This window comes from Stylophora pistillata, chromosome 5, assembly GCF_964205215.1.
Source record: "Stylophora pistillata chromosome 5, jaStyPist1.2, whole genome shotgun sequence".
NCBI lineage: Eukaryota > Metazoa > Cnidaria > Anthozoa > Scleractinia > Pocilloporidae > Stylophora > Stylophora pistillata.
In genome coordinates, this window is record NC_142523.1 from 2,528,608 (window position 1) to 2,671,639 (window position 143,032).

General features: G+C 39.5%; 11 protein-coding genes across 15 annotated transcripts; 10 read left to right on the forward strand and 1 right to left on the reverse strand.

Annotated features, from left to right (window-relative positions):
* Nucleotides 1-5,930: 5,930 nt before the first annotated feature.
* On the reverse strand, nt 5,931-13,505 carry LOC111341162 (histone-lysine N-methyltransferase SUV39H2). Of its 2 annotated transcripts, none has more exons than XM_022948115.2 (3): nt 12,431-13,505; nt 7,471-7,716; nt 5,931-6,720 (listed from the first exon to the last, which is right to left on the reverse strand). In XM_022948115.2, exons 1-3 carry the CDS (start codon nt 13,388-13,390, stop codon nt 6,499-6,501), a joined length of 1,428 nt encoding a protein of 475 aa, XP_022803850.2. In that variant the 5' UTR covers nt 13,391-13,505; the 3' UTR covers nt 5,931-6,498. The 2 variants fall into 2 exon arrangements, with proteins under 2 accessions (XP_022803850.2, XP_088617456.1); XM_088761330.1 differs by lacking the exon at nt 5,931-6,720 and adding an exon at nt 6,741-6,996.
* Nucleotides 13,506-13,548: 43 nt separating this feature from the next.
* On the forward strand, nt 13,549-19,050 carry LOC111341156 (N-alpha-acetyltransferase daf-31). The gene is made up of 9 exons (XM_088761294.1): nt 13,549-13,678; nt 13,817-13,915; nt 14,034-14,092; nt 14,577-14,622; nt 15,279-15,332; nt 15,421-15,482; nt 16,852-16,896; nt 17,440-17,524; nt 18,701-19,050. The coding sequence occupies exons 1-9, from the start codon at nt 13,658-13,660 to the stop codon at nt 18,899-18,901; spliced, it is 672 nt and encodes a 223-aa protein (XP_088617420.1). The 5' UTR covers nt 13,549-13,657; the 3' UTR covers nt 18,902-19,050.
* Nucleotides 19,051-28,148: 9,098 nt separating this feature from the next.
* LOC111343928 (uncharacterized) lies at nt 28,149-32,180 on the forward strand. The gene is made up of 3 exons (XM_088762119.1): nt 28,149-28,338; nt 28,933-29,439; nt 30,694-32,180. The coding sequence occupies exons 1-3, from the start codon at nt 28,234-28,236 to the stop codon at nt 31,042-31,044; spliced, it is 963 nt and encodes a 320-aa protein (XP_088618245.1). The 5' UTR covers nt 28,149-28,233; the 3' UTR covers nt 31,045-32,180.
* Nucleotides 32,181-40,304: 8,124 nt separating this feature from the next.
* Nucleotides 40,305-43,780, forward strand: LOC148729807 (collagen triple helix repeat-containing protein 1-like). The gene is made up of 2 exons (XM_088762120.1): nt 40,305-40,825; nt 43,430-43,780. The coding sequence occupies exons 1-2, from the start codon at nt 40,547-40,549 to the stop codon at nt 43,778-43,780; spliced, it is 630 nt and encodes a 209-aa protein (XP_088618246.1). The 5' UTR covers nt 40,305-40,546.
* Nucleotides 43,781-49,851: 6,071 nt separating this feature from the next.
* Nucleotides 49,852-53,590, forward strand: LOC148729808 (uncharacterized). Its single transcript, XM_088760838.1, has 3 exons — nt 49,852-50,298; nt 50,897-50,966; nt 53,156-53,590. Exons 1-3 carry the CDS (start codon nt 49,852-49,854, stop codon nt 53,434-53,436), a joined length of 798 nt encoding a protein of 265 aa, XP_088616964.1. The 3' UTR covers nt 53,437-53,590.
* Nucleotides 53,591-59,522: 5,932 nt separating this feature from the next.
* Nucleotides 59,523-62,753, forward strand: LOC111343932 (uncharacterized). Its single transcript, XM_088760839.1, has 3 exons — nt 59,523-59,683; nt 60,284-60,790; nt 62,174-62,753. The coding sequence occupies exons 1-3, from the start codon at nt 59,579-59,581 to the stop codon at nt 62,522-62,524; spliced, it is 963 nt and encodes a 320-aa protein (XP_088616965.1). The 5' UTR covers nt 59,523-59,578; the 3' UTR covers nt 62,525-62,753.
* A 5,240-nt stretch (nt 62,754-67,993) lies between these two features.
* On the forward strand, nt 67,994-73,626 carry LOC111343931 (uncharacterized). The gene is made up of 3 exons (XM_088761498.1): nt 67,994-68,236; nt 70,583-71,092; nt 73,109-73,626. The coding sequence occupies exons 1-3, from the start codon at nt 68,132-68,134 to the stop codon at nt 73,460-73,462; spliced, it is 969 nt and encodes a 322-aa protein (XP_088617624.1). The 5' UTR covers nt 67,994-68,131; the 3' UTR covers nt 73,463-73,626.
* A 9,123-nt stretch (nt 73,627-82,749) lies between these two features.
* LOC111343930 (collagen triple helix repeat-containing protein 1) lies at nt 82,750-87,577 on the forward strand. The gene is given in 5 exon segments (XM_088761503.1): nt 82,750-83,023; nt 83,025-83,069; nt 83,964-84,102; nt 84,105-84,293; nt 86,668-87,577. Coding segments are annotated over 5 exon segments (780 nt in total). The 5' UTR covers nt 82,750-82,969; the 3' UTR covers nt 87,021-87,577.
* Nucleotides 87,578-89,220: 1,643 nt separating this feature from the next.
* Nucleotides 89,221-108,669, forward strand: LOC111341843 (uncharacterized). 4 transcript variants are annotated; one of them, XM_088761501.1, is made up of 3 exons: nt 89,221-89,415; nt 90,010-90,516; nt 93,727-94,279. In XM_088761501.1, the coding sequence occupies exons 1-3, from the start codon at nt 89,311-89,313 to the stop codon at nt 94,078-94,080; spliced, it is 966 nt and encodes a 321-aa protein (XP_088617627.1). In that variant the 5' UTR covers nt 89,221-89,310; the 3' UTR covers nt 94,081-94,279. The 4 variants fall into 4 exon arrangements, with proteins under 4 accessions (XP_088617627.1, XP_088617626.1, XP_088617628.1 ...); XM_088761500.1 differs by lacking the exons at nt 90,010-90,516; nt 93,727-94,279 and adding exons at nt 102,775-103,281; nt 105,459-105,961 and having other exon boundaries at nt 89,228-89,415; XM_088761502.1 differs by lacking the exons at nt 89,221-89,415; nt 90,010-90,516; nt 93,727-94,279 and adding exons at nt 101,692-102,195; nt 102,775-103,281; nt 108,183-108,669.
* Nucleotides 108,670-110,746: 2,077 nt separating this feature from the next.
* On the forward strand, nt 110,747-113,896 carry LOC111341854 (uncharacterized). Its single transcript, XM_088761594.1, has 3 exons — nt 110,747-110,992; nt 111,587-112,093; nt 113,349-113,896. The coding sequence occupies exons 1-3, from the start codon at nt 110,888-110,890 to the stop codon at nt 113,706-113,708; spliced, it is 972 nt and encodes a 323-aa protein (XP_088617720.1). The 5' UTR covers nt 110,747-110,887; the 3' UTR covers nt 113,709-113,896.
* Nucleotides 113,897-121,117: 7,221 nt separating this feature from the next.
* LOC148729809 (uncharacterized) lies at nt 121,118-126,300 on the forward strand. Its single transcript, XM_088761595.1, has 3 exons — nt 121,118-121,411; nt 121,948-122,454; nt 125,748-126,300. The coding sequence occupies exons 1-3, from the start codon at nt 121,307-121,309 to the stop codon at nt 126,099-126,101; spliced, it is 966 nt and encodes a 321-aa protein (XP_088617721.1). The 5' UTR covers nt 121,118-121,306; the 3' UTR covers nt 126,102-126,300.
* Nucleotides 126,301-143,032: the final 16,732 nt, after the last annotated feature.

Genomic DNA, 143,032 nt, shown 5'->3' on the forward strand with positions numbered 1-143,032 from the left:
CTTCCTTACCGAATCCAAGGCCCGCACTGTAAGATACGGACCGAGCGCGAAAAAAAACGAGGCTCCCTAACTTACAGTACGGACCGAGAGAACGAGGTCAGTGAGATATATGTTATAGTGGGGCTCCCACGAGAGCCCCATACCCATGGAATATGGTCAACCTCGTTTGGTTGTCACGTGACTGACCGAGCGTACGTACATACGTACGTACGTGCCTTCAGATTTCACGGGTAGGGTAGAGGAGACTATCAAAACGAAGGGAGGGGTGTCTCAGGCGAGTCTTGACAAATGCACATCTTTTATGTTATCATTAATATTACGAACTTGGGAGCTCCGCTTTTAGGCTTGGCTAAATATATATATATATCTGGATTTAAAATTCGAGGGGGTGGGGGAGAGATTTCAATTCGAAAAAAGCTTTTGAATTTAGCGGGCTGCACAGTGAAATACGGCCCGCTGACCAATCATAGCGCACCCTCTTAAACTGCTTTAAAGATAAAGCAATTCCTTCCAAGTCTGGTTAAGTGTTAAGTTGCCTGGTAAGTTCTCCGTAAGATGGCTCGCCAAGTTATACGCGAATTTCTATAGTTATAGCATTTTACTAACCATATTTTTCCCAAGTTATAGCGTTTGACTCGTCACCTTGAATCTAAAAATCTAACTAGTTTGGAAAATTTCCACAGTTTATTTCAGTTTTGAAATCAAACGTTTGTACAAATGCGTCAAGAGCAAGCCGTTTGAGGAATAGCCCATTTCCGAATTACCCTTGGCCTCTTCTTCAAAACGAGGCCTGGTGCTCAACCATTCTTGTGGAAATGAGTTTAATTTGCATGTGAATGAAAACTTATAATCATATGACTCGGATAATCAGGACTCGTTTTGAAAATGAGGCCACGGGTAATTCGGAAATGGGCTATTACTTTTAATAAAAAAATTCAAATTCTTTTATTTTAATTTATGGGAAAAAAGCTTTCAAATTTTTATGTTGAGCTAACAAAATATACATATACCTTGCCTTACCAAATCACGTATTGCATAATGGCGATGAGCCACCTCTAGAATCTCATTTAAACATGAAATCTCTTCTCCAAACTTTTTTTTCCATTTAATTTGTTCGCCAAACGTTAGCAGCCTCGTCTAAATAAGGGCACAAGTGTCTAAATCTGCACACGTGTCAAAATCTGTTTAAAATCGGACACCAGTACTGAACAAAATCGGACACTTGTGTATAATATTGGACACTTGTGTCTGAAATCGTACATTTGTGCCCTAAATCGGACAACTGTCTATAGACAGACAATAGTTTCTGATTTTGAAAAATTGTGTCTAAAACGGAAAACTGGTGTCTGAAATCAGACGTATCTAAAAGCGAACGCTAATATCTACAGTGTTCAAAATCAGACACCATTATCTCAAATCAGACACTAGAGTTTATAATCAGATAATACTGTTGGAAAGCAGACATTAGCGCCTAAAATCGGACACTGGTGCTAAATATCGGGCACTACAGTCTAAAATCTGACCCTACTGTCCAAACTTAGACTCTAATGTCTGGATCAGGCACTAGTGTCTAAGATCAGAAACTAATAACCAAAATCGGACACTGGTGTCTAAAATCGAAAACTGTTGGCCAAAATTGGACATTTGAAGGTGTAGTCTGATCGTCCGGGTGAGTGTAGTCCCGAGAAGGACTGTTGTCGGTGGTAGTGACTGACGTTTCGACAACCTGTGCGGAAGTCATCATCAGAGTCAAGTGAATGATTGTTGTCAGTAGAATGTTCCTATTCCAGTTCGTGTGAAATGATCGGTTGGTTTTGCCGTGATGTTATTGGCTGTAAGACTCAAGTGACGTAAGTCGGTCGTGATTGGTCTGTTGCGATCCGTCGGTAAAGTTAGGTCGTTCTTTTTCGGTCGTTTGTGATGTTTATGTCGTGAATGAGTCGTTTGTATGGAGCGGGTAGTTGTTGACATCTGTTTAGGGGAGTCTGTTCTAAGTTAGTAAACCAGCTTTCCAGAGTCAGTTGTTGAAAATAGTCAGTGCTGTAGGTTAGGCATTGCGCAGAGTCCCAGACAATGTTGTGGTGTTCGCACAACTAGTATGCGACTCGACAGACAGCTTATCCGACGAGAACAAATACCTTCACCGTGTTTTTACGAAGAACAACTACAACAACGACTTCATCCGACGAAACACTCACCGACCCACTACCACTACCGAAACAAACGACACCGCAACCCCTACGACTACAGCAACCATACCGTACATAAAAGGCATGTCTGAAAACATCTCGCGCATCTTACTACCCTTCAATATCCGCGTCGCCCACAAACCCATCACCACACTACGTCAGTTACTAACCAACGTTAAAGACAAAGACGAACCGAGGAACAGACAGGGATCGATTTATAAGATCAATTGTTCCGACTGCCAAGTCTCCTACATCGGTGAGACTGGCAGAAACCTCACAACAAGACTGACTGAACACAGACGGGCGATGAGGAAAGGTGATGTCAGCAATCACATTGCTGAACACCATCGACTTACCAACCACAACATTGACTGGGACTCTGCGCAATGCCTAACCTACAGCACTGACTATTTTCAACGACTGACTCTGGAAAGCTGGTTTACTAACTTAGAACAGACTCCCCTAAACAGATGTCAACAACTACCCGCTCCATACAAACGACTCATTCACGACATAAACATCACAAACGACCGAAAAAGAACGACCTAACTTTACCGACAGATCGAAACAGACCAATCACGACCGACTTACGTCACTTGAGTCTTACAGCCAATAACATCACGGCAAAACCAACCGATCATTTCACACGAACTGGAATAAGAACATTCTACTGACAACAATCATTCACTTGACTCTGATGATGACTTCCGCGCAGGTTGTCGAAACGTCAGTCACTACCACCGACAACAGTCCTTCTCAGGACTACACTCACCCGGACGATCAGACTACACCTTCACTTGCTACCCCCGGGTTCAAACCATTTACTGCAAAATTGGACATTAATGTCTAAACTCAGACACTGGTGTCCAAGATGGGATAGGAGTGTCTAAAATCAGACACCAGTGTCCAAGATCATACGCTAGTGTCCAAGAACAGACACCAGTGTCTTAGAGCAGGCACAATTGTCCTAGATCGGACAAAATCGGACATCAGTATCCAAAGTCAGAAACAAGTGTCCAAAATCCGACTCTACTGTTTAATATTGGACACTAGTGTCTAAAATTAAACACAAGTGTTTAAAATTGGACTTTGGGATCTTAAATCGGACACTCATGTCTAAAATTGGACACTAGTGCCTAAAATCGGACACTGGCGTCAAATATCGGACAATAGTCTCTTCAATTGGACACCAGTGTCTAAATCGGACACTGGTGTCAAAAATCGGACACTGGTGTCTACAATCGGACACTTATATCTAAAATCAGACACTAGGGTCTAAAATCGGACATTTGTCTTAACTCAGACACTAGTGCACAACATCTGACATCAATGTCCAAAATTGGACATTAACGTCTAAAATCAGACACCATTTTCCAAATCAGGCACTATTGTCTACAATCGGACACTAGTGTTCCCACTAGTATCTATAATCGGACACTAATATCTAAACTCAGACACTAGTGCACAAAATCTGGCATCGATGTCCAAAATTGGACACTAGTGTCTATGTAATAGGTCACTAGTGTCTTAAATAGGACATTGTTTCAAATCAGACACTGTTGTACAAAGCTGGACATCAGTGTCAAAAATTGGACATAAGTTTCCAAAATCAGACACCATTTTCCAAATCAGATACTATCATCTAAAACCTGACTCTGGTGTCCAAAATCGGACACTGTCTAAAATTGGACACTAGTGTCTAAAATTGGACGTTAGGGTCTAAAGTCGGACACTCACGTCTAAAATTGGACATAAGTCTCAAAAACTGGACACTAGAGTCCAAAATCGGACACTAATGTCAAAAATCGGACACTAATGTAAAAAATCGGACACAAGTGTCAAAAATTGAACACTAGTGTTTAAAAACGGACACTACTATCTAAAATCGGATGCTGGTGTCTAAAATCGGACACTAGTGTCTAAAATCGGACATTTATGTCTAAACTCTGACACTATTGCACAAAATCAATGTTCAAAATCGGACACTAGTGTCTATATAATCGGACACTAGCGTCTAAAATAGGACACTAATGTCCAAAATCGGACACTAGTGTACAAAATTTGACATGAGTGACAAAAACTGGACATGTTTCCAAAATCAGACACCATTTTCCAAATCAGACACTATCGTCTAAAATCTGACTCTAGTGTCCAAAATCGGACACTGTCCAAAATTAGACTCTGGAGTCTAAAATTTGACACTAATGTCTAATATCAGAGACTAGCGCCCAAATCGGACACTAGTGTCTGTGAAACGACACCGGTGTGTAATATCAGAAACTAAGTGCCCAAATCGGATACTATTGTCTAAAAAAGGGCACCGGTGTCTAATATCAGACACTAGTGCCCAAATTGGACACTGGTGTCTGAGAAAGGACACCAGTGTCTAATATCAGACACTAGTGCCCAAATCGGATACTATTGTCTAAAAAAGGACACCAGTATCTAAAATCGAATACTAGTGTCCCCTTTGCTTCATAGAATCTTCTTAGTTTCCATTTGCGTTTACTTGATCCTTAGCGCGACTTTTCTGCATCCTAGGTAATTTTGGCTTTATCAACTGAGCTGATGATGTAAACTGGCCACCGTAGAGTCTCAAGGCTGACGTTTCGAGCGTTAGCCCTTCGTCATAGCGTTAGCCATTTGCTCTCACCAAGGACTAACACAAGATATGTTAGCTTTGAAACTCTTTACGGTGGCCGACGAACATTATCAACTCAGTTTATAAAACCAAAATTACCTGGTTATACTCGCCCGCCAACGCAGCACCACAGTTTCTTTACAAACTTACCCCAATTCATTTATCTGCTTGCACTTGGGTGTTTCCTTAGCATTCCCCGATGCGTTCGTTGTTGTTCCCTTAGCTATCTTTCCGTTCCTTAGAGCTCTTTGTTGTGTTCCCCGAAGGGTCTCCTCGTGCGTTTTTTCGTGTCACCTTTGCACACTCCTCGTTTGTGCTTCTTTCCTGCCTTTGTGTTCCCTTGTGCGCACTTCTGACACCTCAGGTGTAGCACGCCCTGGTTAGCTAGTTGTGCCTTGATTGATACAAATTGTTTGGTAGCGATTGGGCGCGAACCAAACGGTTGCTTCGCAATCTGAGCTGGCGCTTTTTCCCAGACAGCAGAGAGAGACCGGCCTTAAATCCCGATATTTCAACGATAGCTGCACCACCTCAGGGACAGCCCTGTTAGAAAGTGGGTTGCTAATAGCTGTGTCTCCAAAGCTCCACCATAAGTGGAAGGGGAGGGGGGGGGGTAGGTGAGATTGGATAACTGTTTGATCAAAAGGGGCCTCTTGGGAGAGGTCCTCCCAGCTCATTTCTGTCGCAGGCTGTTTGTCATGAATGTCAGTCAGGCCAAAATCATTTCCCAAGCCAGCCAGTGGGCTTAGTCTCTGTCGATGTAAACTGGTTGACTTTTCATAGCAGTGGGCTTGGCACCGATTTTGTGTAGGTTGAGCTAACAGGTCACATAAACATGTTTAACAGTGTTTAAGCAGTCCCCTTTTAAACATGAAGTCAACATATGCAAGCTGATGAAAAATTTGAAACACCAGACATCCTCATCTATAGCACCTTAAAAGTTAGCATCAGTTCTAAAATCAGTTTGAATTGGGTGATTTCTGTGGGATACTTTACATCATCAACCAGCATGGGTGGGTACATTTCTGCTGCCATCTTGGCAGTTACACTGAAAAAAAATCTCTATAACAGATGATAAGTCACTCCACAAAATTAAAAAGTTGCCATAAATGAGTGATTTATTGACATAGTAGTAAGGGTTACTTAGTGTGTACATGCCATTGCACCTTGAATCTGAATAAAAGTTCTATAGGGCCAGTTATTTAAACAAGGTCTTGTCATTCTTTAACAAAACTGCATTCGAAGCCATCTTCAATCAGCCAAATCTTTTATCTGAACATTTAATGCTGTCAACAGTCTCAACAGGGCTGAAAGCTAATAGTGAAAGGACATTAATTTTGTTTAATTAAATCAACCCTCTTATGGAGAATCCTTGGGCCCAAAGCTTGCACGGTTTGGGTTAGACCTCTTGTAAATAACTAGCCCATAGTGTGTGATATGGTGACATCAAAGAAGTGCTGTAAATGTTTAAGCTAAAATATCAAACCTCTACTTTGCTCTTGACATTTTCTTATCATAGCCATCTACAATAATTTTGAACACAATCTTCTGTTTTTTTTTTTAAATGCTGATTACAATGGCTTCTTTCAGTGACTGTAATAAATGTTTTCTATACGGTGGTTTAAACTGCAAAATTATACAGCAAAGTGTATGAATCTACAAAATTCTTTAAAATAAAAATGTTCTACATTTTTCTGCACCACAGTGACATTTTATGTGTTCCTTTTTTCTTGGGGAGGAACAACTACTTCCTGTATCCAACGACATCTGGTAGTCAAACGTCAGCTCCACTCCAACTTCAATATTTTGATTTGCAAAGAGGGCAATGCGTGGAAAGTTTGGTTCGAGGGTGTCGACCCAGACATTATAGACATCTAGGTTGGGATCACACTGAGGACAGAGACATAATGAGCTTCTTTAGCCTTTTATCCCTATGAGAGTTTAGTACCTAATTTCCCCTTCCAATATCACTCCTTGAATTATGCATCAAGGTCACGAGGAGGCAGTGTGGCTCAGTGGTCAGCGTGTCGGACTCACAATTCGCTGCTCCTGAGTTTGAGTCCCGCCCTGACCACTACCTGAATTTGTTTCACAGTAGCTCCGAGGTCAAATCCTCGGCCATGCTTGTCAATAGCCAACTGGTTTGCCTTCAGCCAGTTTGGATTCCTAATAATTTCATGTTCAATTTGAATTATTTGTTTCAGTTATTTGCATGGACCACAATGAGAACTACTGGTTCTACCAGTAATTGTGAAATCCAGTTAAGTCATTATTATTATTATTATTATTATTAATAATGGGAATGATCACCAACTAAAGGAGCTCTTGATTTACGAACAAATTCTCCTTGTCAGCTCCTTTGGAAATGTATAGAGAACAGTATGGAGAATATACATAATGATGTCAGGGTGTGAGGGGTTAGAGCTAGAGCTAAAGAGGAAAACAATCAATGCTTTGTTGCTAGCCACAAACACTGAGGTGAATAGTTGTTAAAATCTTTTCCAGTGCAATTCCTGTGCAAGTTGCTCTGGGGTGAAAGGACATTTGGAGTTTGAACAGCCAATCAGAGCATGCCTTTGAAAGTATGCACTGTTTTAGCGAATACTAAAGAATTTTATCTTCACCTAGAGACAATCTTACCGAATGATTTATAAAGTGTGATATGTTGCCATATTTTTTGGCGTCAAGGGTGTACAGGCATTCTCCTTCATTGAAATCCAAGTCAAACAAGTATGTCTGCCCGCGACTATCATAAACCTTTCCCCGTTCTTCAGCTTCCTCTTGCGTTATGGCCTCACCAACATATTCAGTGACCAGCTGGTTCTTTTCTATGCGCTCCATGGTCTTGACACCCCACCCACGATCTGGAGTTCGGAATATTGCCACCTGTTTGTAATGTACAGTTGAAACAAAAATTAAAACCTCTTAACCTCAAGAATTGCTTGTTATGTTACTATTCTCTCAGTATTTCCCAGTACAATAACTTCACTTAGATGGTTTAACACATAATTAATTAAGATGGGGGGGGGGGGTAATGGAGAGGGATATTTCTAAAAACTTTAAGGTCTAGATGGGATATTTAAGAATGACGGCTAAAAGGAGGAGGATGATCAATACAGAGAGAAAACTTGGGGCTTTAGACAAAGGAATTTTCAAATAGGGTGCTAAAAAGAGGGGGACGAATAATGAAGTGGAGATTGCATAACCCTGGAGCTCTACACAGAGGAATTTTCAGCAAGGGAGCTAAATAGAGAGGTAGTCCTAACTTAGGGGCTTGTCTAAACTTGGAGCTCTAGACAGGAATTTTCAGCAAAGAAGCTAAATAGAGAACTAGGCTTAACATAGGGGGCTTGTTTAAACTTGGAGCAAGACAGGAATTCTCAGCGAGGGAGCTAAAAAGAGAGGTAGGCCTATCTTAAACAGCTTGTTTAAACTTCGAGCTCTAGATAAAGGAATTTTCAGTGAGGAAGCTAAATAGAAAAGTAGGCCAAATGTGGGGGGCTTGTTTAAACTTGAAGCTCTACACAGAGGAATTTTCAGCAAGGGAGCTAAGTAAAGAGGGAGGCCTTAAACAGGGGGGTAAGTTAACATTGGAACTCTAAACAGAGGAATTTTCAGTGAAAGTGCTACATGGAGAGGGAAACCTAATACAGAGGGGGTTAATCAAACCTGGAGCTCTAGACAGCAGAATTTTCCAAGAGGGGGCTAAATAGAGAGGGAGGCCTAATACAGAGGGCTTAATACAACTTGGAGCTCTAGACAGCAGAATTTCCCAAGAGGGGGCTAAATAGAGAGGAAGGCCTAATACAGAGGGCTTAATATAACTTGGAGCTCTGGACAGAGGAATTCTCAGATAGGGTGCTCAATAGAGAGGGAGGCCTTGTGAAGAGGGGGCTTGCTTAAACTTGGAGTTTTAGACTTAGGAATGTCCAGATAGGGTGCGGAATAGAGAGGGGGGCCTCATAAAGAGGGGCTTGCTTTAACTTGGAGTTCTAGACTTAGGAATGTCCAGATAGGGTGCAGAATAGAGAGGGGGGCCTCATAAAGAGGGGCTTGCTTTAACTTGGAGCTCTGTACAGAGGAATCTCAGATAGGGTGCTACATAGAGAGGGAGGCTTTGTAAATTCTCAGATAGGATGCTAAATAGAGAGGGACGCCTCGTAAGGAGGGGCTTGCTTAAACTTGGAGTTCTACACTTAGGAATGTTCAGATAGGATGCTTCATAAAGAGGGGTTTGCTTAGAGCTCTTGACAAAGGAATTTTCAGACAGGGTGCTAAATAGAGAGTCAAGCCTTATATAGAGGGGCTTGCTTAAACTTGGAGCTTTAGATAGAGAAATTTACAGGTAGGGTGCTAAATAGAGGGAAGCCTCATCAAGAGTGGCTCGCTTAATCTTGGAGCTCTAGACAGGGGGGGCTTAAAAGAGAGGGAGGTTGGGCAAAGAGATTTCTCACTTAAACCTTGAGGTCTAGATGGGAATTATTAATGAAAGTTGAGCTTAATAAATGAGGCCTAACAGAGGAGGAGCTTACTTCAGAAAGGAAATTTTTAAGACTTGGGAGGTCTACACTAGGGACAGGGCAAATGAAAGATGGAGCTCAGTGAAACCTTGGAGCTCTTAACTGATTTTTTTAAACCTGGAGGTTTTGAATTAAGAATTTTTCTAGTATTCTAGCAGTTGTATATGTCTTCTAGAGGCAGAGGATAAATGAAAAACCAGAACTTAAGTCAATTCCATTCTCATTTACTGAGGTGGAATGAGGTGACTCTGTACGCATCACAGTCAAGAAGCTTAAGATCTTCACAATGAGTCAAATAAAGAAACTTTACTCTTGTGGCTGTTGACTGAACCATGCTGAAAGGTACTGAAATCCAAGGCTTGGACCCTCCTGTGACACCTGAATTACATGAAAATGACCAACACTTTGGCACTGCTAGATTAATCAGAGTAGTGGAGAGGCAAGGTGGTGTCACCTTTACACTTGAACTCCTATGAGTGGCTGGCACCTAATTTCTCTGCACAAGATTGTCCCTAAATCAAGCAGTGTGGTCACAAGAATAAAGGAAATTATCCCCAACTAAAGAAGCTCTTGATTGTTAAAGAAATTCTCTTTGTCAGCACCTTGAGAAATGTATGAAGAACAGTATGGAGAATCTGCATGCTGATGTTAGGTTGTAAAGAATTTAAAAGTTTGGGTCAAATAAATGCTGCACAAATGAAGTGTTATAGCATTTTGGTTCAAGATTACATCTTGATACAGGACTAGCTGGTGGCAAAAAAGAAACCAAGATGAAGGCCAGCAACACCAAAAAGAAAAGAGTAACTATAGGAGAAGATGATGGCTTCACCTGTCAGCAAACTGTTGAAGTTGAGGCAAAATGAAAAAAACTGGGATAATCATTAAAAGTGAAAAAATGAGATAATGAACACTAAGAAAGGTAATGATAGCTTTTCTGCCACTGCACAGAATCTCATTGAAGAGCAAACTTCACAAATTCAACAAGATCACATCTGTACTCCTAGACATGGATTAATATGTAGAACTCCAAGAGATAGAAGGTAAATTGGAAGCCCCACAAAATTTGTGAAAGCAGTATTCAACTGAATGGGGTTTGTTGGACCATATGGCCACTAATGACACAGTAACATCTTCAAGCAGTGCTTAGAAAAAGAACAGTAAGCAGGCGGCAAAACAGTGACAGTCAGAGAGGGTAATGAAATTGATAGTTTGTCCCAATATGGAACCACACATGACTGACAGAGCTGAATAACGTATACGCATGCGCTAGGTTTTGCCATGGAAAAACAGATTTTGGGTCGTTCGCAATCGTTGTTCACATGGTTGTTGCTTCAAGGAGTCGTTTTCCTTGCCGCTTTTCTTTTACATAATAACTTCTAAAAACTTGGTACACCCCCTAAAAATTTTCAAAAATTAATTTTCTCTTTAAAAACTCTGAAACTAGGAAAATGCCTTCGACGAAAACAGAGTTCCTCGGTTTTAAAAGTCAGCCCTTGTCACTTTCCGCTAAATTTTAGACCTGGGACACTTGAGCACGCGTTGTTGACCGCATACCCTCTGACATAGCATTTCATTATTCAGCTCTGTTCACATGATCTGAATGCATGTAACCATGAAGGTGACATAGCTGATGTCAGTTGAATCACCTGAATGATCAAACATTCTAAACTCAACTTCTGTGACTTAAGCAGACAATTTTTGCCCCAAATCTATTTTGTGATGACTCTTACCTTTATTTCAGAGAATAAATACAGCTGTTCAACTTAACATAGGTCAAAGAAAACAAGACAAAGCTGTCCTCAGGAAGCTCTACATTATTTTCAGAGTAATCTCATAACCTTACATGTATACCATAGTAACATCAAAGGAGACCAATTTTTTATTATTTCTTTCTTTATTTCTTATTCTTTAATATTAGTAATACTTTCGGACAACTGAGATGCTGTGTGTTCTGTGCTCAAGTTGGAATGTTGGAGGGAAGGTTTTATTTCATAAAAAATCATAGTGTGCTCCATCATCATGTGTAGTTTACTAGATCAGTGAACCTATACAGATGGGTCATCTGCTAAAATAGCAAGTACATATGGTCTTCCTTGAGGGAGCATGGACGAGAATTGGTGGAGGAAAATGAGGGTAATGTTATTACAATTGAATAACACTACCTTCAAATCATGTAATTTTGTGAGTCCAACATGAAATATCTATGTCATGGCTTTACTAAATTTTGACTTAACCACACTGTTAGTAAGTTCAACTTCTAAAGGCCAGCTATGTGGAATTGCAGTAAATGATTTGTAACCCCTATTGAGCTGGAGCACCCAGGCAAGACAATTCCCATTTCTTTAAAGGTGACCCACAGTAGTGTTGGGGGGTTTCAGGTTGAAAGATGGGCCCTTATGCTCCCATAGTAGTTCTCATCAGAGAGTCATATCTGGGTACAGAAACTGACCAAGAGGCTGTACCACCCCCTGATACTCTTTACGCTACTTCTCAGCATTTAATAAGCATTTAAGTTTGAATGGAACTGGCCAGCCTTATAAGTCTGTTCATAAATGGTCTTACATCAAAAAAAACGTGAACAACAGTAAAAAAAAACAAAGGTCCTAATGTGTTTCAGTAGTTCTCTAGAACCATTTATGGTCTCTTCATGAGAGTCCTGATCCAGTGCGGAAGATCTTACCTCCCCCTTCTTAACCTTGGACAAATATCAGCATATTCATAAGAAATTAAGCTAGCTGTGTTGTGGATATCTGGATTTCGGTAACTCAGATCTGGATTACCAGGCCCAAAAAGTTTTCATATGAATACTCAAGAGTGGTAACAGAAGAAAACGTGAAAGGTCATCTTCTATTTACTTAAATAACAAAGCTGAAATTTCCCACATAGGCAGTACCTAATGTGAAACATTTTGGTAACCAAGATCATATTCCACAGGCCAACAGGACACAAAATTCTTCCAATGAATGCTGTGCATACTGTAAGTTTGGTTGCCTGGCTTATAAAAAGAAAACGACAAACCACTGACAGTTACATTTCTAACATCATAACTTGTCCGCATACGAAATTTGAAAAGCACTCACCTTGACAGTCCGGCCTCGCTGTAACACGCGATTTCTACATGACAGACTACAAGGACAGAGTGAGTTACACTCATAAATTGGCGTGCCTGGTTTCACACGCACCCTGCCATTTCTGTCATAGGCTAACTCTCCCCCACTGTTTCGTGGGCAGTCACAAGTTTCCATCAAGCAGATCCGCTCACAGCTGCACCCAACAAGATAATCAACGTCAAACAAATGACTGGGTATATCTCTGTGTAACACATTGTTAGTTATGTATATGAAATCTTTGGGTGGGCCTTCATTATCAACTACATTCTCCACAGCAATGTAAGCCTCCTGGGCACTTTGCTCATTTAAGTAGTTTTCCCACTCATCAAGCTGCTTGTGTAAATCCTTCTTGTACCTGTAAAACTTCTGTCGGTACTGTGACGCATTACAGATACCAGCACCCTTTCGTAGTTTCATGTGAAGCTTAAACTTAGATTCAAAGCGAGCTTTCAGTGAAGCTCTCGTCTCTAAGCAAGGGACGGTAAAATCTCGTTCTCCTTTCCGTAACTGATTTCCTCTTCTCGTAGAAGTCGAAGGTTCTTCTTCGTTCGCAATCCTCTCATAATAATCTTGAATATCCATGTTTACTAAAGTCGAACATGAAGATGAAACTTCGTCCTCTTGATCGTCAAGAAAGACTACTGGTGGTTCAGACTCGCGCGAGGTTCCCGGCTTAACGGAAACAAAAATTTCTTCTATGCTCACAGCATCTTCTTCTTCATGGACAGAAGAACAAGGAGTTATATTCGATGTTTTTCCATTGACAGCGCTTGAAGTAGAAATTGGGGAATCCTCGATACAAATCACTTCTTTGTCAAGATGTGAGTCCCTTCTCTCAACCTCATCTAGACTGTCAAGAACAGAACAGTATCTCCTGTTTGTGCCCGAGGGGTTTAACATGAGGGGAGAGGTCATCGCACTGTCATCCATTCAACTGAAATCTGTTGAAAAAATCGTGAGATGTTGAAACGAAAACACAAATCTGTACCGGAATTACGAAATGATCGGAAATTCAATTTCGTCCATGATGGTTACTTCGCGCCACGAGACCTAAAAGAACTATGGGTAAGTTGAAAGACCGCTGATCACTAAATTTAATTTTTCATTCACCTGGGTTTAGACCGTCAATTTCACTACTCACAGGTCTGTGTCAAAATTAGTTAAAAGTTTCCAATATTCCTTCCAAAAGCAACTAAAATGAACATTAGGTGTGCTACGGTAAGTTTAAGTTATTTTTTCTTTAAATCTTCGTGCATTCAAGGCTTGATCTCGTGGTTTGGTCAAGATATGCCTATCCAAAACATTCTTGATTCGCACATGTTCTCCAGCTTTCCCTTTTATTTTTTGACATTTCAGCCTGAAGATCTCATGAATATGCAGCATTGTAACCTGCTGTGCTTACCTGAAAATTATCAAATGAAGTATTATTTCTACCACGGTCTATCTTGGCCTCAGGTTAGCAAACAAATAATTTACAAATCAGCTGGCTCAGATCATCATCCATGCATTCTGCGATTTATCACGTGTATGGTTTTCTTAATTATTTATTTTATTGTATCTTCTTTTGTTTCAGTTGTCATATGTTGCAGAGGATGAGAAGGGGAAGATTGTGGGATATGTACTGGCAAAAATGTAAGGAAAATCTCGAATGTTTTTAGTGATCGAGCCACATCAGACGTCTTGATTTGACAGGGAGCTATAATAATATAATGTGCAAACACTTAAGATAGCACTTGTCTTCTGGATTAATCCAACTCAACTTTACCATCACGAAGGTGAATTATAGGAGATATTTATCCCTTAAATAAAGTAACTAGTTTTTATTGATCGGTTTGAGAAAATATGGATATTATATCTGACGTGTTTAAAACAGTCAGTGAACATGTGTTGTTGATGTCTGTTTGTGGTGAAAACATTAATTACCCACTTACATGAAGTTCTGCTACCACTTTATTGTTCTTCCCTCATTTTATGTCATCTGTTAGCAGATCTACAAATGAACAGTGGAGTATAGTTTTCAAAATATGTCTTGTAGAAAAATCATACTTCTAGTTATTAAGTTGTCCTTTTTTCACTCATTCTTTCTCTCCTTTTTTGACATTTTTTTGGCTCTAAGGGAAGAAGAGCCTGATGAAGCTGTTCATGGGCATATCACTTCCTTGGTAATCATTTTGTACTCCTTATTAATTGTGGATTGTTAATAGTCAACGATGATGCTATCGTGTTACATACCATTTCCCCAGATGCTTGGTTCCTGAGATTTGATGTCGGAAAATGTTTTGTGGTACACCAGCCTCTGCCACTGCATTATCTAATTTTGTCCGCCCTACCTGAAAGCACCTTCAATGCTATTTCTACCCCCCTTCCTGAAATTACATACTAGTTTCCTCATTCTTTTCTTGAAATACAAATGACATCGTACTTGACCCTTTTACAGCCTAACATCACTATTCATCTTCTCCATACTGTTCTCTATACATTTCCTAAGGTGCTAATGAGGAGAATTTGGTTAACAATCAAGAGCTCCTTTAGTTGGTGATCATTTCCTCTATTCTCCTGACCTTAATGTTTGTTTCAGGGGTGATATTGTAAGGAGAATTTAGATGCAAGTCACTCTTAGAGGTGAAAGGGTTTATTAAAGAATTTATAATGAGCAAGAAAATAAAGTCAAGGACTGAAAGATATATTTGGGTAGCCTAGTACAACGCTGATAAAATCTAATCAGAGGATTGTATACTAGTAATCTCTGAGCTTATTGACAGAATTTGGTGGTGCTTGTACAATTTTAGAAAGCACTAATATTATATATACTCTACAGGCAGTTAAACGCTCTCACAGAAGACTGGGTTTGGCCCAAAAACTCATGGAACAGGTAATGTGTATCCATGGCATTCTCTAGGAATTAATTGCTGAAATTGCTTTAACATGTAAGTGATATAAAGAATCTGTTCTAAACATAGGCCTCCCGTGCTATGGTTGAATGTTTCAATGCCCAGTACGTCTCACTTCATGTAAGAAAAAGGTAAGACAAACCATGAGTTGTTTATTGGTTATATCAACTAAGTTAAAATTGTAAACTGGCCACCATAACGAGTTAAAAGCTGACGTTTCAAGCATTAGCCCTTCGTCAGAGCAAAGGGCTAATGCTCGAAAGGTCAGCTTTTTAACTCGTTATGGTGGCCAATGTACAATTTTAACTTATTTGATATAACCAATTACCTCGTTACCCCTACCAACACAGCACCACGGTTTCTCCAGAAACTTTCACCCTTTATTCATCAGTTGTTCAGTTTTGCTTTTGCTTAAGAGTGTTTTCTCAGAACGAGAATAGTTCTGTTCCTGTTTTCCTATTATGCATAGCTGATTATACCAAAGCCCTTATTACAAACAATATCCTTTGTTAGTATATACTAAAACAGTGGATAGCATTGAAGGCGCACTCTGATTGGCTAGTCAAACTCCGAATATCCTTTGCTATTTACCTCCAAGCAACTCGGGAAAAAATGGCATCCCGGTTTACATCCGTGACAAGCGAAGAAATCACTCAAATCAATTTTTGGTGCTGTATATTATCTCACTGTTTTCGTATATACTAAAACAACTATTCACCTCAGTGCCAGTGGTTAGCGGTGGATATTTACCTCGCCGCTTTGCAGCTCGGTAAATATCCACCACTAACCATCTCCACTTTGGTGAAAAGTTGTTAATTATGAGTGAGAAACTTAAAAACTTTACTCTCCCCAGACTCCACATCGTGATAACCTCTGAGAATTTTATGGTTTGTTTTCAAAAATTAACAGTACACGATTGGTGTAATCTTGAGTGAAGAGAGTTATTGCAAAAGGAAAATGTGTTTTCTAAGAAAAGGGTTCAGTGCAGTAGATATGATAGATAGAGGATGGCATGGCCTTGCGGGGATACAAAATCTCTCTTTGAGTGTTGAAGTGAACAAGTGAAATATTTTTGAGCTTGAGAAAAGAAATGTCATATCTCCAACCACCCATGTAATATACTATTTATTATATAAAGACCAATGAAAAACCAAACCATTTTGCTCACATTCCAAAAGGCACAACTTATTACATAACTATAGTTATAATGCTGTTATTTTCGTGAGTGAAGATAACATATTATTTTTGCATGTGAACATATCATGTTTTTGCATGAATGCTCACCTGGTACTTTATTGGTGTTTATATGAGAAATTAGAATTATATATCATACAAAATGAATACTGTATAAACTGCACATAACCATTGACAGCTCTTCAAATTATGCAGATGTAAAATATCTGTAACGATAAGTAACTTAAGAATTCTACAGTGTGTGCTTTCCTCAGAAATAATCTTTCACTCTACTGATGTAGCACACCATGATTTTTTTTTAAACAGCAATAGGGCAGCTCTTCATCTTTATAACAAGACACTGGGATTCAGGTTAGCTTCCTCAATAGAGTAAAATCTGGAACAAAGACTTGCACAAATTGTGTGGCTCCATAAAGTTGTATACTCACATCAAGAAGGGTGACCAGAAATACAATCTAAAGGGGTCGGGAGTTCTAAAAGTAAAGTTTTGGAGCATTTGTATGAAGAGAAATTTAGTAACTTGATTACTTTTGGAAGGGTAGGGTTAGGGTTAGGGAGGGGGGGGCTAGGTAGAATGGGTGAGGATGTTTTATGGTGTGGAACAGTTTGGTTATGAGATAGAATAAATATATGAAGTTCATATATTTTGAACTGCGGTATTAGATACGTATGATGTACGATCCTCGCAGTAGATTACGCTATTTATGCAATAGCGAAAATCAGACCTGAAAAAAATCAGGCCTGTACGGGACTCGAACCACTGACCTCTGCGATACTAGTGCAGTGCTCTAGTATTGCAGTTTGGTTATATCTTAAAATTTCCATATTCTTGTTTCAATGCACACATCTCACCATGAGATTGTTAAAGAACTGCTTTCTTTGTTTTCTAAACAGCATCTCGGAGATTGAGCCAAAATATTATGCTGATGGTGAAGATGCTTATGCCATGAAGAGAGATCTGACGGGTCTGAGGCTAGAGGTTTGTTTTCTGTCATTTGTGCATACAAGTTGTTGGATACAGATTTTATAACACCTTCATGACTTCCTTCCTCCAAGCGTCCTCATGGACTTTTAGTGCTCTGTTTTAGCTTTCACACACACACACACCATATCCACGATGAATTCTACAGTGTCGTGTGAAAATGAAGTCCCTAGTATGGTTTAGTGGACCCAAAAAAGTTGTCAGGGAAATCACAAAAATGTGTGTGTGTGTTTTTGTGCCCTCTGGGTGGCTAATGGTCTAAGTCTCAGACCAGACCAACACTCAGGGTCTTAAAATAACTGAGGAGAATGTGCTGCCTCTGCTGTGAAGTCTGCAAATGGTTGGACATTCCAGTCTTCTCAGGTGAGGACGGAAAACCATTGGCCCTTCTTCCTTCACCTTCTCTGTACTGGTTAGTAGGGGACGTTAAAGAACCCATGCACTTCTCTAAAGAGTAGGGAATATACAATGTAGCTCCCAATGTTGCAGTCTGGCCTTGATTCTGAAATTGGGGTCATCTGTAAAATATTCCTTTAAAAACTGGAAACCACTCAATGCAGTCTGGCCAGAGTCCCTCATAAAGTGATGTAAATCACCATGAGCATTATAGCATTTTAGTATAATTTCAGAGCTGAGCAAAGAGTTTCCAGCAATCTGATTGGTCAAGCGGTTCCTTATATGATGGTATATAAACCACTCCACGCGGTTTATAGAAAATGTTAAACTAAAATGTTAATAAATGTTACTAAAATGTTGTGATTTTAGAAATTTCTCTGTTGTTCAGTTCTGAAATTATACCAAAACAATTATTTGCCTCAGGCGAGGTGAATATTGTCGAATAATCCCCTTGACTTCGTCTCGGGGATTATTTGACGATATTCACCTCGCCTTCGGGGAATAATTTTTAAATAGAAATCCTTCATTTTTTATCATGAGGGGGAGGGGGAAGAGAAGTTGGGTAATCCTTTAATGAACTGGTATCCCTACTTCATACATTTAAGAGGTAGATACTTCTACAGCTACAGTCATATAAGGGGGGGAGGGGTGGGGGAGGGGTGGAGGGGTGAACCCAGACCTGACTAGAGATGCTTCTTGTCGTGTAAGGGTTCTTTATGACAGTGGCCTCTGCCTATTGATGTAGTCATTTAAACTTTGATTATTCAATGTATGTAGGAAAAAATTGCTGTTGCAAAAGGTCTTGAGGCATTAAATCTTGGTGATCAAACCAAAGAAGCAGATGAAAAATCTTCAGAGGACAGTAGCCATGATCACAAATGTTGTCCCCACTTCAGACATGTTAAGGAGGAGCTACCCAGCAGATGTCCGAGAACCACCCTTGAAGAGAAGAAGGAGGACACAAAAGAAGGATCTTAACGGCGAACTGAACAGATACAGAACTACAGTTTGCTCTTCCCTTTTTCTTCTGTCACTTTTCGTGATACCATTTTGTTCCCTGTAAATGCTATAGTTTGACTAATAACAAAAAATGCAAAAAAATAAAGGAAAAATTAGACAGCTTGAAATAGTTCCACCCCATATTGAAAGGTCACATGCTGGGATTTTCCTGCCAGTAGATGTGTGCAATTCATGCAGTAAAACAAACTTTGTTACTCCTTAAATCACTATTCACTGGTTATCGCCTAAACAATTACTTTCAATTGGAGCATGCAAGCAAGTTAGTATTTTGGGGATAGCTTTCTTCAAATGGAAGGAAGCTCACACTTCAGATGTGAGATATCTTCACGGTGAACCTGATCATGAAAGAGATGAACACTAAGTTTTCACTGATACCTTCCCAGGTAATAACCGGTATTATTAAAAACTGGATCATTGGATAATGCAATTCAAGACTTTTTATTGGCTTAGCCAATATGGTATATCAGCCAATATACCATAATCTACAAATATGGTAAGCGTACGCGCCAGCTTCAAATCAAAAGGGAGCTAAAAAATCCAGTTTCTTCTTACAAAATAATAATTTCTTGGGGGCGTTTTTAATTAAACAATTATTCCACTCGCGCTTGTTGGATATGAGATGATTATAGTCAACTCGGCGCTACGCGCTTCGTTGGCTATCTATCATCTCATATCCAACGCGCGCTCGTGGAATAATTGTTAAATAACCTCATATTGACCGTGGGACATATCAAAAACAGTCTCCATTTAGCAACAAGATGAGACAACTGGAGCAGTTCTACAGAATCTATTGCCCTGTGGATATCAGAATCTAGAAGCTCAGTTTTCCTAGAGATTAGCTCTAAAAACTAAAAGTTCTCAAGGACAGATAATGTTCAGAGACACATTGACATATGACTCTTCATAATACGTAAGGTTTGAAAACCGAGAAAGAGCTTTTAAAGGGTATATTCCCCAGACCGGATTCACTCACGGAATTGGTGGAATTCCCAACATTCTTCGTCATCATTCCTTTGAGGGATTCTACGAGAATCTCACTCGGGGCTCGGTTCGGAATGAACTCTGGGTAGGCAAGTGCAATGAACACACACTGGGTAACCCTTATACAGGATGGAATTCAGTGTCCCGGATCATGATTAAAGAAGTACCAGCATCCCAGTAGTCCTGTCATCAAAGCTGAATAGTCAATGAGCTCATGCGGGGATGACGTTAGTACCTAAATCTCAGAGTCAATCAAAATTAAACCTAAGTTAAAGACTAAATTATCTGAAAACATAATGCTGAGGGGAAAGCTAAATTACTTATAGTCGCAACGGAAAGATATGTAGGGAATCAACTTTGATTTTTCTCAATCGATGTCTCATATCATAAATAAAATATCAGAAAGAGAAACACGCTTGAATACTCTCTTGAACATGCTCTATTTACGCTGTTTACTTAATATGGCGAAGTGATCTGCATTAGTCATATTCAGTTTTTATATCTGCGCTCAGGTAAGGATGGGGGTGGGGTAGGGTGCGCTTTGATCTGTTTCGATCTGAAATAGGAAAAAAATTAATGACAAACTGTTTATTTTGTTTTACTCCCGTGATTAACCATTAAAAGTTCTGAAAACTGGAAAAGTTCAGAAATCACTGTCTTCGTGCGTATTTTCAACTATTGAGTTTTCTCCCACCTGCATCTGAATCAACCTCGGGCCGTTTTCTGCCCCAAAACGATATCGATAGACTTGAGAACGCATAGTATGTGACTGAAGAGATTTTTACTTCTAGAAATTAAAGACAAGAGGAAGTGAATTCAATTTATGTATAAACTACAAAAATTAGAACCGTGATGAAAATTCGCGTGTTGAAAGTGAAAACTACATTTTCTGAGTTGAGTGGCTCACAGCCACTTTGATTCATTTTACTTTGTCTTTGTCGATAGATGTGCATATGTTGGTCACCAAATATAAAGGTTTTTTGATGAGCTTGCTTTCTTCGATGTTTTTTTTTTTTTTTCATAGATTTTCTTCGTAGCAGGATTCCTCCCTGATAAATTACATGACAATACGGCCCTCAAAGTCATACAAAGGCAACATTCAAGTAGACGATTCTAATGAAAAATGCAACAGATGGTTCAACGGTAATGAATGCAGTAAACCTTTGCCGATTGAAACAATCCTCCACACCAACTATGATACTTGGTGAAAGTTCCGGGTGACTGAAATTTCAAGATGGCACGCAAAAAACCTATCGCAGCGGATTTACAATAAATTTAAGAGGCGAATGGTTTAAACAACCGGTAATAGACATCTTTGTTATTAGAGGTCATTAGATTACTCAATATTTCTTAGAGAGGTGGGGAGGGGGCAGGGGGTAGGAGGGGAGGGCAGGGCAGGGGGATTTAGTCCGTGCACAGAGCTCAGTGAAATTTCAAACAATTTGTACTGCATCGTCAATGGATAATTTTCTTCAATATAGCCAATATTTGTCAAAGCTAAAAAGAAAGTTATGCTCTGTTTGGGAGCTTTATAACTAAACTACAGCACCGTTCTTTTTATCTTGATTTTCCTCCGGCTTTTCTTTCCAATCATTTAAGTCTACTAACTATGCACTGAATTTATTTCGTTATTTACTGACCATCCGGTTTGAAGTTCATATTGGACATCTTAGACCCTCCAGGGGTTTACATCGATATCATCAATATTATCCTTTTACTGTCGATTTACAGCAAATAACACCTACAAAGAACTGTGAACAGAACTTGAAGAGAAAATCAACTGGTTGAGCAGACGACGCCAAAAAAGTCTGACATCTTGATGTCGGCGATATATTACTGACTTCCGTCAGCCATGAAACACTCCTTTACAATAAATCTACCCCCCCCACCCCCCTCCCCTCACACCGCTCAGATAATGGTACTTAGGATAACAACCTCGTTCCCAGGGAAAAGGCCCCGGGAACGAGGGGTTGATAGGATAAATATGCTATCAAAGAGAGAAAAGATACAAAGATAACTCGTTTAAGCAAAATAAAACAAAATTAGAGAAAATATCGGATGTGACTTTTTGCCTTTATGGTATATCAAATTTACCCTTTAAATCCCAGAATTTGATTGACAGTTCTCCGCTGTAACGGCTACACATTTCCATGTGACTTGGATTTGAGAATTCGGTGTAAGATCAAAATAACAACCTCTATCTGATAAGTTTGAGTATTCTCCCTACCTGAAACTGGATAATGTATCGATATTCATAAGGAGAAGTGACAAGTTCATCACTTCTGGGATCAAAAGGGTTACTGATTGAAAGACCTTATCAGTCTTTTTTTTCATTACGTGTAGCGCAACAGAAATCACAGTCATACAAATACCGTCCTCGTGACTTTAAAGATTAAACATTCCAGTTTCTTTCTTTTGAGGGGATCGCCTTATCTTTTGTAAAGCGGACAATTACGGGAGATCAACTAGCAAATATTTCAAGAAAACGAATCAGTCACGCTCTTCGGCTAGGAGAAAAATGTGAAAAAAGAAGACTTCCTTGAAGCGAGTGTGAGCATGTCTGTGGAACATGTACCTGGTGCGCTGAAGCAAGTGATATCAAGGAAGAGTTCAAGTAAATATCCAATCGTTGTCTTAGATGGGAATCGTGTTCCCTTTTAGCAAAGTATATTCAAGTAAGCCGGAAGTGGGCGACTCCGAAGTTCTTCTGTTTCGGTTCTAAAATCATCAGTATAAAAGCATTTCACGTTCAAATTCCATTCCTTTGACGTTCAAACTCGAAAAGTACGGCTTTTTCTTTTTAAAAAGATAAATCGATCACCTGTGAGGAGTACATGCTACTTATTTTTGTAAACCTTGAGAAAATTACATCAGCCAGGGTCAATTGCTTAATTGCTTGTCCAAAAACATCCAAATGTAATTCAAGGAGAAAGTAGAAACGGAACTCAAAGACAAGGAGAACGTAAATCCTGCGTTAGCTCGACTGTTCCGATCGCGCTGATGCTTGTGATACGTGAACCCCGTACACATGAACGATAACCAATCATTATCGTTTGCAAATAAACTGATGTTCCTGTTGTGCAAAGACGAGCCAAGACTGATCTGTGTTATATGCAAAGGAATAAGCTGTCTATGTTCAAAGGCTTTGTTTTCTGGAGCAGTGAAGATCTAACAAGTTATAATCAACAGCAATCAATATAACCCGGCCATGCAGGGTGTTTCCTTGTTGGCTCTTATCGCCGTCAGTTCCTTTATGTACCTATTAACAAATGCCAACGAACTTCAGACGAATGTTTCATCGTCACAATGCAAGGTAAGCACCGCCTCTTAACTTTGGTAACAGAGTCATTTTTCAGTCGTTTTGATAGTTCTACATAGCAATGAACAGCGCCGTATTTCACAGTTAAATTTCACGAGTGAAGTGCATCAGAGTATAGCTCAAATAATGTTTTTCATCTAAAAACGCAATCTAGCACATTGAAAATCGGAAAAGAAGCAAAATGTATCATACGATACATTCTCTCCTTTAGGGCTCTAAAGGAGAGAGAGGAAGTAAAGGCGTAAATGGTATGGGTATCCCTGGGATAACTGGCCCCAGGAGTCCCAAAGGATTCAAAGGTGATAGGGGGATCAGAGGAACAAAAGGAAAGAAAGGAAATGCTGCAAATATTGACCCAAGACAGCTGGCTAATTGGAAACAATGTGCATGGAAATCATTAACGGATAAGGACAGTGGAAAAATAAAGGTGAGTAACCTTTATATTTGCAGATAATTTTTCAATTATTTGAGCTCATTGGATAATAATTAGGGACCAATAAGGTTTACAAAGCTCAAAAAGAAAGGTATCAGTTACCTCCTTGACGACATTGAATTCTTTAGAAACTTCTAAATGAGATTTGAATTTGAGGTCGCTCTATTAGTAGACAAATTTTCAGTGAAGGAGTCTAAATCTTGGAGAAATAATTTGGATATATCAATAAAAGTTGAAATGGTAAATTGGCCACCGTAACGATTACAAAAGCTGACGTTTCGAGCGTTAGCCCTTCGTCGGAGCGAATAGAGGAATTGTGGGTTGTGTGTGCTTTTAAACACGAAGGCACCCTATAAAAGGAGCCTTAGGTCCCACTGGACCATTTGTCAATCAAACATCGTGTGATGTACAGCTCTTAGAGTCAAGTCAGCTTGAGCTTCAGCTACTCCAAAGCAGTGAACGCGGGCGCATTACTCAAAATTGTTTTATGTCTTCGTCACAATACAAGAATTTTTTAGATTTTTATTTCCTTTCTCCAATGGAAACTGTCTTTACTTCTGGCGGTAAATTTGAGATCGAATTAGGTGGTTCGCACGTTACCTCATGCCACCATGCTGGTGGAAGTAAACAATAGATATCTCATTAGCTCCTTTTGTTCGTCTACCAGCATTTAAATTTGACCCGCACACGTCAACGGTGAGTGAAAAATGAGCCTAGGTCTACCCAGGGACGACTTCCTTATATAGCGCGCCTTCGTGTTTAAAGGCAGAAAATGGAGCTACGTTATTGGTGGGAACATGGCAACGAGAAAAACACGAATAAATTAGTGGAATGAAAAAGCATTCGTTGATTCCTGGGGGAGATTTAGACTGCTGGTTTGAAAGATGAGCTTTTGTTCAAGAGTTTTACGGCTTTCCGTGCTACCTAAGTGTAAGGAAATACCGCAGATTGCCATATGTTGCTTAGAATGATTAGGTAAATTAAAGTGTCTAGCGACTGGTTTCGATGTGTCGTTGTCATTCTTTTCCACGTCGCGAAGGTGTTCTCGGAATCGGTCACCTAGTATTCTTCCTGTTTCGCCGATGTATATCTTTTTGCAATAAGTGCAAGTTATGCAATAGATTACATTGGCGGAGGTGCACGTGAAGTGATCGGTGATCTTAATGGATCGTTTGGGTCCCGATATTTTATCAGTGTTGTGAATGAAAGGACACGTTTTGCATCGTGCACGATTGCACGATGCAAATCTTAGAGAAGCTGATTTCATTGAGAAGTGTATCATTTGCCTCCTAAGAGAAGGCATAAGTAGCATCTCTTCATAGTGATCGTTAATCAGCTTGAACCAAACTTTTCCAGCAAACGTAACTCACATGCGAATAAACAACCGCGAAACTCTTTGATTTGTTACACTGATTGTAACGTCAGCCAGAGAGGCTGAGAATTTTCCCGCGTGCCACATTGGTTAATATTAGTCTTAGTTTATATAGCAAGAAGGAGAATGTTCTGTTTAAGTGTGTGTGTGTGTGTGTGGGGTACAACTTTGAATTTAGCTCGAGCTTTTACTTTTCGATTAGAAACTAGTACAAAGTTGTTTCTTCGTTCTTTCATACTTTTGTCCAAATGTCATATACTTTAACCCAGACTACTTTTCAGACCCAGACTACCAGCTCCAACGAAGGGCTAACGCTCGAAACGTCAGCTTTTGTAATCGTTACGGTGGCCAATTTACCATTTCAACTTTGTTGATATATCCAAATCACTTTTCAAGTAATTTGAACCTAACTAAAAATGCTCTTTTTCCTGTTTGTAAATTTTTACCAGGAATGCTCTTTCAACAAACTGTATGACAATACGGCCCTTAAAGTCTCATTCCAAGGAAACATTGATATATTCTCTGATCAAAAGTGCAACAGATGGTATTTTATGTTCAATGGTAATGAATGTAACGGTCCTTTGCCGATTGATTTGGTTCTTTACACCGACTGGAGTGGTGGAATTAACAACCTCCATCGTCACGGTTCCCTTGAAGGATTCTGCGAGAATCTCACTCGGGGCTCGGTTCGGATTGAACTCTGGGTAGGCAAGTGCAATTCGTACACACTGGGTGACGCTTACACAGGATAGAATTCAGTGTCCCGGATCATGATTGAAGAAGTACCGCCATCCCAGTAGTCCTGTTATCAAAGCTGAATAGTCAATGAGCTCATGCAGGGAGGATGTTAGTACATAAATTTCAGAGTCAATCAAAATTAAACCTAAGTTAAAGACTAAATCTTTTTAAAAATAAAGCCGAGGGGAAAGTTAAATTACCTATAATCGCGATGGAAAGATATGTAGGGAATCAAACTTGATTTTTGGCAATCAATGTCTCATACTATTAATAAAATATCAAAAAGAAAAACGCGCTTGAGTACTCTCTTTAATATGCTCTATTTACGCTGTTTACTTAATATGGGGAGGTGATCATGATCTGCATGAATCCTGTACATAGTTTTTCTATCTACGCTCAGGTAAGGAGGGGGAGTGGGGTGAGGTGCACTTAAATCTGTTTAAATATGAAAAAGGGAAAAAAACTGACAAAGCTACTTCAAATCCCGTTAAACGATACAAAATGATAATTTCGTTTTACGTGGCCGACAAAAAAACCGATCGCAGGAGTTTAACCGCTATAACTTTTAGAGATGAACATTTTGAACACATGTTAGTAGATTTCTTCGTTATAGTTCATTAGATTAATTATTTCGTTGAGGTGTGGGAGGGGGGCAGGGGGTGGGAGGGCAGGGGAGGGGAAGGGGCATTAGTCTATGCTCAGCGAAATTTCGAACACTATGTATTATATCGTCAGTGCATAATTTTCTTTAATTTAGCCAATATATGTCAAAACTAAAACAAACGTTAATGCTCTGTTTGGGAGGTCCATAGCTAAACTACAGCACCGTTGGTTTTATCTTGATTTTTCTCCGGCTTTTCAATCCAGTCATTCAAGTGTACTAATCATGCACTGAATTTATTTCGTTATCTATCGATCATTCGGTTTGAAGTTTTAATTGGATATCTTAGCCCCGCTGGGGTTTGCATTGATATCATCAATATTATCCTTCTACTGTCGATCTAGAGCAAATAACACACACAAAGTACTGTGAACATAAGTTGAAGAGGAAATCAACTGGATTCGCAAACGAAGCTTAAAAGTCTGACACCTTGATGTCGGCGAGGTATTATCACTTCCGACAGCCATGCTCCTTTGCGATAAATCTACCCCCACCCTTCTCCCCTGAAATACTCGTTTGCAATTAATCTACCCCCACCCCTCTTCCCTAATACCGCTCAGGCAATGGTGCATAAGATAAATATGCTTTCAAAGAGAGAAAAATATTCAACGATAACTCGCTTAAGCAAAATAATATGAAATTACAGAAAATATCCCATGTGACCCTTTACTTCCATGATATATCAAATTAACCCTTTAAATCCCAAGATTTGATTGTTAATTCTCCCCTGTAACTGCTGCACATTTCCTTGTAACTTAGATTCGAGAATTTTTGTGTTAGATCAAGTAACAACTTCAGGCTGATAACTTTAAGTATTCTCATTACCTGATACTGAATAATGTATCGATATCACAAGGAGAGGTTACATGTTAATCCGCACTCCTGGGGTTTAATGGATTAACCGATCTACAGACCCCGCACTATTTCTTCTCCTTACTTGTGGCACAACAAAAATCACAATTAAAAAAATACTGTCCTCGGAGCTTTAAAGCTTAAACATTCCAGTTTCCTTCTTTTGAGAAGATCGCCTTGTTATCTTTTGTTAAGCGGACAATAACGCCAGATCAGCTGGCAAATATTTTAGGAAAACAAACCAGTCACGCTCTTCGGCCAATAGAGAATGCGGAAAGGAAGATGAGTGTGAGCACGTCTATGGCAGATGTACATGATGCGCTGAAGCAAGTGATATCAAGGAAGAGTTCGAGCGAATATCCAATCGTTATGTCTCAGATAGGAATCGTATTCCTTCTTATCAAAGTACATCGACTTAGCCGGAAGCAGATGACTTCCAAATTATTCTGTTTCGATTTTAAAATCATCAGTATAAACGCATTTCACATTCAAATAGTATTACCTTGACGTTGAAACTCGAAAACTACGGCTTTTTTATTTTTTATCATAAGATGAACTCTTCTTCCAATACCAGTACGTGCTCCTTATTTTTGTAAACTTTTAGAAAATTACATGAGCCAGAGGTCAATTGCTTGTCCAAAACATCCAATTTTCATTTGGGAGAACGCAGAAACAGAAAAAGAGAACTTGAATCCTGCTTTAGCGCGACTTTTCCAATGGCGCTGATGCACGTGATATGTTAACCACGTACACATGAACAGTAACCAATCATTATCATCTTAGGATGGAATGATGTTCCTGTTGTGCAAAGACGAGCTGAGGCTAATCTGTGTTATATGCAAAGGAATAAGCTGTCTACGTTCAAAGGGTTTGTTTGTCAGAGCATTAAAGATCCAGCAAGTTTATAATCAACAGCATCCAATATAACGCAGCCATGCAGGATTTCTCCTTGGCTGCGCTTATCGCCATCAGTTCCTTTATGTACTTATTAACAAATGCCAACGAACTTCAAAGGAATGTTTCATCATCACAATGCAAGGTAAGCACTGGCTGTTAACTTTGCTAACAGAGTCGTTTGTCAGTTATTTTGCTAGTTGTACTTGACAATAATCATCACCGTATTTCACTGTTAAATCGCACGAATGAAGTGCATCAGAGGATAGTACAAAGAATTTGTTCACCAAAAGCGCAATCTAGCCAGTGAAAATCGGAAAAGAAGCAAAATGTATCATAAGATAATAACGTTTGCGGTAAACTTCCGGTTTGGGCAGATCCCACCGATGTCCAAAACAGAGTATTTTTCTGTTTTTACTTCGTCCTTGTGCCAAATGAAAGCCACATTTCGATTTCCTTATTGGATAAAAACCTGCAAAGGTCTATGATTCAACAAGATTGTTTGATTTTATCTGAGTAGATAATTCAAAATGTTTCCAGGATAAAATGTTATAATCCAACGTGACGGCTCTTTGATCGCAATGTTACAAGTAGCATACCAAGTAAGTAAATCTGACATGTCGAAATGCCAGGCCAATCATCATCTGCTCATCGATGTCCAAAAAAAAAGAAAGCGTGACGGAAAAAACGCATTCAATCTGAAGCTTAAAAATTATTTTCCTGTCCTCTTTGCAAACAGTCGTGCTCGTCATGTGGAATGCCAGGACTGCCGGGAATGCAGGGAAGGCCTGGATACAACGGAATACCGGGAACCCCAGGAGTGCCGGGCTCGTCTGGTCCTTCAGGTCCGCCGGGAAGAAGTGGCGACACGGGAATAAAGGGTCGTCAAGGAGATGGAGGAATCCCCGGTAAACCTGGCTTAAGAGGCCCCCGGGGGCACAAAGGGCTGACTGGAGAAAAAGGAGAAATTGGTAGCATGGGGGAAAAGGGCAGAGAAGGAATTCCCGGGAAAATTGGTCCAAGAGGCTACAAGGGCTCTAAAGGAGAAACAGGAAGCAAAGGCGGGAATGGTGCGGGTATCCCTGGGATGACTGGCCCCAGGGGTCCCAAAGGATACAAAGGAGAAAGAGGAATCGGAACAAAGGGACAGAAAGGAGATGGAGCAAATATTGTCCCCAGACAGCTGGCCAACTGGAAACAGTGCGCATGGAGGGCAGAAACGGATACGGACAGCGGTAAAATAAAGGTGAGTAGCCTCTATACCTCAGTTCGCAAACATTGGAGCTCCTTAGATGCGATTTAGCGGTTAGAAAACTTCAGTGCATGAGTGAGTTGGGATTGAACCTATTGAGGAGCGTGTTAGTTAGTTGCCCACCAGAAGACACTTTAACTTTAACTTTAACTTAGTCAATCAACTGACACCTACACCACAAGAAGAAGCGCATCGATCTAACTAAAAATGACTATGAGCCTGTAGCATCATTTTCTTCAGATTATCCTTTTTTCCTCCTCCACCATCCGGAATTTTCAACTGGTTTAAAGTTACATATTATCGTTCAGTTTCATAGTCAGTACTTTAGTAGGATGTAGTGTTCGTCCACACGCTAATGATCACCTACCGACAGTCTTTACATAACTTTACCGGAGGTTAAGCAATTTCCACAAGATTATCAATGAAATTAATCAGTATGAGCCGTAAACATCTGCTTTTCTTAGTCTTCGTATAAAGTAACCCAACATAATTGAAACCAAATCATTTTTAGGTACGCTGACCGATCATGACCTTTACTTAATGAATCAGTCAGTACAGACTGTACATACTGTAGTTGGAAGGAACTCCTTGCCTAGCCGCTGGGCAGGGAAGTCATGTCCAAAGAGGCGTCTTTACAACGTTATAAGACAGTTATTCCAACCACAACTTGAACCCCCTATGGCCACAGAACAAAAGTTGTACCTTTTCTTCACAAAAAGGTTTTTTTTTTTTTTTTAACGAGTCAGCCGTGTGTCCAGTATCTGACTAAGTTCTACTCGTATTACTTTTTAACTGGCCACATCGATGTTGTAGGAGCTGGTTATCGTGAGAATCTCAATTCAAATCTATTTATATAGTACACAATTTTCTATGTAAGAACATGTAGTTTTGGTGTTGAGGCTGGAAGCTCTTCGTCTGAAAACATTCTTAACACGTTCCTAAAGTTGTGTCGTAATTTATCAATTCGGACATGACCAGACTATGTTCGACTTTTAGACCACCGTTTTACATTTCTCCTACCCTCGATTTTACTTCTCACCAAAGTAAGAAAAAAAGAGCCGTTCATGACTGACTTTCAGCCTAAGTATCTTCTTAGTGTGTTCTTACAAAAAAAAGTCTAACGATTAGTCCGCTTTGATAACAACAGGTTTCATATATTATTTATTTCGCCTCCGCATTTTTTTATCAGTGCTCATGATATTTTATAGGGGTTATTTTTTTCAGTGTGTTTCATGATTTTTTTTTCAGGAATGTTCTTTTAACAAACTATACCAAAATACGGCCCTAAAAGTCTCATACCAAGGAAACATTCGTTTACGCAATTCCAATTACAAATGCAGCAGATGGTATTTCAAGTTCAACGGAAATGAATGCAGCGGACCTTTGCCAGTTGATTCAGTCCTCTACACTCTTTATAGTTCAACGCCCAACATCCTCCGACCTCATTTCTTTGAAGGTTTCTGTGAGAATCTCCCGCGAGGAACGATTCGCGTTGAACTCTGGATAGGCAAGTGTTCCGGGTATTCACCGGGTAACGCTTACACAGGATGGAATTCAGTGTCTCGGATCATGATTGAAGAAGTACCACCATCCCAGTAGTCCTGTCATGAAATCTGAATAGTCAGTGAGTCTATGGGGAGGACGTTAGCTAAATTAAATTAAAGCTGAATTACTTAGAGTCGCAGTGGAAAGATATATTGGGAATCGACTTTGATTTTTGGCAATCAATATCTCATACTTTAAGGAAAATACCAGAAAGAAAGACTCGTTTGAATACTCTATTGGATATTTAACAATTATTCCACGAGCGCGCGTTGGATATGAGATGATAGATAGCCAACGAGGCGCGTAGCGCCGAGTTGGTTATAATCATTTCATATCCAACAAGCGCGAGTGGAATAATTGTTTTATTAAAAACGTTAAATTAAATTAAATTTTATTCAATTTTTAGCTCCCTTTTAATTTTAATCTGACACGTACGCTTGCCATATTTGTAGATTATGGTATATTGGCTGATATACCATAATGGCTAAGCCAATAAAAAGTCTTGAATTGCATTATCCAATGATCTAGTGTTTAATAATCTCTATTTATTATGTAGATACTGATGAAATACCAGGATTTCTCCTTTTACTAAAAAATCATATCTTCACCGCGCGCAGTGAAGATACTATTTTATCTTTCACATGTGAGGACATTGGTGTGGCCATGGTTACCAACATAATTACCCAATTGCTGTTTCGAAAATGAATAAAAAAGTTGTCTTTTATGTGGAAATTTCATCAGTATCTATATAATAAACAGAACATTATATGGCTGCTCGGGGATACGAATTTTATCTTCTCGTGCTGAAAGTATCTCTCACGAGTGAGCGCAGCGAACTCGTAAGAGATACTTTCATCACTCGAAGATAAAATTCGTATCCCTGCGCAGCCATGTAATATCCTCTATTTACGCTACTTACTTGCTAAGGGGAAGTGATGTGCATGAATCGTACCGTTTTTATATCTGTGCTCGAGGAAGGAGGGCGGTGGGAAGGGTGAGGTGCACTTAATTCTGAAAAAATAATGAGAAAGTTACTTCAAATCCGCTTAATAGTAACATAATTTTCGTTTTTTGTTCCCGGGTTGGCCGTTAAGAGTTCTGAAAGCTGGTAAAGTTCAGAAATCGCACCTGTTTTTTGTACGAATTTTTTAAAACTATAATGATAAATAAAAGTAAACAAATAAGTAAAACACTTGGACTGTCTTATCAACGAGATTGTACTCAGCAAGGCAGGAACTGAAACCATGGAAGAAGTCTTTGCCTAAATCTTTCGTGCGAATAATTGTCTTAAAGTAGTCCTCCAAAAAGTGTTCGTAGGAAATCGCAAAAATTCCTTTTGGATGCAAATTTTGCGTGTTGGGTGTACACAAATCGAACCCAATTCTCTCGCTCTTAATTGTTCACGGGACTACGTTGTAAAGAAACCTTGGAAGCATTGTTTGTACTATCGCCGCAGTCTTGCAACACTAATTTAGTTCCCCGTTTGGGGAACAAGAAAGCCCAAGCTCGATGCCCTTACTTCCTGATCAGAGCGTTCGACATGAAACATCACACGGCTGAAAAAGCCGTGCCGATGGTTAATTTAAATAATGGAGGAACAGGATCAAAGGCAATCAAACCTGGGCTTGGACTAATTTATGCACGTCGCTGAGAGAACTAGAAAAGCTGTCTGAAATCAAACTTTAAAACAATTTACAAATCAAACAAAGTAAAAAATTCGCACTAGGAATAATTTTCATCGGGTGAAGGTAAATTTCTAAATATTGCAGGAAAAAAGTGAACGCCGTCTTAGAACTACATATGCGCTTTTGAACAAATAAGATAAAAGAAGTATTTCGGATCCCGTGCTTCGATGCTTTCGCTCTATTCTTTATTCAGAAACTGAAAAGCAAATGTCTGACTTATGATTGAGCTGACAGCTACTCTCTACTCCTCTACTGATTCTCTGCCGAAACCACAGCATACACGGAAGTGAATAAGTCCAAGCTGAGTCCAAAAGAAAATTGTTTGCTCTTACACTGGATTTAAGGTAGTTGAGTAAAACCAGGATCTGCGGGATAAGACAATATGCGTAATAAAATTGAATGTCTTTTCCTCGTTAGAAAATCAGGAGTCGCTTATTTGCTCTACACGCAAATATACTTGTATCTACTGGCTGTAACTGATTCAAACTTAAAAAGCCCTATATGGCCATAAAAAAGGATAAAATTATACGCGCGTCAGCTCAGCCCTCAGACAGCGTCAATGTTTGTGAAATATCAATCAAGCACACGTGCTCATCGGCCAATCGTTTAGTTTCAGAGTGATCGATGTTCCCCTTACATTTCTAGATCAGTAGCGGGGATTAACCAAATAAGTGTCACCAACCTTCTCTCACCAACAACACAGTTATCCCAACCAGAGCTTGAGCCTCGCATGGTAACAGAAGAAAAATTGGATTTACCTTTCTTTACAAATTAATTTCAGTATTTACAGTTGAGCGTGTCCAGTATTAGATGATTTTCCTTTTTAACCAGCCAAATCGATGTTATAGGGGCTGGTAATCGTGAGAAATTCGATTCAAATCCAATACACTTTCTTTTATATATATATAAGAGTAGCTGAGATCAACTGGCAAATATTTCAGGTTCTAAAAAAAGGCTAACATTAGTCTTTGATAACAACAGGCTTCATGGATTATTCCGCGTCCGCATTTTTTGTAGTGCCCATGATATTTTTAGTTGGGTTATTTTCTCTCAATGTGTTTCATAATTTTGTTTTCAGGAATGCTCTTATCAAACTGCACCAAAATGAGACAGTGAAGAGAATTGATGTTTTTATCTTGGGAGTGAAATTAAAGAGTTTACTAAATAATAATAAATAATAAACGAATAATAAACTCGAAACTCCTGCTCTCTCCTTTTTCTTAGTGTGCAACATAAATGTTTAAACGTAAACATTCCAGTTTCTGCCTTGGAAGAGGATCGGCTTAGGTTCCGTTATAACAATGACGGAAGGTTGGCGGCTAGCAAATATTTCAGGAAAACAAAGCGGCCACATTCCTCAAACAGGAAACGAAAAGACTTGTTTGAAGTGAGAATATCTGTTGTGCGTGTATCTGGCGCGCTGAAGTAAGTGATATTAAGGAAAAGTTCAAGCGAATATCCAATCATCGTTATGTCTTAGACAGGAACTTGTTTTCTGGAGCCTTGAAGATCTAACAAGTTTATAATCAACAGCATTCAATATGTAGTAAAACTAAAGAAAGCGTGACCCTAGCGCTTTGAAACGTGACATGTAATCCTAAGTTTAAGGATAGATCAATTACTATATTATTGTAAAGCAGAAATATGATCCTTGTGATATGCAAAAATGTGAAGAGAATTGATGTTTTTATCTTGGGAGTGAAATTAAAGAGTTTACTAAATAATAATAAATAATAAACGAATAATAAACTCGAAACTCCTGCTCTCTCTCCTTTTTCTTAGTGTGCAACATAAATGTTTAAACGTAAACATTCCAGTTTCTGCCTTGGAAGAGGATCGGCTTAGGTTCCGTTATAATTATTTTGATGGTTCTACTTGGCAATGACCAGCACCGTATTTCACATTTAAATAGCACGAGTGAAGTGCATCAGAAAATAGCACATGCCCTTGATATTTGTACTTGGGTTATTTTCTCTCAATTTGTTCATAATTTTGTTTTCAGGAATGTTCTTTTAACAAACTGCACCAAAATACGGCCCTTAAAGTCTCGTACCAAGGAACCATTCGTCTAGACAATCCCTAAGCCAAATGCAACAGATGGTATTTCAAGTTCAATGGCAATGAATGCAGCGGACCTTTGCCAGTTGATTCAGTCCTTTACACTTTTTACCCTGGCTCAATGACCAAGATCTATCGTCCTCATTTCTTTGAAGGTTTCTGTGAGAATCTCCCACGAGGCACGGTTCGCGTTGAACTTTTGGGTAGGCAAATGCTCTGGTTCGACACTGGGTAACGCTTACACAGGATGGAATTCAGTGTCCCGGGTCATGATTGAAGAAGTACCACCATCTAAGTAGTTCTGTTATCATCAGAACTGAATAGACAACGGTGTTAGGGAAAACATGTTTGTAATGGAAGTTAAAAGGGAAGTAAAACTAAACTTAAATGTAATAGAAAATTATGTGTAGAGATTCAACATTGTGACTGGTAAAAATTTCCTTTAATTGAAATAAAATATAGAAAGCATCTCAATTTAGTTGCTGTTGATGTTTCCTTTATTCATGCGATTACTGATAAAAATAGTATTATGAATCTAATTTACGATTTTCATTTCCGTAGTGGGGAGGGTTGCTTATCACGTTGTCATCTGTTGGAAGTTTAGGTGGCTGGAATTTTTCAGAAATCGCTTGAAACCTCAGGGACCAGTCTTTCTTTTTAAAACGGGGAGGGGGGAGGAGTGAGTCTGGGGATTGTGGGGGTAGGATCACATGGTTTTTAAGGGGGAAAAGATGGGGAACCATTCGTCGCCAGGGTTTAAGGGAGGAGCTATGGAAAACTGGCTCCTAATGAATTGCCAATGAAACCCCCCCCCCGACTCCCAGGCAATAAGTAATGACCAGTCCCTTAAATGATCGGATTGTACAGGAATGTCTGAATTTTCCTCAGACTACAGCAAACGTTCTTGGAATCAACCAGTATATCATCACTAACCTCAAATTGAAATTACGGCCACAATAGGGTGACGGCTTTGAGGTGACGGTAAACGGTGAATTTCATTTCGTCGCAGTTAAAAGAAAATTTTTTTATAGTTGACTTTTTTGGTACGGGTAACAGTTAAATTTTGTCACTATGTACGCTTTACGCTGTTTTATATGCCGTTTGACGGCTCCTGGTTACTCCCATTGAAACCCTCGTAGATTGTCCCATCGATCAAACGTGGTTTAATCTTTATCCATCCTTCAGCCAACAGCGATTGTTAAGTTCATTTCAGCTGAGTAAGAGGATAGGAGGACGTGTCCGATTAAATTATCATACGAGGTACTTGACTGGCTGATTGTTGCTCGCCAAATTTCAAATCCATAATGATTTGCAGTTAAACAAGGTTAAGCAAGACAACGGTCGTGTCTGTTGGTATGCAAATTCCGTCCAGAAATTACTAGGCAATTATTCCTTTCTCTTTTAATCGTTTTTTCATTAATAGTGATTTCCAGCATAAATATTTGAATCCTTCCGATAAAGGGAAGAGTCTTACTAAGGCAGTTTTGTCCAATTAGCATGAAGTTTCCATCTTGCCATGGGTCGGTTCAGTAACAGGTGACAGATGATAACAAAGTGTGGTAAGAACATAAGGCACAGCCGGGTGTGCAATTAATGTCATTGTCACATTTTGACGTCCTCTGTGATGTATGACTGTACAGACCCAAGGCAACATGGAAGCTCTTAGGTTTGTACATAAAGAAGCATAACATTCTTAATTATGACGCCATTTCCTGTCTTTATTAGTAAGAAGGAATCAAAATGCATGTTTAATTCAGCCTATCATATGAAGTGGAATACACAACATGCTTTGTCGTCATTCTTTTAAATGTGTCCGTGAAAAATCCCTCGGGGCTCAGTTCGGCCGGGTTAAACTCTGAGTAGGCAAGTGCTCTGAGCAAACACTGGGTGACGCTTACACAGGATGCATATGGCAGTCAATATCCCGGATTGTGATTTAAGAAGTACCACCATCCCAATAATCCTGATTAGGAGATTATAAACTGAGGAAGTGTATATTCTCTTGTCCTGGTATCATCAAAACTTTTAGAGTTAGTCAGAGATATTAGGGAAAGCTGTTGGAGTTCGAACTTTGAAATAAGTAAAAAAAAGTCAAACAAAGTAAAAAAATATCTACTGACGATAACTTTGATCAGAAAGGTAAATTTCTAAAAGCCAGCGTGATAAAAACTCTGTATTGACTGACCAAATATTGCGCTTTTGAACCACAATGAATTCGGATGCTGCGCTGCGATCCTTCACCACTGTGTTACAGAGAACTATATGGTGGGCTCAGTAAGCCGTTAATGATAATGATGATAATAATGATAATAATACTTTAAATAATGGTTTATTGGTAACATCTCTACAGAGTACATAGCTCTACATCTATCAATAATACTAGGTTCATATGTGACGCAAGTCCTGTGCACTGCAGCAAAGCATTAGTCCCAGAATATCATTATTCTCTAAGTAGCTTTCCTTACATTCTTTATTTAGAAAGTGAAAAGCAAATGTGGTTGCGCTTAAAGCGCATTAATTCTCTGCTGAAACACAGTATACACGGAAGTGAATTAGTCCAACATGAGTCGGACAAAAACAACTTTTTCTTTGTGGATAGATGTGCAATAATGTTGGTCATCAACTAATAAATATCTTTGATGAACTGGCTTTTTTCGATACTTTTTTTTTCATATATTTTCTTCCTTACAAGAATGCTTTGTGACAAATTACATGACAATACGGCCCTCAAATTCATACAAAGGCAACATTCAAATATACGATTCTAATAAAAAATGCAACAGATAGTATTTCAAGTTCAACGGCAATGAATACAGTGGACCTTTACCGATTGAAACAGTCCTCCACACCAACTATGATATTTTCCGAGAGTTCCGGGTGACTCAAGTTTTAAAATGGCCTGCAAAAAGCCGATCGCAGCGGTTTAACTATGATCTTCAGAGGTGAATAGTCACTGCTGTTAGTTTTTACTTCGTTACGGGGGGGGGGGGGAGGGGGAGGTAGGGGAAACAGGGGCGAGGAAAGGCGGGAAAGCAGGAATTAGCCCGTGCACGGACGTTATTCACTGATCATTCAGTTTGAAGTTCAAATTGGATATCTTAGCTCCCAGGCTTTGATATCGTCAATACTATCCTCTTACTATAAATGGGAAATTTCGATTTTCGCTCTCATTATTTGCGACTGTCTCGTCAGTTTATGATCTCCCGAGTAAGATGGCAAAAGAAAGTTGCAAAGTTATAATGTCACTTGTGGTATTTGATTGATTGATACTTAGCCACCAAATTGTAAACTGGCAACGCCAGTGTTCAAAGATTCGTTCCAATCTATTCTTTAAGTCTTTTTTGTTGTTGTTGTTTATTTTTGTTGTTGTTGTTGTTTTTTTTTTTTTCTGGCTTACGGATCAAAGAAAGACATTCGGTTAAAGATTTTACACTGTGCTCCTCTAATGGCGTGATCTTCGAGGTATTTTGTTAGCATCTGCCATTACCACGTCGCAAAAAAGCCGAAAACAGGGGTAAGTCTGATATCCTTATGTCAGCCGAGTACTTCAAGTTCCGCCAGCCGTTAGATACTCCCCTGATTTTTATCTCCCCTTCCCCCCCCCCCACCCTCCTACCTTTTCCCCTTACACAATCCGGGTAATAGACCATATCTAAATGATAATTTCACGTCAAGGGGAAAGAACAGAGTGATGAGGAGGTAACCTGTAAAACTAGAACGAAATCAATAAAAAAGACAAAATACCGTTCCCGCACGTGACCTTTGACCACCGTATCACATCACTGACTCCTGAGAATGACTAATGAAGAATTGAGCCTTTTACATTCAACTTGTTCTGGAGCAAAAAGGTCACGGCAGGAAAGAAGAATGTCAATTGAAGGATATTATGTGATTTAGCACCAATTTCCCAAAACAAGAATCAAGAGAAGTATATTGAGACAGTGAAGAGAATTGATGATTTTATCATGGGAGTGAAAGGGTTTACTAAATAATGAACTCCAAACTCATGCTCTCTCCTTTTCTTAGTGTGGAACAAAAATGTTTAAGCGTAAACATTCCAGTTTCTGCCTTTGAAGAGGATCGGCTTAGCTTCCGTTACAACAATGACGGTAGGTTGGCGGCTAGCAAATATTTCAGGAAAACAAAGCAGTCACATTCCTCAAACAGGAAACAGAAGACTTGTTTGAAGTGAGAATATCTGTTGTGCGTGTATCTGGCGCGCTGAAGTAAGTGATATTAAGGAAAAGTTCAAGCGAATATCCAATCATCGTTATGTCTTAGACAGGAACTTTCTGTTTTAAAATGGAATGATTTTCCTGTTGTACGGAGACGAACTGACTCTAATCTGTGTTATATGGAAAGGAATAGGCTGTCTACGTTCAAAGGGTTTGTTTTCTGGAGCATTGAAGATCTAACAAGTTTATAATCAACAGCATTCAATATGTAGTAAAACTAAAGAAAGCGTGACCCTAGCGCTTTGAAACGTGACATGTAATCCTAAGTTTAAGGATAGATCAATTACTATATTATTGTAAAGCAGAAATATGATCCTTGTGATATGCAAAAATGTGAAAAGTGTAATCTTAACAGAGCAGGATTTACGTAGCTAAAAGGGGTTGAACAAAACATTATGCTCACCGTCGTTCGAATTAAGGTATTTACTTGAAAGGAAACCACGCCACTTACCTCGCATATTTAATCACGTAAAAACTAGCCACCAATATGCATATAAGCAATTTGATTGAGCAATAAAGATAGCTGTAATCAGGACTAGAGTGTGTGCGAGTCTCTCTTCGTTGAGGACCCAAAAACTGGCCAAGTCTAGAGTAAAACAAGCAGTTGGCACTTATCTGTTGGCCACGAAACCTTCCCTGTTGTAACAAATATAACGCGGCCATGCAGGGTGTCTCTTTATTGGCTCTTATCGTCGTTAGTTCCTTTACGTATTTATTGATAAATGTCAACGAACTTCAAAGGAATGTTTCTTCATCACAATGTAAGGTAAGCACTGGTTGTTAACTTTGTCAACCCAGTCATTGTTCAATTATTTTGACAGTTCTACTTGGCAATGACCAGCACCGTATTTCACAGTTGAATAGCACGAATGAAGTGTATCAGAGGAAAGCACAAAGAAAATTTTCAACCAATAACGCAATTTAACGCATCAAAATACGGGAAAAAAGACAATATACGGCAAAGTTAACGATTGCCATAAACTTCAGGCATGAGCAGATTCCACCGATGCCTAGAGCAGACTTCGAGTATTTTTCAGTTTTTGTTTCGTTCTTACGCTTAATGAAAGCCACATCTCGTTTCCTTTTAGGACAAAAAGCTAGACTAGATTATGATCCAACATGATAATTTAAATGTTTCCTTGATAAAGTTTTTCTATCATCTCACGTGATAGCTCTTTGATCGAAATGTTACTCACGCGCTAGGTAAATAAATATCAAAAGTCAAAATGCCAGGCCGATCATCATCTGTTCGTCAAAGAAAAAAAAAGGAAGTTTAAGGGAGAAACGAACTCAATCTGTGGCTCACAAAAATATTTTTCTATCCTCTCTGATGACAGTCGTGCTCATCATGTGGGATGCCAGGACTGCCGGGAATGCAGGGAATGCCTGGATCCAACGGAATACCAGGGACCCCAGGGGTACCAGGCTCATCAGGTCCTTCGGGTCCGCCGGGAAGAAGCGGCGACACGGGGGAAAAAGGTCGGAAAGGAGATGCAGGATCCCCAGGACAACCTGGCTCAAGAGGCCTCTGGGGGCACAAAGGGCTGACTGGAGAAAATTAAAGGGGAAATTGGTAGCATGGGGGAAAAGGGCAGCGAAGGAATCCCAGGGGAAATTGGTCCGAGAGGCTACAAAGGCTCTAAAGGAGAAATAGGAAGCAAAGGCGTGAATGGTGCGGGTATCCCTGGGATGACTGGCCCCAGGGGTCCCAGTGGATACAAAGGAGAGAGAGGGATGAGTGGACTAAAGGGACAGAAAGGAAATACAGCGAATATTGACCCGAGACAGCTGGCCAATTGGAAACAGTGTGCATGGAGTTCAGGCACGGGTACGGGCGTGGACAGCGGTAAAATAAAGGTGAGTAACCCTTATAATTGCAGATAACTTGAACTCATTGCATGAAAGTAGGTAGGTAGGTATACTTCATTTAAATCAAAGAAACACGCTAGCCCCAACAACACTTAGCTAGTTTCCATGGAGGGCGTGTTTGTACAAACATAAAAAGAAACTAGAACTAATAATACAAGATTAATGATGTCATAGGTCTAAAATCATAAAGATTCAACTATTATGAACAAAGTGCACATTATAAACTAAGTAGATGATGAATAATATGGTAAGTCTAAAACTACAGAAATTCAACCATAACAAACTAAGTGCATATAGTAAACTAAGTAAAAGATCAACACATGTGGTATGACATGACCCAATAACGTTTTGATACAGTTATTGAATGAATATATCGATTCCGTTAGTTTTGCTTTATTTGGGAATTGGATCCAAAGCATTGTGCCGCTATTTTAAAACTTCTTTTTAGAAACACTCTCTTGGGTTTAGGAAGTTTCAGATCTGTAGCACTATTTCTGAGGTGGTAATCAGTATGATCTACATTCCTTCTAACACAAGTGTTCCCATGGCTGGGCGCGGTGTCGTCACTTAGTTTTTTTATACATCAATGTTGACTTGGCATGAAGCCGCCTCGTATCAAGTGCGTCCCAAGAGAGGGTCTGGATTTTATCAGCGGAACGAATATCATAATTGGCACCTGTAAGAACCCTAAGAGCTCGAGATTGAAATCTTTGTAACTTTTCTTTTAATTTTCCGCAGTTGTCCCAGAGAGGGGATCAATATTCAAAGTAAGGCTGTACCAGGCTTTTATAAACCTTTTCAAGCGTATCTACAGGAACAAAGGGCTTTAAAATTCGTCTCATCGCTCCAATATACCCACACTGTCCTTCTTTCAAATCATGTCAATATGACTATCCCAACTAAGTTTTTTTTATCTATCTCAACTCCCAAGCATATATGTGTGTCAGTTCCTGATACGAGCATGTTGTTTACCACAACGGGTTGTTCGATATTTTTATTGTTTAAACTATACGAGGAGCCAATAAACATCAATTTAGACTTAGAGGGGTGGATTTGAAGTTTGTTTTCTATAAGCCATAGCGCAATCAGAATTTAATTTGATGACAACTTCGTTAGCATCGTAAGAGGGTGAGAAGATCTGAGTATCATCCGTATACCTGCATGGAGTGGCTGATCTTAAACACTCAGGCAGGTCATTAATATATAATAAGAACAACAATCGACCCAAGATTGAGCCCTGAGGGACGCCATAGGTAATTGTTTTCTTGGATGATAGTTGTTCATTAATACTGCATCGCATGGAATTCACCAACGAATACAGACAGCGGTAAAATAAAAGTGAATAGCCTCTATACCTAAGTTCGCAAACATTGGAGCTACTTAGATGCGATTTAGCGGTTACAAAACTTCAGTGCATGAGTGAGTTGGGATTGAACCTATTGAGAAGCGTTTTAGTTAGTTGCCCACCAGAAGACACTTGAACTTTAACTTAATCAACAAACTGACACCTGGACTGACACCTACACCACAAAAAGAAGCGCATCGATCTAACTAAAAATGACTTTGAGCTTGTAGCATCATTTTCTTTAGATTATTCCTTTTTCCTCCTCCACCATCCGGAATTTTTACCTGGTTTAAAGTCACAAATTTTCGTCGTTATAGTTAGCATGTTAGTAAGATGTAGTAGTTCGTCCTCGTGCTATTGATCACCCACCGACATTTTTTACATAACTTTACTGGAGATTAAGCAATTTCCACAAGTTTTATCAATGAAATTAATCAGTATCAGCCGTAAACATCTGCTATTCTTAGGCTTCGTATAAAGTAACCCAACATAATCGAAACCAAATCATTTTTAGGTACGCTGACCTATCATGATCTTTACTTAATGAATCAGTCAGTACAGACTGTACATACTGTAGTTGAAAGGAACTCCTTGTCTAGCCGCTGGGCAGAGAAGTCATGTCCAAAGGGGCGTCTCTACAACGTTATAAGACAGCTATTCCAACCACGACTTGAACCCCCAATGGCCACAGAACAAAATTGTACGTTTTCTTCACAAAAACGTTTTGTTTTTTTTAACGAGTCAGTGTGTCCAGTACCTGACTAAGTTCTACTCGTACTACTTTTTAACTGGCCACATCGATGTTGTAGGAGCTGGTAATCGTGAGAAATTCAATTCAAAGCTATTTATATATTACACACTTTTCTACAAAAGAACATGTAGTTTTGGTGTTGAGGCTGGAAGCTCTTAGTCTGAAGACAATCTTACACGTTCCTAAAGTTGAGTCGTAACTTATCAATTCGGACATGACTAGACTATGTTGGACTTTTAGATCACAGTTTTACATTTCTCTTACCTTCAATTTTACTTCTTACCAAAATAAGAAAAAAAGAGCCGTTCTTGACTGACTTTCATCCTGGATATCGTCTTAGCGTGTTCTTATAAAAAAGGTTATTAAAAAAGTCTAACAATTAGTCTTTCATAATAACAGGCTTCATAAATTATTTCGCCTCCGCTTTCTTTTATCAGTGCTCATAACATTTTTGACGGGTTACTTTTTTCAGTGGGTTTCGTGATTTTGTTTTCAGGAATGCTCTTTTAACAAACTACACCAAAATACGGCCCTTAAAGTCTCATACCAAGGAAACCTTCGTCTGCACAATTCCAATCGCAAATGCAACAGATGGTATTTCAAGTTCAACGGCAATGAATGCAGCGGACCTTTGCCAGTTGATTCAGTCCTCTACACTTATGATAGCTCAACGCCCATCATTCTCCGTTCTCATTTCTTTGAAGGTTTCTGTGAGAATCTCCCACAGGGCACAGTTCGGGTTGAACTGTGGGTAGGCAGTTGCCCTGGAGAAGAACTGGCTAACGCTTACACAGGATGGAATTCAGTGTCCCGGATCATGATTGAAGAAGTACCACCATCCCAGTAGTCCCGTTATCATCAGAATTGAATAGACAACGGTTTAGGGGAAAGATGTTTGTACTCGAACTCAAAAGTAAAGTAAAATTTAAGTTGAATGTGATGGATAAATATGTGTAGAGATTCGACACTGTGATGTGGCAAAATTGCATTTCATTCAAATAAAATATGGAAAGTATTTCAATTTATTTGTCATGATGTTTCCTTTATTCATGCGATTTCTGATAGAAATGGCGTTACATCAGTAATTAGTAGTAGTAGTAGGGTATTTATATAGCGCTATTTCCATCACTATCCAATAGCGCTGTACACTAATTTTATAAATCGGACCGATAAGATTATAAAAACCATAAAAATCTCTTAAAACATGAGTAGAAGAAACTAGCTAACAAGGTAGTCTGTAATAACGAGAGTAAAAACTTTAAAATTATATTGAAATTAACTAATTTCCTAGCCAATTAACTAGCTCACCAACTAATCAACTAATTAACTAACAAACTCTCTAGCGGCCTAACTTACTACTTAAAGAATGAAATAACTCACTACGCTGTAGTCTAATTATAACATTTATAAAAAGGGTATGTCTTTATACAGGTCTTAAAATGTGATAGCAAGCCGCTCACTCTTATGTTGTTTGGAAGAGAATTCCATAGAGTCGGTGCTACAAAAGAGAAACACCTATGACCATAACTTGTTAGCTTAACAGATGGTACTTTAAGTAAGTTTTTAGAGAAGGACCTCAGATTTCTGGTTGTTACATAAGGCTACATAATTCATGGAACTCTTCAGAAACTGCTTGAAGCCTAAGGTACCAGCCAATTTTTTATTACGGAGGGGAGGGGTAGGGAAGTTGGGGTATGTTGGGAGTAAGGTTACATAATTTTCAGGGGAAAAGCAGGAGGTTGGAGGATTTCGGTTGTGTCACGATGAAAATGATTAGTGCTGCAATCTATTTCGTGGTGGTAATTCTAAATTTGAGCTTGTTGGTGATCTTTTGCTTGATTTTAAAAATGTTTACCGGAGTCTGGGGAAAGTTCAAATATTCCTCAACAATCCGAGGTTTAAAGGAGCTGGTCATTATTCGTCCCGTGAGGGATCTCGATTTCAATTTTCTCTGGCTTTTCTATCCAGTCATTTGAGTCTACTAACCATGCACTGACTTATCTCGTTATTTATCGATTATTCGGTAGGGGTTCGCATTGATAGCATCAATATTATCCTTTTACTATCAATCTATAACAAATAACACACACAAAGAACTGTGAACATAACTTAAAGAGGATCAACTAGATGCGCAAATGACGCAAAAAAGTCTGACATTTTGGTGTCGGTGAAGTATGATAACATCCGTCAGCCATAAAACACACTCCTTTGCAATAAATCTACCCCCACTCCTCTCCCCTGAAACATTTCTTTGCAATTAATCTACCCCATCCCTCTCCCCTGACACCACTCAGGTGATGGTGCATAAGATAAATATGCTTTCAAAGCAAAACGACATGAAATTACAGAAAATATCCCATGTGACCTTTTTCCACCAAGATATATCAAATTTACATAAGGTCGTAGTAGTAGCAAGCATGATAAATGTTGTAAGAAATAGACAACTTCTTTCGAGAGACATGTTTCGGCATGCTTATGCCATCTTCAATCAATGAGTAACTGAACGTGAGTAATTATATAACAGACAGGTAGATGAATAAAATATTTACAGCATGATGTAATACAAAAGCGGGTACTAATTATAAAGTGACACCAAACATCAAAGGTGTGAACTAAAACGCTAGAAAAGTGTTATAATGCTGTAATTGTTTGTTAAGTTCAGGTTTGATCTTATTTATATAAAAAGCTTCTTTGAGTTTTAAATCAATTGAGTTGTTGGCAGAATCCATTTTATTCATCTACTTGTCTGTTATATAATTACTCACGTTCAGTTACTCATTGATTGAAGATGGCATAAGCATGCCGAAACATGTCTCTCAAAAAAGTCGTCTATTTCTTACAACATATAGCAAGTTTACCCTTTAAATCCTAAGATTTGACTGCCAATTCCCCCCTGTAACCGCCACACATTTCCTCGTAACTTAGATTCGAGAATTTGGTGTTAGATCAAGTAAAAGCTTCAGGCTGATAAGTCTAAGTATTCTCATAACCTAATACTGGATGATGTATCGATATCACAAGGAAAAGTTACATGTTAATCACTCCTGGGGTTTAGAGAATTAACCGATCTAAAGACCCCGCACTCTTTCTTTTCATCACTTGTGGTGCAACGAAAATCACATTTATAATAATGCTGTCCTCGTAGCTTTGAAGCTTAAACATTTCAGTTTCCTTCTTTTGAGAGGATCGCCTTGTTAACTTTTGTTACGGGGACAGTAACGCCAGATCAACTGGCAAATACTTAAGAAAAACAAACCAGTCGCACTCTTCGGCCAGGAGAGAATGTGGAAAAGGAAGACGAGTGTGAGCATGTCTATGGCACATATACCTGGTGCGCTAACGCAAGTCATGTTAAGGAAGAGTTCGAGCGAATATCCAATCGTTACGCCTCAGATGGGAATCAAGTTCCTTTTTATCAAAATACATCGAGTTAGCCGGAAGCAGACGACTCCGAAATTCTTCTGTTTCGATTCTAAAATCATCAGTTTAAAGGTATTTCATATTCAAATACTATTACCATGACAGTGAAACTCGAAAAGTACGGCTTTTTTGATTTTTTAAAAGATTAACTCATCTCCCAGTAACAGTATGTGATCCTTGTTTTCGATAACTTTGAGAAAACTATATCAGCCAGACATCCAAAAACATCCAATTGTCATTTAAGAGAATGCAGAAACAGAAAAAGAGAACGTGAATACTGCGTTAGCGCGACTGTTCCGATGGCGCTGATGCATGTGATGCCAACCACGTACACGTGAACAGTAACCAATCATTATCATCTTAGGATGGAATGATGTTCCTGTTGTGCAGACTAGAGGAGTCGAGACTAATCTGTGTTATATGCAAACGAATAAGCTGTCTACACTCAAAGGGTTTGTTTTTTTGGATCATTAAAGATCCAACAAGTTTACAGTCAAAAGCATCCGAAGTAATGCAGCCATGCAGGGTGTCTCCTTGCTAGCTCTTATCGCCGTCAGTTCCTTTATGTATTTATTAACAAATGCCAACGAACTTCAAAGGAATGTTTCATCATCACAATGCAAGATAAGCACTGACTGTTGACTTTGCTAACAGAGTCATTTGTCGGTTATTTTGCTAGTTCTACTTGACAAAGACCATCCATATTTCACAGTTAAATCACACGAATTCATTCATTCATTCATTTTATTTGGCATTACCCGAAAAAAATTAACCGAATACAAAATTTATGATACATCAAAGATAAAAAGAACTATTCTAACTAAATTAACTTCACAATCAAAGGAACTGAAGAGGTAACAGCAGGGAAGCCTATTTCAAGCCGGGGGCTTATAAAGTATAGGCTTCCATAAACTATAGGACAAACCATACAAATGAAAGAACATAGTGCAGAGAATTTTTTTTAACCAAAAACGCAATATAGTAGAGAAAATCGGAAAAGAAGCAAAGTGTATCATAAGATAAAATAAGACGATCTAAGATCGTAAGTCGGGCTACAGGCTTTAAGCTTCAAGTTGGACTGATATCTCAACTCGTGTATAAATCTGCCCTTTTTAGACGCCTGTTGATGCCCATGTTACGATATAATTTATTTCCTTGGTCATCTAGTCTTTTTGGTCAGTTTATCCTCACCCTGATGAAAGTCCAACATGGCATCTTTGTTTTCGTTTCCAAGAGGTTGACCACGAGGCACCTTGGTTTTATCAGCAAATGTTCTTCTGTCACTCTGTCCACATCTATTTCATTTGATTTCTGGTTTGATTCGAGTGAGACCTTCCCTAAATCATCTGACTCTTTTGCTATTTTGAGTTCGCGGAACGACCCGTTTCGAAATATACGCTCATTACACACGCTATCTTTTAAAGTGGGTCTACAGCGAACGGTGGTGTGTGGGTCTGTAAGTTCGAGTGTAAAAAAGATGACACCATTTGTTAAAGCTGTACTGTGACGAAAAACGTATCATTCCGTAAAACCTTTTTATAACAATATCTCGAATTCATGCGCTTTGAATAACATATGTATTAAATATTAGAAAAATCTAGCCAACGACCGCTGAGAAAATGAAACTTTTGCGTTGCGAAATCGCCCTTCCGCCATATTGCTGTTGAATAAATGAACGGCAGGACATCGGTAACGCGTCAAAACGTAGTGACCTCATCCAATCAAGACAACTCGAAGGCAAGAGAGCTTGTAGGGAAAAATCACTGTCTTCAAGCGAAAGGAATCGATCATCCGGTTATTGCTCCATTCCCTCCATAGCTTCCCTTGAAAGTGATGTGAACAGTACTTTTCCTGATGAAAGAACCAATGTAATTGAGGAATTTGATTTCCTTTTCCAGTAGGTGATCTTTTAGTCTATTTATTTTGGTTGTCAGCGTGTCGATTGTTTTCTTCCGACTTCGATTTTCGTCTCTCACAAACTTGGACGCGTCGTAACTCTGATGGAGGTATAAGTGAGTCTCTTCCTAAAATGACGAAAATGGAGCATTTAATGATATAATTTGACTCAAATACGTTGGAATTCCTTAACCTGGCCATGTGTTGTTTATATGTACTGACACGATCGCATATGTTCGCATGCAAAATCTCTCTTTTTTTTAAACCAACGAATAACGAATGATGAATGAAAGCTTGGAAAATTATACAGTTTTTGTGTTTTTTAGATATTTCCTACAGGTGTGGAGTAGTTGAGAAGAATTGATTAGAAAAGTCGACTCACCATGCGATGATCCTTCGATGAAGTACTTGCTCGTGATCGAGGTTTTCTCGTGATTACCACGGCTTTCCCTCAAACTTTTCCAGTTAGTTGGTACTGATCCTGGTAACAATCTCAATGCCCCTTTTAGATGGCATGTCCTTACAAAACACGATTCTAAAAAATGCTCAGAAACAACAAATCGGCCTTCGGGATCAAAGTTTTTTTCTGTGAAGTCCGACAAAGTTCTTCCACTTCGCGGCAAGGTTTTTGTTAACGGGGGAGTCGTGTAGAGAGACTCTATCTTGTGGATTTGATCTAGTGCTGCATCCCTGCACAACACATCGAGGCGAGGGCATTGTGATATGCCAGCTTTAAAATTATAATCGTAAGATTCGAACTTTTCGCGCTTCTAACTCTTATAAAACAATGGAAATTAACACTCATGGCTTTGACAACTTATGTCTTGGTTGATTGGATGACATCACTACCGGTCTCCCCATACCTCCTCGGCCAGATTCAGTACATTCCAATCGGATTCAACAGCCTCGAAAAAGATAGACCAAAAAATACTACTTACCGTGGGAATTTAAACTCAAAAATCGATACAGTCATTCCTTAACGTTTTGAGATCCCAAACACAAAGTTTCAATGTGATCGGAGAAACTGACGTTTTTCGTCACAATCCGCTTTAACATAGTCTACATATCCGCCATTTTCGACATCGTGGAAAGAAGGTTGCGCTGTTATTACGTGTCTGCGGTATTCCCCATTGTACGTGGCTTTGTGGAGAAACCGGAGGGTAAACCTATAGTCGGTCGCCCGACTAATTAATGTTTGCCATAAACTTCCGGTATGAGTAGATTTCACCGATGCCGAGAACAGATTATTTTTATGTTTTTGTTTCGTCCTTGTGCTAAATGAAAGCCACATCTCGATTTCCTTATTGGATAAAACCTGCAATGGCCTATGATTCAACAAGATTGTTTGGTTTTATCTAAGTAGATAATTCAAAATTTTTCCATGATAAAATGTTGTTATGATCCAACGTGACACTCTTTGATCGCAGTGTTACAAGTAACACACCAAGTAAGTAAATCTGACATGTCAAAATGCCAGGCCGATCATCATCTGTTCATCGATGAACAAAAAAATAAAGCTTGACGCAAAAAAACGAATTCAATCTGTAGCTTAAAAAAATATTTTCCTGTCGTCTTTGCTAACAGTCGTGCTCGTCGTGTGGAATGCCAGGACTGCCGGGAATGCAGGGAAGGCCTGGATCCAACGGAGTACCGGGAACCCCAGGAGTGCCGGGCTCGTCTGGTCCTTCAGGTCCGCCGGGAAGAAGTGGTGACACGGGGGAAAATCCTGGCTCAAGAGGCCCGCGTGGGCACAAAGGGCTGACTGGAGAAGAAGGAGAAACTGGTAGCATGGGGGAAAAGGGCAGACAAGCAATCCCAGGGAAAATTGGTCCACGAGGCTACAAGGGCTCTAAAGGAGAAACAGGAAGCAAAGGCGTGAACGGTGCGGGTATCCCTGGGATGGCTGGCCCCCGGGGTCCCAAAGGACTCAAAGTAGAAAGAGGAATCAGATTAAAGGGAATGAAAGGAGATGCAGCAAATATTGACCCAAGACAGCTGGCCAACTGGAAACAGTGCGCATGGAATTCACCAATGGATACGGACAAGTCAGTGTCCAGTTTCCCTAGGTTCTACTCGGAAAACGTTTTAACTGGTCACATCGATGTTGTAGGAGATGCTTATCGTCAAAAATTTAATTAAAATCTATTACAAATTTTTGTATAAGAACATTTAGTTTTAATGCTGAGGTTAGACGTTCTTATTTTTTGCGGTTTGAACCTTATGACATTCTTAACACTTTCTTAGAGCTGTGTCGTACTTTATCGATTCGGACGTGACCAGACTATGCTAGACTTCAAACTGAAGTTTTTTTTCAGTGTATCGTGCAATAACCGCATTGTAAATGTCCAAAAATGTCCCCAAGTACTTTAGTTAATTGTCCTTTTAGACCACAGTTTTACCTTTCTTTTACTTTCAATTTCACCTCTCACCAGAATAAGAAACTGAAGAGCCGTTCTTGACTAACTGTCAGCCCGGGTATCGTCTTCGCATGTTCTTATAAAAAAAGTTCTTAGAGAAAAAAGCCTAACATTAGTCTTTGATAACAACAGGCTTTATGAATTATTTCGCGTCCGCATTTTTTTGCAGTGCCCATTATATTTGTATTTAGATTATTTTCTCTCAATTTGTTTCATAATTTTGTTTTCAGGAATGCTCTTTTAACAACCTGCAGCCAAATACGGCCCTTAAAGTCTCATACCAAGGAAACATTCGTCTATCGAGATCCAACGGCAAATTGCAACAGATGGTATTTCAAGTTCAACGGCAATGAATGCAGTGGATCTTTGCCAGTCTATTCAGTCCTTTACACTAGATATAGCTCAACGCCCAACATCCTCCGTCCTCATTTCTTTGAAGGTTTCTGTGAAAATCTCCCACGGGGCACAGTTCAGGTTGAACTGTGGGTAGGCAAGTGCTCTGAAGAAATACTGGGTAACGCTTACTCAGGATGGAATTCAGTGTCCCGGATCATGATTGAAGAAGTACCACCCTCCCAGTAGTCCTGTTATCATCAGAACTGAATAAACAACGGTGCAAGGGGATAGATGTTTGTAATTGAACTTAAAAGTAAAGTAAAATTAACTAAAATGTGATAGAAAATATGTGTAGAGATACAACATTGTGACTATAAAAATTGCCTTTCATTCAAATAAAATACGAAAAGCATCTTAATTGAGCTACTGTTTGATATTTCCTGATAAAAAAGTTTTATACGAATTTCATTAGTAGTCTATTGAAAGGTTATGAGGTTGGAATTCTTCAGAAACCTCTCGAAGCCTGAGGAACCACCCACTATTTTATTACGGAGTGGGGGGCGGGGGGGTTGGAGTATTTTGGAGGGTGGTGGAGTTTTGAAGTAGGGTGGATCCGTCAAAGATTAGAGTACAAGGTGTAAAATAAATGCCAATTAACTGCCAATGAGGCGTGGGGATCATAAAAGAACCGCAAAACTGGTCATTTTTATCGTGACACAATCAAAATCTTCCAAACTACCCCTACCACAGGGAACGAATAATGTCCAGTTTCTTATGGGCTCGGATTTCCCAGGAATGTTTGAATTTTCCTCCGACTCCGGTAAACATTCTTAGAATTAAGCAACAGATTACCAAGCTCAAATTTAGAATTACCGCCATGAATTAGATCGTCCCATCGATTAAACGTGGTTTACTATATATCGATCCTTCAGCTGTTTGCGATATCTGAGACATTCAGATTCTCGCTCGTGTTAAACGAGTCATGATTGGTTGATGGTTGTGCGTTAAATTTAAAGCCCACGATGAATTACAGTGGAACATCCCAAAGACGTTGCGTTTCTGTAACATGCGTCTCATCATTAAGAGCTTCTACAACAACTTCAACTGCAAGGTAGGAAGCAGCGAGACCAACTTCGATGTGAAGACTGGTGTGCGACAGGGTTGTTGTAGGTCGTCGTTGCTCTCCAACCTGACCATCGACTGGGTAATGAGGCAGAAAACAAAAGAACAAGCGCAAGGCATCAGATGGACCTTCTTCTCACACCTAGAAGACCTGGACTTTGCTGACGATCTTGCACTGCTCTCACACACTCACCAATAAATGCAAGAAAAGACATCCCGACTTAGTAGCTACGTGCAACAAGTAGGCCTAAAGATCAGCCAGAAGAAGACGAAGGTGATGAGGCTGAACGTGACAAACCCATCACCTATCACAGTGAACGGAGAAAACCTACCAACTACGGAAGAGTTCCCCTACCTGGGGATCACTGTCAGACATGATGGTGGGGCTGGTAATGACATCAAGAACTGCCTCGGCAAGGCCAAAAATGCATTTAGAATGTTAAACAACATCTGGAAATCATCCCAGTACAGCACTAAGACCAAGCTCAGGCTGTACCAGAGCTTTGTCATTTCCACTCTCTTCTACGGCTCTGAGTGTTGGAAAATGACGGAGAGTGACCTCAACAAACTGTCTACTTTCCACGCCAAGAACCTCGGTAGAATCCTCCGCATCTTCTGGCTTGAGACCATCTCCAACCAGGAACTTCTCGCACGATGCAACCAGGACAGCATGGGAACCATCACCATGCAGACGCGATGGAGATGGATCGGACATGTCATGCGGCGGGAGCAGGACAACATCACCCGCACGCCCCTCCACTGGACACCTGAGGGGAAACGAAAACGAGGACGGCCGAAGAACACCTGGCGCCTAACGGTGGAGGCAGAACTGAAGACCCTCCATCACTCCTGGGGGAGCATTCAAAAGATGGTCTGGGACAGACAAGAGTGGCGTTTCTTTGTTGCTGCCTTAAACGCTAGGAGGGCGTATAGGTACTACTAGTAGTATCCCAAAGACGGTCGTCTTTATGCAAATATCCACCAAAAGACGGCCCTAAAAGTCTCATACCAAGGAAACATTCGTTTCCTCAATTCCGATGGAAAATGCAACAGATGGTATTTCAAGTTCAACGGCAATGAATGTAGTGGACCTTTGCCAATTGATTCAGTCTTTTACACTAATTATCGTGGCTCTACACCCAACCTCCCTAGTCCTCATTTCTTTGAAGGTTTCTGTGAGAATCTCCAACGAGGAACGATTCGCGTTGAACTCTGGGTAGGCAAGTGCTCTGGTTCGACACTGGGTGACGCTTACACAGGATGGAATTCAGTGTCCCGGATCATGATTGAAGAAGTACGACCAGCCCAGTAGTCCTGTCATCAAATCTGAATAGTCAGTGAGTTTATGGGGTGAACGTTACTACCTAAATTTCAGAGTAAATCAAAATCAAACCCAAGTCAAAAACTACACTTTCTAAACATAATGCCAAAGGGAAAGCTAAATTACTTAGAGTCGCAATGGAAAGATAGGTAGGGAATCAACTTTGATTTTAGGCAATCAATGTCTCATACTATTAGTAAAGTATCAGAAAGAAAGACTCGTTTCAATACTCTATTGGATATGCTCTGTTTACTCTATTTACTTACTATGGGGATGTGATATGCATGAATCGTATGTACCGTTTTTATATCTGCGCTCGGGGAAGGAGGGGGTGGGGTAGGGTGAGGTGCACCTAAATCTGGAAAAATGAGAAAGTTACTTCAAATCCGGGTAATAGTAACATAATTTTTAGTTTTTGTTCCCGTGGTTAGCCATTAAGAGTTCTGAAAGCTGGTAAAGTTCAGAAATTACGCCTGTCTTTCGTACGAACTTTCTTTTACTATAATAATAAATAAAAAGTAAACAAATAAGCAAAACACTGGGACTGTCTTATCAACGAGATTGTACTCAGCATTGTAGGAACTGAATCCATGGAAGAAGTCCTTGTCTAAATTTTTCGTGCGAATAATTGTCTTAAAGTAGTCCTCCAAAAAGTGTTAGTAAGAAATCACAAAAATTCCTTTTGGATGGAAATTTTGCATGTTGGGTGTACACAAATCGAACCCAATTTTCTCGCTATTAACTCTTTGAATTCGAAATAGACCATATTTATTCAGTTGTAAGTTGGCGATACAAACTTAACCTCACTTCGTTGGTCCTTATATGGCCCATCCGTTACAATATTTGCGGTGACCTAGATCAACAGTAAGTGTTTGGTTGCGTTCAAATGGATTCGGTTTCTCGCTTTTCTGACCGTTTATAAGTGTTTTTCGAGCCATTTTCCCTGTACAGAAGCCCTCACGACGGCATCATCAAGCTGGAATGTGGGTAGAGGTAAGCCTCTGAAGGAAAGTAGAAGTGTGAGATGGTTTCATATAGAGTGGACCGCCAACGATGCTTTACTGCCAGCTTGGCGAGTTCACAAGTGAAGTTGTCTCTCGGGCCCATCTGTGGATGGCTTCCAGGACCTACCAAGGCAATGTGGCCAAGTTTTGACAGGTAAAAATTTCAATCGATGCGATATTTTGCTGGTAGGACTGGATGGCCCGGCACGATTCTAATAATGCTTTGAAATGGAAATGATAGCAGTTGCCTTTTTGAGTTATGGCAGAATTACCCCGAATTCTTTTCGGGCATGAAAAAGGCAACGGTTGTGTTCGCGACACACTGGCTTTCATCAAAGGGAGAAACATGGGCTGGCAGATAAAGTGAGAAGGAATTTTCTTGCCAAACTCTAAGATCTGGCCCTGAGGTGTGATTTAAACGCAAACTTTTGATTTTCTTAGCACGTTTTTATCTTAAAAGATCGACATGTTTTTGGTGTTGCTCTTGGAGCAAAATGCTGGACTTTGGGATTTGTTGCCATACGAACGGTTCACTGCAATGAAAATCAGGAATCATTGTGGGCGTTTTAGGTTGCAATAGGTGTCACATCAACGAGCCGGTACAATTTACACACTTACATAATGTTGTGTCTTAAGTTCGACAAGAAACAAGTATCAAAAGTAGTAAAGGTATTATCTGGACATATGTGTTCACTTAGTATGCAAAGGGTTAATTGCTCACGGGACTACGATGTAAAGAAACCTTGGAAGCATTGTTTGAACGACCGCCGCAGTCTTGCAACACTAATTGACTTCCCCGCTGGGGTTTGCATTGATATCATCAATATTATCCTTCTCACTGTCGATCTAGAGAAAATAACACACACAAAGAACTGTGAACATAAGTTGAAGAGGAAATCAACTGGATTCGCAAACGAAGCTTAAAAGTCTGACACCTTGATGTCGGCGAAGTATTATCACCTCCGAAAGCCATGCTCCTTTGCGATAAATCTACCCCCACCCTTCTCCCCTGAAATACTCGTTTGCAATTAATCTACCCCCATCCCTCTCCCCTGATACCGCTCAGGCAATGGTGCACAAGATAAATATGCTTTCAAAGAGAGAAAAAGATACAACGATAACTCGCCTTATATTCAGTTTTTATATCTGCGCTCAGGTAAGGAGGGGGGTGGAGTGGGGTGCGCTTTGATCTGTTTCGATCTGAAATAGGAAAAAAATGACAAAGTTACTTCAAATCTCGTTAAAGATTACAAACTGTTTAATTTGTTTTACTCCCGTGATTAGCCATTAAAAGTTCTGAAAACTAGAAAAGTTCAGAAATCACGTTTGTCTTCGTGCCTATTTTCAACTACAGAGTTTTCTCCAACCTACATCTGAATTCAAACCTCTGGCCGTTTTCAGCCTAAAACCGATATCGATAGACGTGAGAACGCATCGTATGTGACTGAAGTGTTTTTGACTGATAGAAATTAAAGACAAGAGGAAGTGAATTCAATTTATGTATAAACTACAAAAATTAGAACCGTGATGAAAATTCGCGTGTTGAAAAAGAAAACTACATTTTCTGAGTTGAGTGGCTCACAGCCAATTTGATTCATTTTACTTTGTCTTTGTCGATAGATGTGCATATGTTGGTCACCAACTAAAAAGGTTTTTTGATGAGCTTGCTTTCTTCGATGTTTTTTTTTTTTTTTCATAGAATTTCTTCGTAGCAGGAATGCTCCCTGATAATTACATGACAATAAGGCCTTCAAAGTCATACAAAGGCGACATTCAAGTATACGATTCTAATGGAAAATGCAACAGATGGTATTTCAAGTTCAAAGGCAATTAATGCAGTGGACCTTTGCCAATTGAAACAGTCCTTCACACCAACTATGATACTTACTGAGAGTTCCGGTTGAATCAAATTTGAAAATGGCACGCAAAAAAACGATCGCAGCGGATTTAGTATAACTTTTAAAGGTGAATGGTTTGAACAACCCGTAGTAGACATCTTTGTTATTATAGGTCATTAGATTACTTATTATTTCTTAGAGAGGTGGGGAGGGGGCAGGGGGTGGGAGGGCAGGGAAGGGGGAATTAGTCCGGCCGTGCACAGAGCTCAGTGAAAGTTCGTTACAAAAGCTGTAATCATTACGGTGGCCAATTTACCATTTCAACTTTGTTGATATATCCAAATCACTTCCGAATAAACAACCACGAACCTCTTTTTAATATGACGGCATCCATTCCCACCCCCCTCCGCCATTCTCCTAACCTGTACAATTCATTTAATCCATACTTTTTAATACCACATCTCGTCCACCCTTTTCATTTTTTTGAGGACTTGTTTGCTTTCAGCAGAACCTTTCGATGCTTAAATGAAGTCTCCATAGTTGTGTCAGTTTAAATTTGAAATGATATTGTTGAGATACTTCTGTAAACCTCTCTAAAACAAACAAAAAGTGTTGTTTCGCATGTGTTTTAATGTTCGCCCCTAAATTAATCAGCTTCTATTTAGAATTTCAAATTTCAAGAGCATATTTTAGCGTCCGTTAGTCTCAGTATACAATCCAACCGAATTATTAATCGAGACAAAAACCGAAACAAGTTACAGTGACCAATGCAGCTTTGATTTGTTACACTGATTATAACGTCAGCCAGAGAGGCTGCGAATTTTCCCTCGTGCCACATTGGTTAATGTTAGTCTTAGTTTATATAGTAAGAAGGACAATGTCCTGTTTAAGTGTGTGCGTGTGTGGGGGGAGATCAGTTTTGTTGTCAAAATACACTACAACTTTACATTTAGCGCGAGCTTTTACTTTTCGATTAGAAACTAGTACAAAGTTGTTTCTTCTTTCTTTCATACTTTTGTCCAAATATAATATAATTTAACCTAGACTATACTTTTCAAGAAATTTGAACCTAACTAACAGAGAAAAATGCTCTTTTTCCTGTTTGTAAATTTTTTCCAGGAATGCTCTTTTAACAAACTGTATGACAATACGGCACTTAAAGTCTCATACCAAGGAAACATTCGTGTACACTCTGATGAAAAGTGCAACAGATGGTATTTTACGTCCAATGCTAATGAATGTAACGGTCCTTTGCCGATTGATTTGGTTCTTTACACCGACTGGAGTGGTGGAATTAACAACATACTTCGTCATGGTTCCCTTGCAGGATTCTGCGAGAATCTCACTCGGGACTCGGTTCAGATTGAACTCTGGGTACGCAAGTGCGATTCGTACACACTAGGTAACGCTTACACAGGATGGAATTCAGTGTCCCGGATCATGATTGAAGAAGTACCACCATCCCAGTAGTCCTATCATCAAATCTGAATAGTCAATGAGCTCATGCGGGGAGGACGTTAGTACATAAATTTCAGAGTCAATCAAAATTAAACCTAAGTTAAAGACTAAATCTTTTAAAAAATAATGCCGAGGTTAAATTACTTATAATCGCGATGGAAAGATATGTAGGGAATCAAACTTGATTTTTGGTAATCAATGTCTCATACTATTAATAAAATATCAGAAAGAAAAACGCACTTGAGTACTCTCTTTAATATGCTCTATTTACGCTGTTTACTTAATATGGGGGAGGTGATCATGATCTGCATGAATCTTATACACAGTTTTTCTACCTGCGCTCAGGTAAGGAGGGGGGTAGGGTGAGGTGCACTTAAATCTGTTTCAAGCTGAAAAAGGGAAAAAAAACTGACAAAGCTACTTCAAATCCCGTTAAACGATACAAAATGATAATTTCGTTTTACGTGGCCTACAAAAAAACCGATCGCAGTAGTTTAACCGCTATAACTTTTAGAGATGAATATTTTGAACACATGGTAATAGATTTCTTCGTTATAGTTCATTAGATTAATTATTTCGTTGAGGTGTGGGCGGGGGGCAGGGGGTGGGAGGGCAGGGGAGGGGAAGGGGCACTAGTCTATGCTCAGCGAAATTTCGAACACCATGTATTATATCGTCAGTGCATAATTTTCTTTAATTTAGCCAATATATGTCAAAACTAAAACAAACGTTAATGCTCTGTTTGGGAGCTCCATGGCTAAACTACAGCGCCGTTGGTTTTATCTTGATTTTTTCTCCGGCTTTGCAATCCAGTCATTCAAGTGTACTAACCATGCACTGAATTTATTTCGTTATTTATCGATCGTTCGGTTTGAAGTTTTAATTGGATATCTTAGCCCCGCTGGGGTTTGCATTGATATCATCAATATTATCCTTCTCACTGTCGATCTAGAGCAAATAACACACACAAAGAACTGTGAACATAAGTTGAAGAGGAAATCAACTGGATTCGCAAACGAAGCTTAAAAGTCTGACACCTTGATGTCGGCGAAGTATTATCACCTCCGAAAGCCATGCTCCTTTGCGATAAATCTACCCCCACCCTTCTCCCCTGAAATACTCGTTTGCAATTAATCTACCCCCACCCCTCTCCCCTGATACCGCTCAGGCAATGGTGCATAAGATAAATATGCTTTCAAAGAGAGAAAAAGATACAACGATAACTCGCTTAAGCAAAATAATATGAAATTACAGAAAATATCCCATGTGACCCTTTACTTCGATGATATATCAAATTAACCCTCTAAATCCCAAGATTTGACTTAGCCGGAAGCACATGACTCCGAAATTATTCTGTTTCGAGTTTAAAATCATCATTATAAACGTATTTCACGTTCAAATACTATTACCTTGACGTTGAAACTCGAGCAGTACGTCTTTTTTATTTTTTATGAACTCATCTTCCAGTAACAGTACGTGCTCCTTATTTTTGCAAACTTTTAAAAAATTATATCGGCCAGAGATCAATTGCTTGTCCAAAACATCCAATTGTCATTTAGGAGAACGCAGAAACAGAAAAAGAGAACTTGAATCCTGCGTTAGCGCAACTGTTCCAATGGCGCTGATGCACGTGATATGTTAACCACGTAGGCATGAACAGTAACCAATCATTATCATCTTAGGATGGAATGATGTTCCTGTTGTGCAAAGACGAGCTGAGGCTAATCTGTGTTATATGCAAAGGAATAAGCTGTCTACGTTCAAAGGCTTTGTTTGTCAGAGCATTAAAGATCCAACAAGTTTATAATCAACCGCATCCAATATAACGCAGCCATGCAGGATTTCTCCTTGGCTGCGCTTATCGCTGTCAGTTCCTTTATGTACTTATTAACAAATGCCAACGAACTTCAAAGGAATGTTTCATCATCACAATGCAAGGTAAGCACTGGCTGTTAACTTTGCTAACAGAGTCGTTTGTCAGTTATTTTGCTAGTTGTACTTGACAATAATCATCACCGTATTTCACTGTTAAATCGCACGAATGAAGTGCATCAGAGGATAGTGCAAATAATTTTTTTCACCAAAAACACAATTTAGCGCAATGAAAATCGGAAAAGAAGCAAAATGTATCATAAGATAATAACGTTTGCCCTAAACTTCCGGTATGGGCAGATTCCACCGATGTCGAAAACAGAGTATTTTTCTGTTTTTGGTTCGTCCTTGTGCAAAATGAAAGCCACATTTCGATTTTCTTATTGGATAAAAACCTGTAATGGCCCATAATTCAATAAGATTGTTTGGTTTTATCTGAGTAGATAATTCAAAATGTTTCCCGGATAAAATGTTTTTTAGAATCCAACGTGATGGCTCTTTGATCGCAATGCTACAAGTAGTACACCAAGTAAATAAATCTGACATGTCGAAATGCCAGGCCAATCATCATCTGTTCATCGATGTCCAAAAAAAAGAAAGCGTGACGGAAAAAACGAATTCAATCTGTAGCTTAAAAAATTATATTCCTGTCGTCTTTGCTAACAGTCGTGCTCGTCGTGTGGAATGCCAGGACCGCCGGGAATGCAGGGAAGGCCTGGATCCGACGGAGTACCGGGAACCCCAGGAGTACCGGGCTCGTCTGGTCATTCAGGTCCACCGGGAAGAAGTGGCGACACGGGAATAAAGGGTCGTCAAGGTGATGGAGGAATCCCCGGTAAACCTGGCTTAAGAGGCCCCCGGGGGCACAAAGGGCTGACTGGAGAAAAAGGAGAAATTGGTAGCATAGGGGAAAAGGGTAGTGAAGGAATTCCCGGGAAAATTGGTCCAAGAGACGACAAAGGCTCTAAAGGAGAAACAGGAAGCAAAGGCATGAATGGTGCGGGTATCCCTGGGATGACTGGCCCCAGGGGTCCCAACGGACTCAAAGGAGAAAGGGGAATCGGAATAAAGGGACAGAAAGGAGATGCAGCAAATATTGACCCAAGACAGCTGGCCAACTGGAAACAGTGCGCATGGCAGTCAGGAATGGATACGGACAGCGGTAAAATAAAGGTGAGTAGACTACACCTGAGTTCGCAAACATTGGAGCTCCATAGATGCGATTTAGCGATTAGAATATTCAGTGCATGAGTGAGTTGGGATTGAACCTATTGAGAAGCGTGTTAGTTAGTTGCCCACCAGAAGACACTTGAACTTTAACTTAGTCAACAAACTGACACCTACACCACAAGATGAAGCGAATCGATCTAACTAAAAATGACTTTGAGCTTGTAGCATCATTTTCTTCAGAGCATCTTCTTTTCCTCCTCCACCATCTGGAATTTTCAACTGGTCTAAAGTTACATATTATCGTTCAGTTTTATAGTTAGCATGTTAGTAGGATGTAGTGTTCGTCCACATGCTAATGATCACCGACCGACATGTTTTACATAACTTTACCGGAGATTAGGCAATTTCCACAAGGTTATCAGTGAAATTAATCAGTATCAGCCGTAAACATCTGCTTTTTTTAGGCTTCGCATAAAGTAACCCAACATATCGAAACTAAATCATTTTTAGGTACGCTGACCGAACATGACCTTTACTTACTGAATCAGTCAGTACAGACTGTACATACTGTAGTCTGAAGAAACTCCTTGCCTAGCCGCTAGGCAAGGAAGTCATGTTCAAAAGGGCGTCTTTACAACGTTATAAGACAGTTATTGCAACCACAACTTGAGCCCCCTATGGCCACAGAACAAAAATTGTACCTTTTCCTCACCAAAACGTTTTCTTATTTTTATTTTTTTTAATTTTTTTTAACTAGTCAGTGTGTCCAGTACCACTAAGTTCTACTCGTACTAGTTTTTTACTGGCCACGGCGATGTTGTAGGAGCTGGTAATCGTGAGAAATTCAATTAAAATCTATTTATATATTACACACTTTTCTATATAAGAACATGTAGTTTTGGTGTTGAGGTTGGAAGCTCTTGATCTAAAAACATTAAACACGTTCCTAAAGCTGTGTCGTAATTTATCAATTCAGATATGACCACACTATGTTCGACTTTTAGACCACAGTTTTACATTTCTCTTACCTTCAATTTTATTTTTCACCAAAATAAGAAAAAAAGAGCCTTTCTTGACTGACCCTCAACCTGGGCCTTAGCGGACGTCTTAGCGTGTATGTTCGACTTTTGGACCACAGTTTTACATTTCTCCTACCTTCTATTTTACTTCTCAACAAAATAAGAAAAATAGAACCGTTCTTGACTGACCCTCAGCCTGGGTATCTTCTTAGCGTGTTCTTATAAAAAAGGCTCTTATAGAAAAAAGCCTAACATTGCTTTGATAACAACAGGCTTCATAAATTATTTCCTCTCTGCATTTTTTGCAGTTCTCATGATATTTTAGACGAGTTATTTCTTTCAGTGTGTTTCATGATTTTGTTTTCAGGAATGTTCTTTTAACAAACTGCACCAAAATACGGCCCTAAAAGTCTCATACCAAGGAAACATTCGTTTGGTCAATTCCAATGTCCAATACAACAGATGGTATTTCAAGTTCAACGGCAATGAATGCAGTGGACCTTTGCCAGTTGATTCAGTCCTCTACACTCATTTTACTTACACGCCCAACATCCGCCGTCCTCATTTCTTTGAGGGTTTCTGTGAGAATCTCCCACAAGGAACGGTTCGCATTGAACTCTGGGTAGGCAAGTGCTCTGGTTCGACACTGGGTAACGCTTACACAGGATGGAATTCAGCGTCCCAGATCATGATTGAAGAAGTACCACCATCCCAGTAGTCCTGTCATCAAACCTGAATAGTCGATGAACTCATGCGCGGATGACGTTACTACCTAAATTTCAGAGTAAATCAAAATTAAACCCAAGTTAAAAACTACACTTTTTAATCATAATGCAAAGGGGAAAGCTAAATTACTTAGAGTCGCAATGGAAAGATATGTAAGGAATCAACTTTGATTTTTGACAATCAATGTCTCATATTATAAATAAAATATCAGAAAGAAAGAATTGTTTGAATACTCTATTGGATATGCTCTATTTACGCTATTTACTTCCTAAGGGGAGGTGATATGTATCAATCGCATGTACCGTTTCTATATCTGTGCTCAGGGAAGGAGGGGGGTGGGGTAGGGTGAGGTGCACTTAAATCTGGAAAAAAATAATGAGGAAGTTACTTCAAATCCGGGTTAATAGTATCATAATTTTGTTTTTTGTTCCCGTGGTTAGCCATTAAGAGTTCTGAAAGCTGGTAAAGTTCATAAATCGCGCATGTTTTTCGTACGAATTTTTGTTAACTATTAATAAAAAGTAAACAAATAAGTAAAACACTTGGACTGTCTTATCAACGAGATTGTACTCAACATTGTAAGAACTTAATCCATGGAAGAAGTCTTAGTCTAAATCTTTCGTGCGAATAGTTGTCTTAAAGTAGTCCTCCAAAAAGTGTTGGTAAGAAATCACAAAAATTCCTTTTGGATGGAAATGTTGCGTGTTGGGCGTACACAGATCGAAGCCACTTTTCTCGCTCTTAATTGCTCACGGGACTACGATGTAAAGAAACCTTGGAAGCATTGTTTGAACGATCGCCGCAGTCTTGCAACACTAATTTACTTCGCCGTTTGGGGGACAAGAAAGCCCAAGCTCGATGCTTTTACTTCCTCGGATCAATTCGTTCGACATGAAATATCACGCGGCTGAAAAAGCCGTGCCGATGGTTAGTTTCAATAATGAAGGAACAGAATCAAAATGCAATCAAACCTAGGCTTGGACTAATTTATGCACGTCGCTGAAAGAACTAGAAACGCTGTTGGAACTCAAACTTTAAAACAATTTACAAATCAAACAAAGTAAAGAATTTGTACTAGGAATAATTTTCATCTAATAAAGAAAACTTTCTAAATATTACAGGAAAAAAATAAAAGCCGTCTTAGAACTAAATGTGCGCTTTTGAGTAAATAAGATATTAGGATAAATTTGGATTCCGTGCTTCGATACTTTCGCTCTATTTTTTATTCCAGAAACTGAAAAGCAAATGTAGGACTTGTGGTTGAGTTTAGAGCTGACTCTCTACTCCTCTACTGATTCTCTGCCCAAACCACAGTATGCACGGAAGTGAATCAGGCCAAGATGACTCCAAAAGAAAAGCGTTTGCTCTTACACTGGATTTAACTATTTGAGTAAAACTAGGATCAGAGGAAAATCAGGTGTCGTTTGCTTGTTCTACACTCAGTTATACTTGTATCAACTGGCTGTTGCTGATTCAAACTTAAAAAGCCTTTTATGGCCATAAAAAAAGATAAAATTATACGCGCGTCAGCTCAGAGCGTAAAGCAAAAAGCTCAGTGAGGAACAATCACAACAGAGCAAGCTCCAACTAGGTGAAAGTCCAAAATTAAAAAAAAAATTAATTAAAAAAATTAATTAAATTCAATTAAAATTTAATTAAAATCCAATACACTTTCTTTTATATATAAAAGAGTAGCTGAGATCAACTGGCAAATATTTCAGGAAAACAAACCAGTCACGCTCTTCGGCCAAGAGAGGATGTGGAAAAGGAAGACTTACTTGAAGCGAGTGTGAGCATCTCTATGGCACAAGTACCTGGCGCGCTGAAGCAAGTGATATCAAGAAAGAGTTCAAGCGAATATCCAATTGCTATGTCTCAGACGGGAATCGTGTTCAATCCTATCAAAGTACATCGAGTTAGCCGGAAGTAGGCGACACCAAAATTCTTCTGTTTCGATTCTAAAATCATCAGTATAAAAGCATTTCACATTCAAATACTATTACCTTGACTTTGAAACGAGAAAAGTATGGCTTCTTTGATTTTTTATTAAGATAAACTCATCTCTCGGGGACAGTACGTGCTCTTTAGTTATGTAAACTTTGAGAAAATTAATTCAGCCAGAGTTCAATTGCTTGTTCAAAACCATCCAATTGTCATTTAGGAGAATTAAGAAACAGAAAAGAAGAACGTGAATCCTGCTTTAGCCCGACTGTTCCGATGGCGCTGATGCACGTTATATGCTAACCACGTACACGTAAACAGTCACCAATCATCACCGGGTTGAGCTGTGGGTAGGCAAGTGCTCTGGAAAAAGACTGGCTGACGCTTACACAGGATGGACATCAGTGTCCCGGATTATGATTGAAGAAGTACCACCATCCCAGTAGTCCTGTTATCATCAGAAGTCAATTAACAGTGTTAGGGGAAACATGTTTGTACTCGAAATAAAAAGTAATGTAAAATTAAACTAAAATGTGATAGATAAATATGTGTAGCGATTCAACATTGTGATTTGGCAAAAATTGCCTTTTATTCAAATAAAATTGGAAAGCATCTCAATTCAGTTGCTGTTGGATGTTTCCTGATAAAAAAAAAGTGTTACATGAATCTCATTCACAGTTTTTATCGCTGCAGAGTGGGGAGGGGTCCTTATCACATTGTCTATCGTGACATAACAAAAATCTTCCAACCTCCCCCTCCCACAGGGAACGAATAATGACCAGACCCTTAAGAGCTCGGATTGTGCAGGAATGTTTCAATTTTCCTCAGACTCCGGTAAACGATCGTCTTTACGCAAATTTAGATCTTGTCCAGAAACTACCAGTTTTGTTTTAAGTAGACCGTTTTTCCTTTTCTTTAATGTCGATTTTCAGCATATATAATTTGATTCCTTCCAATAGAAAGAATGACCTTTTAGAGGCATTTTTTCTTCTTCAGGGTTACAAATATATTCCATGTGTATCCAGGCTACTTTTCACACGTCGCCCCGTTTAAACCTGAATAACTGATGCAAGCCTAGACGGACTAGAAGAGCTGGTGATCGAAGGAAAATACAATTTAAGTCTAATACATAAAACCGGTTTCTAAACAACAGACCTTCTATCCACATTTTTTTCAGTGCGATAAATAGACTGTGTCGACCGGAGATAAGTATTCTAACACAACTTATTTTCCTGTCTTTCATATGATTTTCTTCAGGAATGCTCTTTCAGTTGTTTGACCCTTAAAGCTAGTATCAGCCCCTGAGCAACATTGTAGTGTACAATTCTGATGACAAAATGCAACAGATGGTATTTTAATTTTAATGACAATGAATGCATTGATCCTTGCCGATTGACTTAATCCTTCACACCAACTATGCCATTAACTCAACGCTCAACCCCCGCTATCTTCATCCCTTTGAAGGTTTCTGTATGAATCTCCTGCGGGGCACGGTTCAGGTTGAACTCTGGGTAGGTAAGTGCTTGCTAGTGCTATGGCTGCACACTGGGTGACGCTTACAAAGGATATAATTCAACATCTCGGATTATAATTGAAGAGGTACCACCATCGCAGTAGTCCAGTTGTCATCAGAGCTGAATATTCAATAAGTGTAAGGGAAACACATTAAGGAGAATACCTTAAGAGTAACCTTTCTTTAATAATAAGGCTGAGAGGGAAGCTAGGTTACTTATTGTAGCAATAAAAGATACGTAGATAATCAACTTTGCCTCTTTGCAAACCATGTATCATTATGAATAAAATGTCCAAAAAATACACGCTGTTATTGGATATGTTCTTTTTAAGCTGTTTACTTATTAAGGGGATGTGATATACATGAGTTTTAACTGCGCTACAGGGGGATAGGACGAGGCGCACTTACTTCTGTTTAGAATTGAAATAGGAAGAAAAAAAAAGTTACTTCACGGACGTTATTCACCGATCATTCGGTTTGAAGTTCAAATTGGATATCTTAACCCCCAGGAATTTGCATTGATATCATCAATATTATCCTCTTACTATAAATGGGACATTTCGATTTGCGCTCGTTATTATTTGCGACTGTCTCGTCAGTTTATGATTTCTCGAGGGAGATGGTGAAAGAAAGTCGCAAAGTTATAATGCCCCTTGTAGTATTTGACTGATTGATTGATTGACTGTTGTTGTTGTTTTTTTTTTTCTGAGTACGGATCAAACAATGACATTCGGGTTAAGATTTTACATTGTACTCCTATAATGGTGTGATCTTCGAGGTATTTTGTTAGCATCTGCGCATCACCACGTCGCAAATAAAGCCGAAAATAGGGATAAGTCTGACATCTTTATGTCAGCCGAGTATTTCAACTTCCGCAAGCCGTTAGATACTCCCCTGATTTTCCTCTACCCTCCCCCCCCCACCAGTTCCGCTCACACTACCCAAGTGATGGTACATACCTAAATGATAATTTCATGTCAAGGGGAAAGACCAGAGTGATGAGGAGGTAACTCGTTAAACTAGAACGAAACCAACGAAGACGAAAAAATAATGTCTCCGCACGTGACCTTTGACCACCATGTCACATCATACTCCAGAGAGTGACTAAAGAAGAATTGAGCCTTTCATTATAAACACATTTTGGAGCAAAAAGGTGATGACAGGAACGAAGAATGTCAATTAAAGGATATTATGGGATTTAGCACCGATTTCTCAAAACAAGAATCAAGAGAAATGTATTGAGATAGTGAAGAGAATTGATTTTTTGATCGTGGGAGTGAAAGGGTTTACTAAATAATAAACTCCAAATTCCTGCTCTCTCCTTTTCTTAGTGTGCAACAAAAATGTTCTAAACGTAAACATTTCAGTTTCTGCCTTTGAAAAGGATCGGCTTAGCTTCCGTTACAACAATAACAAAAGTTTGAAATATTTCAGGTAAAAGAAAGCAGCGGCGTCCTTCAAACAGGAAACGGAAGACTTGTTTCAAGCACTTTTAGAATATCTGTCGCACATGTACCTGGCTCGCTGATGCAGGTGGTATCAAGGAAGAGTTCAAGCGAATATCCAATCGTTATGTCTTAGATGAGAATCGTGTTCATTCTTGTTAAAGTATATCGAGTTATAATGAGCCGGAAGTAGACGACTCAGAAATTGTTCTATATCGATCCTAAAATTATAAGAGCATTTCATGTTCAAAAACTATGGCCTTAAAGTTGAAACTGGAAAATTACAGCTTGCCCCTTTTTCGAAGAATAAATTCCTCTCCCGTGAAGAGTACATGCTCATTTCGTAAACGATGAGAAACTTCAGCCAAAGGTCAATTGATTCAGCAAAAGCATTCAAATATCATCTTCCTTTAAAGGAGAATGCGGAAAAAGGAACTCAAGGAAAATGAGAACGTGAAACATACATTAGTTCGTCTGTTCCGATTGCGCTGATGCACGTGATATGTCAGCCACGTACACATGGACAGTAACCAATCATTATCATTTTAAAATGAAATGATGTTCCTGTTGTGCAGAAGCGTGCAGAGGCTAATCTGTGTTATATGAAGAGGAATAAGCTGTCTACGTTCAAAGGTTTTGTTTGCTAGAGCATTGAAGATCCAACAAGTTTATAATCAGCAACATTCAAATTAACGCAGCCATGCAGGGTATCTCCTTGTTGGCTCTCATCACTGTCAGTTCTCTCATAGATTTAAAAACAAATGCCAACGAACTTCAAAGGAATGTTTCATCATCACAATGCAAGGTAAGCAGTGGCTGTTAACTTGGTCAATCGACTCATTTTTCAATTATTTTAATATTTCTACTTGGCAATTACCGGCATCGTATTTCACAGATAAATAGCACGAGTGCAGTGCATCAGAGAATAGCACAGAAAATTTTCAACCAATAACGCAATATAGCGCATCAAAACAAAGGCCCATTAATGAAATTAACAAAGGCCCATTAATGATTGTTACTGCCAAAAGGCGTGTCCTTTCGTGGCCGCTTACAGCAATGATTTCAAACGCTCGATAGAGGAAGAGGTTTGAACTGATAAAGAACCAACAAAAATACAAGTTTACAAAATGCAGAAATATAAAACTGAAAGGCGGCTAAAGCGAACGCGATGAACATAATAACTAGGAACTTACATTGTATCAGCGCAGTAGGCCGCGAAAAAAGAGCAACTAAACCTGATGTTCTCTCGGTGAAATCAACGATGAAACTAAAAAGCTAGCATATTACAACCTGTAAATTATAGCGAACGCGGGAAAGAAAAACAAAACGTATTCCCGAGGGAATGCTAATAAACTCAAATAGAATGCAAAGAATGCTAAATTCTACAATGATATTAACAAGCACCTCCGTCCCATTTCTCTCACGCCTATCTTGTCCAAACTCGCTGAAGACCACATTGTTGAGAAATATGTTAAACCAGCCGTGTTACAAAGTATCGACCCTCGCCAGTTAGGATCTATTCCCAAATTGTCTACCACACATGCTCTGGTCAACATGACGCATAATTGGCTTGTTAACACCGACGGAAATGGTGCCACGGCAAGAGTAGCTCTACTTGGCTTCCGTAAGGCTTTTGACCTTATCAACCATAGTGTTCTCGTTCAAGGACTAGCAAGATATGATATTCCGAGTCAAACCAAAAGCTGGATTGTCGACTTTTTGATGGACCGGAAACAAAGAGTTAAACTTGCTCAAGACTGTCACTCTGAATGGCGCTCTGTACCATCCGGCGTCCCCCAGGAAACAAAATTAGGTCCCTGGTTATTTCTCATCCTAATTAATGATTTGGACACCCCAGCTGACTTGTGGAAATACGTGGACGACACATCTTGCTCCGAAATAGTTACTAAGGGCAGTGAGAGCAAACTCCAAGACGCTGTGGATGACCTTTCAAGACAAGCGAGTATCGATGGGTTCCAACTGAATGAGGCCAAGTGCAAAGAGCTACGAATTGGATTCTCTAACAGCAACTACGATTTTGAACCCCTAGTCCTACGTGGCAAACCCCTTGAATTAGTCACCGGTGCCGAATTGCTAGGCGTGACCATTAGCCACGATTTAAAGTGGAACATGCACACCTCTGAACTAAGTAGAAAATGTTCCTCTCGTCTCCACTTTTTAAGACAACTCAAGAGATCCGGAGTTGAACCAAGCGAACTTGTGCAATTCTATGCGACATGTATTAGGCCGTCTTGGAATACGCAAGTCCTGTATTCCACCGTTCTCTACCAAACTACATTAGCGAAGATTTGGAACGGATCCAAAGAAGGGCACTCAGAATCATCTATCCTGACCTGCCATATAGTGTAGCACTAGAAACAGCTGGCCTACCGAAACTTCACGAGAGGAGGGAAAAAATTTCAACCAATCTGTTTGACGAGATAGTCCGTAGCCCCACCCATAGACTCCACAGCCTCCTCCCCCAAAGGAAGAGTTGTAGATACGCACTGAGGCGCAAAAGTGATTTCACTCTCCCCACATGCAAAACCGAGCGCTTGAAGAACAGTTTTATTTTTAGCCATATTTATAAGATGTCGACAATTTTCCTTCTTTCTAAATGACGAAGTTGTAATATTTTATACTTCCTTTTTTATCATCTGTATTTGTAAATATTCCGTAATCCAGCCTATGGCTGCAAAGTTTTTGTAATAAAGTATCTATCTACCATCTATCCAAAATAAAAATACGGGAAAGAAGAAGAAAGTATCATACGGTAAAGTTAACGATTGCCATAATCTTCCTGCATGGGCAGACTCCACCGATGCCTAGAGCACACTTGGCGTATTTTAAGGTTTTGTTTCGTCCTTGCGCAAATGAAAGCCACATCTCGGTTTCCTTTTAGGACAAAAACCCACACTGGGCTATGATCCAACGTGATAATTTAAATGTTGCCATGATAAAGTTTTGCTATGATCTAACATGATAGCTCTTTGATCGCAATGTTACTCACACGCCAAGTAAACAAATATCAAAAGTCAAAATGCCAGGCCGATCATCATCTGTTCATCGACGAAAAAACAGAAAGCTTAAGGAAAAAACAAATTCAATCTGTAGCTTAAAAAATTTATTTTTCTTACCCCTCTGATGACAGTCGTGCTCGTCGTGTGGAATGCCAGGACTGCCGGGAATGCAGGGAATGCCTGGATCCAACGGAATACCAGGGTCCCCAGGGGTACCAGGCTCACCAGGTCCTTTGGGTCCACCGGGAAGAAGTGGCGACACGGGAGAAAAGGGTCGGCAAGGTGATGCAGGAATATCCGGTAAACCTGGTTCAAGAGGCCCCCGTGGGCACAAAGGGATGACTGGAGAAAAAGGAGAAATCGGTAACACGGGGGAAAGGGGCAATGAAGGAATCCCAGGGAAAATTGGTCCGAGAGGCTACAAAGGCTCTAAAGGAGAAATAGGAAGCAAAGGCGTAAATGGCACCGGTATCCCTTGGATGACTGGCCCCAGGGGTTCCAAAGGACTCAAAGGAGAAAGAGGGATCAGTGGAATAAAGGGACAGAAAGGAGATGCAGCAAATATTGACCCAAGACAGCTAGCCAACTGGAAACAGTGTGCATGGAAGGCAGAAACGGGTACGGACAGTGGGAAAATAAAGGTGAGTGGTCTTCATCCTTGGAGCTCAGAAATATTGGAGCTCCTCAGATGCGATTTAGCAATTAGAAAACTTCAGTGCATGAGTGAGTTGAGATTAAACTTACTGAGAAGCGCGTTAGTTAGTTCAGTGCCCGAACAAACGACACTTTCACTTTAACTTACAAACTGACAAACTGACACCTACACCGCAAGTTTTTTGGCATTAAAAAGAAGCGTATCTCCTACTAAAAATTACATTGAGTTTATAGCGTCATTTTCTTCAGAATATCCTCTTTTCCTCTTCCACCATCCGAAATTCTCAACTCGTTTAAAGTTACATATTATCGTTTTTATAGTTGGCATTCAAGTTGGATGTAGTGTACATCTGCATGCCATTGGTCACCTACCGACAATTTTACATAGCTTTACCGGAGGTGAAGCAATTTCCAGAAATTTCTCAGTGAAAGTAAACATTATCAGCCGTAAGCACTTGCTTTTCTTAGGCTTCGTAAAACAGTAAACAAACAAAATCGAGACTAAATCATTCTTAGGTATGCTGACCGATTATGACCTCTACTTAATAAATAAATTAGCACAGGTTACACATGTGTGGTTTGAAGGAACTTCTTGCTTAGCCACCGGGCAGGGAAGTCATTTCCAAAGGGTGTCTTTCCAGCGTTACAAGACAGTTATTCCAACCACAGCTTGAACCCTTATAGCCACAGAACAAAAATTGTACCATTCTTCGCAAAAATGCTTTTTTTTGCCAATCAGTGTGTCCAGTATCACTAGGTTGTACTCGGACTCCTTTTTTAACTTGCGAAATCGATGTTGTTGAAGCTGATAATCGTGAGAAATTCAATTAAAATCTATTAATCAATTACGCACATTTTTGTACAAGAACATGTAGCTTTGGCGCTGAGGCTGGACGTTGTTAATTATGAGGTTTGAGCCTGAAAACATTCTTAACACGTTCTTAAAGTTGTGTCATAATTTATCAATTCTGACATGACCAGACTATGTTCGACTTCAAACTGAGTTGTTACTAAGTGTAATAATAATAATAATAATAATAATAATAATAATGAATATTTATATTAATAGCGCGCACATTAAAAAGTTCTCGTGGCGCTTTACAATACTATAAAATAATAAAATAACCTAATCCACATAAATAATAAACAATCAAACAGAAGAGAATTACTAGTTACAAATTTTGAAAAGAGAAAAGTCTTGATGTTCCTTTTACAAATAGTTACGGAGCTAGATTTACGAATTGAAAAAGGAATACTGATCCACAACTTAGGTGCGCACACAGAAAAAGCTCTGTCTCCGTAGGTCTTTGTCTTTAACACAGGTTGCACAAGATAGTCCATAGAACTAGAACGCAAAGCTCTTGATGATAACTTGATCTTGAGTAGATCAGAAACATATGATGGACAGAGACCATTGACAGACTTGTACAATAGCAACAGAAGCTTGAACCCAGTACGATAAGATATAGGAAGCCTGTGAAACTGCACCAGTAAGGGAGCGACATGATCAAATTTGCCCTTGCAAGTGACAAATCGAGGAGCTGTAGCCTGCATTTTCTGTATTTTCTGTATTTTATTAAGTTGATGCTTAGGTAAGCCATCTAGTACAGATGATTATAATAGTGTATCGTGCAATCATGATAACCGCATTGTAAATGTCAAAAAAATCATCACGGTCCGCAAGTACTTACATAAGTCAATTATCCTTTTAGACCGCAATTTCCATTTCTATTACCTTCAATTTTACTTCTCCCCAAAATAAGAAAAAAGGAAACGTTCTTTACTGACTCTCAGACTGTGTATCTTCTTAGTATGTTCATAAAATTTGGGTTAATCTCAGCCTGAATGTTCTTACAAAAAATTTTCTTATAAAAACAAAGCCCAAGATTTGTCTTTGATAACATTAAGCTTCATGGATTATTTCACGTCCACATTTTTGCAGTGTCCATGATATTTTTAGCTGGGTTATTTTCTCTCAATGTGTTTCATAATTCTGTTTTTAGGAATGCTCTTTTAACAAGCTGCACCAAAATACGGCCCTTAAAGTCTCATACCAAGGAAATATTCGTGTCCTCGGTTCTAATATCAAATGCAACAGATGGTATTTCAAGTTCAACGGCAATGAATGCAGTGGACCTTTGCCAGTTGATTCAGTCCTTTACACTTCTTATCCTGGCTCAGCGCCCGAAATCTTACATCCTCATTTCTTTGAAGGTTTCTGTGAGAATCTCTCACGGGGCACAGTTCGGGTTGAACTCTGGGTAGGCAAGTGCTCTGGACAAGCATTGAGTAACGCTTACACAGGATGGAATTCAGTGTCCCGGATCATGATTGAAGAAGTACCACCATCCCTGTAGTCCTGAATAAGCAACGGTACAAGGGGAAAGATGTTTGTACTCGAACTTAAAAGTAAAGCAAAATTAAACTGAAATGTGATAGAAAAATATATGCAGAGATACAACATTGTGACCGGGAAAATTTGCCTTCCATTTTAATAAAATATGAAAAGCATCTTAATTCAGATACCGTTTGATGTTTCCTGATAAAAATGGTGTTGTATGAATATAATTCACAGTTTTATCTTTGCAGAGTGCGGTGGGATCCTTATCACATAGTCTATTGGAAGTTCAGGACGCTGGATTTCTTGAGAAACCTCTCGAAGACTGAGAAACCACCCACTCGTTTATTACGGAGTGGCAGGGGGGTTGGAGTATTTTGGAGGGTGGTGGAGTTTCGAAGGAGGGTGGAACCGTTAAAGATTAAAGTATAAGGGGTAAATGAATGCCAATTAACGGCCAATGAGGCGGGGGAATCATAAGAAAATCGCAAAGCTGGTTATTTTTATCGAGACACAACCAAAATCTTGCAACCCTCCCCTCCCCCGGGGAACGAATAATGACCGGTCCCTTAAAAGCTCGGATCATACAGGAATGTATGAATTTTCCTAAAACTCCGGTAAACATTCTAGCAATCAAGCAACAGATTACCACCAAGCTCAAATTTAGAATTACGACCACGAAACAAATTGTCGCATTGATTAAACATGGTTTATTATTTATCAATCACTCTCCCATCCGCAATATCTGAGACATCCAGAGTTTTGCACATATTTAACAAGTCATGACTGGTTTATGGTTGTGCGCTAAATTTAAAGCCCACAGGGAATTACAGTGAAACATTTCAAAGCATAACAGACCGTCATCCTTATGTAAACTTAGATCTTGTCCAGAAAATACCTTTTTTGTTTTTATTTTATTGTTTTTGTTTGCTTGTTTTTTTTTTTTTAATATTTATTTTCAGCACATAAAAATTGAGTCCTTCAAATAGAAATAATAGCCTTTTTGAGGCAGTTTTTCTTCCTCAGAGAGAGAAATATATTCCATGTGTACCTGGACTACTTTTCATACGTGTTTAAAACTGAATAACCGATGCAAGCTTAGACGGGCTAGAAGAGCTGGTGATCGTTGGAAATATAATTGAAGTCCAATACCTAAAATCAGTTTTCACACAACAGACCTCGTGTCCACGTCGATCGGAAATAAGTATTCTAAAAGAGCTTATTTTCTAGTGTTTCATATAATTTTCTGCAAGAATGTTCTTTGAATTGTATGACCCTTTAAGTCTCAGTTCCAGGGCAACATTAGAGCGTAAAATTCTGATGACAAATGCAACAGATGGTATTTTAATTCTAATGGGGATGAATGCATTGATCCTTTGCCGATTGACTCAGTCCTTCATACTTACTATGTCATTAGCTCAACGCTCAACCTCCACCATCCTCATTCCTTTGGGGGCGTCTGTAAGAATCTCCCGCGTGGCACAGTTCAGGTTGAACTCTGGGTAGGTAAGCGCTAGCTAGTAGCAGTGGAAAGATATGTAGAGAATCAACCTTACCTTTTTGCAATTCATTTATTATATTTGAATAAAATGGCATCGCTAAATAGAATTTCGCATTCCGAATTGGTTAACGAAGCGAGGTGTAAAGCAAGGAATTGCGAGTTGAAAACGAGGCCAAATGATATTGTTCGAATCTACGTATACATAGCAACTGTTGGTAATGCTTTTTCCCTTTTTTCTTATTTTCATTCAATAATGCGACTCAAGCAAAATCCGTTATTTGACTCTTGAATTCTACATTAAATTTCACTTGAAAACTGATAATGCACCCACCGCTTCGCGCGCGCAAATTAATAAGTTCCCTCGACAAATGATTAGTTTTCCTATAAAATATAAGAAAAATACTCGTTGCTATTGGATATGCTCTATTTAAACTGTTTACTTGTAAAGGGGATGTGATATACAAAAGTTTTATTAGCGGTCAGGAGGTGGGGTGAGGGGTACTTACATAAAAAAATAACAGAGTTACTTCAAATTCCGTTAAAAGCTTAGAGGTGGCCATTTTGCTCATCGTTAGCTATCACCATATCTGGAAACTGGAAATCTTTGAGTAACCACTCGTACTCCAACTAAATAATTGTCAGATCTTTCAAGAATGTTGAATTTTGCAAAGACTACAATAAAGACAATAAACAGTCCTTGTTTGATATTTGCGGAGAGTTCAGCATAACTGAAATTTTAAAATAGCTTGCAAAAAAACCGATCGCAGCGGCAAAACTATAAATCTTTGAGGCGAATAGTTTGAACACTTAGTATAAGAGTTCTTTGTCGTACGTCATTATTATAAGTTTTTGTTTCGTTAGAGGGATGGAGGAGTGGGGGAAGGTAGAGAAAGCGTAGCCGGGAAAGGCGGGGCAGCGAGGATTGGTCCGTGCAGGGAGCTCAATAAAATTCGGTTTACTTTGTGTCACACTGTCAATGATTAATTTTCTTTAATTCAGCCCATATGCGTCATCACTAGTACAAAACTTATACTCTGTTTACGAGCTCCAAAACCTTGAAAAAAAAAACATTGTTTTTATTTTGAACTTTCTCTCTTTCTTTTCAGGAGGTAACCTGTGAAACTAGAACGAAAATGATAAAGAAGGAAAAATATCGTCTCTGCACGTGACCTTTGACGACCATACTCCATACTCCTGAGAGTGACTAATGAAAAATTGAACCTTTCATTTAGTTATTTCAGGACCCGATATATGAGAGACTACCCCAAAAAGGTGATGACAGGAGAGAAGAATGTCAGTTGAACGATATTATATGATTCAGCACCAATTTCCCAGAATAAGAATCGAGAGAAATGAATTGGAGAAACTGAAGATGATCGATGTTTTGATCTTGGAAGTGGAAGGGTTTACTGAATAATTGTATTGCTAAATATGTGATTTATATTGCGCAAGTTAATTAAGGCCGCAACTTTCGAACATTCCGCAATTTGTATATTTTGATGACGTCATAGACGTAATTTACAACTTTATGACTTACAGGTCAGAAGAACTGTGAGACGCCACTGGGTAAATGTCTTTCTTTGACTTAAGTTAACATTGGCATTTCCCTTTCCCTTACTAACTTCAACTCTGTAATTTAGATTTTGAACGTCTACACTCCCTGCGATGACTGTGAAATAAAGGAGTAGTTTAAAACCATGGAAACTCTTCGGCTAGCAACACATTAATAAACTCCAAACTCCTGCTCTCTCCTTTTCTTAGTGTGTAACATAGATTTTTTACGTATATGAGAACGATCCTTCGCAGTAAAGCACTATTTGAGCAATAGTGAAAATCAGACCTGAAAAAAATTTCAGGCCTGTACGGGACTCGAACCACTGACCTCTGCGATACTAGTGCAGCGCTCTACCAATTGAGCTAACAAGCCAACTGGGAGCAGGCCATCAAATTAATTCTATATAAACCCGTAGATGATAAATCAAACAACAACAAACATATGAAACATATGTGTGAACTGCGGTTATGTGACGTATATGAGAACGATCCTTCGCAGTAAAGCACTATTTGAGCAATAGTGAAAATCAGACCTGAAAAAAATTTCAGGCCTGTACGGGACTCGAACCACTGACCTCTGCGATACTAGTGCAGCGCTCTACCAATTGAGCTAACAAGCCAACTGGGAGCAGGTAGAGCGCTGCACTAGTATCGCAGAGGTCAGTGGTTCGAGTCCCGTACAGGCCTGAAATTTTTTTCAGGTCTGATTTTCACTATTGCTCAAATAGTGCTTTACTGCGAAGGATCGTTCTCATATACGTCACATAACCGCAGTTCACACATATGTTTCATATGTTTGTTGTTGTTTGATTTATCATCTACGGGTTTATATCGAATTAATTTGATGGCCTGCTCCCAGTTGGCTTGTTAGCTCAATTGGTAGAGCGCTGCACTAGTATCGCAGAGGTCAGTGGTTCGAGTCCCGTACAGGCCTGAAATTTTTTTCAGGTCTGATTTTCACTATTGCTCAAATAGTGCTTTACTGCGAAGGATCGTTCTCATATACGTCACATAACCGCAGTTCACACATATGTTTCATATGTTTGTTGTTGTTTGATAGATTTTTTAATCATAAACATTCTAGTTTCCTCCTTTGAATAGGATCAGCTTAGCTTCCGTTACAGTAATGACAGAAGGTTGGCGGCCAGCACTTGAGATAATTCAGGAAAGCAAAGCAGCCACGTTCTTCGAACAGGAAGCTGGAGACTTGTTTGAAGCGAGAATGTCTGTTGCAGATGTACCTGACGCGCTGAAGCAAGTGATATCAAGGAAGAGTTCCAGCGAAATCCAAACATTATGTCTAAGACAGGAACTTCCTGAGACACGAGTCATGAGTCATGTTCACTTAAAGTATATCGAGTCATAATAAGCCGAACATAGACGACTCCGAAATTCTTTTATTTTGATCTTAAAATCATTAGTATGATTTCACATTCAAATACTATCACTTTAACGTTGAAAGTGGGTAATTACAGATTTCTCCTTTCGCAAAGAATAAATTCCTCTCCCGCGAAGAGTACATTCTCTTTTTGTAAAACGATGAGGAAGTTCAGCTAAGGGTCAACTGATTCAGCAAAAACATCCAAGTATCATTTTCCTTTAAAAGGAGAATGCGGAAAATGGAACTCAAGGAAATTAGAACGTGAATCCTGCATTAGTTCATCTGTTCTGATTGCGCTGAGGCACGCGATATGTTAACCACTTACACATATACAGTAACCAATCATTATCCAGCGATTTAAAATGGAATGATGCTCCTGTTGTGCAGAGACGAGCTGACTCTAATATGTTATATGCAAAGGAATAAGCTGTCTATGTTCAAAGGTTTTGTTTGCCGGAACATTGAAGATCCAACAAGTTTATGATCAACAGCATTCAAAATAACGCAGCCATGCAGAGTGTCTCCTTGTTAGCTCTTATCGCCGTCAGTTCCTTTATGTATTTATTAACAAATACAAACGAACTTCAAACCAATGTTTCATCACCACAATGTGAGGTAAGCATTGGGCGTTAGCTAGGCAAACAGAGTCATTTTTTGTTATTTTGGTAATTCTACTTAGCAATGAGCAGCGCCGTATTTCTCAGTTAAATCGCACAAGTGAAGTGCAACAGAGGATAGCAGAAAGAAATTTTTTAACCAAAAACGTAATCTAGTGTAATACGACACAGAGAAGAAAGTATCATATACGATAGATTTAACGTTTGCCAAAAAATTTTCAATATGGGCAGATTTCACAGATGCCGAGAACAGACTTCAAGTATTTTTCAGTTTTTGTTTCATCCTTGTGTTTCCTAAAACTGAATAGCCACATCTCGGTTTCCTTTTTATACAAAAACCTACACTGGCCTATGATCCAATATGATAATTTGGTTTTATATGTAAAATGTTGCCATTATCTACCGTGATCGCTCTTTGGTCGCAATGTTACTTACACACCAAGTAAGTAAATCTCAAAAGTCGAAATGCCAGGCCGATTATCATCTGTCCAGCAGAAAAAAAAAATATTTGACGGAGAAAAGCTTGATTAAACAATTAATTTCCTCTTCCCTCTGATGACAGTCGTGTTCGTCGTGTGGAATGCCAGGAATGCAGGGAAGGCCTGGATCCAACGGAATACCGGGAACCCCAGGAGTACCAGAGTCGTCTGGTCCTTCAGGTCCGCCGGGAAGAAGTGGCGACACGGGGGAAAAGGGTCGGCAAGGAGATGCAGGAGCCCCGATAAACCTGGCTCAAGAGGCCCCCGGGGGCACAAAGGGCAGACCGGAGAAAAAGGAGAAACTGGTAGCATGGGAAAAAAAGGCAGAGAAGGAATCCCCGGGAAAATTGGTCCGCGAGGCTACAAGGGCTCTAAAGGTGAAACAGGAAGCAAAGGCGTGAATGGTGCGGGTATCCCTGGGATGACTGGCCCCGGGGGTCCCAAAGGACTCAGGGGAGAAAGAGGAATCGGAATAAAGGGACAGAAAGGAGATGCAGCAAATATTGACCCAAGACAGCTGGCCAACTGAAAACAGTGCGTATGGAAGGGAGAAACGGATATGGACAGCGATATAGTAAAGGTGAGAAGCCTCTATACCTGAGTTCACAAACATTGGAGCTCCTTAGATGAGATTTAGCGGTTAGAAAACTTCAGTGCATGAGTGAGGTGAGATTGAACCAATTGAGAGGCTTGTTAGTTAGTTACCCACCACAAGACACTTTAACTTTCACTTAGTCAACAAACTGACACCTACACCGCAAGTTTTTTGGCTTTGAAAAGAAGCGCATCGATCTAACTAAAAACGACTTTGAGCTTGTGGCGTCATTTTCCTCATTCCCCATCCGGAATTTTCAACTGGTTTAAAGTTACATATTATCATTTTTATAGTTTGCATTCTAGTAGGATGTGGCGTTAGTCTACATGCTATTGGTTACCTACCGACATTATTACATAGCTTTACCGGAGGTTAAGCAATTTTCACAAGTTTATCACTGAAACTAATCAGTATCACCCGTAAACATCTACTTTTCTTAGGCTTCGTTTAAAGTAAACAAACATAATCGGAACCAAATTATTCTTAGGTACGCTGACCGATCATGACCTCTACTTGATAAATAAAATAGCACAGGCTGCACATATGTGGTTTGAAGGAACTCCTTGCTTAGCTGCTGATCAGGGAAGTCATGTCCAAAGGGGCGTCTTTTCACCGTTATAAGACAGTTATTCCAACCACAACTTGAACCCCTTATGGCCACAGAACAAAAATTGTACCTTTTATTCACAAATTTCTTTCTTTTTTTAACAAATCGATCTATTACACACTCTTTTTGTAGAAGAACATGTATTTTTGCTGGTGCCGAGGTCGGAAGTTCTTATTTTTTGAGATTTGAGCCTGAAAACATTCCTAATACGTTCTTAAAGTTTTGTCGTAATTCGGACATGACCATACTATGTTGGACTTCAATTAACAAATGGTAAACACCACAGCGTACACTATTGAGTTATGGATGCAAGCGGGAGGTTGCTAAGCACAAAAGAAGCGTAAGAGTCGCGCGAGGCGATAGCCGAGAGCGACTCTAGCTTCTTGAGTGCTTAGCAAACCTCCCAAGTGCATCCATAACTCAATAGTGTACGCTGTGGTGTTTACCATTTGTTTTTTAACATAACATTGATACATTGAAGCTAACGAGTTCCCTTTTATTTAACAAATCTTACGTGACCAGAAAAAACAAGCGCGCGCGGAAAAATAGTCTTCGCAATTGCTCACGTCAGCAGCGTACACCCATGGGCAGATGGGGGACGCTAAATTGACCAATCAGTGCGCGCGCTTAACTTTGGTTATGTTATGAAATATGTTGTATCGTGCAATAACCGCATTGTAAATGTCAAAAAATGTCCCCAAGGACTTGACTTAGTTGTCCTTTTAGACCATGGTTTTGCATTTATTTTACCTTTAATTTTACTTCTCACCAAAATAAGAAGAAAAGAGCCGTTCTTGACTGACTCTCAGCCTGGGTATCTTCATAGAATGTTCCTATAAAAAAGGTTCTTATTAAAAAAGGCTTAACATTTGTCTCTGAGAACAACATGCTTCATGGATTATTTCGCGTCCGCATTTTTGCAGTGCTCGTGATATTTTTAGTTGGGTTATTTTCTCTCAGTGTGTTTCATAATTTTGTTTAAAGGAACGCTCTTTTAACAAACGGCACCAAAATACGGCCCTTTAAGTCTCATACCAAGGAAATAGTTGTCTACTCAATTCCAATCCCAAATGCAACAGATGGTATTTCAAGTTCAACGGAAGGGAATGCAGTGGACCTTTGCTAGTTCATTCAGTGCTTTACACTAATTATTATAGCTGAACGCCCAGCATCCTCCGTAGTCATTTCTTTGAAGGTTTCTGTGACGGGGCACGGTTCGGGTTGAACTGTGGGTAGGTAAGTGCTTTGGGCAGACATTGGGCAACGCTTACACAGGATGGAATTCAGTGTCCCGGATCTTTATTGAAGAAGTACCACCATCCCAGTAGTCCTGTTATCATCAGAACTGAAAAGACAACGGTGTAAGTGGAAACATGTTTGTACTCGAACTTAAAAGTAAAGTAAAATTAAACTTAAATGTGATAGAAAAATTTGTGTAGAGATTCAACAGTGTGATCTGGCAGAAATTACCTTTCATTCAAATGAAATATTACTATAGATGTTTCCTTTACTCATGCGACTACCGATATTAATTGCATTATATAAATCTCACTCATTACTTTTTATTTCCGCAGAGGGGAGGGTTGCTTGTCAAGTCGTCCATTTTTTGGAAGTTTAGGAGGCCGGGATTCTTGAGAAATCCTTCGAAGCCTCAGGGAACAGCCATTTTTATCCTAGGGGGGAAGGGGGATTGGGGGATTTTGGGGGTGGGATCACGAAGTTTTCAGGGGGGAAAACTGCCAGGATCCGTTGTCGCCAGAATAGAAGGGGAAACTACAGAAAATTGACTCTCAATTAACTGCCAATGAGTGGGGATTGTAAGAAGGTTGCAGTACTGACCATGTTCATCGATATCGTGACACAACGAAAATCCACCAGTCCCCCTCCCCTCCCTCACGACCCCCCCCCTCCAGGCAATAATGACTAGTACTTTAAGTTATCAGATTGTACAAGAATGTTCGAATTTTCCCCTAAATCCAGTAAACACACCTCAATAATCATGATATCGTCTCAAATTTTGGTCGGAGATGCAAGGTAAACCTGTTGGAACTCAAAATTTCTAAATATTGCAGGAAAAAGAATGAACGCTGTCTTAGAACTGATTATACGCTTTTGAACATGAAAGATATTAAGATGAATTCGGATCCCGTGCTTTGATGCTTTCGCTTTATTCTTTATTCAGAAACTGAAAAGCAAATGTATGACTTGTGGTTGAGCTTAAAGGTGACTCTCTACTCCTCTACTGATTCTCTGCTTAAACCACGGCATGCACGGAAGTGAATTAGTCCAAGATGAGTCCAAAAGAAAAAAAAATTGCTCTCTCACTGAGTTTAAGCTATTTGAGTAAAACCAGGATCAGCGGAGTGATACAACGGAGATTCTCCCTTAATATGCGTTATGAAATTGTTTTCCCGTGTTGAAAAATCAGGTGAAGTTTTTGCTATACACCTAATTATACTTGTATCTACCAGCTGTCACTGATTAGAACTCAGAAAGCCTTATATGGCTATAAAAGAACGATACAACTATCTACATGTGTCAGCTTAGCCTTCAGACAGCGTTGATGCTCGTGAAATGTGAATGAAACACGCACACGTGCTCACTGGCCAATCGTTTAGCTTCAGAGTGAATAATGTTCCTTTTATACCTATAGACCGATTGCAGGGAATAATAGTGTAAGTGTTTCGAACCTTCCCTCGCCAACAGCGTTAACTTGCCTTAACGTAAATACCTTGGAAAGAGAGTTCCTTCCTGCCCAAAGCTTTAATAGCTCAGCACTTGGTAAGTAAATCATGCCAGGTGTTTCCCATCTCTTGATCATCGTTGTTTCCATGTACAAGGTTTCTGCATGCCAACGAAGATCAAGGAAATGCTTCAGCATCCAGCTGCAAGGTTAGTTAAAAAAATGTGTGATGATACAGTGTTAGATGATTAGTGATATTTATTATATAGTGTTAGAAGCATACAGCTAGCGTTACATAACTAGTAGTGTTTATTATTGTGCATGTGCATATGTTTTTGGCTTACATATACACGTATTCGCAAGTCCTCGTTTAACGGTTTTTCATCTTGTAATCGGTTCGCAAGTTAGAGATTTAAATGGAGTATCTTTTAACATAATCTCGTCGTTACAAAATGTTTCCTACAAAAAAATCAATCCACTCAACGAAGTACTCTAAGGATCTACCTACACTCTTCAATTAAGATGTTCGAACAATTTAATAATTTAGTCGTAATTGACATTGAGAGACATTCTCAGGTAACAATTGTTTTTCATAACAAGTTGCATGTTATGATAGGTGACATTACATACTCCTGATTAAATTTTAGACCTCAGCCTTGCAACTATTCTTACACTCGGTGTTAAGTTTTTAAGATCTGATCTGTAATTCTCCTCAAGCTACTGTGCTTTACCTTGTAGATAATTTAAGAGTATTTAGATCTTAATCAACATAAAACGCTCTAGTCGGTAAGTTTCTCTTTTCTAATCTCTGGCCAAAATGTGCTTTCTAAAACACATGACACGATTTACGAGGGTAACTATGCTCCCGTTTACATTGGACTGAATCATTGAGTGCGGTCAAGTAAGTAGCGGTCTTAGATAGTTTAAATAAGATGCATTTCTGACATGAGTTTAGTTTATCAACAACATTTTTTCCTCTCCCTATTTCTATGTTCTTCTCTGATGTATTCCGTAAGAGTTACGCTTAAGCTTTTTTCGGTTTTCCGAGGATGCCCGAGCTGGAACGATGAAAACATCCTATATCGTATATTCTATTTCAACAGTCATGTCACCCCTGCCAGATGGTTGGTTTTCCTGGATCAAATGGCGTTCCAGGGGTGCCGGGTAACCCAGGTTTTCCTGGTAGGGATGGCACTAAAGGAGAGAAAGGCAGCTCCGGAAAGCGGGGCGCCCAAGGAGTAGCAAGGGTCCCAAAGAGAAGATGGGAGAGAAAGGGGTCAAAGGTAGGGGAATCCCAGGGAACACTGGCCCGAGGGGCTCTAAAGGAATAAAGGGGCAGAAAGCAAATGCAGCAAATATTGACCGCAGACAGCTGTCCAACTGGAAACAGTGCGCATGGAGGTCAGAAACGAATACGGACAGCGGCAAAATAAAGATGTTGATTATCTTTTAATTATTGGAACCCCTTGTGAACTTTTTCAAGTCTTCATTTTTATCCAAAGCTCGCCAAGAAGGATATCAATTACCTCCTTGAAAACAATTAATTCTTTAGACACTAATTTATGAGATTTGAAATGAAAGTCGCTATTTTAACTGCTAAAAATGTTCAGTAAGGGAGCCTAAATCCAAGAGAAGCTGATTTAAATGACAAGTGTTTTAGCTGCCTCCTAAGAGAAGGCATGAGTCGCATCTCTTTAAAGGGACGTTAATCAGCTTGAACCAAACTTCTCAAGCAAACATAACCAACTTGCGAATAAACAACCAACGAAACTTTATTGAGTATAACGGCATTCGACCCCAGCCCCCCCCGCCCATCTCCTAACTTGTACAATTCATTTAAAACATACTTATTTATTTATTCATTTATTAGCAATATTTATGCAGGCTGGCCCATATCAGCTTCAAGCTAGTTTGAATTAATACCGCATCTTGTCCCCTCCTTTTATTGTCCTTAAGGACTTGGTTGTTTTCATTGAGTACAACCTTTCGATACCTAAATAAAGTCCCAATAGCGGTGTGCATTTAAATTTGAAATGATATTGTTGAGATACTTCTGTACACCTCTCCAATACAAACTGAACATTTTGACCCACATTTCTTAAAATGTTCGCACCTCATCGGCTTTTATTCAGAATTTTAAGAGCATATTTCAGCCTTTCGTAAGCCTCAGGGTACAATCACACCGATTCAATTTTCCAGGCTAAGCCGAACTAAGGTACACGGGTCAATCAACCTTTAATTTCTTTAACTGATCTTAGCGTCAGCCTACGAGGTTGAGAATTTCTTGCACATCATGCTGGTTCATGTTAGTCTTACTTTATAAAGTCGAGAGGAAGGAGAATGTCGTGTTCAAGGGTGTGTATGAGGAGATCGTGCGCGTTTCTAGTCATCTATGCGTAACAGTTAGGACCGAAAAAGTTTAAAAAGCTCAAAAGGAAAGGAATCAGTTGCCTCCTTGACGATATGTAATTTTTTAGAAACTTATAAATGAGATTTGAATTTGAGCTCGCTATATTAGTAGTAAAAATGTCCAGTGAGAGAGAAGCTGATTTAATTTAGAAGTGTTGCCTCCTAAGAGAAGGCATAAGTAGCATTTCTTGACATTGACGTTAATCAGTTTGTTACTAAACTTTTCCAGCAAACGTATCTAACTTGCGAATAAACAACCAACAAAACTTTATTGAGTATAACGGCATCCAACGCCACCCTCCTGCCCACCCCCCTCTGCCCATTCTCCTAACTTGTACTATTCATTTAATTCATACCTATTTATTTATTTATTCATTTATTAGCAATATTCATGGAGGCTGACCCAGGTCAGCTTCAAGCTGGTTTGAATTAATACCACGTATTGACGTGAATCAGTTTAAACCAAAATTTTCCAGCAAATTTTTCCTGCCTTTTCATCGACACAGCCACAGGCTGTCATCACGATGAGAATCAAGCGAATACGGACAACGAGGAAGAGGTTAAAATCGGAGTGTTACTCCCCAGGACTGGCTACTGGCCCAGAAACAACCACGGACCTGTTTTTGATATGACGGCATACATCCCCACCCCCCGCTGCCATTCTCCTAACCTGTACAACTCATTTAATCCATACTTTTTTAATACCACATCTTGTCCCCCCGCTCTCATTGTCTTGAGGAGTTATTTGCTTTTAGCACAACCTTTCGATGCTTAAATGAAGTCTTCATAGTTGTGTGCATTTAAATTTGAATAATATTGTTGAGATACTTCTGTAAACCTCTCTAAAACAAACAAAAACGGTTGTTCCGCATGTGTTTTAATGTTCGCCTTTAAATTCAACGGCTTCCATTCAGAATTTCAAATTTCAATAGAATAATTTAGTCTACGTTAGTCTGAGTATACAATGGAACCAAATTGTTAGTCTAGACTAAGCCGAACCAAGGTACACCGGTCAAAGCAGCTTTGATTTGTAAAACTGATCTTAACGCCAGCAAGAGAGGTTGAGAATCTCCTGCATGCCATGTTCAGTGGTTAATGTTAGTCTTAGCTTATAAAGCCGAGAGGAAAGAGAATGTCGTGTTTAAGTGTGTGTGTGGGGAGATCTGTTTTGTTGAGAAAAATACAGTTTTGTTAAAGAACACAACGATACCCCTTTAGCCCGGGCTTTTACTTTTCGATTATAAGCTATCTAGTACAAAGTTGATTTTCTCTCTTTCGCACTGTTGTCCAAATATCACATAATTTTACCCAGGCTACTTTTTAAATAACACTCTGGTTATGTCATTTGAACCTGAATAACGGTGGTAAATGCTCATTTTCTTGTTGGTAAATCTTTTCAGGAATGCTCCTTCAACAAAGTGTATGACAATACGGCCCTTAAAGTCTCATTCCAAGGAAACATTGGTGTACGCCCTGATCAAGACTGCAACAGATGGTATTTTATGTTCAGTGGCACTGAATGTAACGGTCCTTTGCCGATTGATTCTGTTCTTTACACCGACTGGAGTGGTGGAATTCCCAACACTTTTCATCATCATTCCTTCGAAGGATTCTGCGAGAATCTCACTCGAGGCTCGGTTCGGATTGAACTCTGGGTAGCCAAGTGCCATTCGCTCCCACTGGGTGACGCTAACACAGGATGGAGTTCAGTGTCTCGGTCCATGATTGAAGAAGTACCACCATCCCAATAGTCCTGTCATCAAAGCTGAATAGTCAATGAGCTCATGCGCGGAGGACGTTAGTACCTAAATTTCAGAGTCAATCAAAATTAAAACTGAGTCAAAGACTAAATTTTTTTAAACATAATGCCGAGGGGAAAACTAAATTACTTATAATCGCAATGGAAAGATATGTAGGGAATCAAACTTGATTCTCGGCAATCAATGTCTCATACTATTAATATAGTATCAAAAAGAAAAATGTGCTTGAGTGCTCTTTTAAATATGCTCTATTTACGCTGTTTACTTAATATGGGGAGGTGATCATGATATGCATGAATCTTATACATAGTTTTTATATCTGCGCTCAGGTAAGGAGGGGGTGGGGTAAGGTGCACTTAAATCTGTTTAAATACGAAAAAGGGAAAAAACTGAAAAAGTTTCTTCAAATCAGGTTAAACGATTCAAAATGATCATTTTGTTTTACGTGACCTGCACAAAAACCGTTAGCAACGGTTCGGCCGCTATAACTTTTAGAGATGAATATTTTGAACACTTAGTAATAGATTTCTTCGTTATAGTTCATTAGACTAATTATTTCGACGAGGTGTGGGAGGGGGGCAGGGGATGGGAGGGCAGGGAAGGGGAGGGGAAGGGGCATTAGGCAGTGCTGAGCGAAATTTCGAATACTTTGTATTATAACGTCAGTGTATAATTTTCTTTAATTTAGCAAATATATGTCAAAACTGAACAAACGTTATGCCCTGTTTGGGAGGTCCATAACTAAACTACAGCACCGTTGTTTTTATCTTGATTTTTCTCCGCCTTTTCAATCCAGTCATTCAAGTGTACTAACCATGCACTGAATTTATTTGTTATTTATCGATCATTCGGTTAGAAGGTTTCATTGGATATCTTAGCCCCCTGGGGTTTGCATTGATATCATCAATATTATCCTTCTACTGTCGATCTAGAGCAAATAACACACACAAAGAACTGTGAACATAGGTTGAAGAGGAAATCAACTGGACTCGCAAAAGACGCTTAAAAGTCTGACACCTTGATGTCGGCGAGGTATTATCACTTCTGACAGCCATGCTCCTTTGCGATAAATCTAAATATGCTTTCAAAGAGAGAAAAAGATAAAACGATAACTCGCTTAAGCAAAATAATATGAGATTACAGAAAATATCCCATGTGACCCTTTACTTCCATGATATATCAAATTAACCCTTTAAATCCCAAGAATTGATCGTCAATTTTCCCCTGTAACTGCTGCACATTTCCTTGTAACTTAGATTCGAGAATTTGGTGTTAGATCAAGTAACAACTTCAGGCTGATAAGTTTAATTATTCTCAATATCTGATACTGAATAATGTATCGATATCACAAGGAGAAGTTACATGTTAATCACTCCTTGGGTTTAATGGATTAACCGTTCTACAGACCCCGCACTCTTTCTTCTCATTACTTGTGGCGCAACAAAAATCACAGTTATATAAATACTGTCCTCGTAGCTTTAAAGCTTAAACATTCCAGTTTCCTTCGTTTGAGAGGATCGCCTTCTTATCTTTTCTTGCGCGGACAATAACGCCAGATCAACTGGCAAATATTTTAGGAAAACAAACCAGTCACGCTCTTCAGCCAGGAGAGAATGTGGAAAATGAAAACGAGAGTGAGCATGTCTATGGCAGATGTACCTCATGCGCTGAAGCAAGTGATATCATGCGTGGAAGAGTTCGAGCGAATATCCAATCGTTATGTCTCAGATGGGAATCATATTCGCTCTTATCAAAGCACATCGACTTAGCCAGAAGCACATGACACCGAAATTATTCTGTCTCGATTTTAAAATCATCAGTATAAACGCATTTCACGTTCAAATACTATTACCTTGACGTTGAAACTCGAAAAGTACGTCTTTCTTTTTTATCATAAGATGAACTTATCTTCCAGTAACAGTACGTGCTCCTTATTTTTGCAAACTTTTAGAAAATTATATCAGCCAGAGGTCAATTGCTTGTCCAAAACATCCAATTGTCATTTAGGAGAACGCAGAAACAGAAAAAGAGAACTTGAATCCTGCGTTAGCGCGACTGTTCCAATGGCGCTGATGCACGTGATATGTTAACCACGTACACATGAACAGTAACCAATCATTATCATCTTAGGATGGAATGATGTTCCTGTTGTGGGAAGACGAGCTGAGGCTAATCTGTGTTATATGCAAAGGAATAAGCTGTCTACGTTCAAAGGCTTTGTTTGCCAGAGCATTAAAGATCCAACAAGTTTATAACCAACGGCATCTAATATAACGCAGCCATGCAGGATTTCTCCTTGGCTGCGCTTATCGCTGTCAGTTCCTTTATGTACTTATTAACAAATGCCAACGAACTTCAAAGGAATGTTTCATCATCACAATGCAAGGTAAGCACTGGCTGTTAACTTTGCCAACAGAGTCGTTTGTCAGTTATTTTGCTAGTTGTACTTGACAATAATCATCACCGTATTTCACTGTTAAATCGTACGAATGAAGTGCATCAAAGGATAGTGCAAAGAATCTTTTAACAAAAAACGCAATCTAGTCAGTGAAAATCGGAAAAGAAGCAAAATGTATTATAAGATAATAACGTTTGCCGTAAACTTCCGGTATGGGCAGATCCCACCGAGGTCCAAAACAGAGTATTTTTCTGTATTTATTTCGTCCTTGTTCCAAATGAAAGCCACATTTCGATTTCCTTATTGGATAAAAACCTGCAATGGCCTATGATTCAACAAGATTGTTTGGTTTTATCTGAGTAGATAATTCAAAATGTTTCCAGGATAAAATGTTATAATCCAACGTGACGGCTCTTTGATCGCAATGTTACAAGTAGCACACCAAGTAATTAAATCTGACATGTCGAAATGCCAGGCCAATCATCATCTGTTCATGGATGTCCAAAAAAAAAGAAAACGTGACGGAAAAAACGAATTCAATCTGTAGCTTAAAACTTATTTTCATGTCGTCTTTGCTAACAGTCGTGCTCGTCGTGTAGAATGCCAGGACTGCCGGGAATGCAGGGAATTCCCGGATCCAACGGAATACCGGGAACCCCAGGAATACCGGGCTCGTCTGGTCCTTCAGGTCCACCGGGAAGAAGTGGCGACACGGGGGAAAAGGGACGGCACGGAGATGCAGGAATCCCTGGTAAACCTGGCTTAAGAGGCCCCCTGGGGCACAAAGGGCTGACTGGAGAAAAAGGAGATATTGGTAGCATGGGGGAAAAGGGCAGTGAAGGAATTCCCGGGAAAATTGGTCCAAGAGGCTACAAGGGATCTAAAGGAGAAACAGGAAGCAAAGGCGTGAATGGTGCGGGTATCCCTGGGATGACTGGCCCCAGGGGTCCCAAAGGATACAAAGGAGAAAGGGGAATCGGAAGAAAGGGACAGAAAGGAGATGCAGCATATATTTACCCCAGACAGCTGGCCAACTGGAAACAGTGCGCATGGAGGTCAGGAACGAGTACGGATAGCGGTAAAATAAAGGTGAGTAGCCTCTATACCTGAGTTCGTAAACATTGGAGCTCCTTAGATGCGATTTAGCGGTTAGAAAACTTCAGTGCATGAGTGAGGTGAGATTGAACCTATTGAGAACTGTGTTAGTTAGTTGCCCACCAGAAGACACTTGAACTTTAACTTGAACTTAGTCAACAAACTGACACCAGGACTGACACCTACACCACAAGAAGAAGTGCATCGATCTAACTTGTAGCATCATTTTCTTCAGAGCATACCTCTTCCGCTATTCGGAATTTTCAACTGGTTTAAAGTTACATATTATCGTTCAGTTTTATAGCCAGCATTTTAGTAGGTGTGGTGTTCGTCCACATGCTATTGATCACCTACCGACATTTTTTACATAACTTTACTGGAGGTTAAGCAATTTCCATAAGTTTATCAGTGAAGTTAATCAGTATCAGCCGTAAACATCTGCTTTTCTGAGTCTTCGTATAAAGTAACCCAACATAATCAAAATCAAATCATTTTTAGGTACGCTGACCTATCATGATCTTTACTTAATGAATCAGTCAGTACAGACTGTACATACTGTAGTCGGAAGGAACTCCTTGTCTAGCCGCTGGGCAGGGAAGTCATGTCCAAAGGGGCGTCTTTACAACGTTATAAGACAGTTATTCCAACCACAACTTGAACCCCCAATGGCCACAGAACAAAATTGTATCTTTTCTTCACAAAAAGGTCTTTTTTTAACGAGTCAGCTGTGTGTCCAGTACTTGACTAAGTTCTATTCGTATTACTTTTTAGCTGGCCACATCGATGTTGTAGGAGCTGGTAATCGTGAGAAACTCAATTCAAATCTATTTATATATTACACATTTTTCTATGTAAGAACATGTAGTTTAGGTGTTGAGGCTGGAAGCTCTTCGTCTGAAAACATTGTGCAGTAAATGGTTTCAACTCGGGGGTAACATGTGAAGGTGTAGTCTGATCGTCCGGGTGAGTGTAGTCCTGAGAAGGACTGTTGTCGGTGGTAGTGACTGACGTTTCGACAACCTGTGCGGAAGTCATCATCAGAGTCAAGTGAATGATTGTTGTCAGTAGAATGTTCTTATTCCAGTTCGTGTGAAATGATCGGTTGGTTTTGCCGTGATGTTATTGGCTGTAAGACTCAAGTGACGTAAGTCGGTCATGATTGGTCTGTTTCGATCTGTCGGTAAAGTTAGGTCGTTCTTTTTCGGTCGTTTGTGATGTTTATGTCGTGAATGAGTCGTTTGTATGGAGCGGTTAGTTGTTGACATCTGTTTAGGGGAGTCTGTTCTAAGTTAGTAAACCAGCTTTCCAGAGTCAGTCGTTGAAAATAGTCAGTGCTGTAGGTTAGGCATTGCGCAGAGTCCCAGTCAATGTTGTGGTTGGTAAGTCGATGGTGTTCAGCAATGTGATTGCTGACATCACCTTTCCTCGTCGCCCGTCTGTGTTCAGTCAGTCTTGTTGTGAGGTTTCTGCCAGTCTCACCGATGTAGGAGGCTTGGCAGTCGGTACAATCGATCTTATAAATCGTTCCCTGTCTGTTCCTCGGTTCGTCTTTGTCTTTAACGTTGGTTAGTAATGGCGTAGTGTGGTGATGGGTTTGTGGGCGGCGCGGATATTGGAGGGTAGTAAGATGCGCGAGATGTTTTCAGACATGCCTGTTATGTACGGTATGGTTGCTGTAGTCGAAGGGGTTGCGGTGTCGTTTGTTTCGGTAGTGGTAGTGGGTCGGTGAGTGTTTCGTCGGATGAAGTCGTTGTTGTAGTTGTTCTTCGTAAAAACACAGTGAAGGTATTTGTTCTCGTCGGATAAGCTGTCTGTCGAGTCGCATACTAGTTGTGCGCGTCGTGTTAGAGTTCTGATGGTTGTGGCTTTGTGTGATGTAGGGTTGTAGGATGACTCTTCTAGTAATCTGTCGGTGTGTGACGGTTTCCTGTAAACTGTCGTCCGTAATGAGTTGTCGTTGTGGCTTACCAGGCAGTCTAGAAAAGGAAGTTTGCCATTTTCTTCGACTTCTCTGGTAAACTGTATGTCAGTGTTTTGTTCGTTAAGGTGGCGGTGGAATGCGTCAATTTCGTCCTGTCGAACGGCGGTGAAGGTGTCGTCAACGTAACGTAACCAAAACGGTACCGTTTGTCGGCAAGTCAAAAGGGCGCGTTCCTCGATGTTCTGCATCACAATTTCTGCTATAACAACAGAAACTGGAGACCCCATGGCAGTGCCGTGTAACTGTTTGTAGTGTTTACCGTTGTACTGAAAGTAAGTAGACGTTAGGCAAATGTTTAGCAAGTCCATAATGTCGTCTGTCGGTAGCGGTAGTGGGTCGCTAGATTGTCGGATTGCAGTCTCAGTGCATTGTAATGCTAATTGAAGTGGAATACTTGTGAACAGTGATTTCACATCTAATGACACTAGTTTGTAGTCGTCAGGTATCTGAACAGTCTTGGTAGCGTTAGTGAAGTCTTCAGTGCATTGTAGTTTATGTCTGGATTTGTCGGTTAGCGGTTTGTTATAGCGAAATTGGCATAAACACGACACATACAAACACGACACAAACACAGACACAACACGACACGACATAAACATCACAAACGACCGAAAAAGAACGACCTAACTTTACCGACAGATCGAAACAGACCAATCACGACCGACTTACGTCACTTGAGTCTTACAGCCAATAACATCACGGCAAAACCAACCGATCATTTCACACGAACTGGAATAAGAACATTCTACTGACAACAATCATTTACTTGACTTTGATGATGACTTCCGCACAGGTTGTCGAAACGTCAGTCACTACCACCGACAACAGTCCTTCTCAGGACTACACTCACCCGGACGATCAGACTACACCTTCATCTGAAAACATTCTTAACACGTTCCCAAAGTTGTGTCGTATTTTATCAATTCGGACATGACCAGACTATGTTCGACTTTTAGACCACAGTTTTACATTTCTCTTACCTTCAATTTTATTTCTCACCAAAATAAGAAAAAAAAGAACCGTTCTTGACTGACCCTCAGCCTGGGTATCTTCTTAGTGTGTTTTTATAAAAAAGGTTCTTATAAAAGAAGTCTAACGATTAGTCCGCTTTGATAACAACAGGTTTCATATATTATTTATTTCGCCTCCGTATTTTTTTATCAATGCTCATGATATTTTAGAGGGGTAATTTTTTTCAGTGTGTTTCATGATTTTGTTTTCAGGAATGCTCTTTTATTAAACTGCACCAAAATACGGCCCTAAAAGTCTCATACCAAGGAAACATTCGTCTGTACAATTCCAATGGAAAATGCAACAGATGGTATTTCAAGTTCAACGGCAATGAATGTAGCGGACCTTTGCCAGTTGATTCAGTCCTTTACACTAATTATCTTGGCTCAACGCCCAACATCCTCCGTCCTCATTTCTTTGAAGGTTTCTGTGAGAATCTCACACGAGGAACGATTCGCGTTGAACTCTGGGTAGGCAAGTGCTCTGGGCAGACACTGGGTAACGCTGACACAGGATGGAATTCGGTATCTCGGATCATGATTGAAGAAGTACCACCAGCCCAGTAGTCCTGTCATCAAATCTGAATAGTCAGTGAGTTTATGGGGTGAACGTTACTAACTAAATTTCAGAGTAAATCAAAATCAAACCTAAGTTAAAAACTACGCTTTTTAATCATAATGCAAAGGGGAAAGCTAAATTACTTAGAGTCGCAATGGAAAGATATGTAGGGAGTCAACTTTGATTTTTGACAATCAATGTCTCATATTATAAATAAAAGATCAGAAAGAAAGAATTGTTTGATATTGGATATTCTCTTTTTACGCTATTTACTTACTAAGGGGATGTGATATGCATGAATCGTATGTACCGTTTGTATATCTGTGCTCAGGGAAGGAGGGGGGTGGGGTAGGGTGAGCTGCACTTAAATCTGGAAAACAATAATGAGGAAGTTTACTTCAAATCCGGGTTAATAGTATCATAATTTTGTTTTTTGTTCCCGTGGTTAGCCATTAAGAGTTCTGAAAGCTGGTAAAGTTCATAAATCGTGCCTGTTTTTCGTACGAATTTTTGTTTACTATAAATAAAAAGTAAACAAATAAGTAAAACCCTTGAACTCTCTTATCAAGGAGATTGTACTCAACATTGTAGGAACTTAATCCATGGAAGAAGTCTTTGTCTAAATCTTTCGTGCGAATAGTTGTCTTAAAGTAGTCCTCCAAAAAGTGTTGGTAAGAAATCACAAAAGTTCCTTTTTGGATGGAAATGTTGCGTGTTGGGCGTAAACAGATCGAAGCCAATTTTCTCGCTCTTAATTGCTCACGGGACTACGTTGTAAAGGAACCTTGGAAGCATTGTTTGAACGATCGCCGCAGTCTTGCAACACTAATTTACTTCCCCGTTTGGGGGACAAGAAAGCCCAAGCTCGATGCCCTTACTTCCTCGGATCAATTCGTTCGACATGAAACATCACGCGGCTGAAAAAGCCGTGCCGATGGTTAGTTTCAATAATGAAGGAACAGAATCAAAATGCAATCAAACCTAGGCTTGGACTAATTTATGCACGTCGCTGAAAGAACTAGAAACGCTGTTGGAACTCAAACTTTAAAACAATTTACAAATCAAACAAAGTAAAGAATTTGGACTAGGAATAATTTTCATCGGGTAAAGGAAAATTTCTAAATATTGCAGGAAAAAAACGAACGCCGTCTTAGGACTTGTGGTTGAGTTTAGAACTGACTCTCTACTCCTCTACTGATTCTCTGCGCAAACCACAGCATGCACGGAAGTGAATTAGTCCAAGATGACTCCAAAAGAAAAGCGTTTGCTCTTACACTGGATTTAACTATTTGAGTAAAACCAGGATCAGCGGGATATCAGGTGTAGTTTGCTTGTTATACACGCAATTATACCTGTATCAACTGGCTGTTGCTGATTCAAAGTTAAAAAGCCTTTAATGGCCATAAAAAAGGACAAAATTATACGTGCGTCAGCTCAGCTCTCAGGCAGCGCTAATGCTCGTGAAATGTCAATCAAGCACACGTACTCATTGGCCAATTGTTTAGTTTCAGAGTGAATGATGTTCCCTTTACATTTATACATCAGTAGCGAGGATTAACCGAATACGTCTCAGGAATCTTCTCTCACCAACAACACAGTTATCCCAACCAGAGCTTGAGCCTCGCATAGCAACTGAACAAAAATTGGATGTACCTTTATTTACAAACTAATTTCAGTATTTGCAGTTGAGCGTGTCCAGTATCAGATGATTTTCCCTATTAACCAGCCAAATCGATGTTACAGGGGCTGGTTATTGTGAGAAACTCAATTAAAGTCCAATACACTTTCTTTTATATATATATATAAGAGTAGCTGAGATCAACTGGCAAATATTTCAGGAAAACAAACCAGTCACGCTCTGCAGGCCAACAGAGGATGTGGAAAAGGAAGACTTACTTGAAGCGAGTGTGAGCATCTCTATGGCACAAGTACCTGGCGCGCTGAAGCAAGTGATATCAAGAAAGAGTTCAAGCAAATATCCAATCGCTATGTCTCAGACGGGAATCATGTTTACTCCTATCAAAGTACATCGAGTTAGCCGGAAGTAGGCGACTTCGAAATTCTTCTGTTTCGATCCTAAAATCATCAGTACAAAAGTATTTCACATTCAAATACTATTACCTTGACGTTGAAACGAGAAAAGTATGGCTTTTTTTTTTAAAGATAAAGTCATCTCCCGGGAACAGTACGTGCTCTTTACTTATGTAGACTTTGAGAAAATTAATTCAGCCAGAGGTCAATTGCTTGTTCAAAAACATCCAATTGTCATTTAGGAGAATTCAGAAACAGAAAAGGAGAACGTGAATCCTGCTTTAGCCCGACTGTTCAGATGGCGCTGATGTATGTGATATGCTAACCACGTACACATTACAGTCACCAATCATCATCGGGTTGAGCTGTGGGTAGGCAAGTGCTTTGGAGAAAGACTGGCTGACGCTTACACAGGATGTAAATCAGTGTCCCGGATTATGATTGAAGAAGTACCACCATCCCAGTAGTCCTGTTATCATCAGAAGTCAATTAACAGTGTTAGGGGAAACATGTTTGTACTCGAACTAAAAAGTAATGTAAAATTAAACTAAAATGTGATAGATTTATATGTGTAGCGATTCAACATTGTGATTTGGCAAAAATTGCTTTTCATTCAAATAAAATTGGAAAGCATCTCAATTCATAGCGTATATGTGCACGATCCTTCGCAGTAAAGCACTAATTAAGCAATAGTGAAAATCAGACCTGTACGGGATTTGAACCACTGACCTCTGCGATACTAGTGCAGCGCTCTACCAATTGAGCTAACAAGCCAACTGGGAGCAGGCCATCAAATTAATTCGACATAAACCCGTAGATGATAAATCAAACAACAAACATATGAAATACATATATATGAACTGCGGTTATGAAGCGTATATGTGCACGATCCTTCGCAGTAAAGCACTATTTAAGCAATAGTGAAAATCAGACCTGAAAAAAATTCAGGCCTTTTTTTTTTTTTTCTTTTTTTTTTTTTTTTTTTCTTTTTAGGTCTGATTTTCACTATTGCTTAAATAGTGATTTACTGCGAAGGATCGTGCTCATATACGCTTCATAACCGCAGTTCATATATATGTATTTCATATGTTTGTTGTTTCATCTCAATTCAGTTGCTGTTAGATGTTTCCTGATAAAAATAGTGTTATATGAATCTCATTCACAGTTTTTATCTCTGCAGAGTAGGGAGGGGTCCTTATCACATAGTCTATTAGAAGTTCAGGAGGCTGGAATTCATCACAAAACTCTCGAAGCCTGAGGAACCACCCATTCTTTGATCACAGAGTGAGGGAGGGGGGTTGAGGTAATTTGGGGGCATGATTACATGGGTTTCAGGGGGAAAGGAGGGTTGATCTGTTTAGGATTAGAGTATAAGGGATAAATAAATGCCAATTAACTGTCAGTGAGGCGGAGGAATCATGAGAAAATCGCAAAACTGGTCATTTTTATCGTGACATAACCAAAATCTTCCACCCCCCCCCCCCCCTCCTTGAGGGAACGAATAATGACCAGTCCTTTAAGAGCTCGGATTGTGCAGGAATGTTTGAATTTTCCTCAGACTTCGGTAAACATTCTTAAAATCAAGCAACAGATAATCACCAACCTCAAATTTAGAATTACCGCCACGAAATAGATGTCGCATTGATTAAACGTGGTTTACTATTTATCAATCCTTTAGCTATCCGCGATATCTGAGACATTCAGATTCTCGCCTGTGTTTAACATGCCATGATTGGGTGATGGTTGTACGCTAAATTTAAAGCCCACGCTGAATTAGAGTGAAACATTTCAAAGCATAACAGACGGTCGTCTTAATGCAAATTTAGATCTTGTCCAAAAACCGCCAGTTTTGTTTTTACTTGATCGTTTGTTGGTTTTTTTAAGGTTGCTTTTTAGCATATATAATATGATTCCTTCCAATAGAAAGAATGGCCCTTTTGAGGCCACTTTTTCTTCTTCAGGGTTACAAATATATTCCATGTGTACCCAGACTGTGGTGATCGAAGGAAGATATAATTTATGTCTAATACATAAAACTGGTTTTCAAACAACAGATCTCATATCCACACTTTTTCCAGTGCGATAAATAGTCTGTGTCGATCGGAGATAAGTATTCTATCAGAACCTATTTTCCTATCTTCCATATGATTTTCTTCAGGAATGCGCTTTCAGTTGTATGACTCTTAAAGCTAGTCTTAGTCCCAGGGCAACATTGTAGCGTACATTTCTGATGGCAAATACAACAGATGGTATTTCAATTTTAATGACAATGAATGTAGTGATCTTTTGCCGATTGACTCAATCCTTCACACCAACTATGTCCTTAGCTCAACGCTCAACCTCCGCTATCTTCTCCCTTTGAAGGTTTCTGTATGAATCTCCCGCGGGGCACGGTTCAGGTTGAACTCTGGGTAGGTAAGTGCAAGCTAGTGCTAAGGGTGCACACTGGGTGACGCTGACGCAAGATATAATTCAGTGTCTCGGATTATAATTGAAGACGTACAACCGTCCCAGTAGTCCTGTTGTCATCAGAGCTGAAAATTCCATAATACATATTAAGGAGAATACGTATACCTTAAGAGCACCTTTTTTGTAACAAGGCTGAGGGGGGAGCTAAGTTACTTATAGTAGCAATGGAAAGATATATAGAGATTCAAATTTGCTTTTTTGTATGTATTATTATAAATAAAATATCCGAAAAAGTATTCGTTGCTATTGGATATGCTCAATTTAAGCTGTTTACTTATTAAGGGGATCTGATATACAAAAGTTTTATTTGCGCTCGGGGGATGGGGGTGAAGCGCACTTACATCTGTTCAGACTTAAAATAGGAAAAAAATAAGAAATTCGGTTCAAAGTTTGGAGGTGGCCTTCTTGCTCTACTCCCTTGATCAGACATTACCATATCTGAAAACTGGAGATCTTTGAGTAACCACTCGCACTCCAACTAAATTGTCGCATCTTTCGAGAATGTTGAATTTTGCAAACACTGCAACAAACAGTCCTAGTTTGATATTTGCCGAGAGTTCCGCGTGATTAAATTTTAAAATGGCCTGCAAAAAAACCGACTGAAGCGGTTTAACTGTAATAGAGCCACTAGCTATGAAAATTGGATATCTTACCCCTCCCCCTCCCCCAGAGGTTTGCATTGATATCATTATCCTCGTACTATAAATGTGACATTTCCATTTTCGACGACTGCCTCGACATTTTATGATCTCCCGAGTAAGATGACGGAAGATAGTTGCAAAGTAAAAAGGTAACTTGTAGTATATGATTGACTGATGATAAGCCGCAAAATTCTAAACTGGCCGGCAACCTCAGTGTTTAAAGTGGCATAAAAAGGAAGTTTGTCTCAATACTTCTTTAATTTTTTGTTTGTTTGTCTGTTTGTTTGTTTCTTTTTTTTTTCTGGCTTACGGATGAAACAAAGACATTCAGTTAAAGATTTTTACAATGTAATCTCCTGATAGCGTAATCTTTGAAGTGTTGAGGTAGAACCCGCCTGCAAGTTGCAAACAAAGTTGAAAAAAAGGGTAAAGAGCGGCGCGAACGAGGAGACTAGTCCCTGCAACCAGTCCCCTTAAGAGTTTACACGAAGGGACTGGTCGAAGGGGCTAGACCCTAGTAGTGTTTACACGCGGGGACCAATTGCATAGGAAAGTTGCAAAAACTAGGGGCAAACAAAATCATTCTTTCACTCTGCAGCTTTCTTAAGAAACCAGAGTTATTAAAATAGCAAAGTAGCATTGAAATAAATCACCTCAGTACAAACTACAGATTGTTCAGCGAAATTACTCAGTGCCTGAATTGCTTCTGATTCAGTTCGGATATAAGCGGAAAATAACGCTTTGTTACCGATCAGATGTGGCCAATACAGAAGCAAAAAGGGGCGAAAATTCGATCAAGATTTTCAGTACTCATGTAAATTATTTCAAAACTGGTTAAATCCCGGGGGGGGAATCATCAAAGTAATTATCCCGGAAGTCACGCAGTCGCTTTTGTACATTGCTATACCGATCTGTGATTAGTTTATTTTAATTTGGTCGCAAGGGCTTGTCCCACAATCCGTTCACACGAAGCATTTTGAGAAACAAGTCGCAGGGACTTGTCCCAAAAATTCAAACCAGTTTGAATTCCCTGCGACTAGATTTTGTGGTAAAAACCGCTAGTTCACACGATGGGACTTGTCCCCGCGACTTGTTGCGGGGACTAGTCGCAGGGATTAGTCCCCTCGTGTGTGCTGATCTTGAGTCTGACATCTTTATGTCAGCCGAGTATTTCAACCTCCGTTAGCCGATTAACACTCCTCCGCTTTGCCTCTACCTTCCTACCCCCTCCCATCCTACCACTATTTCCCTTTACACCTCCTGGGTAATGGCCATTCGTTAATGATAATTTTATGGCAAGGGGAAAGAACAGAGTGTTGAGGAGGTAACCCGTGAAAGTGGAACAAAATTAATAAAGAAGAAAAAATATCGTCCTCGCACGTCACCTTTGACCACCATGTCACATCTCACTCCCAAGAGCGACTAAAGAAGAATTGAGCCTTTCTTTATCAACATGTTCTAGAGCAAAAAGGTGATGACAGGAAAAAGTGAATGTCAATTTAACCTAATTCCGCTGTATCGATCTGAGAGCCGTTCCGTTTTACCACCCATTCTGGCCAAATCACTTTGTTGGTGTCGAGTTCTTGGGTTCGGTAATATTACGATAGAGAGTTATATTCATGGATGCAGAGCTCTGGTCAATCACAAGTCTTTATTCAACTTAACTATTATTACGCAGGAATCATGCCTAAATGTGGATACGGGCATCACGTTATTACATTACAGATTAACAGATCACACATGTACAGTATGTACATATATAGCATAGCTAGGGTAAATGATTATCAAAAAACTTTACAGTAGGTACGCGTGATCCTTTTGCCCTTACTATGGGATTCAAATATCAAAGCGCATCTGACCGAATAAAAGACCATCCAGGGGATCGTTAGGAAAGTTGTTACGTTTGTCCTTTTGTCAAACAACACCGTCTGGGGAGTCGTGTGTGTAATTTGAATCCCGTAGTGGGGGCAAAAGGATGCGGGTACCTACAAAGCGATTTAGCTAGAATGGATGGTAAAAATCAGATCGATGCAGCGGAATTTGGAAACTTCTGCCGCTGGAAAGGGTATTATAATAGCTAAGCGCTCTCGCGGGTGGAAATTTGAGGGAGATCGGTCGCCTTTTGTGCAATTTATCGGCCATCGAGGGGCGACGCTTAGTGATCGGGACCGGTTGAAGTTTCCAGCCTTGAGCTTTTTTTAAACATAGTTGACCGGTAACAACACACACGTTACAAAGAAAGTCGCCAAAACAGCGTTAAAGGGACCTTAAACGACAAAGCAGCTACGGAAAAAAGGAAATGTGACTTCATAAGATATATTCCTCGCTTTTATTTTCCTTTTTAATTTTTTCTTAATTTTTTCATAATTTTTCCTATTATACAGTTTACTGGTGACACCGCACGCTTTACAAAGAAAGTCGCCAAAACAGCGTCAAAACGACCGTTGGAAATAAAGCGGGTACGAAAAATCTTTTTCTTTTTTTTTTCTAATTTTTCCTTTTATTAACGGCCCACACGCACACTTGAAATTCGATCTTAATCTGTTAGTTCTTGCCGTTAATGAACTTTACACCCAAAGTCACACACCAGACTGAAACCTGGATCACACACAGTACGCTTGGGCTCCCAGTGGAATCAAACTTTAGTTCGTCTGTTCCCATTGCGCAAATACACGTGATATGTTAACCATGTACACATGAACAATAACCAATCGCTATCGTTTTAAAATGGAGTGATGTTCCTGTTGTGTAGAGAAAAACTGAGGCCAATCTGTGTTATATGCAAAGAAAGGAGCTATGTACGTTCAAAGGTTTTGTTTGCTGGAGCATTGAAGATCCAACAACTTTATAATCAACAACATTCAGAATAACGCAGCCATGCAGGGTGTCTCTTTGTTGGTTCTCATCACTGTCAGTTCTCTTATGTATCAATTAACAAATGGCAACGAACTTCAAAGGAACGTTTCATCATCACAATGCAAGGTAAGCACTGGTTGTTGAATTTGTCAGCCGAGTCATATTTCAATTATTTTGATGGTTCTACTTGACAATGACCAGCACCGTATTTCACCGTTAAATAGCACGAGTGAAGTGCATCAGAGGATAACACAAAGAAACTTTTTAACCAATAACGCAGTTTAGCGCACTGAAATACGGGAAAGGGGAAGAAAAAGTTTCATACGGTAAAGTTAACGATTGCCAGAAACTTCCGGTATGGGCAGATTCCACCAATATCCAGAGCAGACTTCGAATATTTCTCAGTTTTTGTTTCGTCCTTGCGCCAAATGAAAGCCACATCTATGTTTCCTTTTAGAACAAAAAGCTACACTGGACTATGTTCTAACGTGATAATTTATATGTTGCCAATATAACATTTTTCTATGATCTAACGTGACAACTCTTTGATCGCAATGTTTCACATGTGCCAAGTAAGTATATCTGACAAGTCGAAATGCCATGCAGGCCGATCATCATCTGCTCATCAATAAAAAAACAGAAAGCTTAAGAGAAAAACGAATTCAATATGTGGCTTAAAAAAATTATTTTCTTATCTGATGACAGCCATGCTCATCATGTGGAATGCCAGGACTGCCGGGAATGCCGGGAATGCCCGGATCGAATGGAATACCAGGGACCCCAGGAGTGCTGGGCTCACCAGGTCCTTCAGGTCCGCCGGGAAGAAGTGGCGTCACGGGGGAAAAGGGACGGCAAGGAGATGCAGGATCCCCGGGTAAACCTGGCTCAAGAGGCCCCCGGGGCCACAAAGGCCTGAGTGGAGAAAAAGGAGAAATTGGTAGCTTGGGGAAGAGGGGCAGTGAAGGAATCCCCGGGAAAACTGGTCCAAGAGGATACAAAGGCTCTAAAGGAGAGACAGGAAGCAAAGGTGTGAATGGTACGGGTATCTCTGGGATGACTGGCCCCAGGGGTCCGAAAGGATACAAAGGAGAAAGAGGAATCGGAATAAAGGGTCAGAAAGGAGATGCAGCTAATATTCACCCGAGACAGCTGGCCAATTGGAAACAGTGCGCATGGAGGGCAGAAACGGATACGGACAGTAGGAAAATAAAGGTGAGTAGTCTTTACAATTGTAGCTCACAAATATTGGAGTTTCTTAGGCCCTGTTTACAAGCAAGGAGGGTAACCCTTGTGTTAGGGTTACCCTACCAGGCGGGTCAAAGATAGCCCGGGTTTACAAGCAAAATTTCACAGGTAGGGTTACCCTACCACCCGGGACAACTTACCTATGCTTGGTAACCGCATGCATTGTTATCAATGTTCAAAGGGTCTGGAAACAAGCAAAAAGCTGTCCCGGGTTGGCGAGTTATCCCCAGCAGAGCGTTTACAAGGCCGCTAGGGTAACCCTAGCGCTCAGCTAGGGTTACCCTAGTGCTAGGGTAACCCTAGCTGCCTTGTTAACACGTCGATGAAAAAAAGAAGAAATATGGGAGCGTTAGGGTAACCCTCCTGGCAGGGTAACCCTAGCACTAGGGTTACCCTACCTGCTTGTAAACAGGGCCTTAGATGCGATTTAGTGATTAAAAAACTTCAGTTCATGAGTGATTTGAAGTTGAAGCTTACTGAGAAGCGCGTCAGTCAGTTGCCACCCTAGAAGACACTAGCTTTAACTTAGTCTACAAACTGACACCTACACCGCGAGTTTTTTGGCATTAAAAAGAAGCGCATCGATGTAACTAAAAATGACATTGAGCTTGTAGCATCATTTTCTTCAGAGCATTCTCTTTTCCTCTTCCGTCATTTGGAATTTTCCACTGGTTTAAAATTACATATTGTCGTTTTTATGTTAGCATTTACATAGGATGCATTGTTCTTCTTCATGTCATTGATCACCTACCGACATTTTTTCATAACTTCACCGGAGGTTAAGCAATTTCCACAAATTTATCAATGGAAGTAAACAGTATCAGCCGTAAGCACTTGCTTTTCTTAGGCTTCGTAAAACAATAAAACAAACAAAATCAAGATTAAATCATTCCTAGGTACGCAGACCTATCATGACCTTTACTTAATTAGCACAGACTGTGAATACTGTGGTTTGAAGGAACCCCTTGCTTAGCCGCTGGGCAGGGAAGTCATTTCCAAAGGGTGTCTTTCCAACGCTACAAGATAGTTATTCCAAACACAGCTTGAACCCCTTGGTCACAGAACAAAAATTGTACCTTTTCTTCACGAAACTGTTTTTTCTTTTTACAAAGCAGTGTGTCCATTATCACCAGGTTCTACTCAGACTACCTTTTTAACTAGCCCAATCGATGTTGTAGGAGCTGGTAATCGTGAGAAATTTAATTAAAATTTATTAATATATTACACACTTCTTTTTTAAGAACATGTAGTTTTGGTGCTGAGCCTGCACGTTTTTAATTTTTGAAATTTGAGCCTGAAAACATTCTTGACACGTTCTTAAAGTTGTGTCTCAATTTATTAATTCAGACATGAACAGACTATGTTCGACTTCAAACTCAGTTTATTGTGCAATAACGGCATTGTATATGTTAAAAAAATGTCAGTAAGTACTTGAGTTAGGTGTCCTTTTAGACCACAGTTTTACATTTCTTGACCTTATGAAAAAGGTTCTAATAAAAAAAAAAAAAAAAACCAACATTGTTCTTTCAGTAATAACAACGGGCTTCATGAATTATTTTTCGCATCCGCATTTTTTGCACTGCCTATGATATTTTTAGGTGGGTTATCTTTTTTTCCCCAACATCCTCCTCTTATTTTTTGCGGCTGATACTGTTTACTTTCATTGATAAATTTGTGGAAATTGCTTAACCTCCGGTGAAGTTATGTGAAAATGTCGGTTGGTGAGTCTGAAACATACTCTAACTTTTTCTCAAAGTTGTGTGGTAATAAATCAATTCGGACGTGACCAGACTAATTAATTTCTACTACAAACTGAGTTGTTCTTCAGTGTATCGTACAATAACTGCTTTGTTTATGTTAAAAAATGCCCAAAGTATTTGAGTTAATTGTCCCGCGAGACCTCAGTTCTATCTTTATCTCTTTTTACATTTAACTTTACACCTTACAAAAATTATAAATAAAGAGCCGGCCTTAACTGACTCTCAGTCTGAGTATTTTCTTAATATTTCTTTAATATTAAAAAAAAGCATTGATCTTTGATAACAACGGCTTCAGGGATTATTTCGCATCCACATTTTTTGCAATGCCCTTGATATTTGTACTTGGGTTATTTTCTCTCAATTTGTTCATAATTTTGTTTTCAGGAATGTTCTTTTAACAAACTGCACCAAAATACGGCCCTTAAAGTCTCATACCAAGGAACCATTCGTCTAGACAATCCCTATGCCAAATGCAACAGATGGTATTTCAAGTTCAATGGCAATGAATGCAGCGGACCTTTGCCAGTTGATTCAGTCCTTTACACTTTTTACCCTGGTTCAATGACCAAGATCTATCGTCCTCATTTCTTTGAAGGTTTCTGTGAGAATCTCCCACGAGACACGGTTCGCGTTGAACTTTGGGTAGGCAAATGCTCTGGGCAGACACTTGGTAACGCTTTGACAGGATGGAATTCAGTGTCCCGGATCATGATTGAAGAAGTACCACCATCCCAGTAGTTCTGTTATCATCAGAACTGAATAGAAAAATGTTTGTACTCGAACTTAAATGTAAAGTCAAATTAAACTTAGCTGTGATAGAAATATCTGGAAAAGATTCAACATTGTGATCTGGCAAAAATATATCATTAAATTAAAATATTGCCATAGATGTTTTCTTGATTTATAATCTCATTCATTATTTTTATTTCCACAGAGGGGAGGGTTGCTTGTCGTGTCGTCATATATAGGAAGTTCAGGAGGCTTGGATTCTTCAAAAATCCCTTGAAGCCGCAGGAAGCAGCCATTTTTATTAGCGGGGGAAGAGTTTGGGGATTTTGGGGGTGGGATCACAAGGTTTTCAGAGGAAAGGGAGCGGGGATCTGTTGTCGCCAGAGTAGATGGGGGGACAAAAGAAAATTTAGCCCTAAATTAACTGCCAAATTATAACATAACCAAAGCAAAGCACGCGCTCTGATTGGTCAATTTAGCGTCCACCATTTGCCCATGGGTGTACGCTGCTGACGGGAGCAAATGCGAAGACCGTTTTTCCACGTGCGCTTTTTTTTTTCTGGTCACGTAAGATTTGTTAAATAAAAGGGAACTCTTTAGCTACAATGTGTAAATGTTATGTTATAAAACAAATGGTAAACACCACAGCGTACACTATTGAGTTATGGATGCACTTGGGAGGTTTACTAAACACTCAAGAAGCTAGAGTCGCTCTCTGCTATTGCCTCGAGCGACTCTTACGCTTCTTTCGTGCTTAGCAACCTCCCGCGTGCAACCAAAACTTTATAGTCTACCCTGTGCTGTTTACCATTTGTTAAGTGGGGAGACTATAAGAAGATTGCAGTACTGACGATTTCCATCGATATCGTAACACAACCAAAATCCTTCAACCACCCGTTCCTCGCGACCCCCAAGCTACTAACTAGTACCTTAAGTGATCGGATTGTACAGGAATGTTCGAATTTTCCCCTGACTCCAGTTAACACATCCCAATAATCGTGTTATCGTCTGAAATTTTTAGTCGGAGGTGCAAGGAAAAGTTGTTGGAACTCAAACGATAATTTACAAATGAAGCAAAGGAAAGAACTCGTGCTAAGAATAATTTTTGTTGGAAAGATCAATTTCTAGATGTTGCAGGAAAATAGAAGGAAGGCTGTCTTAGAACTAAATATCTGCTTTTGAACAAATATGATATTAAGATTAATTCGAATCCCATGCTTCGATACTTTTGCTCTCTTCTTTACTCAGAAACTGAAAAGCAAATGTATGACTTGTGATTGAGCTTAAAGCTGACTCTCTACTCCTCTACTGATTCTCTGCTTAAACCACCGCGTGCATTATAGTAAATTATTCCAAGATGAGTCAAAAAAATTTGTTCTCTTACTGGATTTAAGCTATTTGAGTAAAAGTAGGATCAGCGGAGTGAGATAACGGAGATTTCCCTGAATATGAGCTATGAAATTGTTTTCCCATGTTGAAAAATCAGATAAAGTTTTTACTCTACACACAATTATACTTGTATCTACCCGCTGTCACTGATTCGAACTCAAAAGCCTTATATGGCTATAAAAGAAGGATACAATTCTACATGCGTCAGTTCAGCCCTCAGACTGCGGTGATGCTCATGAAATGTCAATCAAATACACACGCTCACTGGCCAATCGTTTAGCTTTAGAGTGAACAATGTTCCTTTTATATCTATAGACCAATAACAGGGTATAATAGAGTAAGTGTTTCCAAACTTCCCTCGCCAACAGTATTAACTTGCCCTAACGAAAAAATACCTTAGAAAGAGTTCATTCCTTCCCAAAGATTTAATAGCTTAGCACTAACGGAATTCAACCCCACCCCCCCCCCCGCCCATTCTGCTAACCTGTACAATTCATTTAAAACGTACTTATTTATTTATTCATAACAATATTTATGCAGGCTGGCCCAGGTCAGCTTCAAGCTGGTCTGAATTAATACCACATCTCGTCTCCTCCTCTACTTGTCTTTAGGGACTTGGTTGTTTTTACTGAGTACAACCTTTCGATACCTAAATAAAGTCTCAATAGTGGTGTGCATTTAAATTTGAAATGATATTGCTGAGATTCTTCTGTACACCTCTCTAATAGAAACAAAAAATGTTGACCCACACTTGTTAAAATGTTCGCCCCTAATGGTTTTTTTATTCAGAATTTTAACCGCATATATTAACCTTTTGTAAGCCTCAGTATACAATCACACCGATTCAATTATCTTGGCTGAGCCAAACTAAGGTACACTGGCCACTGAAAGTTTTATTTTGTTAAACTGATCTTAGCGCCAGCTGGTTAAGTAATTTGAAACTGACTAACGGAGATAAATGCTCATTTTCTTGTTTGTACATTTTTTCAGGAATGCTCTTTCAACAAACTGTATGATAATACGGCCCTCAAAGTCTCATACCAAGGAAACATTCGTGTAGACTTTGATCAAAAGTGCAACAGATGGTATTTTAAGTTTAATGGTAATGAATGCAACGGTCCTATGCCGATTGATTCTGTTCTTTACACCGACTGGAGTGGTGGAATTCCCAACATTCTTCGTCATCATTCCTTTGAGGGATTCTGCGAGAATCTCACTCGGGGCTCAGTTCGGATTGAACTCTGGGTAGGAAAGTGCAATGTACACACACTGGGTGACGCTTACACAGGATGGAATTCAGTGTCCCGGATCATGATTGAAGAAGTACCACCATCCCAGTAGTCCTGTCATCAAAGCTGAATAGTCAATGAGTTCATGCGGGGATGACGTTAGTACCTAAATTTCAGAGTCAATCAAAATTAAACCTGAGTTAAAGACTAAATCTTTTTAAAAATAATGCCGAGGGGAAAGTTAAATTACTTATAATCGCGATGGAAGGATATGTAGGGAATTAAACTTGATTCAATGTCTCATACTATTAATAAAATACCAAAAAGCAAAACGCGCTTGAGTACTCTCTTTAATATGCTCTATTTACGCTGTTTACTTAATATGGGGAGGTGATCCTGATATGCATTAATCTTATACATAGTTTTTATATCTGCGCTCAGGTAAGGAGGGGGAGTGGGGTGAGGTGCACTTAAATCTGTTTCAATCTGAAAAAGGGAAAAAAACTGACAAAGCTACTTCAAATCCCGTTAAACGATACAAAATGATAATTTCGTTCTACGTGGCCTACAAAAAAACCGATCGCAGTAGTTTAACCGCCATAACTTTTAGAGATGAATATTTTGAACACATGGTAGTAGATTTCTTCGTTATAGTACATTAGATTAATTATTTCGTTGAGGTGTGGGACGGGGGCAGGGGGTGGGAGGGCAGGGGAGGGGAAGGGGCATTAGTCTGTGCTCAGCGAAATTTCGAACACTTTGTATTATATCGTCAGTGCATAATTTTCTTTAATTTAGCCAATATATGTCAAAACTAAAACAAACGTTAATGCTCGGTTTGGGAGCTCCATAGCTAAACTAGAGCACCGTTGGTTTTATCTTGATTTTTTCATTCAAGTGTACTAATCATGCACTGAATTTATTTCGTTATTTATCGATCATTCGGTTTGAAGTTTTAATTGGATATCTTAGCCTCGCTGGGGTTTGCATTGATATCATCAATATTATCCTTCTACTGTCGATCTAGAGCAAATATCACACACAAAGTACTGTGAACATAAGTTGAAGAGGAAATCAACTGGATTCGCAAACGAAGCTTAAAAGTCTGACACCTTGATGTCGGCGAGGTATTATTACTACCGACAGCCATGCTCCTTTGCGATAAATCTACCCCCACCCTTCTCCCCTGAAATACTCGTTTGCAATTAATCTACCCCCACCCCTCTCCCCTGATACCGCTCAGGCAATGGTGCATAAGATAAATATGCTTTCAAATAGAGAAAAAGATTCAACTATAACTCGCTTAAGCAAAATAATATGAAATTACAGAAAATATCCCATGTGACCCTTTACTTCCATAATATATCATATTAACCCTTTAAATCCCAAGATTTGATTGTTAATTCTCCACTGTAACTGCTGCACATTTCCTCATAACTTAGATTCGAGAATTTGGTGTTAGATCAAGTAACAACTTCCGGCTGATAAGTTTAAGTATTCTCATTACCTGATACTGAATAATGTATCGATATCACAAGGAGAGGTTACATGTTAATCACTCCTTGCGTTTAAAGGATTAACCGATCTACAGACCCCGCACTCTTTCTTCTCCTTACTTGTGGCACAACAAAAATCACAGTTCAAAAAATACTGTCCTCGGAGCTTTAAAGCTTAAACATTCCAGTTTCCTTCTTTTGAGAAGATCGCCTTGTTATCTTTTGTTAAGCGGACAATAACTCCAGATCAGCTGACAAATATTTTAGGAAACCAAACCAGTCACGCTCTTCGGCTAGTAGAGAATGCGGAAAAGGAAGACGAGTGTGAGCATGTCTATGGCAGATGTACCCGATGCGCTGAAGCAAGTGATATCAAGGAAGAGTTTGAGCGAATATCCAATCGTTATGTCTCAGATGGGAATCGTATTCCTTCTTATCAAAGTACATCGACTTAGCCGGAAGCAGATGACTTCCAAATTATTCTGTTTCGATTTTAAAATCATCAGTATAAACGCATTTCACATTCAAATACTATTACGTTGACGTTGAAACTCGAAAACTACGGCTTTTTTACTTTTTATCATAAGATGAACTCTTCTTCCAGTACCAGTACGTGCTCCTTATTTTTGTAAACTTTTAGAAAATTATATCAGCCAGAGGTCAATTGCTTGTCGAAAACATCCAATTTTTATTTAGAAGAACGCAGAAACAGAAAAAGAGAACTTGAATCCTGCGTTAGCGCGACTGTTCCAATGGCGTCGATACACGTGATATGTTAACCACGTACACATGAACAGTAACCAATCGTTATCATCTTAGGATGGAATGATGTTCCTGTTGTGCAAAGACGAGCTGAGGCTAATCTGTGTTATATGCAAAGGAATAAGCTGTCTACGTTCAAAGGGTTTGTTTGTCAGAGCATTAAAGATCCAACAAGTTTATAATCAACAGCATCCAATATAACGCAGCCATGCAGGATTTCTCCTTGGCTGCGCTTATCGCCGTCAGTTCCTTTATGTACTTATTAACAAATGCCAACGAACTTCAAAGGAATGTTTCATCAACACAATGCAAGGTAAGCACTGGCTGTTAACTTTGCTAACAGAGTCGTTTGTCAGTTATTTTGCTAGTTGTACTTGACAATAATCATCACCGTATTTCACTGTTAAATCGTACGAATGAAGTGCATCAGAGGATAGTACAAAGAATTTTTTCACGAAAAACGCAATCTAGCCAGTGAAAATCGGAAAAGAAGCGAAATGTATTATAAGATAATAACGTTTGTCGTAAACTTCCGGTATGGGCAGATCCCACCGATGTCCAAAACAGAGTATCTTTCTGTATTTATTTCGTCCTTGTGCCAAATGAAAGCCACATTTCGATTTCCTTATTGGATAAAAACCTGCAATGGCCTATGATTCAACAAGATTGTTTGGTTTTATCTGAGTAGATAATTCAAAATGTTTCCAGGATAAAATGTTATAATCCAACGTGACGGCTCTTTGATCGCAATGCTACAAGTAGCACACCAAGTAAGTAAATCTGACATGTCGAAATGCCAGGTCAATCATCATCTCTTCATCGATGTCCAAAACAAAAGAATGCGTGACAGAAAAAACGAATTCAATCTGTAGCTTAAAAATTATTTTCCTGTCGTCTTTGCTAACAGTCGTGCTCGTCGTGTGGAATGCCAGGACTGCCGGGAATGCAAGGAATGCCTGGATCCAACGGAGTACCTGGAGCCCCAGGAATGCCGGGCTCGTCTGGTCCTTCAGGTCCGCCGGGAAGACGTGGCGACACGGGAGAAAAGGGTCGGCAAGGAGATGCAGGAATCCCCGGTAAATCTGGCTTAAGAGGCCCCCGGGGGCACAAAGGGCTGACTGGAGAAAAAGGAGAAATTGGTAGCATGGGGGAAAAGGGAAGTGAAGGAATTCCCGGGAAAATTGGTCCACGAGGCTACAAAGGCTCTAAAGGAGAAACAGGAAGCAAAGGCGTAAATGGTGCGGGTATCCCTGGGTTCCCTGGCCCCAGGGGTCCCAAAGGATACAAAGGAGAAAGAGGAATCGGAACAAAGGGACAGAAAGGAGATGGAGCAAATTTTGACCCAAGACAGCTGGCCAACTGGAAACAGTGCGCATGGAATTCACCAACGGATACGGACAGCGGTAAAATAAAGGTGAGTAACCTTTATACCTGAGTTCGCAAACATTGGAGCTCCTCAGATGCGATTTAGCGGTTAGAAAACTTCAGTGCCTGAGTGAGTTGGGATTGAACCTATTGAGAAGCGTTTTAGTTAGTTGCCCACCAGAAGACACTAGAACTTGAACTTTAACTTAGTCAACAAGCTGACACCAGGACTGACACCTACACCACAAGATGAAGCGCATCGATCTAACTATAAATGACTTTGAGCCTGTAGTATCATTTTCTTCACATTATTCTTTTTTCCTTCTCGATCATCCGCAATTTTTAACTCGTTTAAAGTCACATATCGTTTTCGTAGTTAGCATGTTAGTAGGATGCAGTGTTCGTCCTCATGCTATTGATCTCCAACCGACATCTTTTACATAACTTTACCGGAGGTTAAGCAATTTTCACAAGTTTATCAATGAAGTTAATCAGTATCAGCCGTAAACATCTGCTTTTCTTAGTCTTCGTGTAAAGTAACCCAACATAATCGAAACCAAATCATTTTTAGGTACGCTGACCGATCATGACCTTTACTTAATGAATCAGTCAGTACAGACTGTACACACTGTAGTTGGAAGGAACTCCTTGCCTAGCCGCTGGGCAGGGAAGTCATGTCCAAAGGAGCGTCTTTACACCGTTATAAGACAGTTATTCCAACCACAACTTGAACCCCTTATGGCCACAGACGAAAAATTCTACCATTTCTTCACAAAAAGGTTTTTTTTTTCTTTTTATCTTTCCGAGTCAGTGTGTCCAGTACCTGACTAAGTTCTACTCGTATTACTTTTTAACTGGCCACATCGATGTTGTAGGAGCTGGTAATCGTGAGAAATTCAATTCAAATCTTCTTTTGTATTACACAGTTTTCTATGTAGTTTTGGTGTTGAGGCTGGAAGCTCTTAGTCTGAAAACATTCCTAACACGTTCCTAAAGTTGTGTCGTAATTTATCAATTCGGACATGACCAGAGTATGTTAGACTTTTGGACCACAGTTTTACATTTCTCCTACCTTCTATTTTACTTCTTACCAAAAAAAGAAAAAAAAGAGCCGTTCTTGACTGACCCTCAGCCTGGGTATCTTCTTAGCGCGTTCTTATAGAAAAGGTTCTTATAGCAAAAAGTCTAACATTACTTTGATAACAACAGGCTTCATAAATTATTTCCACTCCGCATTTTTTGCAGTGCTTATGACATTTTAGACGAGTTATTTCTTTCGGTGTGTTTCATGATTTTTTTTTCAGGAATGCTCTTTTAACAAACTGCACCAAAATACAGCCCTTAAAGTCTCATACCAAGGAAACATTCGTTTGCACAATTCCAATGTCAAATGCAAGAGATGGTATTTCAAGTTCAACGGCAATGAATGCAGCGGACCTTTGCCAATTGATTCAGTCCTCTTCACTTCTTCTTCTTATAGCTCAACGTCCAACATCCATCGTCCTCATTTCTTTGAAGGTTTCTGTGAGAATCTCCCACAAGAAACGATTCGCATTGAACTCTGGGTAGGCAAGTGCTCTGGTGGTTGGACACTGGGTAACGCTTACACAGGATGGAATTCAGTGTCCCGGATCATAATTCAAGAAGTACCACCAGCCCAGTAGTCCTGTCATCAAATCTGAATAGTCAGTGAGTTTATGGGGTGAACGTTACTACCTAAATTTCAGAGTAAATCAAAATCAAACCTAAGTTAGAAACTACACTTTCTAAACAGAATAACAAGGGGAAAGCTAAATTACTTAGAGTCGCAATGGTTAGATATGTGGAGAATCAAATTTGATTTTTGGCAATCAATGTCTCGTACTATTAATAAAGTATCAGAAAGAAAGACTCGTTTGAGATACTCTATTGGATATGCTCTATTTACGCTATCCTTGGGTTTCACCCACGTGACCAATACCTTAGCAACGGTTACTATCCGCCATCTTGGTGTCCCTCGAGCGTAAACAAACCGTATCTAACGAAGAGTTCATGTGAGAAAGAAGGGATGGTTTTATGCATTATTGTTGGCTGTTCGAGCAAAAGTGGAAAGCATAAAGACTATGGATTTTTTCGTATAATAATTTAATAATTTTATTATTTCTATAGCGCAAAATTCATTATATATATGATCTAATGCGCTATACCTAAGATCATCACAAATCAAGGGGAAGAACAGGAGGAGCTAGAAGTTGTTGTATTGTTCGAGGCTTGCGGCTGTTGTAGATCCTCGATTTTTTGGTCGAGCTTTTCTTTGAGCTTCTTAGCCGATGAGAAATCGATGTCTTTAGCCCTCGCATACGGCACTTCATTGTCGGCAAACTCCATGAGCATTTTACCTGAGTGGAAGTAAGCTTGGGGTGTCACGAAAACTCACACCCCGAAAACTCAGACCTCAGACCTCAGACCCCGAAAACTCAGACTCCTCGAAAATTAAAGAGATAAACTCGACTCATGATCACTCCTGGTAATCCCTCGTGTATTTTGACCTTTTGGGTCTTCATCCAACTGAAGCAGCAAAAGCAAGGCCGCAAGTTGCACGTTTTGCAAAATCGTCCAATGGTTGAGTATCAAAACATTTTAGAGTGACACAAGACTTCACTTAGCTTAGATTTCCTCCATTTTTCCCGTTAATTTTGAACTTTTTATTCACAGTTAACGGGATCAAATGCGCTCGCTCCAACACCAAAGTATTAAAATGTGGCGTGATTTTGACGAGCCGAAAGGGACGTTTGTTTACCTTTTTGTACTTCGTCGCACAGATACTTGTTGTCGCTCTGTTAAAATTCTTGAATATTTCGCGATAATAATGGATACAAACAGAGACTCGGCCCACCAGTCCCAAAACGAAGACACTTTTGCGACCCTTGGGCTAGAGTTCTTAAATGAGGCAGAAAGAGAAAAACAACGCGAAAGAAGACTCGGCATCAGCGCCGTCACGATTCGCATCACTCAAGAATCACTCTTGATATTGTTGTCCGTCTTTCGCGTCGGATTTGTTGCATTATTCCACCGGTTATATTATAAAAAAATTGGTTCATGCTTTATGCTATGCACTCTCGAATTATGGAGCACTTCGGAAGCTTGGAGAACACTTCGAGGGACCTGAGTTTTCGGTGTCTGAGTTTTCGTGACAGCCAGCGACCTTGCCATGAATTCTAGTAGTTGCCTCTAACATAAATAAAACACTCGCGATATGTGAGCATGACTCAGCCAGTCCAGCTTTGCATCCCAAGCAATGGGCTGACAAAATAGTCCCATCGTTTTCGGAAATGACCCAAATGTTCACTAAAGGATCATTCATATGCTGTGAATGCCAAACTCGTGCTCTCATGGCACACTTGCCGGCAATTACTTTGCCTACAACTGAGGTTACAAATCCCGACACCATTTGATTAAACGCCTCTAGACCCTTGAACGCCTTGAACTGCTTCTTGCTGTAGAAGCTGCTCTCAAGAACGAGGTAACTCAGCAAGTCCGACGCTTCCACAGGAGGCAAGCATTTTGGACTGAACTTCTCGGCTGGTAAGCTTGCAGGGTCAACCCCAATGACCGAGATCTTTTGCAAACATCTTTCCTTCCAACTCTCTAAGCTTTCGGCATACTCAGAGAGCACTGGGATACCTTAAGATGAATGCCAGATACTTTTATCGCTTTTTTCTTCATGGATATTCATGTAGTTGGCGAAATAATACGGCGATAAGAGAGAGGGCTTCATAATAGAAATCGACTAATTATTCATAAATTTGACACCCGAGGGACACCAACATGGCGGACACTAACCTCAGCAAAGCTTGTGACGTCACCTGAAACCCAACCATTTACTTATCAAGGGGGTGGAGGCGCGGTGGCCTCAAGGTTAGTGCGCTCGACTCTGGATCGAGTGGTCCGGGTTCGAGCCCCGGCCGGGACATTGTGTTGTGTTCTTAGGCAAGACACTTTACTCTCACAGTGCCTCTCTTCCCCCAGGTGTATAAATGGGTACCGGCAATTTAATGCTGGGGGTAACCTTGCGATGGATTAGCATCCCATCCAGGGGGGAGTAGAAATACTCCTAGTCGCTTTATGCTGCAGAAGCCGGAGTTAAACACCGGCCCAATGGGCCACTAGGCTCGTAAACAGACTTTACTACTACTTACCAAGGGGATGTGATATGCATGAATCGTATGTACCGTTTTTATATCTGCGCTCGGGGAAGAAGGGGGTTGAGGAAGGGTGAGGTGCACTTAATTAAATCTGGAAAAAAATAAGAAAGTTATTTCAAATCCGGATTATAGTAACAAAATTTTCAGTTTTTGTTCCCGTGGTTAGCCATTAATAGTTCTGAAAGCTAGTAAAGTTCAGAAATCGCGCCTGTTTTTCGTACGAATCTTTGTTAACTATAAATAAAAAGTAAACAAATAAGCAAAACACTTGGACTGTCTTATCAACCAAATTGTACTCAGCATTGTAGGAACTGAATCCATGGAAGAAGTCCTTGCCTTAATCTTTCGTGCGAATGGTTGTCTTAAAGTAGTCCTCCAAAAAGTGTTCGTAGGAAATCACAAAAATTCCTTTTGGATGGAAATTTTGCGTGTTGTGCATACACAAATCAAACCCAATTTTCTCACTCTTAATTGCTCACGGGACTACGATGTGAGGAAACCTTGGAAGCATTGTTTGAACGATCGCCGCAGTCTTGCGACACTAATTTACTTTCCCGTTTAGGGAACATTTAACAAATGGTAAACACCACAGCGTACACTATTGAGTTATGGATGCACGCGGGAGGTTACTAAGCACGAAAGAAGCGTAAGAGTCGCTCGAGGCGATAGGCGAGAGCGACTCTAGCTTCTTGAGTGCTTAGCAAACCTCCCAAGTGCATCCATAACTCAATAATGTACGCTGTGGTGTTTACCATTTGTTTTATAATATAACATTGATACATTGTAGCTAAACAGTTCCCTTTTATTTAACAAATCTTACGCGACCAGAAAAAACAAGCGCGCGTGGAAAAATAGTCTTTACATTTGCTCACGTCAGCAGCGCACGCCCATGGGCAAATGGGGGACGCTAAATTGACCAATCAGAGCGCGCGCTTTACTTTGGTTATGTTATAAACTTGGAAAGCCCAAGCTCGATGCCCTTAATTCCTGATCAGACCGTTCGACATGAAACATCACACGGCTGAAAAAGCCGTGCCGTTGATTAATTTAAATAATGGAGGAACAGGATCAAAGGGCAATCAAACCTAGGCTTGGACTAATGTATGTAGTTCGCTGAAAGAACTAGAAACGCTGTTGGAACTCAAACTTTAAAACAATTTACAAGCTAGTATCAGCCCCTGGGCAACATTGTAGTGTACAATTCTGATGACAAAATGCAACAGATGGTATTTAAATTTTAATGACAATGAATGCAGTGATCCTTTGCAGATTGACTCAATCCTTCACACCAACTATGCCATTAGCTCAACGCTCAACCCCCACTATCTTCTCCCTTTGAAGGTTTCTGAATGAATCTCCCGCGGGGCACGGTTCAGGTTGAACTCTGGGTAGGTAAGTGCTAGCTAATGCTATAGGTGCACACTGGGTGACGCTTACACGGGATATAATTCAGCGTCTCGGATTATAATTGAAGAAGTACCATCATCCCAGTAATCCTGTTGTCATCAGAGCTGAATATTCAATAAGTGTAAGGGAAACACATTAAGGAGAATACCTTAAGAGTAACTTTTTTTTAATAATAATGCTGAGGGGGAAACTAAGTTGCTTAGAGTAGCAATAGAAAGATACTTAGAGAATCAACTTTGTCTCTTTGCAAACTGCGTATTATTATAAATAAAATATCAAAAGAATACTCGCTACTATTGGATATGCTCTCTTTAAGCTGTTTCCTCATTAAAGGGATGTGATATACATGAGTTTTAACTGCGCTACAGGGGGGTGGGGGTAAGGCGCACTTACATCTGTTTAGATTTGAAATAGGAAAAAAATTACAAAGTTACTTCAAATTCGGTGTAAAGTTTGGAGGTGGCCTTCTTGTTCTATTCCCTTGATCAGACATTACCATATCTGAAAACTGGAGATCTTTGAGTAACCACTCGCACTCCAACTAAATTGTCGGATCTTTCGAGAATGTTTGAATTTTGCAAAGACTACAATAAAAAGTCCTAGTTTGATATTTGCCGAGAGTTCCGCGTGACTTAAATTTGAAGAGGGCCAGCAAAAAGACCGATTGTAGCGGTTTAACTGTAATCTTTAGAGGTGAATAGTTTGAACACCTAGTCAAAGAGTTCTTTGTTATACGTCATTGTTATTAGTTTTTATTTCGTTAGAGGCTGGGAGGTGGACAGGGGAAGCAGGGGCGAGGAAAGACGGGAAAGCAGGGATCAGTCCGTACACGGAGCTCAATCACATTCCGATCACTTTGCGTTACGTTGTCAATTCTTTACTATCCTAAATTCAAGCAATAAGGGTCAGCACTGGAACAAAACGTGTGCTCTTTTTGGGAGCTCCAAAACTAAAACGTTTTTATTGTGATATTTCTCCGGCCTTTCTATATAGTCACTTTGAATCACTAACAATGAATTGGATTTCTTTTGTTATTTACCGATTATTCGTTTTGAAGTTCAAATTGGATGTCTCCCCCCTCCCCCCAAGGGGTTTGCATTGATATCATCAATAATATCCCCGAACTGTAAATGGGACATTTCCATTTTCGACGAATGTCTCCAAAGTTTATAATCTCTCGAGTAAGATGTCGGAAAGAAAGTTGCAAAGTTATAATGTCACTTGTAGTATATGATTGGCTGGTACTTAGCGGCAAAATTCTAAACTGGCAACCTCAGTGTTCAAAGTGACTTTAAGGGGAGATCGTCTCAATCTTTCTTTAATTTGTTTATATATCTGTTTGTTTGTTTGTTTGTTTTTTTGTTTTTTTTTTCTGGCTTACGGATCAAACAAAGACATTCAGTTAAAGATTTTTGCATCGTACTCCTCTAATAGCGTAATCTTTGAAGTATTGTGGTAGCACCTGCCATCACCAAGTCGCAAACAAGGGTAAAGATCGGCACAAACGGGGAGACTATTCCCTGCAACTAGTTCCCTGAAAAGTTTACACGAAGGGACTGGTCGTAGGGACTAGTCACTAGTGCTGTTTACACGCGGGGACCAATTGCACAGGTAAGTAGCTGGGGGCAAACGGTATCATTCTTTCACTCAGTAGCTTTCTTAAGAAACCAAAATTATTAAAATAGCAAAGTAGCATTGAAGTAAATCAGCTCAGTAAAAACTACAGATTGTTCAGCGAAATTATTCAGTACTTGAATTGTTTCTGATTCAGTTCGGATTTAAGCGGAAAATAACGGTTTGTTACCGATCAGATGTGGCCAATACAGAAGCAAAAAGGGGCGAAAATTCGATCAAGATTTCTAGTAATCATGTAAATTATTTCAAAACTGGTTAGATCCCGGGGAGGAATCATCAAAGTAATTGTCCCGGAATTCACGCAATCGCTTCTGTAAATTGTGATACCGAAGCGTTTTTGAGCAACACGTCGCAGGAACTTGTCCCAAAAACTCAAACCAGTTTGAATTCCCTGCGACTAGATTTTGTGGCAGAAACCGCTAGTTCACACGATGGAACTTGTCCCCGCGACTTGTTGCAGTGACTAGTCGCAGAGACAAGTCCCATCGAGTGTGCCGACCCTAATTAAGTCTCACATCTTTATGTCAGCCAAGTATTTCAACTTCCGCTAGCTGATTAACACTCCACCGCTTTGCCTCTACCCTCCTCCCCCTCCCTTCCCCCCACTCTCCTACTATTTCCCCTTACACCACCCAGGTAATGGCCCATTCGTTTATGATACTTTTATGGCAAGGGGAAAGAACAGAGTGTGAAACTGGAACGAAATTGATAAAGAATTAAAAATATCGTCCCCGCACGTGACCTTTGACAACCATGTCACATCATAGTCTCTAGAATGACTAATGAAGAATTGAACCTCTTACATTCAACATGTTCTGGAGCAAAAAGGTGATGACAGGAAAGAAGAATTTGAATTGAAGGATGTTATGTGATTTAGCACCAATTTCCAAAAACAAGAATCAAGAGAAATGTATTGAGACAGTGAAAAAAAATGATGATTTGATCTTGAGAGTGAAAGGGTTTACTAAATAATAAACTCCAAACTCCTGCTCTCTCCTTTACTTAGTGTGCAACATAAATGTTTAAACGTAAACATTCCAGTTTCTGCCTTTGAACAGGATCGGCTCAGCTTCCGTTACAACAATGACGGAAGGTTATTACAGCTACAAAATATTTCAGGAAAACAGACCAGCCACGTTCATCAAACAGGAAACGGAATACTAGTTTGAAGCACTGTAATAACATGTGATACAATGTATATATGAAAGTTCATATATTTAGAACTGCGGTATTAAATACGTATGATGCACGATCCTCGCAGTAGAGAGCGCTATTTATGCAATAGCGAAAAAATCAGACGTGAAAAAAAATCAGGCCTGAACGGGATTCGAACCACTGACCTCTGCGATACTAGTGCAGCGCTCTACCAATTGGATCGTGCATCATAAGCAATAACATCTGTTGCACATGTACCTGGCTCGCTGAAGCAAGTGATATCAAGGAGGAGTTCAAGCGAATATCCAATCGCTATTTCTCAGACGAGAATCATGTTCACTCTTATTAAAGTATATCGAGTAACAATGAGCCGGAAGTAGACGAATCCGAAATTCTTCTATTTCGATTCTAAAATTATCAGTTTAAGAGCATTTCACGTTCAAACACTATGGAAAATTACAGCTTTTCCCTTTCTTCAAGAATAAATTCCTCTCCGCGTGAAGAGTACATGCTCTTTGTGTAAATGATGAGAAACTTCAGCCAAAGGTCAATTGATTCAGGAAGTACATCAAATTATCATATTCCTTTAACTTGAAGGGGAATGTGGAAAAAGGAACTCAAGGAAAATGAGAACGCGAGTCATACGTTAGTTCGTCTGTTCCCATTGCGCTGATGCAAGTGATATGTTAACCACGTACACATGAACAGCAACCAATCATTATCGTTTTCGAATGAAATGATGTTCCTGTTTTGCAGAGACGAGCTGAGGCTAATCTGTGTTATATTATAAGGAATAAGCTGTCTACGTTCAAATGTTTTGTTTGCTAGTACATTGAAGATCTGACAAGTTTATAATCAACAGCATTCAATATAACGCAGCTATGCAGGGTGTCTCCTTGTTGGCTCTCATCACTTTCAGTTCTCTTATGTATCAATTAATAAATGCCAACGAACTTCAAAGGAATGTTTCATCATCACAATGCAAGGTAAGCACCGCCTCTTAACTTTGCTAACAGTGTCCTTTTTCAGTCGTTTTGATAGTTCTACAGAGCAATGAACAGCAACGTATTTCACAATTAAATTGCACGAATGAAGTGCATCAGAGTATGGCTCAAAGAATGTTTTTTTAACCAAAAGCGCAATTTGACGTTTGCCATATGGGTAGATTCCATCGATGCCGACAACAGAGTATTTTTATGTTTTTGTCTCGTCCTTGTGCTAAATGAAAGCCACATCTTGATTTCCTTTTTGGACAAAAAACGTACATTCGCCTATGACCCAACAAGATTATTTGGTTTTATCTTAGTAGATAATTTGAAATGTTGCCATATGATAAAACTTTGCTATGATCAAACGTGACGGCTGTTTGATTGCAATGTTACTCACACGCCAAGTAAATAATATCGAAACTCAAAATGCCACGCCGATCATAGTCTGTTCATCAATGAAAAAACAAAAAGCTTACAGGAAAAACGAATTCAATCTGTAGCTTTACTCACTTTCCTGTCGTCTTTACGAACAGTCGTGCTCGTCGTGTGGAATGCCAGGACTGCCAGGAATGCAGGGAATGCCTGGATCCAACGGAGTACCGGGAACCCCAGGAGTACCGGGCTCGTCTGGTCCTTCAGGTCCGCCGGGAAGAAGTGGCGACACGGGGGAAAAAGGTCGGCAAGGAGATGCAGGATCCCCGGGTAAACCTGGCTCAAGAGGACCCCGGGGGCACCATGGGTTGACTGGAGAAAAAGGAGAAATTGGTAGCGTGGGGGAAAAGGGCAGAGAAGGAATCCCCGGGAAAATTGGTCCACGAGGCTACAAAGGCTCTAAAGGAGAAACAGGAAGCAAAGGCATGATTGGTACGGGTATCCCTGGGATGACTGGCCCCAGGGGTCCCAAGGGACTCAAAGGAGAAAGAGGAATCGGAATAAAGGGAGAGAGAGGAGATGCAGCAAATATTGACCCAAAACAGCTGGCAAACTGGAAACAGTGCGCATGGAAGGGTGAAACGGATGCGGACAGCGGCAAAATAAAGGTGAGCGATTAAAAAAGTTCAGTGCATGAGTAAGTTGAGATTGAACCTACTAAGCGTGTGAGTTAGTTGCTCACCGGAAGACACTAACTTTAACTTGGTTAACAAACCGACACCTGCACCGCAAGTTTTTGGGCATTATAAAGAAGCGCATCGATCTAATTAAAAATGGCGTTAACCTTTTAGCATCCTCTTTCCTCTTCCACTATCCGGAATTTTCGTTTTATAGTTAGCATTCCAGTAGGATGTAGTCAGTCGTCGACATGCCATTGGTCATCTACCGACATTTTTACATAACTTTACCGGATGTTAAGCAATTTCCACAAATTTATCAGTAAAAGTAATCAATATCAGCCGTAAGCATTTGCTTTTCTTAGGCTTCGTAAAACAGTAAACAAACATAATCGAGACTAAATCATTCTGAGGTACGCTGACCGATCATGACCTTTACTTAATGAATCAATTAGTACAGACTGTACATACTGTGGTTTGAAGAAACTCCTTGCTTAGCCACTGGCAGGGGAGTCATTTCCGAAGGGGCATCTTTCCAACGTTACAAGACAGTTATTCCAACCACATGGCTTGAACCCCTTGGCCACAGAACAAAAATTGTACCTTTTCTTCACAAAACTGTTTTTTCTTTTGCAAAGCAGTGTGTCCATCATCACCAAGTTCTACTCGGACTACTTTTTTAACTTACCAAATCGATGTTGTTGGAACTGGTAATCATGAGAAATTCAATTAAAATCTATTAATCTATTACGCACTTTTTTGTATAAGAAAATGTTGTTTAGTGCTGAGGCTGGACGTTCCGGCTTAGTTTTGAGATTTTAGCTGGAAAACATTCTCAACACGTTCTTAAAGTTGTGTCGTAATTTATCAATTCGGACATGACCAGACTATGTTCGACTTCAAACTAAGTTGTTCCCCAGTCTATCGTGCAATAACCGCATTGTAAAAGTCAAAAAAAGTCCCCAAGTATTTGAGTTAATTGTCCTTTTAGACCACAATTTTAAATTTCTTTTACCTTTAATTTTACTTATCCCCAAAATAAGAAAAAAAGGGCCGTTCTTATTTGACTCTCAGCCTCTTCGTCTTAGTATATTCTTATAAAAAGGGTTCTAAAAAAAGCCTAACATTAGTCTTTGATAACAACAGGCTTCATAAATTATTTCGCGTCCGCATTTTTTTTAGTTACTAACTAATACGCTACTCAGTAGGCTTCAGTTGAAACTGAAGCCTACTGAGTAGCGTATTAGTTAGTTACCCCTTAGCAGACACTTAAACTTTACCTTCGTCTACAAATTGATATCTACACGTACAGCGTGTTTTTCGGTATTTTAAAAAAAGAAGCACAATGATCGAGCCAGGAATAACATTGAGCTTGCAGCCTCATTTTCTTCACAACTCTCTCTTCTCTCTTTTTCTCCTTCGCCATCTGGAATGTAAAACTTGTTTAAAATTGCATATTTTCATTTCTATACTTAGAATTCAAATAGGATGTAGTGTTCGTCTACAAGCCATTGGTCATCGATCTACCCACCTCTTTACATAATAACTTTACCAGAGGCTAGGAAATTTCAAAAACAATTATCAGTGAAAGCAACCACACCACTAACCAGATCTGTTTTAATTTGAAATTTCGCGTTTCAACCGTGCTGGAAATCGTGAGAAATTCAATTAAAATCTAAAATAACACTCTCTTTTTATATAACGTCTGATTTTGGTGCTAACGCTGGGTGTTCTTACTTTTTGCGCGATTTGAGTCTGAAAACATTCCTAACTTGTTCTAAACGTTGTGAGGTAATTGGACGAGACCAGACTAAGTTCGACTACAAACTGAGTTGTTCTTCAATGTATCGTACAATAACTGCTTTGTTTATGTTAAAAAATTCCCTCAAGTATTTGAGTTAATTGCCTGTTAGACCACACTTTTATCTTTATTTGCCTTTAATTTAACTCCTTACCAAAATTATAAATGAAGAGCCGTCCTTAATTAACTGACTCTCAGCTGGGATATGTTCTTAATATTTAGGTTAATCTCAGCCTGTACGTTCTCACAAAAAAAGGTTTCTATAAAAAAAACCTAGCATTGGTTTTTGATAACAACGGCTTCAGGGATTATTTCGCGTCCACATTTTTAGTGAGTCGAGATTGAACCTATTGAGAAGCTTGTTAGTTAGTTAGTTACCCACCGGAAGACACTTGAACTTTAAATTAGTCAACAAACTGACATCAGGACTGACCTACATCACAAGAAGAAGCGAATCGATCTAACTTGTAGCATCATTTTCTTCAGAGCATACTTCTTCCGATATTCGTAATTTTCAACTGGTTTAAAGTTACATATTATCGTTCAGTTTTATAGTTAGCATTTTAGTAGGTGTGGTGTTCGTCCACATGCTATTGATCGCCTACCGACATTTTTTACATAAGTTTACTGGAGGTTAAGCAATTTCCACAAGTTTATCAGTGAAGTTAATCAGTATCAGCCGTAAACATCTGCTTTTCTTAGGCTTCGTATAAAGTAACCCAACATAATCGAAACCAAATCATTTTTAGGTACGCTGACCGATCATGATCTTTACTTAATGAATCAGTCAGTACAGACTGTACATACTGTAGTTGAAAGGAACTCCTTGTCTAGCCGCTGGGCAGAGAAGTCATGTCCAAAGGGGCGTCTTTACGTTATGAGACAGTTATTCCAACCACAACTTGAACCCCCAATGGCCACAGAACAAAAATGGTACGTTTTCTTCACAAAAACGTTCTTTTTTTTTTTAACGAGTCAGTGTGTTCAGTACCTGACTAAGTTCTCCTCGCACTACTTTTTAACTGGCCACATCGATGTTGTAGGAGCTGGTAATCGTGAAAAATTCAATTCAAAGCTATCTATATATTACACACTTTTCTACATAAGAACATGTAGTTTTGGTGTTGAGGCTGGAAGTTCTTAGTCTGAAGATAATCTTAACACGTTCCTAAACGGTTGTGTCGTAATTTATCAATTCGGACATGACCAGACTATGTTCGGCTTTTAGACCACAGTTTTACATTTCTCTTGCCTTCAATTTTACTTTTCACCAAAAAAAGAAAAAAAGAGCCGTTCTTGACTGACTTTCAGCCTGGGTATCGTCTTAGCGTGTTCTTATAAAAAAGGTTATAAAAAAGTCTAACAATTAGTCTTTGATAATAACAGGCTTCATAAATTATTTCGCCTCCGCTTTCTTTTATCAGTACTCATAATATTTTTGACGGGTTACTTTTTTCAGTGTGTTTCATGATTTTGTTTTCAGGAATGCTCTTTTAACAAACTGCACCAAAATACGGCCCTAAAAGTCTCATACCAAGGAAACATTCGTGTGTACAATTCCAATTCCAAATGCAACAGATGGTATTTCAAGTTCAACGGAAATGAATGCAGCGGACCTTTACCAGTTGATTCAGTCCTCTACACTTATTATCGTGGCTCAACGCCCAACATCCATCGTCCTCATTTCTTTGAAGGTTTCTGTGAGAATCTCCCACGAGGAACGATTCGCGTTGAACTATGGGTAGGCAAGTGCAATTCGTACACACTGGGTAACGCTTACACAGGATGGAGTTCAGTGTCCCGGATCATGATTGAAGAAGTACCACCAGCCCAGTAGTCCTGTCATCAAATCTGAATAGTCAGTGAGTTTATGGGGTGAACGTTACTACCTAAATTTCAGAGGAAATCAAAATCAAACCGAAGTTAAAAACTACACTTTTTAATCATAATGCAAAGGGGAAAGCTAAATTACTTAGAGTCGCGATGGAAAGATATGTAGGGAATCAACTTTGATTTTTGACAATCAATGTCTCATATTATAAATAAAATATCAGAAAGAAAGAATTGTTTGAATACTCTATTGGATATTCTCTATTTACGCTATTTACTTACTAAGGGGATGTGATATGCATGAATCGTATGTGCCGTTTGTATATCTGTGGTCAGGGAAGGAGGGGGGTGGGGTAGGAGAGGTGCACTTAAATCTGGAAAAAAATAATGAGGAAGTTACTTCAAATCCGGGTTAATAGTATCATAATTTTGTTTTTTGTTCCCGTGGTTAGCCATTAAGAGTTCTGAAAGCTGGTAAAGTTCAGAAATCGCGCCTGTTTTTCATACGAATTTTTGTTAACTATAAATAAAAGTAAACAAATAAGTAAAACACTTGGACTCTCTTATCAACGAGATTGTACTCAACATTGTAGGAACTTAATCCCTGGAAGAAGTCTTTGTCTAAATCTTTCGTGCGAATAGTTGTCTTAAAGTAGTCCTCCAAAAAGTGTTCGTAAGAAATCACAAAAATTCCTTTTGGATGGAAATGTTGCGTGTTGGGCGTACACAGATCGAAGCCAATTTTCTCGTCTCGCTCTTAATTGCTCACGGGACTACGATGTAAAGAAACCTTGGAAGCATTGTTTGAACGATCGCCGCAGTCTTGGAACACTAATTTACTTCCCCGTTTGGGGCTCGATGCCCTTACTTCCTCGGATCAATTCGTTCGACATGAAACATCACACGGCTGAAAAAGCCGTGCCGATGGTTAGTTTCAATAATGAAGGAACAGAATCAAAATGCAATCAAACCTAGGCTTGGACTAATTTATGCACGTCGCTAAAAGAACTAGAAACGCTGTTGGAACTCAAACTTGAAAACAATTTACAAATCAAACAAAGTAGAGAATTTGTACTAGGAATAATTTTCATCGGGTAAAGGTAAATTTCTAAATATTACAGGAAAAAAATGAACGCCGTCTTAGAACTAAATGTGCGCTTTTGAGTAAATAAGATATTAGGATAAATTTGGATCCCGTGCTTCGATACTTTCGCTCTATTCTTTATTCCAGAAACTGAAAGGCAAATGTAGGACTTGTGGTTGAGTTTAGAGCTGACTCTCTACTCCTCTACTGATTCTCTGCCCAAACCACAGTATGCACGGAAGTGAATTAGTCCAAGATCACTCCAAAAGAAAAGCGTTTGCTCTTACACTGGATTTAACTATTTGAGTAAAACCAGGATCAGAGGAAAATCAGGTGTCGTTTGCTTGTTCTACACTCAGTTATACTTGTATCAACTGGCTGTTGCTGATTCAAACTTAAAAAGCCTTTTACGGCCGTAAAAAAAGATAAAATTATACGCGCGTCAGCTCAGCGCTCAAACAGCGCTAATGCTCGTGAAATTTCAATCAAGCACACGTGCTCATTGGCCAATCGTTTAAAGTCAGAATGTATGATATTCCCTTTACATTTATAGATCAGTAGCGAAGATTAACCGAATAAGTCTCACGAATCTTCTCTCACCAACAACACAGTTATCCCAACCCGGCAGAGCTTGAGCCTCGCATGGCAACAGAACAAAAATTGGATGTACCTTTCTTTACAAATTAACTTCAGTATTTACAGTTGAGAATATCCTGTCGTGATTTAACATAACATAACATAACATAACATAACATAACATAACATAACATAACATAACATTTCTTCAGGAAGCTAGAACGCAAATGTAAAAAAATACATCCTGAAAAGGGAAAATAGTGAGGTTAGCCCTGTATAAAAACAATTTCCCTGATTAAAGAAATACAAAAGATAAAATTTAATGGCTACAGATTCATAATATTCAATAAATATTCAAATAAATTTTAAGTCTACTCTTAAAAACAGACAATGATTCGGCATGGACAATGTATCCTGGCAAGCTATTCCATTTCCCTACAATGCGAATGAAGAAACAATATTTGTAACAATTACAAACCGCTCTTTTCAGGTAAAGTTTATAGTCGTGGCTAGCTCTTGTACGCTTATTGGCAAACACAAAGAAATCTGGGAAAGAGAGGTGATCAATACCAAAAACTATCTTATAACATTGAACCAGAGATAGAAATTCTCTCCGCTTTTCTTGTGTTTTCCATTTTAGTAAGCTACAACGGTGTTCGTAATTCATTTCGCCTCGTTTCTGCCTTAAAGCTAGTCGCGAAGCTCTTCGTTGAACCGTATCTAGAGCCGTAATATCCTTAATCAAATACGGGCTCCAAACAGGAGCCGCATACTCCAGTGTGGGCCTGACCAGTGACCTATAGAGCTGCGAAAACACGTACTGGCTATTAGTTCCGATGGACCGCTTTATGATACCTACTACCATATTTTCCTTGTTTACCGTTGCAGATACATGCAAGCCCCAGGACAGGTCAGAAGAGATGGTTACTCCAAGGTCCTTACTGTTCTCTATCGACAAACTCTCTCGACATTTGTACAATGTCGTCAAGAAATAGGAGAACGCGTTATTAAGATTAGCATGTTTCAAGGCGTGTTGCCTAATGTGTACTACAACGGAAGTAGTTTCACATTACCACGAGAGAAAAAATTGTTAGCAGTCAAGACTACTGATCTTCAGTCATCAATAATCCTTTTAAGCGAGAGAGTTTGTTGTTCCAATTAAATCAGTTTACGACAGTCCAGTATCAGATGATTTTCCCTTTTAACCAGCCAAATCGATGTTATAGGGGCTGGTAATCCTTTTATTTATTTATTTATTTATTTATTTATTAAACTTCCGCTGAGTTATAAAAATAATAATAATAAGAAGGATAAATAAACTCAATAGTGAAACGAAAAGCGAAAAGCAAAAAGCTCAGTGAGGAAAAATCACAACAGAGCAAGCTCCAACTAGGTGAAAGTCCAAAATCAAAAAAAAAATTATTAATTAAAAAAATTTAATTAAAATCCAATACGCTTTCTTTTATATATATAAGAGTAGCTGAGATCAACTGGCAAATATTTCAGGAAAACAAACCAGTCACGCTCTTCGGCCAAGAGAGGATGTGGAAAAGGAAGACTTACTTGAGGCGAGTGTGAGCATCTCTATGGCACAAGTACCTGGCGTGCTGAAGCAAATGATATCAAGAAAGAGTTGAAGCGAATATCCAATCGCTGTGTCTCAGACGGGAATCATTTTCAATTCTATCAAAGCACATCGAGTTAGCCGGAAGTAGGCGACTCCGAAATTCTTCTCTTTCGATCCTAAATTCATCAGTTTAAAAGTATTTCACATTCAAATACTATTACCTTGACTTTGAAACGAGAAAAGTATGGCTTTTTTTTATATATTTTTTAAAGATAAACTCATCTCCCGGGAACATTACGTGCTCTTCATTTATGTTAACTTTGAGAAAATTAATTCAGCCAGAGGTCAATTGCTTGTTCAAAAACATCCAATTGTCATTTAGGAGAATTCAGAAACAGAAAAGGAGAACGTGAATCCTGCTTTAGCCCGACTGTTCCGATGGCGCTAATGTATGTGATATGCCAACCACGTACACATTAACAGTCACCAATCATCATCGGGTTGAGCTGTGGGTAGGCAAGTGCTCTGGAGAAAGACTGGCTGACGCTTACACAGGATGGAAATCAGTGTCCCGGATTATGATTGAAGAAGTACCACCATCCCAGTAGTCCTGTTATCATCAGAAGTCAATTAACAGTGTTAGGGGAAACATGTTTGTACTCGAACTAAAAAGTAACGTAAAATTAAACTAAAATGTGATAGATAAATATGTGTAGCGATTCAACATTGTGATTTGGCTAAAACTGCCTTTCATTCAAATAAAATTGGAAAGCATCTCAATTTAGTTGCTTTTGGATGTTTCCTGATAAAAATAGTGTTATATGAATCTCATTCACAGTTTTTATCTCTGCAGAGTGGGGAGGGGTCCTTATTACAAAGTCTATTAGAAGTTCAGGAGGCTGGAATTCATCAGAAAACTCTCGAAGCCTGAGGAACCACCCATTCCTTGATCACAGAGTGAGGGCCGGGAGGGGGGTTGGGGTAATTTGGGGGCATGATTACATGGGTTTCAGGGGAAAAGGAGAGCGGATCTGTTTATTTTAGAGTATAAGGGATAAATAAATGCCAATTAACTGTCAGCGAGGCGGGGGAATCATAAGAAAATCAGCGAGGCGGGGGAATCATAAGAAAATCGCAGAACTGGTCATTTCTATCGTGACATAACCAAAATCTTCCAATCCCCCCCCCCTCCCTGAGGGAACAAATAATGACCAGTCCTTTAAGAGCTCGGATTGTGCAGGAATGTTTGAATTTTCCTCAGACTCCGGTAAACATTCGTAAAATCAAGCAACAGATAACCACCAACCTCAAATTTAGAATTACCCCCACGAAATAGATGTCGCATTAATTAAAGGTGGTTTACTATTTATCAATCCTTCAGCTATCCGCGATATCTGAGACATTCAGATTCTCGCTCGTGTTTAACAAGCCATGATTGGGTGATGGTTTTACGCTGAATTAGAGTGAAACATTCCAAAGCATAACAGACGGTCGTCTTCATGCAAATTTAGATCTTGTCAAGAAACTGCCGCTTTTGTTTTTATTTAATCATTTGTTCGTTTTTTTAAGGTTGATTTTTAGCATATATAATATGATTCGTTTCAATAGAAAGAATGGCCTTTTTGAGGCCACTTTTTCTTCTGCAGGGTTACAAATATATTTCATGTGTACCAGACGTACTGTAGTGATCGAAGGAAAATATAATTTAAGTCTAATACATAAAACTGGTTTTCAAACAACAGATCTCGTATCCACACTTTTTTCAGTGCGATAAATAGTCTGTGTCGATCGGAGATAAGTATTCTATCAGAACCTATTAACCTATCTTCCATATGATTTTCTTCAGGAATGCGCTTTCAGTTGTATGACTCTTAAAGCTAGTCTTAGTCCCAGGGCAACATTGTAGCGTACATTTCTGATGGCAAATACAACAGATGGTATTTCAATTTTAATGACAATGAATGTAGTGATCTTTTGTCGATTGACTCAATCCTTCGCACCAACTATGCCATTAGCCCAACGCTCAACCTCCACTATCTTCATCCCTTTGAAGGTTTCTGAATGAATCTCCCACGGGGCACGGTTCAGGTTGAACTCTGGGTAGGTAAATGCTAGCTAATGCTATGGGTGCACACTGGGTGACGCTGACGCAAGATATAATTCAGTGTCTCGGATTATAATTGAAAACGTACCACCGTCCCAGTAGTTCTGTCATCAGAGCTGAATAGTCAGTGAGTTTATGGGGTGAACGTTACTACCTAAATTTCAGAGGAAATCAAAATCAAACCCAAGTTAAAAACTGTACTTTTTAATCATAATACAAAGGGGAAAGCTAAATTACTTAGAGTCGCAATGGAAAGATAGGTGGGGAATCAACTTTGATTTTTGACAATCAATGTCTCATATTATAAATAAAAAAAATGAGAAAGAAAGAATTGTTTGAATACTCTATTGGATATTCTCTATTTACGCTATTTACTTACTAAGGGGATTTGATATGCATGAATCGTATGTACCGTTTGTATATCTGTGCTCAGGGAAGGAGAGGGGTGGGGTAGGGTGAGGTACACTTAAATCTGGAAAAAAATAATGAGGAAGTTACTTCAAATCCGGGTTAATAGTATCATAATTTTGTTTTTTGTTCCCGTGGTTAGCCATTAAGAGTTCTGAAAGCTGGTAAAGTTCAGAAATCGCGCCTGTTTTTCGTACGATTTTTTGTTAACTATGAATAAAAAGTAAACAAATAAGTAAAACACTTGGACTGTCTTATCAACGAGATTGTGCTCAACATTGTAGGAACTTAATCCATGGAAGAAGTCTCGGTCTAAATCTTTCGTGCGAATAGTTGTCTTAAAGTAGTCCTCCAAAAAGTGTTCGTAAGAAATCACAAAAATTCCTTTTGAATGGAAATGTTGCGTGTTGGGCGTACACAGATCGAAGCCAATTTTCTCGCTCTTAATTGCTCACGGGACTACGATGTAAAGAAACCTTGGAAGCATTGTTTGAACGATCGCCGCAGTCTTGCAACACTAATTTACTTTCCCGTTTGGGGGACAAGAAAGTCCAAGCTCGATGCCTTTACTTATTCGGATCAATTCGTTCGACATGAAACATCACGCGGCTGAAAAAGCCGTGCCGATGGTTAGTTTCAATAATGAAGGAACAGAATCAAAATGCAATCAAACCTAGGCTTGGACTAATTTATGTACGTCGCTGAAAGAACTAGAAACGCTGTTGGAACTCAAACTTTAAAACAATTTACAAATCAAACAAAGTAAACAATTTGTACTAGGAATAATTTTAATCGGGTAAAGGTAAATTTGTAACTATTGCAGGAAAAAAATGAACGCCGTTTTAGAACTAAATGTGCGCTTTTGAGTAAATAAGATATTAGGATAAATCTGGATCCCGTGCTTCGATACTTTCGCTCTATTCTTTATTCCAGAAACTGAAAAGCAAATGTAGGACTTGTGGTTGAGTTTAGAGCTGACTCTCTACTCCTCTACTGATTCTCTGCCCAAACCACAGTATGCACGGAAGTGAATTAGTCCAAGATCACTCCAAAAGAAAAGCGTTTGCTCTTACACTGGATTTAACTATTTGAGTAAAACCGGGATCAGCGGAAAATCAGGTGTCGTTTGCTTGTCCTACACGCAGTTATACTTGTATCAACTGGATGTTCCTGATTCAAACTTAAAAAGCCTTTTATGGCCATAGAAAAAGAAAAAATTATACGCGCGTCAACTCAGCGCTCAGGCAGCGCGAATGCTCGTGAAATGTCAATCAAGCACACGTGCTCATTGGCCAATGGTTTAATTTCAGAGTGAATGATATTCCCTTTACATTTATAGATCAGTAGCGGGGATTAACCGAATAAGTCTCGCGAACCTTCTCGTCAAGTTCGGGAGAGAGATTGTTCCAAAGTTTAATTGTTTTTGGGAAGAAGGACTGGTTGAAGTACTGTTGTGTATGAGTAGTAAACGGGCGAAAGTTTGGAGGATGATAATGACGAGTCATATACCGAGATGCAATGGGAAAAACGAGATGATTAAAGTTTACATCAATATCATTGTTGGTAATTATGGTCTTTTCCCACCCCACACGCAAGTAAACGAACAGGCCATGGGTACGAGGTTGATTTCCATACAGCTTTCCAAGTAATCCGCCATATTTGCTCACTTCAATCCGTAAATCGAGCTTAACTATCAATCAGACCTTCGCTGAAGAGCACAAGGATGAAATAACTGGCGTATTATTGTTTAAATTTCTCTCTCGCACTCATCATCTTCTTAGTTGGTTCCTGTTATTTGCAGCGCAGAGATCGAAAGGACCATCAGAGGCGAGAATGGCGCGATTTCGCGGATAAAATTTACAGCGATTACAGCAAACTGAAAAGTGATAACATCCTACAGAAAATTTCCAAGGTAAAAAACATTTTTGAACGTACTCTAATCCACTCTGAAGTTACTGGACTTGATGTTTTGAGATACATGCTCGCTGAAAACAACTACCGAAAATTTTCGAGTGAGTCATCTCAGTTGTGGGCCCTTCGTGAAGACCTCAACTTGATTTTCTTGCCGCTAAATACCTGCAATTCGTTGCTTCTCCTGCCGGGAGAAGTACCAGTAAATATAAAGAAAGAATTAGAATTTGTAGTGGAATTGTTGGGAAATGTAGCAAAGCCTTTCTTTGAAGGTGAACCGCGAAAGGTCGTTTTGAGATGTCTTGAATATTTCAACGGGGACGTACCAGATGAAGAAATCGAAAGAAGAGTGAAATAGCGTGTGCAACTCGATGAAAAGGTTCCGTACGTAAACAGCTTAAAGCTTCGCGATCCCTATCCGATGAAGAATCAGTCTAGACATGATCCTATTGACTCAGTGCCTCATGATCCCAATTCTATGGAGTTTCCGTTTAGTCATGTTCCTAATGACTCAATGTTTCGTGATCCCAAACCTGCGGAGCTTCGGTCTAGTCATAATCCTGCTGGCTTAATGGTTAACTCTCCTGCTGACTATAGCAAATGCCAAGAGATTTCATTTAATCTGGAAGGGTCAGGAATGATCGCTGCAGACGACCGAAATGATTTTGAGTTCCTCAAAGAACTACATAGCGTTCTAGAAAATCGAGAACGCATGGCAGCCTATGTTAGAAAGTTCGAACACTCACCCTTAGATTTGCTTGACAGCTTAAACCCGGGGATAGCGATGAGGTAGTTTTCACGAAGATGCTGCACGAGGTACGTTATTATATCCATTGTCTTCAGAACAACCTAGCGCTAACGGAGATTGGTAGAATAGATGCAGAAAGTAATATGATTAAACTACTTTAGGTTCACAAAGAAATATGTGAGCCATCAGTGATAAACAAGGCCATCCAAGACATGCTTCACGAGTATGCAAGAGATCTCGTTCGTTATGCGGATACGCTACCAAAAGATCTTTGCAATTACGAGTTTTTTAACGCCTTTGAACACTTGTGGGTCGACCAAGTTCTACCAAGGTTTATAATTACAACCCAGCAGCATTCCGTATCTGATGGGGAGAACAATGAAGACCAGTCAAAAAATCTTGTTTATGAATCTGTAGTATGAAGTGTAAAAGACGACATCAAGTCCTGCATTTGACTACCAATTAGGCTTTATTGGAAAGATGTTGGACAGTTTCCAGACTGGTTTATTAAATTTTGACTATTATTTTATGAGTGCAGGCTTATTTTTACCATACAATTCTAGAGAGAAGTCTTTTAGTTGCTATTGTTTGCATAGTGTTTATTTATGATACATGTATTTTTCTGCACTTTAAACAAAGCCCAAAATGACATTTGCCCATTTATTAGTTAGGCTTAACTTGTAGAGCATCAGTTAGTTGTTTGAATCCGTGTACAGTCATCAAGAGTCATTTTGACTGGTTAGTCAAATACCTTAAGTTTGTAAACAAACATTTTGGGCTGGTTATTTAAGCGTAAAACTGCTGTTTCATTTTGGCAGTGGGACTCAGGGATTCTCTAATAGTGTTGGTTTCATTAAATAAACCTCCTTCCACTGCTACAATTTAGCCCTCTTGACCCTGTTCACTCATACAAATGTTCAAGTAAAAGGCTCGCCTCAACTCAAGATGGCTCAGAATGCAGTTCTGTTCAACTGTTTAAGTTTTACCAACTAAAGAAGCTCTTGATTGTTAAACAAATTCTGCTTATTAGCACCTTAGGAAATGTATAGAGAACAGTAGGGAGAATATGGATACAAATATGAGGGCAAAGTAGAGCCTGTGGTAAACAACAACAACTTTATTTGTACCTTACTTATTATTTACATGATACAAAAAAAATTATAACATGAAAAATGGAAAGAGCACAGGCTGTTCATAATAACCATAGAGGGCCAAAAAGATAGGGCAGTCTTACTTAGGATTAACAATTATGGATCTTCAGAATTGAGTTAGGAATCGGCGGGTCTAAAACGCAGGTCACAGGTCACGGGTAACAGGTCACAAGTCAAAAGTCGAACATAAAGTGTTTCAAGCCACGTACGAGAGATTACATTTCCAAGCCACTTTGAAATGCAAAATTTCCCGGCCTTGCATGTTTTTAAGTTCTTTCAGGGAGAGGGCTTCCCTAATTCGAAACACTCTCCGGTTACTTTACACTTTTCTCTTGTTACTCTCTTACCTCATAGCTCGATGAATCCATCATGCATGGCCATGAATCCCGGACGTCGAATTTCGTGAGACTTAACATTCAGAGTGTCACGTAATGAACAACTCCGTTGGATTTTTACGTGTTTTCGGGCTCATAGTTTTTGGACACATGAATTTGTTTGTGGTCCAACTAAAGCTGCTGAAAAGAAAACTGAAAAGCTTAATTCGAACAAGATTATTTTTCGAAGAATGCACAGGACAGTCGATAGCGTCTTCGCATTAAAATCGCTCATTGATAAGTCCAGGTAGACAGGTCCTGTTACCCATGAACTGTGACCTGTGACCTGTGACCTGTTAACCGTGACCTGTGACCCGTGACCTGTGACCTGCGTTTTAGACCTGCCGGTTAGGAATACTAAAAAAACCCACAGCTTTACCAATTTGAAGTTTGACTATTTCTAATTGGAGTTCATCTACAGGAACTGGGGACAAAGACAAACTATCGCATATAGGAGGTGGCATAAACTCACTGGCAGTTTTTGTAGCACAAGCAATAGAACTTGCAAGATGACTACGTATTTGTTGGCAACATAATTATTGAATGCATCAGCTATTCATTTAGGATCAGTTATTTTGCAATGTTCCGATACTGTTTTGCTGACCAATTGATTCACGAGTGGTTTAGTGTGGACAATTTGTTTAATTCATTGCCAGATGTCTGCTATTATTTGCATGATTTGAAAACAAATTATGATTATTTCTCTCACTTAATTTAATAAGATGATTCAGTGTAAATGCGAGTAAAGTCTAACCGTAAAGTTTACCGTTTAGAAAATACGGGTGAAGACGAACCATAAAGTTAACCGTTTACTCTTACACGAGGCACCGTGACGTGAACTCAAAACTCAGCACTACACTATCGAATTCAGATCGAATTCAGCTTGAATTCAGGTAAAAACTCGGTGGCTCTCGTGGTCTTTACTCGAAGGCTACTCACGCGCATGCCCGAAAGTCAAGCGCTCCCATAGGAGACCCAGCTGGGGAACGTGAAGCCCAGCGGTAACATTCTGTTTGTTCCTCTAAATTTAAATTTTGCATGCTAGGAAGTAGATTTTGTTGTAAAGAATTTCATGAACAGACCATTCTTTATTCTAGTAGAGATTATCCATTGTTTGGATGTACTTTTAATTCTTGTTTAGATAATTGTGTGATGGGTACATGTATATCAATAACCTCAGATATCTTGTTGTAAAAACTATCAAACATACTGCGTGGTTCTAAACCATCTCCAAATAAATGATCCCAGTTTATTTGAATAATCTCATCTAAAAATCTTGATGTTTCCTGTTAGAGAGGATTATAGTCAACTTACAATGACAAAATTGGAAGATGGTCAGATAGATCATATAACATAAATTTCCACTGATGGAAAAGTGCTCAAGGGAATTAAAGTAAATATTGTCAATGAGAGTTGCTGAGTGATCTGGTACTCTAGTTGGCTACAGAATTGGAGTTTGAAAATAAAATATGCCCAAAGTATTTAGGAAATTTTCTGCTCTAGGAAGTGATTTTTGTACTAGGATGTGATTTAAAGGTACCATGAAGTGTAATAATTTCCTGTATGCATCCCAAAATCTTTTTTTAGTCTTTCTGCCCTTCTCTGAATAGTTCTTGCATGATCAATTCAAGTGGGAGATTTAAAATTATTGATCAATTATCAATTTTTATAAATCTAATTGATGTCAGTTGACAAGTGTTAGTACATTACATGAATTGCCTCTAACTGTTACAGTGTTTTTCTACAATTCTGTCTTGTGGAGAGCTACAAATGATCAATTAACAATAACCAATACCTTAATTGAAGCACACAGATATGATCTTCGGATCCACATCTAAATCTACTGACAAATTCAGTCCCCAGAAAATGAATGTTCTCGTGTGAGACGTATTCAACGAAGGAAAAGCTTTAATTATATTTCGATTTACGAGCACATGGCATCCTTTTCAACTAGAACAACAAACGTCGGGGGAGACTGGAACGAATACTGCCAAGTCTCTACAAATACACCACATGGTGAAACTCTAGAAATCAGTTTACTGTACTAGTTAATAAATTAATTATTGATTAACAATTTATTCAATTGGCATAACATTGTGGTATTGATGATTACATGGAAGATTATTTTCTTCAACTTGAGTTTGTTGATTGGTCATGTCTAAAGGTCAGAAACTTGATCAACAAACTGACATACTGTGTTGCGATCCAAAAGCTAATCAGGTTATCATCTTAGGGCCTTCCCCTTTAATGAACAAACAGATCAACTGTTTGTAAATAAAATATTCGTAAGGAGTATAGCTGCAAGCCAGAGGGCTTTGTTTGGTTGAAGAACATTTTAAATTTAAAGATTCCATGGTAGACATGCTTTACAATTTCCACCAATTTTTATCTCCAGTAGTATGCTGTGCATGCCTGACAAATTTGAAAAAAATTATTTTATTCAAATAAATAATTATAATTAAAAAAAAATAGTCATTAAGCATAATTTTCCAGTGTTTGAAAAAGTTTCTACTTGTGCTAAGAGGCTTATTTATTGCGCAGGAACGTTTCCCAGCAGTAAAAATATTTCCTTTTTGTCTTAGCAAACTTTTCATGTCACCCATGTTCTCATCCAAATGACATTGGGTACCGAAATGGTTTAGGTCATATCAAAGAAAACTATATAACGGCTCAGCCAGGATTCAGGTTGAAGCTTTCATTTGAGACAGGCCCATGCATTTTAGGTTACTTCCCTGGCATTCTGAGCAGTTTCCCTCTCAGTTAGCTGGTATCCACGTTGACTTCCTTATGAGATGGGGCACAGAGAAAATAATAGCAGGGCTCCCACGCGCGCGTCTACCCCATACTCATGAAATATGGTCAACCTCTTTTCGCTTGGCTGTCACGTGACTGACTGAGCGTACGTACGTACGTGTCTACAGATTGCACTGGTAGGATAGGAGAGACTATCAAAACGAAGGGAGGGGTGTCTCAGATGAGTCTTGGCAAATGCACATCTTTTATGTTATCATTAATATTACGAACTTGGGAGCTCCGCTTTTAGGCTTGGCTAAATCTATATATTATATCTTTTCTAAGAACAAAGCACAATGGCCAATTCAAGGTCTAAGGATGGAGCTCTCAACATGAAATCTGTCGTGTTAAAATTAGGCTTCTTTGTCTCCCACACGGAGCAGTCTCAAATTGAGTGTTCAATACCAAATTCAGAGTAATCTGAAACGCCCATCAGAGTAAAAGTTAATGTCACTAACTTACTTCCCCGTTTGGGGAACATTTCTTAGAAAGCTCAAGCTCAATGCCTTTACTTCCTGATCAGTGCGTTCGACATGAAACGTCACACAGCTGAAAAAGCCGTGTCGATGGTTAGTTTCAATAATTGAGGAACAGGATCAAAAGGCAATCAATCCTAGGCTTGGACTAATTTATGCACGTCCCTGAAAGAACTAGAAAATTAAAGCCATTGAAACGCAAACTTTAAAACAATTTACAAATCGGACAAAGTAAAGAATTCGCAAAAGGAATAATATTCAACGGGTAAAGGTAAATTTGTAAATTGTGCAGGAAAAAAATGAACATCGTCTCAGAACTAAATATGCACTTTTGAACAAATAAGATAAAAAGATGTATTCGGATCCTGTGCTTCGATGCTTTCGCTCTATTCTTTATTCAGAAACTGAAAAGTAAATATATGACTTGTACATGTGGTTTAGCTTAAAGCTAACTCTCTACTCCTCTACTGATTCTCTGCTCAAACCACAGCATGCACGGAAGGGAATAAGTCCAGGATGAGTCCAACTGAAAGAAAACTGTTTGCTGGTATTCAAAGGAATTCTCAAGTAACACCTGTTTTCATAACAAGTTGCATATTGTGAAACTGATAAATTGGTGACATGACATACTCATGATTAACTTTCAGGCCCTGGCCTTGCAGCTATATTCGATACACCTAGTCTTAAATTTTCTTGATCTGATCTGTATATAATCTAAGAAAATAAAGGGTTAAACCAACTTAAAACGCCCAGTCAGTTGAAGTTTGTCTATGTCGATATCTCGCCAGAATCTGCTTTCTCACACACGTGACACGATACATGAGGGTACGAAGGCTCCGTTTACATTGGACTGAATCGTTTTGAGTACAGACATTTAGGTATCGGTCCTGGATCATTTGAAGAAAATGCGCTTGTAACATGAATTTAGTTTATCAACAGCATTTTTTCTCTCCTTATTTCTTCTCCCTAGCAAGAACAATGAAAATGTCCTTCAGTGTATTTTTTATTTCAACAGTCATATCACCCTTGCTAGATAGTTGGTATTCATGGATCAAATGGCGTTCCAGGGGTGCCGGGAAACCCAGGTTTTCCTGGTAGGGATGGTACTAAAGGAGAGAAAGGCAGCCCTGGAAAGCGAGGTGTCCAAGGAGTTTCATGGATCCCAGGGAATCTAGATCTAGGTCCAAGAGGCCCCAAGGATCCCAAAGGGCAGATGGGAGAAAAAGGAGTCCATGGTAAGGGAATCCCAGGGAATACAGGCCCGAGAGGCTCCAGAGGATCCAAAGGAGGAGGAGGCCCGGTGGTCCGAAAGGTCAAATGGGAGAGAAAGGAGAAAAAGGCGCAGGTATCCCAGGGAACATTGGACCAAGAGGCTTTAAAGGATTCAAGGGGGAAAGAGGGATCGGAATAAAGGGACAGAAAGGAAATGCAGCAAATACTGACCCAAGACAGCTGGCCAACTGGAAACAGTGCGCATGGAAGTCAGAAACGGATACAGACAGCGGGAAATTAAAGGTGTGTAACCCTTTCACCAGGAGCTCACAAATATTGGAGTTTCTTGGATGCGATTTAACGATTAGAAAACTTCAGTGCATGAGTTAGTTGAAATTAAAGCCTACTGTTAAGCTTATCAGTTAGTTGCCCCCCTAGAAGACATTGTGATTTTAACTAAGTTAGCAAACTACACCAGGAGTTTTTAGGTACTAAAAGAAGCACAATGGTCAAACTAGAAATGACATTTAGCTTGTAGCATCATTTTCTTCAGAACACACGCTTTTCCTCTTCCACCATCTGTAATGTCAAACTCGTTTAAAGTTACATATTTTTGGTTATGACCTTTACATAATGAACCAATGAGCACAGAAGTTTTGTTACGTTTATATTGTATTGGAATAGTTTTTTATTGGTCAAAAGCCTAGCATTTCAACCGCCTCCCGGTTAGCTCAATCGGTACAGCGCCGGACTGTTGAGCGGAAGGTCGAGACTTCAAATCCGGCCGGACCAACACTCAGGGTCTTTAAATAACTGAGTAGAAATTGCTGCCTTTGTAATAATTTTTGCAAACGGTTAGACTTTCTAGTCTTCTCGGATAGGGACGATAAATGGAGGTCCCGTCTCACAACCCCTTATATGTGATTTAAATTTGTGGGACGTTAAACAACCCACACGCTCCTCGAAAAGAGTAGGGCACGTAGTGCCCGGTGTTGTGGTCTATCTTTGTGCAGTGTCTATCCAGGGCGAATTGGGGGGAGGGGTGGTGCCTCGCATGGACCTTGTGTTCCGTTCGCACTTACCCTTCCGGGTCTAGTCACACCCGGTAAAGTCGTTAACAACAACAAATCGATGTTATAGGAGCTGGTTATCGTAAGAAATTCAAAGTTCTGTTTTATCCTTCTAGGTTATTTTCAACGTAAATATTTGGGTCCTCTCAAAAAAGGAAAACTATTTTTGACTAAACTACTAGCATTTTCCATTTTCTTAGATCAAAACATCACTAGAGAAAGAATTTCTTAAGTTCTCTTACCATGGTATCACCAATTTAAAATTATCTGGCATGTTTGCCGGATGTATATTTTCAGTGTAACATAGCATTAATGCTTTTCCTTTATCATCAAGCGCAAAATTTGAGTTTATGCAAGCTGAACTCTGAGAAAAATTTAAAAAATCACTACCATTAGTCCATTGGACAGAAGGGATCGATTATTTTCGACATTCCCTGCCCCTCGCGTGATTGATGAAGGTGATATGTAAGCAGTCACAATAGTAAAGCAATCAATCAAAATGGACAACAGTCATTCAAATTCAAAGCTCATGATGGATCAGGAAACGCATAGAACAAAAAAAAAAAGGTTATCTAGATTGCAGTAAAGCTGCTCTTTTGACCAAGAAATTCAACATGCGAGGCATGTTCTTTTTCCCTGCTTTTTCTGTCCCGCTGTTGTTTCTATTTACTGAAACCAACAAAGCACATAATAATTTGGATATATCAACAAAGTAACGATTACAAAAGCTGACGTAACGAGCGTTAGCCCTTCGTCGGAGCGAATAGAGGAATTGTGGGTTGTGTGTACTTTTAAAGGCAGAAAATGGAGCTACGTTATTGGTGGGAACATGGCAACGAGAAAAACACGAATAAATTAGTGGAATGAAAAGCGTTCGTTGATACCTGTGAGATTTAGACTGCCGGTTTGAAAGATGAGCTTTTGTTCAAGAGTTTTACGGCTTTCCGTGCTACCTAAGTGTAAGGAAAGACCGCAGATTGCCATATGTTGCTTAGAATGATTAGGTAAATTAAAATGTCTAGCGACTGGTTTCGATGTGTCCCAACAAAGTACAGCCTGGCCCTCAACGACAGAGAGAAGTGGACAATACCAGGTAGGTGTAAGTTAGACTCATACCGGGTTGTTCTTTGAGACACAGAGTAAGAAATCCTCAGGAAAAAAAGAAAAGAAATGGTAGCCGAGCGAACTGGAGGCGCTTAACAAATGTGAAAGGTCGAATTGCTCGACTTTCAAATGCTTTTACTTCTTGTTTTCGTCCTACTTTTACTCCAACAAGGGACATGTTTGGCACTGGCTGGGGTAAGGATGGGTTCGGGGCTGTTTAAGCTCTCAGACTGATTTATTTTTCGCCCTCAAAGTAGAACTTTAAGGGACATCTGATTGCCCCGTTCAATCCTTTCCGAACAGACATTCAGATAGCAAATCATCATCTTACCTTCAATAACGCCAGACATTGCTATCATA

Coding starts and splice junctions, on each gene's coding strand:
- LOC111341162 (XM_022948115.2), bottom strand. CDS start 13,390: ATGGATGACAGTGCGATGACCTCTCCCCTCATGTTAAACCCCTCGGGC. Junction 7,717..12,430: donor AGCGAGGCCGGACTGTCAAG/GTGAGTGCTTTT, acceptor CATTACAAACAG/GTGGCAATATTCCGAACTCC. Junction 6,721..7,470: donor CACACTTTATAAATCATTCG/GTAAGATTGTCT, acceptor CTCTGTCCTCAG/TGTGATCCCAACCTAGATGT.
- LOC111341156 (XM_088761294.1), top strand. CDS start 13,658: ATGAACATTAGGTGTGCTACG. Junction 13,916..14,033: donor ACGGTCTATCTTGGCCTCAG/GTTAGCAAACAA, acceptor CTTTTGTTTCAG/TTGTCATATGTTGCAGAGGA. Junction 17,525..18,700: donor TGACGGGTCTGAGGCTAGAG/GTTTGTTTTCTG, acceptor CAATGTATGTAG/GAAAAAATTGCTGTTGCAAA.
- LOC111343928 (XM_088762119.1), top strand. CDS start 28,234: ATGCAGGATTTCTCCTTGGCTGCGCTTATCGCCATCAGTTCCTTTATG. Junction 28,339..28,932: donor TTTCATCATCACAATGCAAG/GTAAGCACTGGC, acceptor CTTTGCAAACAG/TCGTGCTCGTCATGTGGAAT. Junction 29,440..30,693: donor CGGACAGCGGTAAAATAAAG/GTGAGTAGCCTC, acceptor TTTTTTTTTCAG/GAATGTTCTTTTAACAAACT.
- LOC148729807 (XM_088762120.1), top strand. CDS start 40,547: ATGGGGGAAAAGGGCAGCGAAGGAATCCCAGGGGAAATTGGTCCGAGA. Junction 40,826..43,429: donor TGGACAGCGGTAAAATAAAG/GTGAGTAACCCT, acceptor TTTTGTTTTCAG/GAATGCTCTTTTAACAAACT.
- LOC148729808 (XM_088760838.1), top strand. CDS start 49,852: ATGCCAGGACTGCCGGGAATGCAGGGAAGGCCTGGATCCAACGGAGTA. Junction 50,299..50,896: donor CAATGGATACGGACAAGTCA/GTGTCCAGTTTC, acceptor TTTTGTTTTCAG/GAATGCTCTTTTAACAACCT. Junction 50,967..53,155: donor CCAAGGAAACATTCGTCTAT/CGAGATCCAACG, acceptor TTCGTTTCCTCA/ATTCCGATGGAAAATGCAAC.
- LOC111343932 (XM_088760839.1), top strand. CDS start 59,579: ATGCAGGATTTCTCCTTGGCTGCGCTTATCGCTGTCAGTTCCTTTATG. Junction 59,684..60,283: donor TTTCATCATCACAATGCAAG/GTAAGCACTGGC, acceptor CTTTGCTAACAG/TCGTGCTCGTCGTGTGGAAT. Junction 60,791..62,173: donor CGGACAGCGGTAAAATAAAG/GTGAGTAGACTA, acceptor TTTTGTTTTCAG/GAATGTTCTTTTAACAAACT.
- LOC111343931 (XM_088761498.1), top strand. CDS start 68,132: ATGCAGGGTATCTCCTTGTTGGCTCTCATCACTGTCAGTTCTCTCATA. Junction 68,237..70,582: donor TTTCATCATCACAATGCAAG/GTAAGCAGTGGC, acceptor CTCTGATGACAG/TCGTGCTCGTCGTGTGGAAT. Junction 71,093..73,108: donor CGGACAGTGGGAAAATAAAG/GTGAGTGGTCTT, acceptor TTCTGTTTTTAG/GAATGCTCTTTTAACAAGCT.
- LOC111341843 (XM_088761501.1), top strand. CDS start 89,311: ATGCAGGATTTCTCCTTGGCTGCGCTTATCGCTGTCAGTTCCTTTATG. Junction 89,416..90,009: donor TTTCATCATCACAATGCAAG/GTAAGCACTGGC, acceptor CTTTGCTAACAG/TCGTGCTCGTCGTGTAGAAT. Junction 90,517..93,726: donor CGGATAGCGGTAAAATAAAG/GTGAGTAGCCTC, acceptor TTTTGTTTTCAG/GAATGCTCTTTTATTAAACT.
- LOC111341854 (XM_088761594.1), top strand. CDS start 110,888: ATGCAGGATTTCTCCTTGGCTGCGCTTATCGCCGTCAGTTCCTTTATG. Junction 110,993..111,586: donor TTTCATCAACACAATGCAAG/GTAAGCACTGGC, acceptor CTTTGCTAACAG/TCGTGCTCGTCGTGTGGAAT. Junction 112,094..113,348: donor CGGACAGCGGTAAAATAAAG/GTGAGTAACCTT, acceptor TTTTTTTTTCAG/GAATGCTCTTTTAACAAACT.
- LOC148729809 (XM_088761595.1), top strand. CDS start 121,307: ATGCAGGGTGTCTCCTTGTTGGCTCTCATCACTTTCAGTTCTCTTATG. Junction 121,412..121,947: donor TTTCATCATCACAATGCAAG/GTAAGCACCGCC, acceptor CTTTACGAACAG/TCGTGCTCGTCGTGTGGAAT. Junction 122,455..125,747: donor CGGACAGCGGCAAAATAAAG/GTGAGCGATTAA, acceptor TTTTGTTTTCAG/GAATGCTCTTTTAACAAACT.